This window comes from Ictidomys tridecemlineatus, chromosome 11, assembly GCF_052094955.1.
Source record: "Ictidomys tridecemlineatus isolate mIctTri1 chromosome 11, mIctTri1.hap1, whole genome shotgun sequence".
NCBI classification, from domain to species: domain Eukaryota; kingdom Metazoa; phylum Chordata; class Mammalia; order Rodentia; family Sciuridae; genus Ictidomys; species Ictidomys tridecemlineatus.
Genome location: NC_135487.1, coordinates 15790089 through 15902631, shown reverse-complemented (window position 1 = coordinate 15902631; position 112543 = coordinate 15790089). Strand labels below are relative to the sequence as shown.

The following is a 112543-nucleotide window of genomic DNA, read 5'->3' as shown; positions in this document are numbered from 1 at the left end:
TCTGTCTAGAAAGCTTTAATTGTGTCCTCTTCACCTGGATGGATCTTACTTGCAGTATCCATGGAAGGATGTTTCTCTTTTTGGAGATGACGCCTGCATTTGAGTCCTGACAACTTAATGAAGTTAACACGCGCAAAGAACTCGTAACAGTGAGTGGCACACAGTGACACTGCTGCTCCTTACCTTGGGAGTTAGGATTTACACAGCCACCTCTGTGATTGTCATCATCTCCCCCACACCTCCCAGACTCTAACGAAGCTGGGTTAATGTCTGTGCATCTCTAGTCCCTACAGCCTCCCTTGGCCCGGCAGGAATAAAAACCCAGAGCCTGTGGGTGGAGCCATCGCGGAGCGCCGCACGTCATTCCCGAGGCTCCGCCCCAGGGGCCACGCCCACCTGGCGGCGGCGATCACGTGGTGCCCAGCTGGGAGGCGGAGGGGGAAGCGGAGGCGCGATGGCGACACTGAGGAAGGCGCTACCGCGGCGACTGGCGCGCTTGGCGTCCCTCCGGGCTGTAAGTGCCCCGGGCCCGGTCGGGTCGCGGCTCGGTCCCTGAGCGGCGAAGCGGGACAGCCCTTCCGGCTGGGATCCGGAGGGCCGTGGAGCCTCGGACCTTGCCTGTCGCCCAGATCTGCCCAGGGGTGTGGGGAAACCGAGGCCCGGAGCGGAACAGCGGCTGAGGGCTCGGTCGTGGAGACCCGCGAGGCCGTCCTGGGCGTCCTGTGCCCGGCCCTCGGCCCTCGCCGGTGTCCCTGGCTCCTTTCTTATTTTAGTTGAGCTTCAGACCGCTCCATGTCCTCTAGTGCAAAACACCCTGCCAGGTCACCTCGCCCACTCGCCTCTTTTCCAGCTCTTGTTGCTTTAGGGACAGTTAGGGGGAACCTGGGTGGCCCAGGGCCAGCTGTGCTTCCCTTGCGTTGTACTTTGGGTCTGTTCGATCCGTGTTTTGGGCTCTCTCCCGCGCTCAGTGGAGGTGCCCACGCCTCTGCCACTTGCTAAGCTGAGTGATACAGTTATTTACTCATTTCAAACTCACTTTTCTCATCTATAACACGAAAGTCATTACCTTAGGATCGTTCAGGAAATTAGAGAAAATGTAGGCAAAGCGTTGGACATTATTCTGGCACTTAGTAAGCCTTCAGTGGGAGTCTTTTTACCTTAGTTTAGAAGGAGTTCTATCAACAATGGCGGAGAGTATACTCAACAAACCACTTTTATGTCTTTAGCCACCCACCTCCACCAGTTGCTCATAAGTAAAATGGAAATGGGCATTTCAACTTGGGAGGTTAAGAAAAGCAAATGAGATGGTGGGAAACAATGAGCTTTGAAGCAAAAACAAAAACCTGGTGAAATGACACGTTAATCCAATGACTAGCATGGATTTAGTATCAGATCCAGACCTAGTTCAAGTTCAAGCTCTGTCACTTTTTTTAAAATATTTATTTTTTAGTTATAGGTGTACACAATATTTTTATTTTATTTTTGTGTGGTGCTGAGGATCAAACCCAGTGCCCCATGCATGCTAGGCAAGCGCTCCACCTCTGAGCCACAACCCCAGCCCCTCTGTCACTTTTTATTTATGCAATTTTGGTAATGTTTCTGAGGCTGTTACTTCCTCACTGGAGTGAGAAAAGTGATGGTCCCAGTCTTGAGATACTACTGCCTGTAGCTTGGCCCTGGGCACTAGTGTTTTCTGTTGATATTGATGTAGATACACCATAGCTCAGGTTACTGTGGCACAGTTCATGTGGTTGGAGAGAATCGTCTCAGCAGAACTTTCTAGAAAGAAGGGACTGGATGTTTAACCAGACTATGGTAGAGGCCACTGTGGCTTCGGAGTTCAGAGCTTGTACTCTAGAACCACACTGCCAGGTTCATAATACTGCTCTATGACCAGCTAACCTTGTGACCTGGGGAAAGTTACTTAATCACTTTGGGCCTCAGATTTCTCACAGCAAAATGAAGATTAGACAGTCCTTACCTAATAAGATTGTTGACAGGGCTGGGCAGAGTGGTGAATGCTAATAATCCCAGCAGCTCAGGAGGCTGAGGCAAAAGGATCTCAAGTTCAGAGCCAGCCTCAGCAAAAGTGAGGCCCTGAGCAACTGAGTGAGACCCTGTTTCTAAATAAAATATAAAAGGGGCTGGGGATGTGGCTCAGTGGTTAAACACCCCTGGGTTCAGGCCCTGGTGCAAAAAAAAAAAAAAAATTCTTTTTGTTCTTAATTCTAAAAAAGACCAAATGTGAATTAAACAGTAAAAAAATACAGATTCTCATCTCAGTATTAGTGAAGCAGGAGCCATAGTGAAATGTGACAATGTCTTCCTTTCTTTTCCCCTTTTAAACCAAGGTCAGTACCTCATCTATGGGCACTTTCCCAAAGCGGGTGAAAATTGTGGAAGTTGGTCCCCGAGATGGACTGCAAAATGAAAAGGTAAAGGTGGAAATAACCCAGAAAAGGTTTTTCAAGTGTCTGCTTTGAGTATTCCATATGGCAGGAAGGTTGGGTCACATATATTATGAACTATTCAAAAATGGAGTATTATGAAGTTGTTAATATAGGAGCATATTAAGTGACTCAAAGGTGTAAATGTGTGTGTGTTTTATATTTTTATGTAATAAACAAGTTTATATATGTGTGGGAGCATTTATCTAGAAAATATTGTATACCCATACTGTTCCATAGAACTTTCTGTGAAAATTAAAGTGTTCTAAACCTGAATATCCTAGATGTCAATGTAGTAAACACGTGACACATGTGACTCTGGACAACTAGATGTACAGGGAGAAAGGAAGAGGCGACAGGCTGAGCACTGGAGGATGAATCCATGCCAGCCGCGAACTGGAGAGGGGAGGGTGTGATACTTGGGAGCCCCATCCCATAGGACCCAGAGGGTTAGTCACCTGCCCTGTTAGGGTGTGGCACCTGCTCTCAATCTGTTTATGACGGGGTCATAACCGAACACACATTCAGTACAGGAAAAATTTGTATGGCAGGAGGGTTCTGTTTCCTTGTGAATACTAACTCCTTTTTAGTGAGAAGCTGTTTGCACCGCAAGACACTCTGTGGAACTTGGAGACGGCCTCGTACTGCCTCTTGACGAGGATGCACGTGCATCTGTGTTAGTGTTTGGAAGTGGAGATGTTGAAGTGTTTGCTGGAGCAAAAGCTTCAGACGAGTGGGCATCGCTTGCTGAGGCCAGTTCCTTAGCAGCTTTACTCACTGTCCTCTGCTATCTCTCTCTGATCTAGAATATCGTTCCTACTCCAGTGAAAATCAAGCTGATAGACATGCTCTCGGAAGCAGGACTCCCTGTCGTAGAAGTCACCAGTTTTGTGTCTCCCAAGTGGGTTCCCCAGGTGAGCCCAGCCCTCAGGGAGAGGCTTTTCCAGGCAAGAGGTGGGAGGTTTCGCTTTGCTCTCGAAGTGAGTGGCAGGTGGAAGCATAGGTTTCGCGTCCCTGACTTTGAGAGGTCTCAGGAGATTGCCAGCACTGTGGGGCGACAGAAGGTCAGGCCTGGAAGCCTGGGCTCAGATTCAGACTTGGCTCTGCCCTGACTGCTGGTCACCTCTCTAGGGCTTTTCCTTGTCCAGGTTAGAGATGGTCTCTCAGGTCTCTCTGACTCTTGAAAGTCTAGAATCTTCATGCCTTCCTGTGATTCCTGTGTTTGTAAAAAGGGAAGCCTGGGGACTCTAGATGCACAGAAACAGGCATGCAGGGGAGAAAGACCCTGTTGCAAAGTGAGTGCCAACAGTGGCACGTGGCACTGTCACTGCGGGTTCTGTCTGTGCAAAGCAGGCAGGGTTGGCCATTGGAAGAAATGGGGATATCACACAAACCCAGGCACCTCCTGTCCTTTCAGCAGTCCCATAGATCATAAAAGCATTGGGGAGACAGCTCTGCAGAAGACTGTCACTCCTGCTCCACAAGTTCTAGAAAACAGAGATTAAGCGGTAAAAGGTTCTCTCTGACCTTTGAGCTCTCTGTCTGCTTGGTGATGACTTCATGTCTTCTTTGTCCCTAGATGGCTGACCACACTGAAGTCTTGAAGGGCATTCAGAAGTTTCCTGGCATCAACTACCCAGTCCTGACCCCAAATTTGAAAGGCTTCGAGGCAGCGGTAAGAGGATAGCTAGGTTGGGGGCATTCCTGGAGTGAGATTGATGGCCTTACTCCCTGTCTTTTTTTTTTTTTAATATTTATTTTTTAGTTGTAGTTGGATATAATATCTTCTTTATTTTTTTATTTATTTAATTTATTTATTTTTTAAACCTTTGTTTTATTTATATGTTGTGCTGAGAACCGAACCTAGTGCCTCACACATGCCAGGCAAGTTCGCTGCCGCTGAGCCACAGCCACAGCATTTGTTAGCATTATTTATTTATTTTTATGTGGTTCTGAGAATCGAACCCAGGGTCTCACACGTGCTAGGTAAATGCTCTACTGCTGAGCCACAACCCCAGCTCCCTTACTCCCTGTCCTGACTGTTTGCTTCAGTCCCCTTTCCTGGGATGTCCACCTGGACAGCGTATCTCCAGTGGTGACAATTACCTTCAGCCCCTGCAGCAGTCCCAGCCCTGCCACTCACCATGTTGTGACCGCAGCAAGTTGCTTAGCCTCTCTGAGCCTCACTCTGCCTGTAAACTTGGACTAATGATAGCACCTAAAGTTGTGCTGGTTTGGGGAGACAGGGTGCTCATATATTGCATAGCCAGAGCCTGACATAAGACAGGTGCTTAGTCAATGTTAGCTCTTGTTATTATCCCTTTTAGGGAAAGGTAACCAAGCTCTCCAGAGAGTTTCCATAGTAGTTGCTACATCTGCCAGCATCTTGTCACTTTCCACAGCAGCATCATTGGAGGTGTCCCACATTTATTTTTTTTAATATTTATTTTTTAGTTGTAGATGGACACAATACCTTTATTTTTCATGTGGTGCTGAGGAATGAACCCAGGGCCTCCCAGGTGCTAGGCAAGCGCTCTACTGCCGAGCCACAACCCCAGCCCTGAAAATCACTCTTTTTTTTTTTTTTAATATTTATTTATTTTTTTAGTTATCAGCAGACACAACATCTTTGTTGGTATGTGGTGCTGAGGATCGAACCCGGGCTGCACACATGCCAGACGAGCGTGCTACCGCTTGAGCCACATCCCCAGCCCGAAAATCACTCTTGAAAGAAGGTTTTGTTGTCTAAATGCAGGACATTTATGTGTGAGGCATGGGGTTTGATCCTCAGCACCACATAAAAATAAATAAATATAGGTATTGTGCCCATCTACAATTAAAAAAAATTAAACACTTGAAAGCTCCTGAAGGAGCTGGATGCGATTATGCATACCTGTAATTCCAGTGGCTCAGGAGGCTGAGGCAGCCTCAAACAGCATTGCAAGTTTGAGGCCAGCCTCAGCAATTTAATAAAGTCTTAAACAACTTAGTGAGACCCTAAACAACTTAGTGAAACCCTGTCTCAAAATGAAAAACAGAAAGGAGTGGGGATGTAGCTCAGTGGTAAAGCACCCCTAGGTTCAATCTGCGGTACCAAAAAAAAAATAGAGTGACTTTCAGGGTGGTGACAACAGCACTGGTGACTTCCTTGGGGGATGTCAAAGCTGTTTCTTGGTGTCCCCTCCCCTGAAGTGCTAGGACTGAACCCAGGGCCTTACTTGGTAGTAGGTGCTCTACCACTGAGCTATACTCCCAGCCTTTTTTTAAAAAAATTATCATTTTTTTAGTTACAAATGGACACAATACCTTTATTTATTTTTATGTGGTGCCGAGGACCGAACCCAGTGCCTTACACGTGCAAGACCTGCTCTCTACCACTGAGCCACAACCCCAGCCCCCAGCCTTTTTTTAAAATTGAGTTACAATTCACTGTCTACATTGTCTAGGACTCCTCTAAGAAACTACTGGAAAATGAGAAACTTAAAACAACAGAAATTTATTTCTTCTCTCAAATTCTGGAAGCCAGAAATCCAAAATCAAGGTGTCAGCAGGATTGGCTTCTTCTGAGGGCTCAGAGAAAACCTGTTCCAGGCTTTTCTCTTGGTCCCTGGTGGTGCCAGCGGTCCTGGGCATTGCAGAGCTTGGACATCCATCACTGCAGGGCCTGCCTCCAACTTCACGTGGTCTTTGCTCTGTGTCGTCACACAACCATGTTCTCTTAAGTACCAGTCAGCCGGTTGGAGTGGCACACACCTGTGACCCCAGGGACTTGGGAGATTGAGGCAGGAGGCCAGTCTCAGCAACTTAATGAGGCCCTGCCTCAAAAATAAATAAATAAATAAAAAGGGACAAGAATATAGCATCCCTGGGTTCAGTCCCCAGTACCAAAAAAAGGAAAAAATTATATGAATCCTATTGGATTATCGGTGCACCCAAGCTCTAGGTGCCCTCATCTAATTACATTTGCAATGACTCTGTTTCCAAACAAGATCACATTCTGAGGTACGGGGAGTTTTTGGTTTGGTTTGTTTTTTTTTTGAGAGAGGGTTTACTGGGGATTGAACTCAGGGGCACTCAACCACATCCCCAGCCCTATTCTGAATTTATTTATTTAGAGACAGGATCTCACTGAGTTGTTTAGCACCTCATTAAGTTGCTGAGGTTGGCTTTGAACTCATGATCCTCCTGCCTCAGTCTCCTGAGCCACTGGAATTACAGGCATGCGCCACTGTATCCAGCCCAACATTTCTTTTTTTGTGGTGCTGGGGATCGAACCAGTGTGGCGAGCACTCTGTCAACCGAGCTATATCCCTAGCCCCCAACGTATCTTTTTGAGGGGACACAATTCAACCTATGACATTCACATACCATAAAATTTACCGTAAGATAAGATTTTGCCACTCTGTCAGTGTTTCGTGAAGAGGAAAATGCTGAAGAAATTCACCTGGATTTTGGCAGGTGGCTGCAGGCGCCAAGGAAGTGAGCGTCTTTGGGGCCGCCTCAGAGCTCTTCACCAGGAAGAACATCAACTGCTCCATAGACGAGAGCTTCCAGCGCATGGACGTGATCTTGAAGGCAGCTCAGGCCACCAATATTCCAGTGCGGGGGTGAGTCGGGACACATTGCTGTCTTTTCTCCCTGCCATCTGGAGTGAAGCTAGGCTCTCCTCCAGCCATTCTCCCGACCACAAGCTCCTGGTCCTGGGTCGGGGCAGCTCAAGCACCACATTGAGGCATCTTTTCCCAAGAGAATAAATATGGTCAGAAGAATCCTGGCAAGTATTTCTCTCAAACCTAAATTTAGGTCAGTTCAGTAGATGTATCCAGCAGGCCAGGGCATTAAAAGGGGTTTGCGGACGACAGCATGGTCCTGGCTTCTCCGCCAGCTCTTTGCCCATCCCTGAAGAATCCTCAAGGCCTCTAAGTTTCCCAGGTGGCACCTCTAATCGTTGGAAGCCATTCATTGCAGGTGTAATGTCTAATTGAAACTTAGCAATAGCCCAGTGGGAACAGCCATGCCCACCTTACCGATGACAGGAACAAGGCTCAGGAAGGATGGGCAGTCTACTGTGAGGTCACACAGCAGCCCACATTGAGCCTGAAATTATCAATCCAGCAACCGTTTATTATACCTCCTAATATGTAGAACACTTTGCTCCATTCTAAAGGTCTCAAAGGCATCTCGGCCCCAACAGGGAGGGTGGGAATAGAAAGTGTCAACACTCACTGTGTACCATTCAGAGGTACACATCTGATCACATGGCTTCTGATGAAAAACTTTCCATGCCAGTTGCCAGTGGTGCACAGCTGTAATCCTAGCAACTCAGGAGGCTGAGGCAGGAGGATCACAAGTTCAAAGCCAGCCTTAGCAATTTAGCAAAGCCCTAAGCAACTTTGTGAGACCCTATCTCAAAAAAAAAAAAAAAAGCTGGGGGTGGGGGGAAGTGATAGGGATGTGGTTAATCACCCCTGGGTTCAATCCCTGGTACCTGAATTAATAAATAAATAATACTTTGAGTGACTGGTTGAGTTCAGACTTTTTTTTTTTCCCCAGTGTTAGGCAATTGTTCTACCACTGAACTACATCCCAGTCCTTTTTAACTTATTTGAGACATGGTCTTGCCAAATTTCCCAGGCTGGCCTTGAACTTGCTATTATCCTGCCTCAGCCAACCCCCAACCCCAGTAGCTGGGATATCAGGCATGGGCCTTTGCGCCTGGCTGAGTTCAGACTTCAGTGTGGTTTAAGGACCCGCCTGGTTCGGCCCTGCCACTCTGCAGCCTTATTGTTCACCACTTCTTTCTGGCCCTAGTCTTCTGTGCACCATCTCCATTCCACCTGGGACTTCTTCCCATCTGCCACTCTACACTCTCCGCCTCTGGGCCTTTGCATAGACTCAGAACACTCTTTTGCGTACTTTTCGAGGCCTGACTCCTATTCTAGTCATCTGTGGATGCCAGGTTCTCTGAGAAGCTTTTCCTGACCTTCACTGGGAATCAGTGGCCATCCTCTAGGTCCCACAGTACCCTGGATGTCCTGCAACCTAGCGTTAAACTGCTTATGAATCCTGTGCTGCCCCGTCCCATGGACTGTGCTCTCTGCTAGGACAAGCCATGTCTCCCTCAGTCCCTGCCCTGCCCTGCCCTCACAGCACAGGCCTGGCACAAGATGGCACTCAGTAACCGACAGGTGGATGGATGGCAAGGACGCAGGGCCTCAGTCACATTGCCTGACTCCCGGCCTGTGCTCTTCTTAGTGGCTCTTTTAACATTTCCTTGCTCAGCAGTATTTGGAGAAGAAGTGGGAGAATTAAAATGGAAAAGTGAAAGATCTTGGAGCCTGAAATTATCAATCCAGCAACCGTTTATTATACCTCCTAATATGAAGAACACTTTGCTGCATTCTAAAGGTCTCAAAGGCATCTGGGCCCCAACAGGGAGGGTGGGAATGGAAAGTGTCAACACCCAAAACCGAGCTCCTCAGACAGCCTGCAGGACCCAAGACGCCCGTGCCCGTCTCCAACCTCGTCTCCACCACCTGTGCCCCTTCTCTCTGCCTCCGCTGTTCTGTTTTCATCCTGCTGGCTCCTGTCTCTAGAATGTTCTTCCCACAGACCCTCCCCTTCTCTCAGCTCCAACGTCCTAGCCTTGAGGAGGTCCTCCTGGGCCACCCTTGCCAATATTGGCCTCCTCTAGTGGCTCCTGTCGCACTTCCTGTTTCCGTCTTAGCGCGGTGCTTCCTGAGGCTCTGTGCCACTTATTTGATTGCTGTTCTGTTGGCTCTCGCCGTCCTGAAACAAGCTCCAGGGGTGTGAGGACCTCGGGGGTCTCGCTCATGTGCCTGACACATGGTAGTCACCTCAGTAGAATAAATGAATGAAGGAAGGAGGCGACACACTGGAGCAGCTAATCCCTTGCCCCTGAGGCCAGCCCAGCTCCTGCTCTGGCCTTTAGTTCATCCGGTCCTGGTCTCCTGAGTACTGGCCCAGCAACTTTGGCACATGGTTCTGCTTTTCCACCCCTCCAAACACCAAGGGGCTGCTCAGTGCCCTCTGGCTCCTCCTCCTCCCCCCACTGTAGATCCTCAGCCACTTCTGCCCCTGCAGAAGCCCCTGCAAGTTCCCAGCCCTCCCACAGCGGCTCCCTACTGCCCCCTCCTGGCACTAGGCCACGCTCCTTCCCTCCACTCCGCCTCTGGATCAGTCTTCCACCCAGACAGGTTTTGATTATAGGCCAGGGATGAGTGTCACACAGCCATCCACCTCTGCCCTGCTGGCTGAAGAGCTCAGGGGCACTGATGGCCTTCTCCCCCTGTCTTCCACAGGTACGTCTCCTGTGTGCTTGGATGCCCCTACGAAGGGAAGATCCCCCCGGCTAAAGTAGCTGAGGTGTGTGTGGCGGGGGGGTTTGGGGAGGGTTGCCCACCTCACCTGTCCCTGAGCACATGGATGCCCCTTGCCACCCTTTGCTGCTAGGTCCCTGCCTTCCTTCATTCACCCGGCTGCCACACCTACCCACTGCAGTCGCGGCCTGTCCCTGCTCCCTGGAGCCCTCTAGCGGCGCCCCTGCCCAGCCTGAAGCCTTCAGGTTCCGTCCAGTCAGTGGACAGGTGATTGTTGAGGTGACAGCTTGGGGGGGCTCACAGGAGTCCCTAGTTTCCTTGTAGTAGGGGAGAGGCCACACCCTGACGTCCTCTGAATAGTAACCAAGAGGAGGACTGGGGTGGGAATGGAATTTGAGCAGCCCAAGAGCTTACGTCATTTCAGCCACAAAATTCCTCTGCAGGTTTGTTATTTTTCCATTTTTCAGTTGAGGGAACAGACTAAAGGACTTGCCACCCAGGTGGTGAAATCAGGTCTCAGACATTTTGTCTTCCTACAAGCCCCTGTTCTTGTCCCATACCACGTGACATCCAGAGAGGAGGAGGTAACAGTGGCCGCTTCTCATTGACAGTGGCCTCTGGGGCCCCTGCTTTAGCCTCCCCCTGCCTCTGGCCTTCACTGTAGCCCCACAGAGAGCCATCACCTATGAAGCTGAGAAGAGTCAAGCCCTGGCCAGGGCACACAACTAGTGAGCAGGGAATGAGGAGTTCATCAGGCATCATGTGACTCCAGAGGCCTGCTGCACCCCCGGCCCTCCAGCCACAGCTCCTGTCTCCCTGTGTGCACCAGGTGCAGGGAGAGGGGGAGGGTATCTTTACCTAGCAATCACTGGTGAGCATCACCTGTCTCTTGCCCCACCACACCCTTCCTCACCCTGTCCTCAAGAGAGGCAGGTGCCATCCAGCTTTGCAGCCTCTTTAGGGGTTCGCATATGGGCTTCGCAAAAGTTAAATAGTTGTGTATTTCCTGGAAGATCTATAACTAGTGTCGCAGACCCAGGTTCCCACAGATCTTACTACCGAGGATAAAACTACACGAATCGGTTTTCCTGAGTCCAGCATCTAGGTCTGACATGGTGAGAAGAACTCAAGTGGGAGGAAATCGCAGGGGGGGAGGCCCTGCTCCTAGAGCCTCAGCTCTGGAGCCTCAGCCTCCTGGTCAGCAGCCCACGGCTCGCCATGCCCACTGGAAGTTGTCAGGAGCTTAGGACCCAGTAGAGAATTAGTGCCTGGCCATGGAGGTGACCTGTCTGCACAAAGGATCCCTGTTCCCAAGCCCTGGGCCCCCTGGCTGGTGGGACTTGGGGTCCTCCATATGCCTGCTTGCTTCCCCAGGTTGCCAAGAAGTTGTACTCAATGGGCTGCTATGAGATCTCCCTGGGGGACACAATCGGCGTGGGCACCCCAGGGATCATGAAAGACATGCTGTCTGCCGTCATGCACGAGGTACCTGTGGCTGCCCTGGCTGTCCACTGCCATGACACCTATGGCCAGGCCCTGGCCAACACCTTGATGGCCCTGCAGGTAATCAAAGGCAGGTACCCATTCTCCCAGAGGGCATGGGGAGGACTGTTTGGTTTCATTTATTCTTTCAGCAAACAACCACTGAGGCCAGAGTGCCAGGTCCAGCGCTTGCAGTGGTGAGCAAAGACAGTGCCCCCGCCCTGAAAGTGCCCACATGTGCGTATTGAGGAGACAGTCGAGGGAGTTACGACACAACCCTGCTGCATTATGACAGAGGCCAGGAAGGGAGCGCAGGGCGCAGAAGCCAAGAGGACCCCTGGCCCAGCTGAGGAAGTCGGATTTGGCGAGGCCTGAGAAGGCCCGAAGGACATGAGGAATTAAGCAATTTAATAAAGAGAAGAGGAACAGCCACCAGGGAGAGCTGCCCTGAAAGACTAAAGTAGGGTTCAGGAGGACTCGCGTGTCCTGGCCCTGTGGCAGCCCGGGTATTGAGCTGGGGGAGCAGCTAAAGGGACAGGCAGAGGCTTTTCAGAGGAGTGGGGAGTTCCCCAGAAGTTGTACTGGCCTCGGGCTTACCTTCCCTTGAAGATTGCTTTTGGTGGGCTGCTGGGTAGGACTCTCTGCAGGTAGCCCCTAGAAGGAACAATCTCGTGTCTGACACCGGCTGCCTCGCAGTGGCACTGGTCTGCCTGCGTGGTTGGGCAGGAGAAGGTGGTCCCCAACCCTCACCTTTCTGGCGCTCTTGTTACCTCCTGGAGCTTCATGTCTCCAAGCCAGATGATTCTCTTACTTTCTGGGCCTGTTTCCCCAGAATCCTGGTTGTCAAGGTTGAGGCTTGGCTCTGGGGTCCCCTCCAGTTCCCAGCTTGGTGGGACCTCCTGTCTTGGGCCCTTGGGCTCTTCTGAAGCCCATGAGTTGCCTGGCAGGGCAGGTGAGGAAGAATGGCTTCTTCTCAACATCTGCCAGGCCAGGAAAAGGGACTTCTGAACCAGTGTGGAAGGTCTGCGGCAAAACGTCATCCTGACCATGCTCAGGATACTCCTGCTTTTCTGGCCTTCTGTTTCTTGGTATCTGATGTCCTCAGAGTCACCTTTTGCAGATTTCTCTGGGAAATCAGCTGAGCATGAAGACCTATGGTAACTTCCTCCACCTTCCTCCATCCACTACTTCAGTGTTCGTGCCTTCTGTGCTCCGGGCGCTCTGTGAAGCGCTGACTGGACAACAGGAATGGACTCCCGGTTTCTGCCTTCTCAGAGCTCCTGTCCTAGGGGGAAGGAGGTGAAAGGTTAGACAGGCAAACAGACAGTACAGCTTCCTCAGCTACTAACACTAAATATGGTGTGAGGCCAGACCCTCTTCTCAGCACTGAGGATTCAGCTGTGAATGAGACAGATAATAAGTAGACAAATAAATATATGGTCAGCCAGGTGTCCATAAATGCCATGGAGAAGAATACAGCAGTCAAGGGAGCACCAGGTGTTTACAGAGAGGCCTCCTTGCCCAGGGCAGCATTGAGGGAGATCTGAGGGGCATCAGGGAGTGAGCCTAGCCATAAAAATACTGGTGTTGAGGGGGTCCCAGTTCAGGAACATAGGTTAAAGACACGGGGGGGGTACACTTTCTGTCCAGGAACATGGAGGCACAGGGGAGCAGTGTGACAGTGGGGAGAGGGGAGAGGAAGCCAGGTGAGGGCCTTGTCGGGCCCTTTCTGACTGACCTGAGAAGCTAAGGAGTGCGAGGGACGTGAACTGACTGTACAGAGGGTGGTAGAAGCAGGAGATGCCAGTTGGGAGCCTGCAGTCAGGTAGGTGGAAACTTCTGGCAGCAAACCTGGAAGGAGCAGGTGGTGGCAGTGGTGAGGCCTCCCCAGGCTCCAGTGGAGAGGCCATGCTGGGCAAGCCTCGGGCCTGGGTGTAGACAGTTGGAGACTTCAGCAGAGAGGCGAAGCTCTCTGAGGGCCATGCAGTGAGGGCTCCATCCTTTAGAGGCCAGAGATGAGGAAGAGCCAGCAAAAACAGCACCTCAGGAGAGGCCAGAGGTGCTGGAGGAAACCAGGGGCTGAGACTTGACCTGTGACTTTAGCTACATGAAGGACTCCAGTGACCAGAGACCTTCACTGGACCTGTTTCCACGGGAAGAGCTGGGGGCAAGGACGGCAAAACCCATTTCAGAGGGGAATGGCTGGAGACAATAAGCAGGGACAGCTCTTTTGAGGCACTTTGCTTCTTTGCTTCTTTTTTTAGTCGTCAGTGGATCTTCACTTATTTATATGCGTGCTGAGGATGAACCCTCTTCCTTACTCCTAAGCAACCCTGTACCACGACCCCAGCTTGAGGCACTTTGCTTTGAAGGGAACAAAAGAAATAGGTTGGGTTGGGAGGAGGTCTGCAGAGAGAGGGGCAGGTTGCAGAAGCCGAGGGAAGGGCTACTTGGGCGGGCTTGGGCTGGCTGGAGTGGGCCTCTGGAGGTGGAGGGATGGGCTTGGTCTGGAGCTCAGTGTCTCTTCTGATGGCAGGTTTCCCAAGTGACTAGGAAGCGGCTGGGAGTGAGGTGGGGGACGGGTGGGGGAGGTGTGAGAAGGGAGAAGAAAAGGAGCAGAGGGGGAAGCAGCTGACCTGGGGCACTGGGGCAGGTCTGAAATCTCCACAGCGGGAAGGGGAGGTTGGGAGGGCCTCTCTGAGGAGGTGGCTCTTAGGCTGAGACCTACAGGCTAAGAAGGATGACGGTGAAAGGGAGCAGAAAGACTCCTGGAGAGGAAAGTCAGGGAAGACAGACTCACATTGTCCCAGGAACTGAATGAAGCCTTTCAGTGGGATTGTCACTAACGCAATCAGACGCCAAAGGAAAGAATGACAGAATTTCAGGCAACAAGCACTGAGGGGCTTGCCAGGGCAGCGTGGTGGGCTCTGGTGCCCAGAGGCGGTCATGTTTCCCCATCCTTGTTTCCAGATGGGTGTGAGTGTCGTGGACTCTTCCGTGGCAGGACTTGGAGGCTGTCCCTATGCACAGGGGGCATCAGGGAACTTGGCCACTGAGGACCTGGTCTACATGCTAACTGGCTTGGGCATTCACACGGTAAGCCTCCCTGCCCCCGAGTGGCAGCCTCTCTGAACTGACGGGGCTCTGCCTGAACCCCAGGACAGAAGCCAGTGGGGGTTGTGGGGTTAAGAAGGCAAAGGGGCCAGGGATTAGGGGTACCTTTGTTCTGTTTCTGAGGTAGCAGAGTGTGGTGAGGCCACCAGCAGGGCCACAAGAAAGCTAGGGGCTCAGAATGTCCTCCACTGTTCTGTTCTGAGACCCTAAGGAACAGGGAGAGCCCTGAAGGGGTGAGGATCCTGGCCTGAACAGAGTCAGCTGTTTAGTTCTCTGTAAAAGGAGGGCAGTAGAATAAGCCCCCAGGGCTCTGCCAAGGCTGTAAGGGCCCTTGGTGTTGGTCTGGGTGCCATATAACCTCCGCTTTGAAATCTGATGAATTTTTAAAACCAGCCCTGCCCCTCACAGGCTGATGTAATTCTTTCATCTCTCTAAATCTGAGAAATGGGCTGTTGTGAGGATTAAGAAAATGTGTGGAGCGCCCACACCTGTAATCCCGTAGCTGGGGAGGCTGAGGCAGGAGGATTGCAAATTCAAAGCCAGCCTCCTGAACGTATTGAGATGCTGAGCAACTTAGCAAGACCCTGTCTCTAAATAAAATATAAAAAGGGCTGGGGATGTGGTTCAGTGGTTAAGCACCACTAGGTTTAATCCCCAGCACCAGAAAAAAAGAAAATGTTCACCTGGGAGTGCAGCCTGCTTAGCCTGTGTGAGGCCTGCGTTCCCCCGCACCCCCCAGCACTGGTGTGTGTGGGGGAAACCAAGTAGAATGCTGAGCATGAGCTGAGCTCACGGTACACATCAGCAAATGAGAGCAACTGTGGGCCAGGTGTCGTGGCACACACCTGTGTTCCAGCCACTCTAGGACTGAAGCAGGATTTCAAGTTAGAAAGAAAAAAAAAGAGTCCTGTCGGCTGGCATTCGTTCCTGCCCCTCCGCCTCACAGCCCGCACTTCAATACACTAGGCAGGCCCTGGGCCAGGCCCTGGAGATGGAGACAGCAAAGCTGATGAGGTCCCTCTCCTGATGGTGGCACCACAAGCCATTGTGAGGGACAGTCCCAGGGATGACCCCAGATGGCAGCCCACATCAGGAAGGAGCCTGTTTGCCGTCACCTCTCCCTTGCAGCATCACAGTCTCTAGTCTGCTGTTCCCCTGGGTCCTGAGGGCCTTGACTTACTGTATCCTCTGATTTGTTTCTCGAAGGGTGTGAACCTTCAGAAGCTCCTGGAAGCTGGAGACTTTATCTGTCAAGTCCTGAACAGAAAAACCAGTTCCAAAGTGGCACAGGCTAGCTGTAAACTCTGAGCCCCTGGGCCTCACCCGGGAACTGTATGGGAGTAGGAGCAGGCATGGATGATTCCTGAGCGGGGGAAATGAACAAGAGAATGAAATTAAAGGAGCAGGGCTTCCCAGCCAGCTCTGCACGTAGGTCCCTGGCAGACGGGAAGTGAGGGCCAGGGGACTTGCTTGGCCTCAGCCCTCCCTGCCAGACCTAAGTAGGAGTGAGTGGCCTTGGGAATGAACGGCTCCCTTCACTGTGGACCCAGTGGCCCATGAGTCAAGTGCCTGAGGTCACTTGGGAACCTATTTGGGATGATCCGTAAGTCTCATTCTGGGTGCAGTTGCCCTCATTCTGGGTGCAGTTGCCAGCTGTGTAACCACATGCTCCATCCAGCCTGGCCTCCAGGCCACTGCTTTCTGCCTTCTTAAAGCAAGGGGTGGGGAGTTTTCTCAGGCTGGCAGAGGACTTTTGCAGAGAAATGAGGGCCGAGCTTCTGTGGTGGCCATCTGCTGAGTCCATCATCTCTGGAAAATCTCCACTCTGTGATTTTTTGAAAAGAGGTTATGTAATTAAAGGCTTAATTTTCCAATATTCGTTTGTGCTGCTCTGTGTGTTTATGAGCGGAGGAATTCATCTCTTCCCAACGCTGCACTCTGCAGGGGGCGGGATGAAACTTTCAACTTGTTTATTATCTCAGGATTCCCTTCATTACCCCACCTGAGCCGGCTGTGGCCTGAAAAACGGACTTCGGGCACATTTCCTGGCACCGCAGGGGCTGTTTTCCGAGGGTGTGTCTTTGTGCCCCGGGCTGCTGGGCGAGCTCCCCTGAGGGCAGGAGGCCACTGGGGCCTGGCCAGGCTCTCAGGCCGGAGGCAGTCTAGGAGCACTAAGCTCAGGCTCTGCGGGCAGGCCCAGGGACATCGTGGGGTGGGGACAGCTGTGCACTTGTGCATTTATCGCTTCTTTGTTCGGGTGTCCTCGTTATGTCACGTCATATATATATAATAGTTTTAATCGCCAGTGGACGAGGGTCCTACACGGAGCCCCGCCCGCCCCGTCTCCGCACCCGCTTCCCGAGTCCGGCCTTTGGTTTTAAACTCTAGCAACCTCTCCAAGCCCCACCCGGGGGGCGGGGGCGGGCAGCCGCCGGGCCGTGGGGCGCCGAGACTCCGGCGGCAGCTTTGGGCTCCTCCCGCTCCTGGGTTGGTTTCCAAATCCCAACCGGACGTCCCGGAACCACAGCCGGGGAGGCGCCGCCGTCCCCGAGTCGGGCGTTTCATGCAAGACCTGAGGGGACCTGGGAGGGTGGGAACCCCGCTCCAGGCGCTGCTGCCAGGGCGCCGGGCGGCCGCTGGTCGCACGCCCCCGCCGGGTCACGGCGTGGTGCCGCCCACTTCCGCCCTCCCTTGAAAAGCTCCGAGCAGGCGCTGAAAGTTTCACAGGCCTTTTGTCCTCCCGGAGTCTCCGTAGCGTCCGTAGCCCAAGTGACACGTTTCCTTGGGGGCGTGGACAGGGCGGGGTCCGGGTGGGCTGAGAGCTCTTAAAGGGACCGCCGCGCGGTGCGCGGGAGGTGGCGCCGCTGGAGCCAGCGCGGGGCGCGGGAGCCCCTGCAGGTTTGCGGGGCGGCATTAAAGGGCCGGGCGGTCGGCAGGGAGCAGGGGAGTTCCATGGTGGCTTGATCCGCGTTCCGGGAAGACTCTCCCCGGGGCGGGCGGGGCGGGCCCGCCCCTTCTGCTCGCCTTTCCCGCGGCGGTGGCCGGGCGACTCGGGTTCATTCATTCCCGACCCGGACTCCTAACTGGGCCCCTTCTGAGCCACGGCCCAAAAGTTTAGCCCGAGACTCCGCTGCCCTTGGGCGCTCACAGCCCAGCGCCTCCTCCCCTCCATTATACAGACTGGGAAAACTGAGGAAGCGACAGCTGACCAAGGTCATCCCGCGGGACGGGGGCGAGACCGGCCTCAGGCAGCCTTCCTGCCCCCCAGGGCCTCTGCGTGACCACTTTCGGGGGCCCCGCATTGGGAGTGCGGCTCGTCGCCGGGGCAGAGTCCAGAGGGGAAATGGGCGGGCAGCTGGGGAGAAGGGCCGGGCTGCGAGCCTGGAGATGCGAATTCCAGCCCGGGTGTCACTAGGGTGAGACCGTAGGCTCGGTACTCCCCCTCTCTCACTAGTAGGTTTCTCTGTAAAGTGCCAGTCATAACACCTGCCTCGGCAGGATGCGGGGAGAATTCAGGAAAATAACGCAGAAGTGCCTGGTACCGAGCCTGGCACACAGCGGGCGCTGTCAAGTGGGTGGGAGCTCGATGAGCCCAGAGGGGTTCCAGGCAGCCTGGAGGAAGGCGGCAGCGGGCCAGGTCGCGGGAATGAAAGGCCTTAGTGTCTGGGGCTTCCTCCGGCCCCTCCCCCTCCGCCTGCAGTTTGTTCAGGGCGGGGATGCACACCTGGCAGTGGGTACTGGGCCAAGTCCACGTCTACACTGGCCCACCCAGGACTGCCTAAAGTTGGGCAGGATCTGCAGCTCAAGCCTGGAGTGACTGGGCTGACCCTGGCAGGGCTGAGGCTGAGCCAGCCTGGCTCTACCCAGGGGTGGGGCTGGGTGGGGTGGAGCCCACTCCAGGACTGAAGGTGCTGCTGCCCAAACCGGGCTTAGTCTTCCTGGTAAAGGATCCCACCTTTAAGGTCATCTGATATATTTCCTGTTTCCTCCCAGCTGATCCTTGAGGAAAGGATAGGGAAGGGGCTGCTTAGAGCAGGAGGTATTAGTTACAAAGCAGTCAGTTGACACTTAGCTGTGGCAGAGGCACAGGAGGCCTGAGTCTGAATGGACAGAACTACCTGCCTGGGATCCTGGATTCCAGTCCTGCTGCCATATTCTCTTCTGCCCAGCACTGTCCTGTCCTCAGACATTGAAGAGGAAAGTGTGGACCCTCAGAGTTATGGATCAATTGGAACTAGAAAATATGGTAGCCTTGGGTCTGTCTCCCTCCTCCTGTACCATGTGGCATGCCTTTAAAGTCACCTCATTGGACCCTCCCTACCCCATGCTGTAGGTACAACCATTAACTCTGTCCTCTAGAGATGAAAACTGCCACCAAGAGGGGTAGGTGATCTTAAAAGCCCAAGGTCAGAAAGTGAGAATACCCAGATTTGAACCAGAGTTGACTCCAAAGCTATCCTGTAACTAGGACACACACAGGGCTGCCTCTCCCTAAGGTTAGCCAGAGGCCAGTTCCTGTTGAAGAGGCAGGAACTGAGCAAGCAGCTTCAGCCACCTGAGACTTTGTGTCCTGGTCCAGGTGCAATGGCAGAGAAGGTGCTGGTAACTGGTGGTGCCGGCTACATCGGCAGCCACACGGTGCTGGAGCTGCTGGAGGCGGGCTACTCCCCTGTGGTCATCGACAACTTTCATAATGCCATCCGTGGTGAGCATGGGCGGTGGGGCCGAGATTTTGGAGGGATGGAGAAGGGAAATCCTGGGTTCCAGAACCGCATCTCCTGATCTTGATGGCTTCCATGTGCCCCACCAGGAGGGGGCTCCATGCCCGAAAGCCTACGACGGGTACAGGAGTTGACAGGCCACCCTGTGGAGTTTGAGGAGATGGACATCTTGGACCAGGCAGCCCTGCAGCGCCTCTTCAAAAAGGTGGGTGCAGGTGGGAAGGGGGCAGGAGCACTGCCAAAGGCTTGGCCTACAAAGCCACCTCTGACCCTGGCTCTGCCCCTGCAGCACAGCTTTAAGGCTGTCATCCACTTTGCGGGGCTCAAGGCTGTGGGCGAGTCCGTGCAGAAGCCTCTGGATTATTACAGAGTTAACTTGACAGGGACCATCCAGCTTCTGGAGGTAAGGGGTCTAGGGGAGGGACAGAGACCCTAAGAGAGCCCAGAGCCAGGCTGAAGTCTGGCTAGAAGTGCCAGCCCCTGTGGGTAAGGGCCTGTGTGGGAATCAGACAGGCTCAATCTGTGTCATCTTGAACTTGTCTTTTTTCCTCCCATCCTCTGCCCTCCATGCCTTCCCCCTCTGGAAATGAGAGTGCCCATAAGTGCAGCCCTGCCCTTCCAATGTCACAGAAAGAGGGGCCTAATATGGGAGGCACAGGCCACTGACACCTCCCTCCATGGCCAGATCATGAGGGCCCATGGGGTGAAGAACCTGGTGTTCAGCAGCTCAGCCACTGTGTACGGGAACCCCCAGTACCTGCCTCTGGATGAGGCCCACCCCACGGGGGGCTGTACCAACCCCTACGGCAAGTCCAAGTTCTTCATCGAGGAGATGATCCGGGACCTGTGCCGGGCAGACAAGGTGAGGGCCCCTTGCCCAGCCCCAGCTCTGCTCATTGACTGACTTCTCCCTTGAGCCTGAGGATGGGGACCCGAGGACGCCCCATCCTGAGGAGAAGCTGAGGCTCAGAAGCAGCAGTGACTTGCCCTAGGTCACGGCACTGTCCATTTCTAGGGACCACAGAGGACAGCCATAGGTGTAAGGTGGAGGGCTCTGGACTCAGCTGGGACGTGCTGCTGTGTCCCTGTCCCCATCACCTGACTTGTGTCCCGCAGGCCTGGAATGCGGTGCTGCTGCGGTACTTCAATCCCACTGGTGCCCATGCCTCTGGCTGCATTGGCGAGGACCCCCAGGGCATTCCCAACAACCTCATGCCTTATGTCTCCCAGGTAAGGGTAGGGAGTAGGGACAAGAGTGGCCTAGGGGTACCACAGCTGGTGCCAGGCTGGAAAGAGCTGACCTAACCTCTGACCCTAGGTGGCAATCGGGCGACGGGAGGCCCTGAATGTCTTTGGCAATGACTATGACACAGAGGATGGCACAGGTGAGCCTAGGACCAGGTGGACTCAGGAGTAGGAGCCCCTAAGGAGATCCAAGTGGGACGAACTCCCCTCAACCGCCTCCTCCTCTGCAGGCGTCCGGGATTACATCCACGTGGTCGATCTGGCCAAAGGCCACATTGCTGCCCTGAAGAAGCTGAAGGAGCAGTGTGGCTGCCGGGTAGGGAGGAGAAGCCAGGGAGGGACAGCCAGGGAACCCTGGGTAAATGGCCCAGAGGGGTAGAGAGTCCAGCCACTTCCACAAACCCTGTTCTCCTGGCAGATCTACAACCTGGGCACAGGCACTGGCTACTCAGTGCTGCAGATGGTCCAAGCCATGGAGAAGGCCTCAGGGAAGAAGGTGGGTGCCACTCTACCCTGCCCCATCAGCCACAGAAGGCCCGGCCCTTCCCACTCGCCTGCCCAGCGCACACGCCCGTCTCAGCCTGCCTCACACCCGGTGCTAGCTATCTATAAGTGGCTCTGACCAGCAGTGCGTGGGCAAGGCCCAGGGTCAGCTCAGCTAAGTCTGCCTCCTCTCTTGCAGATCCCATACAAGGTGGTGGCACGGCGGGAAGGCGATGTGGCTGCCTGTTATGCCAACCCCAGCTTGGCCCATGAGGAGCTGGGCTGGACAGCGGCCCTGGGGCTGGACAGGATGTGTGAGTGCTGGCCTGACCCAGAAGAAAAGGGGGCTACAAGGAGTGAACCAGGTCTGGGCTCCCATCCTGGACCGCCTTCAGCGCAAGTTCTGATCATCACCTTGTCTGTCCCAGGTGAAGATCTGTGGCGCTGGCAGAAGCAAAATCCTTCAGGCTTTGGTGCACAGACCTGACGACCCTCCCCTACCATGCACCAGAGAAGGAAAAGAGACACAACTGCCTGCTCTACGGCCTCTGGCAGGACCCCAGCACCCCAGACCTCTGGGGCCAAGCCAAGGCTGCCCCTACCTCACACCCAGGCTGGGCCCACTCAGCCCACCAGGCAGGAGCTCCACTGACCAGGAGCTGGGGTCTCTACTGCTGATCTCCTGCAGGGGTCAGGAACTCATCAGGACCACCACCAGCCGGTGAGGAGGCCGGGCTCGGGACCACACCCTCCCAGGCACTGACTTCTACAGCTATGAGGGAGCTTTCCAAAGTATTTTAAATAAAAATGTTTTCTTACACTGGAGCAGCATCTTGCAGATGGTCACTGCACCCCCTGCATGGAATCAGCCAGGACCAAGAGTTGAGGAAGCAATTTCTTTAATTTTATTGGAATCCAGGGCACAACAAGAAAAACACCCAAAACCACATGGAGACAGAAGACGAGACACGACTCCTCCCCCACCACCTCCCTGGCCCTAGAGTGGGGACGCAGTGAGGGTGAGACAGCCAGGGGAGACCTTGAGCCTCAGTCCAACCCTGCAGGCTCCAGGCCTGCAAGGGAGGAGGGTAATGGGGAGGCAGGGCCCAGCCCCCAAGTGGGGGGATGGCTGTGGGAAGGCTCCCAACTCCTCACCGACACCCCTGCCCAGGGGCAGGCAGCCACAGCAGCAAGGGGCCAGGGCCTCGGACACATTCATGATTGAGAAGCAGCTGCAGTGAGGCAGGAGACACGGGATTATCCGGGCAACCGTTGGGCTGGGGCCTACAAGGGCCCCATGGGCCAAACCCTGAGGTCGCAGGAGGGGGCCCAAAGCGGGGCTAGTGAGTGAGGTCCTGAGTGAGTGGGTCAGCAGCTGGGCCCCTTTATCCCGCTGCCTACTTCCCCTCCAATACTGCTGCCGGGGGGCCGCCTTCAGGGAAGTGGGGTAAGGAAGCAGCCCACCTGCTGCAGACAGCCAAGAGGCCAAGGCCAGGCCAGGCCTTAGAGGAAGGGCAGGAGGGAGGGAACGGGCTCAACCGGCTCAGATCCAAGATGGTGCCGCACTTGCTTGCTGGGTCCCCTGTTAGCTGGGGGCCAGCAACTCTGATTAGACTGGAGGCAATAACTTCTCGAGAAATTCCTTCACAGCCGCCATCTCCTGGGGGTGAGCAGAAATTGAGGCTCCCGCTGGAGGGAGGAGGGAGAGAAGTGGGAGTGGGAAGCCCCCCACTGACCTGAGGACAGGAACTGTGCATGACCCCTGGGTATGTCTTGAACTGGACCCTGGCAGGTGTGACAACTGACCGGAGCTTCTCAGCCGTCAGGGCCCCAAACCGTACAGGCACCATGGGGTCTAGCTCCCCATGGCACTGGAGGATGGCCAGGTCCTTGGCACTGCCGTTGGCTGCCTGTGGACCAGAGAGAACTCAGGGCAAAACCAGAGTGCAGCCCAATGCCCAAGCCTCAAGGACACCCAAAGGCAGGAGAGGGTCTGTAGGAACCCTCACCTGGGGGAAGTTCCGGTGCAAAGGCAGCCAGCAGCTCAATGCCACAATGCCAGCCAGAGGGTGGGGGCAGGTGAGGGCTGTGTAGAGGGACAAGGCCCCGCCCTGGAGGGAGGAGAGAATGACAGGTCATGAAGGCACAGCTCACCCACCCAGCCCTCCCTGTCTCTCCCCACTCACCTGTGAAAAACCTCCCAGAACGATTCGATTGGCAGGGATCCCATTCTTCATCTCGTGCTCAATCAAGGCCTTGACTGGGGGGAGGGGCATGATTGGATGGGGGAAGTTGCTGGGAGGACCCCAAGGGAACCAGGCAGGTACTGTCCAGCACTTTCTTGGGACGGGGAAGGGTGCTGAGAAGGGGCCGGGGCCTTACTGTTCTCTGCAGCCTTCTTGATGCCAGCCTCGTCCTCTGGAGCATCTGGACTCAGCCCCATCAGGTCAAACCTAGGGGAGCAGAGGAGTGGCAGCTGGGCTGGCCAGCCCCCACAGCTCCCTGGGTTTCTGTTCTCCCAGCCCCACACTCACCAGGAGGGCATCACCATCTTCATGTTGAGTGTCACAGGGATCCTAGGCCTGGAAGGGAGATCCAAAAGGGCCTGTCATGCTCAGGGGGGTAAGGAAGCTACAGTAGAGGGCCCAGGAGGGGACAGAGCAGCCCTTAGGGGCCCCTCCCAGCAAGCAGGGCCTGTGTTTTAAGATGTTGCCAGGCAACCTGCCACGTGGGGCTGGAGGCTGTGGTTGGGGCATCAGCAGTAACGATGGAGAAGCACAACCCAGCGCTTGGTGTTAACGGGGCTCCAGCTCAGTGGGTGAGTACTTGGGGAAGGGGCATGGGAGGCCCTGGTCCTAGGAGGTCTAGGAGCCCCTAGGGCTGGGGGCTGGTGCTAGATCCATTCCAGAGGGGTCCATAAGAGCTCAGGCTAATAAGGCACTTCTGCGGGCTCTGAGTCCTAGCCCCAGGACACAGCTGACAGCTGCAAACAGGCCTGGGACCCACAGGGTCATGCCCACCCTGAATGAATGATCCCCCTACAGTCTCTCCCTTGCTGGGGTGACACTCACGCATGGGGACAGATGTATTTGACGTGAGGGAGCCGGATGGTGGAGAGGGCGTCAGCCCAGCTGTGCCTGTAGGAGGGAAGGAAGGGAGAAGAGGCTCTGATGCAGGGAGGGAGGCAGGGAGGGAGGCCCTCCAGCCTGCTGTCCGCCCTGCCCACCTCCGAAAGGAAGGCCCCCTCCCCAGCTCACTCACCCTGTGTCTCCAAGTCCATGTAAAAAAATAACCTAGAAAAGTCAGAGATGGGGCCATGAGGAAGTTCCCCCTCCAGATCCTCCAATATGGGCCACCCCTCCCACAGGCGAGGACCTGGGGGAAACAGGTGGCAGCCAACAGGCTATTAACCCTGAGCTTCCTGGCTTCGGCCTACTCCCTTCCCAGCACCACCACCTCCATGTTTCCCACATCGGCTCTAGCCAGTTTCCCCAGCTGTCCCCAAGGAGTCTGGCATATGAGAGCAGGGAAGCAGGGGGTGTGTGTGGGGTGCTGCCAAAGGTAAAAGGGTCCCCTTACCGCAGCCGTTTCCCGCTCAGCTCCAGACACAGTGGCAGCGTCGGTGAGCAGGGGTACAGACATGGTGTTACCACACATACACTGCAGGGCTCCCTGCAGGCTGGGCCTGAACAATGAGGGGCTGCAGTCAAGAGCGAGGCTGGGCAGGGGGCAGCCTTCTGGCTCAAGGGGTGCCACCCATGCCACAGCCCCCAGGTTCTGTCCTGGACACAGAGAAAAAGCACGCAGAAGTCCCCGGGCAGGAGGGTAGAAGTTTGCCTCCATTCCAGGGCTGAAAAGCGAGGCAGCCACTGTAGTGGCCCAGAACTCTGTCCCTGGTTCTGACCCAACTTCAGAGCCTGAGTTTGCTGGCGATGAGCAGGGGCAGGGCTTAGGGGCTGGAGGGTGGGAAGGGAATGAAAGGAGGCAGGGCAACCCCTCCTGACCACCCCCAAGCTCCTCAGTGCTATGTCCTCTCTTGCCTTCAGTCATCAATTCTCTAAAGTCCCTGGGTCACCTCCTCCCCAACCCCACCCATACTGGGAAGTGAAGGGGAGAAAAATGCCAGAGAAATATGCTTCCAGACCCTACTCTCCTCCCATCTTCTCCTTCCTCCCTCCCAGCCCCCCATCCAGCCTTCACAGCAGTTCTGGCTCAACCATTCCCAGAGCCCCTTGGAGCTGCCCATGTCCTCTGAATGCATAAGGACTCCCAAGTGCCATCCACCCCCAACTGGTGCTCCACACACCCCTGAGTGGGGCTACCTGCTGCTGCTGCCGCCACTGACTCCAAATGGGGCCCCAGCTGAACAGGTTCTGGGACTCCCAAACACACAAAAGAATGTCAGGCTGGCTGGCCCCTCCCCGCCCTTAGCATCCTCCAAACTCCGGAAGCTTCAGCTACCTACCTCCAAGTTCCTCCCTTTTACAGGGCGCCCAGTACTCCCAGCTGGCTCCCACCCTCCAGCTCTGACCCCGGGCTGCCCCTCCCTACAGCAGGAAGCTCACAGAGGATCTTGCACCTCTGATCCTAGGGTCCCTCTTCCCACCCAGGAATGCTGGGCTTCCCTGGCTTCTTCGCTCTGGGGACTCCCCCCTCCCACCCTGGCTCCCCCTCTCCGAAGGAGTATCTTCCCCCCAGACCTGGGGTCTTCCTCCAACCCCAGTAAGACCCGGGGTCTCCCACTACCCACAATGGGAACTTCTCTTCTAACAAGGGTCACCGCCTCCCCAGTGACGTTTTCTACCTGGACCCAGGACTCTCATCTGCCCACAAAGGGGCTTTCTACCTTTGACCCTGGGGAAGCTCCTGCCCCACAACGGGATCCCCCACTTCCGACCGCGAAGTCCTCTCTGCGCACCCGGCAGCCTCTTGCCCGGCCGCGCTGCATTCCCTAAGTGCCCAGGACTGGACAGCGCCTCGCGCCTCGCCCCCCCGCCATCGCTCCGGCCGCGCCGCCTCCCGCGCCCCGCCCGCGGCCGCCCCCGGCGCTCCCTGCGCCCCGCGCCCCGGCCCGGCACCTCTCTCCCGGGGCGTGCGAGACCGCTCGGGCGATTCTCCCCTTTCTCCGGCACAGACTCTCTTCCCCCTCGGCCGCCCCCGCCGGAACTTCCGTTCGGGTCCCGGGAACCCAGCCATCGCGCTGCCGGAAGTGGCCTGGCCGGCGGTACGGAACCCGGAAGCGGGCCGGCTCCCCGCACGGGGCTGCCATGTTTCCCCGCGACCTCCCGCCCCCGACCCCACCTCCCCGCGCGAGCCACCCGCAAGACGTCGTCACGCGCAGCGAGGCGCGCTCTTGGCCAGCGAGAAGCCGGCCCATCTCCGCCCGGCACGCTGCGTTACGCCCTGGGGACCCGGGCCGCTTGGGGCTGGCTTAGGTAGGTCTGTGTCTGTCACGGAAAACAGCGTGGGCAGTTGCACGTCCAGTGAACGGGCATCAGTGGATACATCGGCATGGCCAGCGCCTCGCACAGCCGCGCCTCGCCACTGCGGCCAGAGCAGCGTTCATCTGCTCAGGACGACTCCTGACCGCGCTGCGCCCAGCTGCAGCCCTCGTGGTCCTCCGTCCGTCCTCACCACCTGCTCCAGGCTCTCTGACCCGAAAAGACCCGAGATCACCTAGTCCTCCAGTCTTACCTTAAAGAAAAGATGTGGGGAAAGAAACAGGCTGCTCTAAGCCTGCCTTTCTTGACCTGCTTCCTGAGCCATAAAATGGTGTTAATAACCACCCTGCCTACCTCATAGTTTTAATGTTAGGCTCCCATGAGGTCGTGTATACATGCTTTATACACTGTAAAGTCCCAGTATGAGCCTTTAATTACTCTAAAAAGTACCCTGGGAAAATATGCAGGCCAAATCAGGATAGTTGGAAAGGCATCAAGCAGTGTAGTGTTATCTTAGAACTGTCCTTGACCAGCAGTGCCATGCGAGATGCACAAAATGTCACCATCCAATGAGTCAGGAACAAAAGGGCTTCATTTGGTCACCAGTGAGTCGCCTTTACACTAGTAAAATGGAAATAGAGCTCAGGGGAAAAAAAGCCTGACAGGCAAGCTGAATGGAAGGACCATGCCCCCAAGAGCACATGTGGGGATCTGCAAGTTGAGTTACACTTGTCCCTCAGCAGCTGAGGACTCATCCTCCCAGCTTAACCTACACTAGGTTTTTTTTTTTTTTTTTAATTCTTTGAACTGAAACAAAACAGTACAAGCTGGAAGCTCAACAAAGCACCTTTCTCCAAGCCAAGAGGCAGTTTGCTTTTGAGGACTCAACAGGTCATGGAGTTGGAACCTAGAATACAAACATTCTGGGGAGAAAAACTGGAGGAAAAAAAAAAAACACTGTAAATCAAAGATCCAGGACTGGATGTCACAAGAGAACACAAAAATGAAAGAAAGCATGGCTTCCACCACAACAAAATCCCTTCTGGGTCTGCTGATGAAGAATGAAATTCTTCCTCCACCTCCAATCACCCGACATCATGGCATTTTCAGCAAATTCTTCAGAGTGAAGTTTAAATTCAGAAGCCCAGCCCCAGGGGCTACGGGTCATTTGTGCTTTAGTTAGTAGAAATAATGAACGGCTGGTGTGCTCTGAGATTTCTAACTTTTTATTTCTCCTTAGTCCAAATTGAAACATAGGGGCTGGAGTTGTGGCTCAGTGGCAGAGTGCTTGGAGTGCTTGTGTGAGGCACTGGGTTGGATCCTCAGCATCACATACAAATAAATAAAAAATAAAGGCACATCAAAACTAAAAATACTTAAAAAAAAAAACATAGCCCTTCTTTTAATCCGTAAGATGATTCAACCAAAACAAAGAGGTTGTGGCTGACAAGTGGGTAGGACCCTTAATGCGTCAAGAACTGCACTTGCATTCTAGTTGATTTCATGCTGCATTTCAGAATCTCCAGGCTGTACAAGATTAGGGTGGCAGACTTCAGAGGAAAAGCTGAAGAAAGTAGCTAGATCCTCCTGAAAACAGCACAGGCCAATGCATCCTCTCAAGAGGATCAGATTCAACACTAATTCCCCTTATCAACTGCTCCTGCTTTCTGCAAAGGAGAGAACTTGACAACCTCAAATCTCCTTTTCAAATACTTAAGTTCTCTCCAAGTTTTAGACTGATTTTCAGATATTAATATAAGTTCAAAGTCTGGCCCACCTTTAGACAGAATGCAGTGCTCATTTCCTTTCCTTACCCTTACATCCTTTGATGTGTTCTAGGATCTGTGCTCCTTTTCCCCCTCCTCCCTTGTTTTTGTAAATATTATTTCATAGGTTATTTCCCTTCATGAGAAATGGAATATCGGTCTTTAACCCTACCTTCCTCTTTACAAAGGTGGGTATTGGATACAGAATTAAGCTTGACTTTTCCAGGAGAAACCGATCTAGTCTTAATTGTGGACACTATGATCTACCTAGATCAAAACAACAAAAATTTCAAAGTTCAATACAGTTTCCAGTAAAATAAAAATTTCATCAGTACTACCTAAAATTCAAAAGAAAATACAAACATTATGTCTGGCAAGGATTTATTAGGAAGCTTTATTAGTCACAGTGAATAAAAGCCATGAACAGAAGAACTCAAGAGCTTATCTCCAAATTCTGGCATTGGGCATACACAGAAGCTAATAAAACATTAAGGAGATTCCAAAGGGAATTTTAACTAAGTCTCAATCTTACCCCAACCAGGTTACCCACAAACACAAATGATTCCCATGCTCTCCCCAGACTGCTTAGCTAGGCAGTGGGAAAGATCTTCCCCCCCAAGCTATCACACATCATCAGGAGACTCCTGCCTTTCAAGCTATAACCACGGGACACTGTGCATGACGGACAACTCCAAGCTAGGCAACTTGACAAGAATGCTGAGTAACAACAGGGAGAAGGAACAAGCAGGGACAAGTATTTCTAGTTGGAGACCCTCCTGATAGCTCACACAAACAAAATCCTGATGCTTCAGGTTTCCTGCAGCTCAGGAAGAGTTTCCATTTAAAAGAAAAAGAAAAAAATCACATAAAAATCCTGCCACAAAGCAACAAGACACTTGGGATCCCATGGCCACATCAATGGAAAAAGCAAGCATTCTCCATGACAGCCAGATGCCACACAACCTAAGACCCAATTTCTGCAGTGCCCTAGAGAACCACGATTGTCCCTCAGCACCCACACAACCCTCACAGTGGTGTGGTATCGTCCATAGGCTGGATTTCTGCAGCAAGCCCCAAAGAGAAAACTCAGCAGAGGCTGTGGCAACCAACTCTCACTGGAGCCTCATCTCTGTCCTTCCCAACAGGTGGTACGTCTTCACTGACTGCACATCTGTGGGAGCCTGGGCCAGCCCTTAGGAAATGAAGTGTGTCTGTGGGGTAACCTGATGGACCCGGTGGTCTGCCGGGTTGGCTGATGCTTCATAATTGCAGATGGTCACTTCATGTCGGCGAAGCTGCAAGAAAATGGAGATGCTGGGTAGGTGGGCCATTAAGAAACTGTGGCTTCCCAGAACACACACTGGAATAGTCTATAGTCAGTCTCCTTTCTAGCAGATGTCTCAAAGCTCCTCTCTTCTGATATTTTTTTTATCTTGAGAAATTTGCAAAGCTCATTATTAAGGATTCACTTGCAACTGAGATCCATTCTCCACACTGTAATGAGGGCACTACGAGAATAGGAGCTTGTTTATCTTATCATCTTATCCCTGGTGTTTAGAACAAGCAGGATTATCAAGAATGCTTTTTGTTTTTGTTTGGTGCAGGAAGGGCCTTGAACATGCTAAGCATGTGCTCAAACACCAGCTATACTTCCAGTGCCCTGCTGAAATTGCCAAAGGAAAAAATTTGAAAGTGAAAAACTGTGAATTAATATAAATTATGTAATTTCAATTTTAAAAATTCCTATAGTCTGTCAAATGGGAACATGTTATAATGAAGAAACCAAGAAAATTTGTTTCATTTGCTCTTTCCCTTCCCTTAAAAGCCCCCACTCTGATGGTGTGCTGATATGTTTTTATCAACTCCCCTCTTACCTCAGTCCATTCTCCTCTCAGGCCAATATAAAAGACCTTTGTGGTATCTGCTCCAAAATTTTTTGAAATATGAATCGAGAGATGATAGACATTTGAAAAACGGGAAATTCTAGAGGATGAAAGAAGAAAGACGAGAAGACACAGGTTACTGTCCAATGAGCACCTCACAATCAGGGCCCAATAGTTCAGCTCCAACATATGGTAAAACCCAGGCAAATGTAAGGGATCAATCTTGGGTTCTTCCTTCTCATTTTTCTCCTTTGGACAAGCAATTCATTCAGTGAATATTTCCTGAGCCATCTGCCATATCCTGTCCAAGGCAGCAGAGACACAAAGATGAATAAACACTGCTCCTCCCCTCAAGGGAAAAGGAATGAGAAATGCTGTGTAACTGGGCAGGGGTTCTGAAGCATGCTTAGTGTTGATCTAAGCCATAGGAGAAAGAAAACTAAGTGAGCCTGCTATAGGCCCACTATGCAAAGAGGAATTCCAAAAAACATTTCCTAAGACTATCCTGGGAGCTCATGCAGATCTGCCAATTGCTTACAAGTTAACAAGTCTGTGGCCTACACTGATTTTCTGCCCAAAACTGACCAAGCCGAGGATCGAGATGCCTCCTCCACTTTTTAAACTCATCTCTGATGCTAAGAGGGCAGGAGAGTGGCCAAAAATAAATGGTAAGCTCTGTAAGCACTGCTGCATATGAGGATATGCTCACTGCAAACGAAGAGGTGCTACTGTTCCTCAGCAGGAGTGGAAAGCAGGTCCCATGCTTACTTTGTAGCATATTCTAATTCTCCTGTAAGATCCCGGTTCAGACTAAAGGTCTGATCTGGCTCCCTTTCTGTATCATCAAACGACATCTGTGGAATGTTCTTGTACCTGAGAAAGGAAAGGCGGGGGAAAAATCAAGAAATGTGCACTATCAGTTTTCAGGGTTTTTTATTTAAGACTTCCTATTGACTGCTCAACTGACTTTACTTCAATTCCATCTAAAGGAGATAAAAATTTGCAGTCAAATTTTGGAAATGGCATTTTACTGACATTTAGACATAAATATCCTTAAACCAACAAGAAACAGTAGTGTACACCAATAGTCCCAGCTATTCAGGAGGCTGAGGCAGGAGGATTCATGTGAGCACAGGGATTCAGGGACAGCCTAGGCAAGATATTAAGATACCTGTCTCCTTAAAGAAAGAGAGAGAGAGAGGAAGAAAAAAGAGCTGAGAACTGCAACATGATCCAGTGGCATCTTTGAGTGGGTTAAGATCACATGAGAAGCAATACACAAAGAGGAGGCTCAAACTAGGTCACGTGCAGCAAATGCATGGAGAAAATAAGCCACTCAGCACATTCATAGCAAACTGAGGATGTGAAATAAAACAGCCTACTCATGGGAAAAAAGACACACTTTGGCAGAAGCATATTAAACAGTTAAGAGATAAGATCAGGTAATCCAACATTCAAGCATTTTTTGTTTCTAAAAATTACCCCATACACTCAATCATCTTACAGTTCTTAAAATAATACAATTTAGGGATTTCCGATTCCAAAGAGCACAAAAGCCTGCAAACTTGCAAAAGGCTTTGGCAAGTCAAGGTATCACTGCAATTTAAGAAAATATTTTTCAAAGAAAAATCTAAGTAATAGCAGTTTCTACAAATTCTGCAGGACTAAGCCACATAGACCCAACAACACGAAGGTGTTTTTATTAACACATCTACAAAGGAAAGGCCCAGACTTCAGCAGCAGCCAAATGCATATAATTTTAAAAAGCAAATGTTTGCTTCAAAGTGTTTCTAAGAATGATGCACAGCAGATGATAATAATGAACATTTATGAGCAGTACTATGAGAGCTAGTGCAGCTCTGCAGTTAAAAGCAGTGTCTCAGGCTAGGGGTGTAGCTCAGAAGCAGAGTGCTTGCCTAGCATGCCAGAGGCCCTGGTTCAATCTTCAGCACTGGAAGGAAAAAAAAAAATAGTGTCTTAACCTATAGGAATGCAGAAAATATTTGTGATCTATTCATTAGTTATCATAAGGGATTAATGGCAAGAATACATATGGAACAACCCAACAGCAAAAACAAATATTTCAATTAAAAAACAGGTAAATGAACTTGTAGCTACTTGAGAGGCTGAGGCAGAAGAATCAAAACTGAGGCCAGCCTGAGCAACTTAGTGAGACACTATTTGAAAATAAAAAATAAAAAGGGCTTGAGATATAGCTCAGTGGTAGCAACCTCAGGTTCAATCCCCAGTACTGGGAAAAAAAGGGGGCAGGCAAAAGAACTGAATAGAGTTTCTCAAGAGAAGTTAAAGGGCCAACAAATATATGAAAAAATGCTCAAAAGTACTACCTATCAGGCAAATAGAAATCAAAACCACAACAAAGGGCTGGGGATGTGGCTCAAGTGGTAGCGTGCTTGTCTAGCATGCATGAGGCACTAGGTTTGATTCTCAGCACCACATAAAAATAAAATAAAGATATTTTGTCCACCTAAAAAACTAAATAATAATAATAATAAGTATTAAAAAAAAAACCCACAACAAGATATCAACTCACTTCCATTAGGATGGCTATTATCAAAAATCCAGAAAATAAATGCTGGTAAGGATGCACAGAGAAAGGAGCTCTTCCACATGTTGGTGTGATGGAAAACAGTATGAACAATCCTATAGACAGAGAACTACTATATGATCCAGCAATTCCATTATGGGGCATATAACAAAAGGAAAGGAATCAGTACGTTAAAGAGACATCCATACTTCTATGTTCACTGCAGCGCTGTTCACAGTAGTCAAGATAAGGCATCAATCTAGGTAACCATCAGCAGGTGAATGGATGAAGAAAATGTGATACATACACACACACACACACACACACACACACACGTGTATGTATGTATATGTGTATATATATAGATAGATAGATACATATACATACACTATGAACATTAAGTGAATTATAGCAAAGATAGACAAATACTGCATGTTCTCACTTAAGATATGTAAGCTAAAAAGTTAATTTCATGGAAGTAGGTAGAATGGTTAGAGATCGGGAAGAGGGAATGAAGATAGGATGGGTAATCAGTATAGGGATACAGTGGATAGGAGGAATACCACTAATGTTCTTTTTTTTTTTTTTTTTTTTGGTACTAGGAGTGCTTCTATCACTGAGCCACATCCCCAGTCCTTTCTATTTTTTATTTTGAGACAGGGTCTCACTAAGTTGCTGAGGGACTTGTTAAGTTGCCCAGGCTGGCCTCAAACTTGCAATCCTTCTGCCTCAGGCTCCTAAATCAATGAGATTACAGGTGTGCATCAGATTCTAATGTTCTTAATAGCACAGTAGGATAACTATAGTCGATGACAATTAGTTGTATATTTCAAAATAGCTAGCAGAGAATATTTAAGGTTGGGGGGATGGGAAGGGTAAGGCTGCTTGGGATTGAACCTAAAGCTTCATGCAGGCTAGGCAAGTGCTCTACTACTGAGCTACATCTGCAGCCCTAGTGATAATTTTGAACGTTTCCAACACAAAGAAATGGCAAATGTTTAAGGTGATGGTTATATCAATCATCCTGAACATTTGTGTGTATGAAATATACTGTACTCCATAAAAATATGCACAATTATTTTGTGTCAATTAAAATAATAATAAAGATTAAAAAGAGATAAATAGCAGTATCTCTGGAGCTACACTTCTAGGTCTAAAGCTGACTGTCATTTACCAGCTGTATAATTTTGGACAAGTGATTTAACCTCTCTGTGTCTCAGTTTCCTCATCTGTAAAATTGGGATAGTGACAATACATAGTCCAAACAGTTGATATGAAGATTAAATTGGATCAATTCTAAGAGTTGCATATATTAAAACTTAAAATTTTATGAAAAACTACATACACAAAAGCAGACAGAAAATAATGAACTCCATACCTTACTACTGAGTTTAATTAACAAATTTATGCTGATTTTGCCTATTACTCCTATTTTGTTTTTGTTTCATATTTCAGTGCAATCCCAGATATACCATTTCACCCATAAATACTTTAGTATTTCTGAATAAGACTTTAAAAAAAATTTTTAGCTGTAGATGGACACAATACCTTTATTTTATTAATTTATTTTTATGTGGTGCTGAGGATTGAACCCACTGCCTCACACATGCCAGACGAGTGAGCTACCACTGAGCTACAACCCCAGCCCTGAAAAAGATTTCTTTAAAAAAAAAAAAGATGCTAGGGTTGGGGCTAGAGCTTGGTGGCAGAGAGTTTGCCTAGCATGTGTGAGGCACTGGGTTTGATCCTTGGCACTGAATTAAAAATTAAACAAAATAAAGGCATTCTGTCCATCTTCAACTACAAAATTAAAAAAAGATATTCTTTTCCAGTAATTAGCAATATTAATAATTAGCCAAGCTAACAACAATTCTTTCTTCTCTTTCTTTTGTGGTACTCAGGTCAAACCTGGGACCTTGGGTATGCTTGGCAAGCACTTTACTACTGAACTATATACCCTCTGCAACAGTAATTCTTTAATATCAGCTAACATCTATACTTGGTATTCACATACTTCTGATTTAAGATTCCCAATTTAGCTGGGCATGGTGGCAAACCCCTATAATTCCAGCAACTCAGGAAGCTGAGGCAAGAGGATCTCAACTTTGAGGCCAGCCCCAGCAACTTAGCAAGACTCCATCTCAAAACTTGAAAAAAAAAAAAAAAGGACTAGGGATGTAACTTGATGGAAAAGCCCCCCTGGGTTCAATTCCTGGTAGCCCCCAAAATTCTTTTTTTTTTTTTTTAAAGAGAGAGAGAGCCCAGAATTCTTAATTTAACTTTTGGATGTGTCAATGATATGTCATTGTTGACCAGGAATCATTGTTTCTTTTTATAAACTCTACCTAAAATAATAGTGTGTTTACAATGACATCTTAGATTCAGAGAAATGTTATATATGTAGTGTGTTAGAACTATTACGTATTTGTACCTGCTCACCCAAAAACTGGGCCTGTACTATGTTTCAGACCTATTCTAAGTTCTTTACTATTGGATCTCCACAACCTCTTGAGGTTACACTCTTATTCTTCCTATTTTACCTGAGAAAATAGGCATGAAGTTATGTAATGTCCTAGTCATGCAGCAGCTAGCCAGTATGCAGCCAGAATTTGAACCCAATTTACCTCACAGCCCACTCTTAATCCAAAGCAACAGGGATATCCTGAAGTTAGCCCATCTTCCTAGTAACTGAGTCTCCAAAAGCATCAGTCCAAACAAACAATTTTCTTAAAATGACTGCATGTATAAATCTGCTTTTAAATTTGTTTTATAATATTCAAAAATGGTATCAAGTTATCAAATCTCTCTAAAGTCCATTTAAACTGGATCAATTTTTCAGATTAAAAAAATTTTTTCTCCTCTTTTTCTTACAATGCTGAAAATCAAATGTGGGGCCTCAGGCACACTAGGCACACACTCTATCATTGGGCACCATCCCTATCTGGATGAAAAAAAAAAAAGATTTTTTTGCAGGGGAGGTGGTGGTATTGAACTCAGCAGCACTCTACCACTGAGCTACATTCTTCCTAGCCCTTTTTATTTTTTATTTTGAGTCAAGATCTCACTAAGTTGCTGAGGCTGCTCTCAAACTTGCAATACTCCTGCCTCAGCCTCCTGAGCTGCTGGAATTACAGGCATGCACCATCACAATCCAGCTAGATGTTTTGTTTTTTTTTTTAATGTAAAATTATTCTGTTATTTGTTTCTCAGAACTCTGAAAAAAATTTTTCCTCTTTTAGACTACACTTGAATAAAGTAAGTTGTGGGGTGGGGCCAAAAAAAAAAAAAGAATAAAGTAAGTTGTTTAAAAGGGAGTACTAACTCTGGTGGCAACAGATGTAGTGTCATAAAAGATACACAGAACTTAGCCATATAAAGGCACACAAACTCAGACAAAGCAATCTCATGTCAACATAATATCTGCAAAGATGACGACTGAGTGAAATACCAAGAAACATTTTGAAGCTCATCCCAAGAGTGGAATCCATAAAGATCGTTTGAGATCTGCAGCTGGGTTTTTAAGAAAACTGCAAAGTCATCAACAGTTGGCATTTATAGAATGCTCTCTGAATGAATGATGCCACAGTAAGCACTTTGAAAACGAGACAAGCTGTTGGCCCTGAAGATGCTTAATCTAAACAAGTCACTGGGCTGGGGATGTAGCTCAGTGGTAGAGTGCTTGCCTAGCATGTGTGAGGCCTTGGGTTCAAAAATAAAGAAATAAAAAATAAAGAGATAAGTGTATTCCCACATAAATAACAAGATCAAAATATTTTAAAAGGGAGAATATCAAATCTAATAAAGAAAAATTATATTACTATGGAATAAAGTGTTACTAAAGAAAGAAATAGAACTAAAAGGTTCTTGAGGGCCTAAGCCCTGTCCACTTACAGTCTCATCTCAGAGGGGTGTGAGTCATCATCCTCTCCCATTATAATGATGCCTTTGAGCTTGACATTGCCCGTAAATCTGCCAGAATGCAAAAGAGAAGGTTGTCAACCTGGGATTGTATCCCTACTTAGCTGTGTGATCCCTAGTCAAGACCCTTCCCCTTTCTGACCTTCAATGTACTCATCTGTCAGACTTGTACTTGATCATTTCTAAGATCATGTCTACCTCTGGCATTCTGCAATTCTAAGAAATTTACATCTACTTTTCAGTTATTGCTCAACAAATATATCTGCTTCCAGTCTGCATCAAAAGAGTTATGATGCTCTCTTCCTCAAACCCACCAAAGTATTATCCCATTTCTACACAGATGTGTGCTCTTGACCCAAGCAATGAATGAATCCATCTGAGAAGACAATTGTGTACAGCCTATTTATCCTGAGGCAGACACCAAGGAGATACTTACGGAATATTAAACAGAAGCTCTTCATCTGCATCACTTTCAACAAACTGGAGGGAATGGGGAGGAGGGAGGAGAAAGCAACAAATATTTGCTGAGAGCCTATGTCTTCAGGCATCTCCCACCCTGTTCTGCAAACTGGGGTGCAATGCAGTCAACCTTCTTCAGTTTTCCAGTACTTATTAATTTGAAACTAATATGCCTATCCACAGAGTTCTGATGAGGACCATCCAATTAGAGGTTTCCTAACCCGGAGTCTCCTGAATTACAAATTGAGAGATCAGTGCTCATGTGCATTTTTCTGAAGAGGGTCCATAACTTTCAACCGGCTTATCTCTCAAGGGGGCCTGCGCTCTAGATCGGTAACACCCATGGTCTCCCTTGCCCGTCCTCACCAGGTGACACGATCACGCAGCCACTGGGACCAATGGTCAAACAGAAGGGAAAACGCCCTCACGGCCATCCTCCTCCTTAACCCAGGCAGCCCTGGAACACAGCGTTACGCTGTGTAGAGCCAAAGCGCCCGCTTCCACTCTCCGGGACTCAGTTTCCCTATCTGCAAAGCGGGGAAGACGGCCCTGCTCGCCTCCCAAAAGGCAAGCGCGAGGCCGGCAGCGGAAAGCGCCTGGCGACCTGGCTGTCGTTATTTTTAGCATCAAGAGTGAGGCTGACAGAGCAGTCCGGTGTCCGAAGGCCCCGTGGATCCCGCCCCGCCCGCCCCGGCGCGGGCAGCCCACCTTGGAGCGGTCTGTCCGCTCCTCCCACGGCTTGAAGACGCCGCGGCCGCTGCCCTCGCGGCTCTCGTTGAGGCACTGCAGCCGCTCCAGGTCGATGCGCAGGTACAGGCCGTAGGCCAGGCCGCGCTGCTCCGGCGGCTCCTCCCGTTCCGCGGCGCAGCGACAGCCGCCCCCGCCGTGGCTGTGGCCGTGCGACATGGCGACGCCGCCACCCGCGCGTCCCCTCGGCCCCGCTGCCGCTCGCGCAGCTCTCCCTCGGCTGCCCTGCGGCCGCCAAGCGCAGTGTCTGACGCGTCGTAAAAGGCGCCCCTGAGCGGCGCATGCGCCCGCGGGGGAGGGGGCGTGGGCGTGGGCGTGGCTACGATGGGCGTGGTTCTGATGGGAGTGGCTCGGGCGGACTTTGACAGGCGTCTTCCTATCAACACCCGCTTCAGAGCCGTGGAAACGGAAGGGTAGAGATGCTGCCGGTGTTAGCAGACTGTGGTGCGGGATTCGAATCCCTCTCCCCGAGATTGAAGTCTGCGCTTTCTTCTTCAGCTGCCACGTTTCACTGGAGCTGGTGGAGGAAGGCGCCCGGAGTACCACGGCGTTATCAGTGCCTCACACGTGCGCTCGGGCGTGGAGAGCTCACACACCCGATTTCCCGACCACGTTCTTGATAGCGGGCTTTGTGGACCTCCTGACCCGGAGACAAGTGCTAGGATGGTATGACGCTCTGAAGAAGTCATTTGCCCTATTCTGAAACTGTTTCCTTGTCTGTAAAGTGGGAATAATGTTAAATGAAATAATGCGATTCAAGATCCCAGAGCGATGACTGACACAAGGTAGGTTTTCAATGACAGGTGGTTGTTACCATCAAATCCAAGCACTGGGCAAGTGACTTAACCTCTCTGAGGCTTGGTTCAAGTAAAGGGCTTCAACCAGATGGTTTATTTTCATTTTATTTACTTTAGTACTGGCGATTGAACCCCGGTGCGCTTTGCCACTGAGTTACCTTCCCAGCCCTTTTTATTTTTAGGATCTCGCTAAGTTGTTTGGGGCCTTGCTAAATTGCCGAGGCTGGTCTTGAACGTTCCATCTTCCTGTCTGGGCCTCCTAAGTTGCTGGAATTATAGGCGTGTGCCACCATGCCCCGTGCTAGATGATCTTAAAATTGCCTCCCCTATGTGATATTTCAGAACAGCTCTTTTAAATGGCTGATTTAAAAGATTGTGATATACTTTTTTAAAGGATTATTATTGTTGTTGTTGTACTGGGGATTGAACCCAAGGGCTCTTTACCATTGAGCTAAATCCCTAGCTCTTTTTATTTTTATATAGGGTCTTACTAAGTTGCTTAGGTCCTCACTGAGTTCCTGAGGCTGGCTTCTAACTTGCCTTCCTCCTGCCTAAGCCTCCAGAGTCCAGAGTCACTAGGATTACATGTGTGCGCCACATGTTGGGTGTAACCAACATATTGAAAGAATAAAATAGAGAGGCTGGAGTTGTAGCTCAGGGGTAGAATGCTCGCCTAGCACGTGTGAGGCTCTGGGTTTGATCCTCAGCACCACATAAAAATAAATTAATAAAAAATGGGTATTGGGTCCAACTACAACAAAAAATATATATAAAAAAGAATAAAATAGAATACAAAAACTCAGTATGTATCTTAAATTTAGTCTCAATTGATGAAACTTTTTTTATGTTGGAGTTTGTGTACCCAAGTGCAATGGAAAGTGTTTTTCATAGTGTCATAAAGAATTGAAAAGGACTGGGTCTGTGGCTCAGTAGTAGAGCCCTTGCCTAGCATGTATGGAGGCACTGTGTTAGATTTTCAGCACCACATATAGATAAATAAAATAAAGGTCCATTGACAAGTAAAAAATATTTTTAAAAAAGAATTGAAATGAACAGTGTCCCACTACATATTCAGGAGGCTGAGGCAAGAGGATCAGAGGTAGGAGAATGAAAAGTTGGAGGCCACCCCAGGCACTGTGGCACATGCCTGTAATCTCAGCCACTCAGGAGGCCAAAGCAGGAGGATGGCAAGTTCTAAATCAGCCTCAGAAACTTAGTGAGGCTTAAAGCAACTTAGAGAGACCCTGTCTCAAAATTTAAAATAATAATAAATAAAAGGGCTGGGGGTGGAACTCAGTGGTAAAATAATCCTAGGCCTAGGTTTAATCCCCAGTACAAAAAAAAAAAAAAAAAAACCAGAAGAATAAAGAAAATTCAAGGCCATCTTGGATATCTTAGCAAGACCCTGTCTCAAAAATTTTTTTAAAAAATTTACAGGGCTGTAGCTCAGTAGTAAAGCCACCTGGGTTTAATCCTCACTACTGTGAATATATGAATAAATATTTATTTATTCTTTAAAAAGAATCAAAATGATTTTGTTTTCAGAATAGAATGCCTCTGTGATGGAAAGAAGAAAACCCCCAGGATCCCAGGAAGTTCTGAGATACTCTGAACTTCACAGCAGGCTCAGGAGTGCCACGGTAAGACTGCTAAACTCAAACAAAAATATTGATCTGTTCAAGTTTTCCTACTTCAGTCATTTGTGAAGTAGACAAGATTGGTTCTGCTTCAAAGTAGCTCTAGGTCATAAATTATGCTTATTTTCACATCACAATCTCAGGCAAGGGCCCAGCGTGTGGTAAGCACTTAATAAGTGTTGATTTAATTGAATGATATACTCAGTAGTTTTTCTTTGGAAAAACTGAGTCTCACTTAAGGACCAGTTAACTAATTCTGCGTGAATTCATCCTAAATTCATTCTAAAACTTCAACAACAACATTTATTAACAACTTAAACACAAATATTTATTATTTCTCAAAGTTTTGTGAATAGTTCTTTGCTGTGCCAGTTTGGAATGGCCTCACATGCCTCATTGATATTGGCTGTTATATGAGATAATAGGGTCTATGTCTCCAACAAACTGTCTGAGCTCAATTACAAGGTGACAGTCACCGAGTTCCCAGGAGCAAGAGAAAGCAAGACCCAATTGCACAAGCACATTTTAACCTGCTGTAATTTTTCTGTAATGTCCTATGTGGCTAGCTTTGAATTTGCAATCCTCCTGCCTCAGCCTCCCGAGCTGCTGGAATTGCAAGCATGAACCATTGCGCCCAGCTAAACTTCACCTACTGATTAGAGAAACTACAAAATACTGGGGCCCTTTCCACCTTACCTCTTATATACCTGTGTTAGTTTCTTTTGTTGTATAACAAATTACTCCCAAACTTAATGGCTTTAAATCACAATTAACATTTGTAATCTCACAGTTTCTGGGAGTCAGGTCTTTGGGAGTAACTTTGCTGGGTGGTTCTGGCTTGGGGTCTCCCATGGAGAGAAGGCTTAAGGATCTTCTGGAAGGCTTGACTGGGGCTTAAGGATCCACTTCCAAGATGGCCAACTCACATGGCAGCAAACTGTGCAGGCTGTTGGAAGGAGGTCTCAGTTCCTTGCTTCATGGACCTCACCATAGAACTGTTTGAATCTTTTTTGTTGCTGTTGCGGGGGTTACCGGGGATTGAACCTAATCAGGGGTACTCAACCATGAGCCACATCCCCAGCACTCTTTTGTATTTTATTTAGAGACAGGGTCTCACCGAGTTGCTATGTGCCTCACGGTTGCTAAGGCTGGCTTTGAACTTGCCACTCCCCACCTCAGCCTCCTGAGCCACTGGGATTACAGTGTGCTCCACCACAACTGGCCCTGTTTGAATATCTTATGATCTGATCACAGCTGGCTTTCACCAGAGCAAGTGATCCAGAATAGAGCAAGTAGAAACCATAACGCTGCCTACGAGCTAGCTTTGGAAGACACATACTGGCAGTTCTGCACTCTCCCTTGGCTCCATAGGTCAGCCATGTTCACGGACATGTGAAAGAATGGTACAAGAATGCAAATACCAGGATCTGGAACTCATTAGAGGCCACCTTAGAGGCTGGCTGCCATACAACCATACCTGTTAAGTGGAAATAAAAATATTTTCAGGGCTGGGGTTGTGGCTCAGTGGTGGAGCATTTGCCTAGCATGCATAGGGTTCAATTCTCAGCACTGCATATAAATAAATAAAATAAAGGTCTATTGACAACTAAAAAATATTTAATTAAAAAAAAGAAAATATCTTCAGTCTATTCATGTTTAATTGGTAATCTGACTGTGGATGAATTCTTTCATAATGTTGAAGCAATTGCTCTGTTTTCTTCTAACTCTGAGAAAGCATCTTTGAGGGCCAGGGTCGTGGCTCAGGGGTTGAACTCTTGCCTAGCATGTGTGAAGCCCTGGGTTCAATTCTCAGCATTGCATATAAATAAATAAATAAATAAATATAAATAAATAAATAAAAGTTTCGTTGACAACTAAAAATAATTTAGATATATATAAAAGAAAGCATCTTTGAATGTGCCCCCTCCTTTTCTGAGTTTTGAAGACCTTCTCTGTGCTCCCTGGTATTCTGAAGGATGATGATGTGTGCCTCATTGTGTAGACCAGAGTGTGAGTGTGAATGTGCAGGTTAGGACATCTGCATGTGTGTGCACTTGGTTCCGTGCCAGGCAACAGATATGGGTATATAAAGAGAAAGGAGCCTTCCACCTCCTTATAGTGCTCAGATCCGAGAGGTCCAGAATTCCTATTTATTTATTTATTTGACTGGGGATTGAACCCAAGGGCATTCTACCACTGAGCTGCATCCCTAGTCCTTTTTTTTTTGTTTGTTTTTTAATATATTTTTTTTACGGAGCCCAGACCAGAACCCACCATGTGCAGCCTCAGCTGGAGCCAAGAACCATGTGCCTGCATGGAGAGGAACACCACACTGTGGTTCCCTATCCACCAAAGTGTGACTGCACCCACCACCTACATCTTGGGACACTACAGCCACAGCCATAGCCCTTCCCACATGGTAATCTCCACTGTGGGACAATGGACAGGGTCAGGAAGCAGCTGTCTGCTGCAGCACTGCGTGCCACACTGTGCCATCACCGAACAGGCTTCCCAATGCTATCACACAGCCCATCCTCCCAGCCCCATCTGTGAAAGTGGATGCCTCCATTTTGGGACACCTCAACTGCTATATTGGGTTACCTCCACTGCCACCTCCGCCATATTTAGTTGGGGAAGATTCCATCTTGGGACACCAACTGAGGCCTGGAAGCCCAATACCAAGGTACCTACAGGCTTGACGCTACTGCTGCCACCAACTAGGAATGTGGCCACTTCTATCTAGGGACAATAACCAGGAACTGGAAGACCATCACCAAGGTCTCTGGGGGCCCAGTGGCACCAGAAGTATCCCTGCTAGGTGTGCTAACAGTCACCATCCTGTTGCAGAGGCAACAGGGAGCCTTGTATAGGGTCGCCTCTCTCTCTCTCTCCTTTTTTTTCCCTCCTGCTAACAGCCAACTTCTGTTGATTCCCCTTTCACTCATCCTATAATCTAATACCTCTATATTCTCACATCCTACCTCATAAACATCACATCCTACTCCCTTCCCTCTCTCTCTGATCACCACTACAAACTCTAAACCCTATTCAAACCTACTGGCTATATGGTAGAAGATAACCAAACTCATCATTTCTGTTTATAGTGGCAAAACTGTGTCTAAAAAGAAGCTAATTGATTTATAGCTGCATAGTTGCATTGGGTACTGTAAATGTTAATCTTTCCCTTAAAGGTGAGGTATCCCTGCAGGGACATTACAAGATTATAGAGTAGAAACTTCAATACCTTAGATCCACAATGCAAGAGAGGAAGAGACATAGACAACATGAAAAAACAAGGAAGGAAAATGCCCCAAACCAACCAAGATGGTATAACACTAGAATCCAATGACAGTGCTATAGATGACAGAAAAGGAGTTCAGAATATACATAATTCGGGGCTGGGGTTGTGGTTCAGTGATAGAGCACTTGCCTAGCATGTGTGAGACATTGGGACACTCAGAGCCACATAAAAGAATTATGTCCATCGACAACTAAAAAAACATTTTTTAAAAAGAATGTACATGATTAAAATGATCTGTGAATCAAAGAATGACCTAAATGAGCACATACAGGCAAAAATTGATCACTCTAACAAAGAGATAAGAGAGCAAATATAGGTAGCAAAAGATTACTTTAAGAGAGAGATTTTGGAAAAAAAACAGAAATCTTTGAAATGAAGGATTTCATAAATAAACCAAATAAAAACTCAATAGAAAGTGTCACCAACAGATTAGATCACTTGAAAGACAGAACCTCTGGGCTGAGGTGGTGGCTCCGTGGCAAAGCACTTGCCTAGCATATGTGAGGCACTGGGTTCGATTCTCAGCTCCGCATATAAATGAATAAAATAAAAGTCCATTGAGAACTAAAAAATAAAAAAAGAAAGACAGAACCTCAGACAATTAAAAAAAAATTCACAATCTGGAAAATAAAGTTTGACCACACAGTGAAGATGGAAAGAAATCATAAATAGAACATCCAAGAATTATGGGATAACATAAAAAGACCAAATCTAAGGTTTATCAGGATAGAAGAAAGCACAATCTCCTCAATGAAATAATATAAGAAAATTTCCCAAACATGAAGAATGAATTGAAAAATCAAATACAAGAGGCTTACAGGAAACCAAATGTACAAAATTACAACATATCTACACCAAACCACATTATAATGAAAATGACTAGCATACAGAATAATAGAATCCAAGGCCATAAGAGAGAAGAATCAGATTACATATCGGGGGACACCAATTTGGATCTCAGCCGATTTTTCAGTCCAGACCCTCAAGGCCAGGAGATCCTGTAACAACATATACCAAGCTCTGAAAGAAAATGGATGCCAACCAAGAATCTTATATCCAGCGAAATTATGCTTTCATATTAAATAAAAACCTTCCATGATAATCAAAAATTAAAAGAATTTACAGCAAGAAAGCCTGCACTACAGAATATTCTTTTCAAAATATTCCATGAGAAGGAAATGGAAAATAACAATGACTATCTGCAAAGTGAGGAATTACACTAAAGGAAAGGCCAAATGAAAGAGAAGCTAAGTCAAATTAAAAACCAAAAATAGGGGCTGAGGGTGTGGCTCAGTGGTAGAGTGCTCACCTACCATGGGCAAGGCCCTGGGGTTGATCCTCAGCACCACATAAAAATAAGTAAATAAAATAAAGGCATCATGTCCAACTATACCTTAAAAATATTTATTTTTTAAAAAACCCCAAATAAACCAAGATGACTGGGAATATGAAACATATTTTAATAATAACCCTGAATGTGAATGGCCTAAACTCAACAATTAAAAGATATAGACTGGCAGATTGGATTTTAAAAAAAGACCCAACAGTTTGCTGCCTTCAAGAGACTCATTTCACAGGAAAAGACATCCACAGACTGAAGGTGAAAGGTTGGGAAAAAACATATCACTTACATGGATTGAGGAAATAAGCAGGGGTTTCCATCCTTATATCAGATAAAGTGGACTTCAAACCAAAGTTAGCAAAAAGGGATAAAGGAGCACATTTCATACTACTCAAGGGAATCATACATCAACAAGACACAACAGTTGGGTGCTATGGTGCACACCTGTAATCCCAGCAGTTTGGGAGGCTATGACAAGAGGATCGCAAGTTCAAAACCAGCCGCAGCAAAAAGTGAGGCTCTAAGCAACTCAGCGAGACCCTGTCTCTAAATGAAATACAAAATAGGGCTGGGATATGGCTCAGTGGTCAAGTATCCCTGAGTTCAATATCCCTGGTAACAAAAAACAAACAACAACAACAAAAACAAGACATAACAATTGTAAATATCTATGCCCCAAACATAGGAGCAATTATGTATATCAAACAAACATTTCTCAACTTCAAGAATTAAATAGACCACAACACAATAATATTAGGTGACTTTAACACACCTCTCTCACCACTGGATAGTTCTTCCAAACAAAAACTAAACAAAGAAACTATCAAACTCAATAAAACAAATAACAATTTAGACTTAACACACATATATAGAATAGTCCTTCCATGAACAAATGATATACTTTTTTCTCAGCAGCACATGGATCCTTATCCAAAATAGACCATATGTTATGCCACAATGCAAGTCTCGGCAAATACAAAAATAGAGATACAAACCTGTGTTCTATCTAACCATAACAGAATGAAATTAGATATCAATGATAAAATAAAAAATAAAAGCTATTCCAGCATCTGAAGACTAAATAATACGTCACTGAATGGCACCTGGGTAACAGATGACATCAGGGAGAAGATAAAAAAAAATTCCTAGAGGTAAATGAGAACTCTGATACAACATCAAAATCTCTGGGATACTATGGAAGCAGTGCTAAGAGGAAAGTTCATTGCATTAAGCTTACTCATTAACAGAAGAAAAAGTCAATAAAAATGAATTGACATTACATTTCAAAGCCCTAGAAAAAGAACAAATAAACACCAAAAGTAGAAGAAATCAATGAAATTGAAATCAATGAAATTGAAACAAAGTAATTCAAAAAATTAACAAAACAAAAGCTGGTTCTTTGAAAAAATAAAACTAGCAAACCCTTAGCCACCCTAATGAAAAGGAGAGAGAAAACTCAAATTACTAAAATTCATGATGAAAAAGGAAATATCATGACAGACACTATTGAAATACAGAAGACAATTAGAAACTATTTTGAAAATTTATACTCCAGTAAAATAGAAAACCTTGAAGACACAGACAAATTTCTATAATAGAAAACCTTGAAGAGACAGACAAATTTCTAGAGGCATATGATCTACCCAAATTGAACAAGGAAGACATACATAATTTAAACAGATCAATTTCAAGCAAGGAAGTAAAAGATGCCATCAAAAGCCTACCAACAAAGTTAAGCCGGGGACAGATGAATTCGCAGTCAAGTTCTATAAGACCTACAAAGAATTAATACCAATACTCAAATTATTCCATGAAATAGAAAAGGAGGGAACTCGGGGCTGGGATGTGGCTAAAGCGGTAGTACACTCGCCTGACATGCGTGTGGCCCGGGTTCGATCCTCAGCACCACATACAAACAAAGATGTTGTGTCTACCGAGAACTAAAAAAAATAAATAAATATTAAAAATTCTCTCTCTCTCTCAAAAAAAAAAAAAGAATGTGTATTTAAAAAAAAAAAAAAGAAAGAAAAGGAGGGAACTCTTCCAAACTCATACTATGAGGCTAGTATCATCCTGATACCAAAACCAGACAGAGACACATCAAGGAAAGAAAATTTCAGACCAATATCCCTGATGAACATAGATGTAAAAATTCTCAATAAAATTCTGGCAAATTGCATTCAAGGACATATTTTAAAAATTGTGTACCATGATCAAGTGTGGTTCATTCCAGGGATGCAAGGTTGGTTCGACATACGGAAATCAATAAATGTAATTCATCATACAATAGACTTAAAGAAAGAGTCAAATGATTATATCAACTGATGCAGAGAAAGCATTTGACAAAGTACAGCACCCTGGGGCTGGGGATGTGGCTCAAGCGGTAGCGCACTCGCCTGGCATGCGTGTGGCCCGGGTTTGATCCTCAGCACCATATACCAACAAAGATGTTGTGTCCGCCGAAAACTAAAGAAAATAAATATTAAAATTCTCTGTCTCTCTCTCTCTCTCTTTCTCTCTTTCTCTTAAAAAAAAGTACAGCACCCTTTCATGTTCAAAACACTAGAAAACTAGAAATAGTAGGAATATGCCTCAACATCGTAAAAGCTATCTACAATAAACCCAAGGTTAACAGGTTAACATCACTCTAAATGGCGAAAAATTGGAAGCATTTCCACTAAAAACTGGAACAAGACAAGGATGGCCTCTTTCACCACTTCTATTCAAAATAGTTCTTGAAACTCTAGCCAGAGCCATTGGACAGACGAAAGAAATTAAAGGGATACGAATAGGAAAAGAAAAGCTCAAACTATCATTATTTGCTGATGACATGATTCTATACTTACAAGATCCAAAAAATTCCACCAGAATTTAGAATTAATAAATGAATTCAGCAAAGTAGCAGGCTATAAAAATCAATACCCATAAATCAAATGCATTTCTAAATATCAATGATGAATCCTCTGAAAGAGAAATTAGGAAAACTATTTCATTCACAGTAGCCTCAAAAACATAAAATATTTGGGAATCAATTTAACAAAAGAGGTGAAAGACCTCTACAATGAAAACTACAGAACACTAAAGAAATTGAAGAAGACCTGGTCTGGGTCTGTGGCTCAGTGGTAGAGTGCTTGCCTAGCATGCCAGAGGCACTGGGTTCAGTCCTCAGCACCACATAAAAGTAAAATAAAGATATTGTGGCCACATATAACTAAAAAAATAAATGTTAAAAAAAGATATTGAAGAAGACCTTAGAAGATGGAAAGACTTCCCATGCTCCTGGATAGGCAGAATTAATATTGTCAAAATGACCATATTACCCAAAGCGCTATACAGATTCAATGTGTCTCCAATTAAAAGCCTAAGATCGTTCCTTATAGAAAAAGCAATCATGAAATTCATTTGGAAAAATAAGAGACTCAGAATAGCCAAAACAATCCTTAGCAAGAAGAGTGAAGCAGGAGGCGTAACGATACCAGACCTTAAACAATACTAGAAAGCTATAGTAACAAAAATGGCATGGTACTGGCACCAAAATAGACATGTAGACCAAAGGTACAGAATAGAAGACACAGAGACAAACCCACATAAATACCAGACGAAGGTGCCAAAAACACACATTGGAGAAAAGATAGCCTTTTCAACAAATGGTGCTGGGAAAACTGGAAATCCATATGCAGCAAAATGAAACTAAACCCCTATCTCTCACCATACACAAAAATCAAATTAAAGTGGATCAAGGACCTAGGAATTAGACCAGAGACCCTGTGCCTAATAAAAGAAAAAGTAGGCCTAAATATTCATCATGTTGGATGAGGCCCTGACTTCTTTAACAAGGCTCCTAAAGTGCAAGAAATAAAATCAAGAATCAATAAATGGATGGATTTAAACTAAAAAGTAAAAGAAACAATCAATGAAGTAAACAGAGAGTCTACATTTTGGAAGCAAATTTTTGCCGCACACACATCAGATATAGCACTAATCTCCAGGATATAAAGAACTCAAAAAACTTAACACCAAAAAAACAAACAACCCAATCAATAATGGGCTAAGGAGTGAACAAATATTTCACAGAAGAGGATATACAATCGATCAATAAATATGAAAAAAATGTTCAACATCTCTAGTAATTATAGAAATGCAAATCATCTCACTCCAGTCAGAATGGCAGTTATCAAGAATACAAACAAGGGGCTGGGGATGTGGCTCAAGCGGTAGCGCGCTCGCCTGGCATGCGTGCAGCCCGGGTTCGATCCTCAGCACCACATACCAACAAAGATGTTGTGTCCGCCGAGAACTAAAAAATAAATATTAAAAACATTCTCTCTCTCTCTCTCTCTCTCTCTCTCTCTCTCCCCCTCCTCTCTCACTCTCTCTTTAAAAAAAATTCTCTCTCCTCTCTCACTCTCTTTAAAAAAAAAAAAAAAGAATACAAACAACCATAAGTGTTGGCGAGGATGTGGGGGGGAAAGGCACACTCATATATTGCTTGTGAGACTGTAAATAGGTGCAACCAATCTGGAAAGCAGTATGGAGATTCCTTAGAAAACTTGGAATGGAATCACCATTTGACCCAGTTATCCCACTCCTTGGTTTATACCCAAAGGACTTTAAAATAGCATACTACAGTAACACGCCACATCAATGTTCATAGCAGCTCAATTCACAATAGCCAAACTGTGGAACCAACCAATGCCCTTTAATAGATCAATGAATAAAGAAAATGTGGTATATATACACAATGGAATATTACTCAGCAATAAAAGAGAATAAAATTATGGCATTTGCAAGTAAATGGATGGAGTTAGAGAATATCATGCTAATTGAAGTAAGCCAATCCCCCAAACCAAAAGCTAAATGTTTTCTCTGATAAGTGGATGCTGATCCATAATAGGAGGGACATGGGATGAGTGAGGGAATTTTGGATAGGGCAAAGAGGAGGCGGGTAGGAGGCATGGGGGTAGGAAAGATGGTGGAATGAGATGAACATCATTATCCTAGGTATATGTATGATTACACAAATAGTGTGACCCTACTTTGATACAACCAGTGAAGTCAAAAATTGTGCTCCATTTGTGTATAGTGAATCGAAGAGCATTCTGCTGCCATGTATAACTGATTAGAACAAATTAATTTAAAAAAATTAGTTGTCCATGAACCTTTATTTTAATTAATTAATTAATTTATTTATATTCAGTACTGAGGATCAAACCCAGTGCCTCATACATGCTAGGCAAGCGCTCTACCACTGAGCCACAACCCCAACACCCCTAGTCTTTTTTTAGGGGGGCCCTGGGGGTGGAACTCAGAGGCACTCAGCCTCTGAGCCACATCCCCAGCCCTATTTTTTATTTTATTTAGAGACAGTCTCACTGAGTTGCTGAGGCTACCTTTGAACTCATGGTCTTCCTGCCTCAGCCTCCTGAAATGCTGAGATTATTAAATGCCGTTGCACCTGGCTGCTCCCAGTTACTTTTTTAATTTTGATTTTTTTGAGTCAGGGACTGATTTGCCCAGGCTGGCCTTGAACTTGCAATTTTCCTACCTTAACATCCCAAGTCCCTGGGATTACACTACCATGCCTGGTTTAGGCCCAGCATCTTAAATGTAGCTTTCCAGGTCATTGTGAAGGTTTATCAATCAAAGAGGCAGAACAGACAGTTTTATTTATTTAAGAGCTCATTTGCTTCCCTTGTAACTCGCTCAGTCAGCCTCCTTCTGTCCTCTCACCCCAGTGCCACAATGTTAGGTCTGGCCTCCTGAGTGGGTTGAGTGACTTCTCTATATCTCAGATTTGTCTCCTATAAAATGGGGTTAATAAGAGTAACTACCTGGTAGCATTATTTGTGACAATGACATACACATGGAAAAATGTCTGATCCCTAGGAAAAGACTAGCATTCTCCCAGTGGCTGTCACCATTGCCAAGAGCAAGACTCTCAGCTCAGCTCTCCTGTCTGGTTGAGGGCCGGCCAGGCTTAGCTGAGATTGAGAGTCATGCCTTGTGCCTCTGAGCTGTGCCCTGTCTTACACCCTATCTTGTAGGAATCTGCGGAGACAAGTGGGAATTCTCACTCATTTCAGGTCTCGGCTGCAGCATGTAGGAGCACCTTCCGAGTGTCTTCTTTCTCCCATTCCAGGCCATCAGGAAATGTTTTCATAGCTCAAGGACTGCTGCATCGGCCTTCATCTCCTCTCTTTTTATCTGTTATGCTGTGAGAAAGGGACTGTTAACCGTGTTGCCTTTGAAAGTTTCTTTATGGCAATCTGAAGGTGTAGTAGCAGTGGCAGCCAGACCAATATGGCACTGGCGATGTTGTTAAGGGCTTGACTTATATTAGCTTTTAATCTTCATAATTGCAAATGTCCTATTTTCCTCATTCTATAGAAGAGAAAATTAGGGCAGAGAGGCTAAGTAACTTGTGCAGGGCCACACAGGTGGTTAGTAGTGGAACTAAGATTTGCACCCAGGCCTTCTTCCTCCAGGGACTATGTTCTTTGACTTTTTTTTTTTTTTTTTTTTTTTTGTGGTGCTGGAGACTGAACCCAGGGCCTCACATATGCTAGGCAAGCACTCTACCACTGAGCCACATCCCCCACCCAGGGACCATGTTCTTGTCTACTCTGAACCTTTTTCAAATATTAGTACCATGTGAGAACTTAGACATGCCAGGCTGAGACCACAGAGATCAGGCTCCTGGCCACCATACAGCACTTACCAGTTGTGTGACCTGGAGCCCGTCATTTTCCTCAGGACTTCAGTGGTAACAACACCTTGTACCAAATGCCCCTTCCACACACACACAGCTGCTACTGCTGCTGCTGCTCTTCCTCCTCCTCCTCCTCCTCCAGGGCAGCAGGTCTGAAGCTCTCCCTATGTGCCAGGCACTGCTCAAAGCACTTTACACATCTTGATCCTTCACATGATATAAGATGGCTCCATGAGGTTGATTCCTCATTTTTGTAGAAGGAAACAGAGAGGTTGATGGGTCTGGGGTATGGCTCAGCATTGAGCACTTGCCTAGCTGCAAGGCCCTGGGTTCCAGCCACAGTACAACCAAAAAAAAAAAAAAAAGGCAGTGGGGTGTAGGGTGGCAGGGAAAGAGGAGATTAAGTAGCTTGTTTGAGGGCACCCAGCCAGGAAGCATGGGACTTGAAGCAGAGTCTGCCTTGATAGTCTGCCCTGGCCCTGGCCTTGTGAATCACCTAGACCTGGCTTCTATGAGTGCCTTCAGAATCTGTGGTACAATTAGCAAATATTTCCAGTTCTTTGTGTCCAGGCACATGGAGGTGTTGTATTAGATTTCCTTGCCCCCTTGAATCTAGGTATGGCCAACAAAACATGATGGATGTTCCTTCTGGACATAGCCGAGAGCAAGGGCAATATTCTCCACTGGCCTGGAAAGTCTTAAAAGCTTGGGGATGACACCTCCCTTCGCCTGAGCCCCACTGAGGATGGCATAAAGAAGATACCCACCAGACCCACGTGCAGGTGGAGGGAGACCTTCCCGATTTTGAGCCACTGGGGCTTGGAGGCTGTTATTGCAATGGAACTGAGCCTTCTTTGTTGCAAGGGGGCTGTGCTGTGCATTGTAGAATGTTACGCTGTGAGAAAGGGACCGTTAACCGTGTTGCCTTTGAAAGTTTCTTTATGGCAATCTGAAGGTGTAGCAGCAGTGACAGCCAGCCATCTCCAGATCTTGCTACATGTCTTACTGGGGGCAAAATCATATCTAGTTGAGAACTACTGTCCTGACATGTTCTGATAGAGTACCAATGTCCTGCCAGTGCTCAGTGAACCCTATTTGGCTGTGATTTGATCCTAAAGCCACATCAGGCAGGTGATGCGATATGCCTCCGTCATATGGGGCTGGAAAGAGGCAAACTTCACACTGTGAAACCCAGTCTTCACACTAAGAATGACCAAGATCCTAGCATGTTTTTTTTTTTGGTTTGTTTTAATGTGCTGTTAGGTTCTGCTAATATTTAGAATAGTCTCATCGATATTCATAAATAAGATTGGTCTGTAGTTTTATTTTTTGGTGTAACCTTTATCTAGTTTCAATATCATGTTTTACTGGCTTCCACAGCACTTTCTTTTTACTTTGCTTTGGAATAGCAGGTGGCACTAGGACCACTTGATCCTGGAAGGTTGAAAGAATTCCCCTTTGAAGAATTATAAACATGGGCTGGGGTTTGGCTCCAGTGGTAGAGTGCTTTCCTAGCACCTGTGAGGCACTGGGTTCTATCCTCACCACCACATAAAAATCAAATAAAGATATTGTATCCACCTAAAACTAAAAAAATAAATATTAAAATAAATAAAATAAACAAAAAATTAAAATGGTGTACGCCTGTAATCCCAGTGGCTTGGAAGGCTGAGGCAGAAGGATCACAAGTTCAAAGCCAGCCTCAGCAACTTAATGAGGTCCTAAAGCAACTCAGTGAGACCCTGTCTCTAAAATATGAAAAAGAGCTCGGGATGTGGCTTAGTGGTTAAGCACTCCTGGGTTCAATCCCTGGTACCAATAAATAAATAAAATATTTAAAAGAAACAATAAAACAAAAAAATTCCCCTTGGAGACCATCTTGGGCTAGCGCTTGCTTTCTCCCCCTACTCTTTTTTTTTTTTTGCAGTACTGGGGATTGAACCCAGGGGTGCTCTGCCACTGAGCTATATCCCTATCCCTTTTTATTTTTTGAGACAGGGTCTTGCTAAGTTGCCCAGGCTGGCCTCCAACTTATGATCCTCCTGCCTAGGCCTCCCTGGTATGTGGGATCACAGCATGCACCACTGTACCCAGCAGGCCTGGAGCTTTCTTATGGGGAAGGATCAAATCAGTCTGTTTAATTTGCCAGTTCTATTGGGGCCAACGTATCTCCCCTACACACACACAAAGTTGCTTAGGGCCTCACTATTTTGCTAAGACTGGCTTTGAACTTGTGATTCTCCTGCCTCAAACTCCTGAGTTGCTGGGGTTACAGGCATGCGTCACCATGCTCAGCTAATTTTTGGTTAAGTTGTATTTTTCTAAAAAATTGTCCATTTCATACAGACTTTTCTGATATATTTGTATTCTGATATAAAACCCTTTACCAGTAGAAAATAACTCTTTCCCTTCATTCTCCATTTTAAATTCATTCAGCTCCTCTTCTCTCAAGGAGCTCTAGTAAGAATTCCTTTGGTGTCATTGTTATGTTATAGATGAGGAAACTGAGGTCAGTGGGTGGTAGAGTCAGGATTTGAGCCTGGGTCTGACTCATTTCCCAGGTTTACATGGGTTTTCCCACCATGCTTTAGTCCCAACCACACTGCTTATCAGGCTCACTTGAGGAGGACTATAAAACAAAATGTATTTCCAGATCCTACCTCTGACCAAGTCAACTAAATTTCTTCAGTGGTGCCCAGAAAATTCTATTTTAACCAATTATTTGTGCAACTATTTGATAACTATCTCCACTACTAGATGAAAGCTTCATGAGGGCAAGGGCTAGGTCTTACCCAGCAACAGAAAGAGGCCACCCAAGTGTGCGACTATCTGTGCCAATTTCCTGTCACTGACCCAAGTAGCAAGAGCTATTTGTGGAATTCTCTGGAGCAGATCTCAAATTTCTAAGAACAAAAGAAATGAAAAGAAAAAAATACATTAATCTTCCAAGAACAATGCTTTTGTTTCAAGAGTCTTGCTATGTTGCCCAGGGGGGCCTTGAATCCTAAGCTCAAGGGATCCTCCTGCTGGGCCTCCTGAATGCTGGGACTGCAGGTGTGCTCCCGCAGTTCTCAAACTTATGTTTCTATCTTAAGAACTGCCCAGTAACTTAGTTTGGGCTGCTGTACCAAATTACCATGGGCTAGGTGGCTTAACATTCATCTCTCTCAGTTCCAGAGGCTCAAGTCCAAGATCAAGGCACTGCAGATCCTGCCCCTGATGGCTCTCTTCTTATGCCTTCACATGGGGGAGAGCAGAGTGACCCAAAGCTCCCACTTCTTCTCTCATAGGCAGGAGAATCCTGTTCATTAAGCCTCTGCCTGCTGCAGTCTGGCTGGGCACAAATCACGAGCCACTGAAGCAGGAACAAACTTTATTTCTGAACTCCACCAGCACACTCCACACACTATCCCGAACCCCACGCGAGGAACCAGCAGCCAGCAATATCCTCTGGAAATCCCTCCTCCTGCACTTCCCCAACCAATGGGAACTCTCCGGGAATCCCCAGGAGAACTCCAAAGTAGCAGCTGAGGCGGATGCCTCGCCTGTCAACCAATACTATTGGCAAAATGCCAGGGGCCATTCTGACTCTCAGCACTGCCCAATGACCTAATCGCCTCCAGAGGCCCCACCTTCTCATTGTCCACTAGGGCTTAGGATTTCAAAGTAGGAACTGAGGCTGTCTGGATACAAGACTGGGTGGGGTCTGGCACCTGGTAGGAGCATAATCAGTAAGGTCAAGCCTCCCAAGTAACTGGGATCACAGGCAGGTGGCTTAGAGTAACATTCTTTAAGACATCAATGGAGGACCCAGAAGACCTGCCTGAGCCCCACACCCTCCAGGGAGAGACGGAAAGCCAGAGCGCACAAGCCTTGCAAGTCAAGAGAATCTGGGTTCCCAACCCTTCCTTTAGCCACCAGGAGCTCAGCATTTGGCTGTGTTCTCTCACCTCAAGTCAGGGGTCGGTCGGTCAACTGCACAGCTGCAGGCTTCTAAGCACAACAAGGGTTGGTGCCCGTCCCCGGGAGGGTTCTTCACTCCTGAAACTCCCTCCCTGGTCCTGCGGCACTACCAACAGCAACCCCTGCCCCCACGAAGGCCTCCGCCTCAGCCCAGTAGGCAGACATCTTGACTTCTATTCCATGACACAAGAGCAAAAACGCAGGAGGCAGAATTTTTTTGTTTTTTATTTAGACGTGGGATTTTCCTTTTTGTATAACTTATCTAAGTAAAATATTCATCTTGGTAGTTACCACAAAAAAGTAACATAGAAAATTGTATTTACATTTTGGGACCAAAATACAAATGAAGAGCAGGATTACACCTTGCTCCTTCCCCTCCCACTTCCAAGAAAGAAAAAGCCTCAGAGACCCTGCTCATCACACCAGGGATCACAAAGGACTAATCTGTTATCTGGTGATTCACGTGTAGTGTAGAACAGAAAAAAATTGCACAAGTTTTCACAAATGAGACCAAAGGTTCAACATCATTTTGCGTCTGCTCTGCAGCCATTTTGGTAAGCTGGGTGAGGGGGTCATCTAGAAGTTCAGTGTGTCCTCTTCTCACCAAGTCACATCCTTGATGCAGACACTCAGAGGGGGACGGAGGAAGACCTGGCTCTACACAAACAAGAAATCTTATGTGCCAGAAGCGGATACTGACATTGGAATGAACAAATTTATGTCCTTTCCTGCCTACAGACTCCTAATGAGAGGAATTCATACTCAAATGAAATATGCAAAACTGGTTCAATGACAAAGATTTGGAGACACCAATAAGAGACAAATTCAGATGGTGCACACTTACAGGAAGCTAGCTAGGTAGCAGGTGCCTGGCACCTGATCCAAGTGTTCACTTGGTTTCAGGTAAAAGACTTTCTAATATTAGATTTGGGAATCAGGCTAGAAAATAGGGGTGTACTGGTGAAAATAAGCAATCAAGGGAAAGAAATTTACCCAATTCAGAAATACAGCAAATTAAGACACAGCAATGCACACTGGAGGATGCAGAACTTCTGCTGAGCAGGTTTCCGGCACAGCCCTGGAATCTCCAAGGTAGCCCGATGGGGGTGTCCTGGGGGGTTAAAACAGTGGCCTCTGTATTCTGGGCTTTCAGAGAGCTTGTGGGAGGGACTGATGGCCACGCTCAGCAGGCTGTCACACTAACAACCTACCAGCTCAGTTTGCTTTGCAGGCTTCTTGAATGTGCGCATCTTAAAATCTACTACCCGTGTCCTTCAACAGCCAGGAAAAAGCTGACACTGCCCTCCTGGTCCTGATTTTGCTCCTAAGCCAAAGGTCAGCAAAAGCCTCCCTTCTTGAACATGATGGATGCCCTGAGGCTCCCCACTCCCCAGGCGGCCCCGCCCTCCTGATGTGGGAAACACAACCCAAAAGGTAGAGGGCTGCAGTTCTCTACCCGACGAGCAAATTGTTGTGCTCTTGCAGTTACATGATCTTACTTTCAAAGAAAAAGGAAAAACAAAAGCAACTTTCAACAGAGCATTACAACTTTAAAAACCATTTGCTTCTAGTAGCAATTCACAGGGAACAGGAGATTAAAGTGCTGGCTTACTCCAAAGTTGTATTCTGGCTATAAAGAGCCCTGCCACATCTGTGTTTTATCCCCATGCTGATGGGGAGAAGGCAGAGGAGGAAGAAAGAAACCACCTAAAATGGGAATCAAAAAGTGGAATATTAAATTGTTGAGAGTCTGTGCAAATTCCTCTCAAGGTTCCGGTCCTCTAGTGAGCCTAACAGGCAAAACCAACAAAAAGAACTTGCGAAGAGACAGGCGAGGACTCTAGACTTCACAGACAGCCTCCCTTAATAAACACTACCGAGCAGGTGAGAGAGGATGCGCCTGCACAGGGCTCTGGGCAACGCTGAGGAGGGTCTCGGTGTGAGGAGCCCCCAAACACTGCCATCCCCACAAGGAGGCTCCCCGGGTGATGGTCTGGTCCTGGCTCTCAGTGCAGTGAGCATCACACAGGCTCTGGGGACACCCAGATCCCTCTGGACCAGAGAGCACTCAGGAGCACTGCCCTGGGACAGGGAATGGCTTCATCTAACTTTAATAAAGGACCTGGAAAATGAAAAGCTAAGTGTGGTAGAGGACAAAACCAAAACCAAAAAACTCTGGGGGGTAATATAAATACAATCTGGGGGCAATATTTATTAATTAAAACTATGTCTTATAGTTTACAAAGATGCTAATTAACAACAAAAGTATAATTGACCTTAAAATCCTCAGTGAGACTGAGGCTTCACATCGTCTTCAGAATTCTGAAGTGTGCTCCAGGCAGGGCACAGGTAGGTGTGCAGGGCAGCACCTGCGACCATGCAGGATTCCAAGGCCAAGAGGCTCCACAAAGTAAGCTTCTGGGCTCCTCTAGAAGTCCCACTCCCCAGCCCCCATTGTCCCTGTATTCTTGCCCCCCAAATTCCATCTCCAAAGTAAGTGCTTGGTTTATCGTCGAGAGAATCTGTTCTTGAAAGCTTTAATTGTCTTGGCCATCATTGGTGCGATTTCTGTTAAGAGAAGTAAGGCAGCAATTTTAGATGGACAGCAGCTTAGACCATAGCATAGAGTCAAAGCCAAGCCTTACACTACTGGCTGAGCACCAGCAGACAGTGGACAGCAGCAGGAGCTACTTGTTAACACTGCAGTGAAAGCCACAGAACACAGCACACACCTGCTGAGGCCCTCGCAGGAGCATAACATCGCTGTTCCCAGTTCTAACCGCAGTGCCCATGGGTATGTGGTAAGTGGCATAGCTGGAACTCAACCCTTGTCAACTATAAAGGCTGTGCCGTAATTCAATTCTGCCTCACAAACATCCAAACAGGAAATGGCACCCCCACCCTCCACTTTGTCCAATACAGCAACAAGTCTAAGGTGAGCTGTGCAAGCATAGCCTCAAGAGGGCCAACCTACCTCTCCACTGTTAAGCTAAGTGTGGCCGACACTTGAGCTAGGACTCCCATCCTCCCATAGGTCCTGCAAGGACTACACAATAGTACCTTTCTCAAGATAGACACCCCTGAGGATACTGAGGGTAGTCTATGGTAATAGAGAATACACAAAATAGACCCAAACAGATATTAAAAATATTTGAAAGCTATGATTATAACCTCAGTAAGATTACAGGACTCCACCTGCAATTCCATCAACTTAAAAGGCTGAGGCAGGAGGACTGCAAGTTCAAGACCAACCTCAGCAACTTAGGGAGGTCCTAAGGACTTAGCAAGACCCTATCTCAAAAGAGCTGGGCCAGGCGCAGTGGTGCATGCCTGTAATCCCAGTGACCTGGGAGGCAGAGGCAGGAGGATTGCAAGTTCAAAGCCAGCTTCAGTAATTTAGCAAGGTCCTGAGCAACTTAGCAAGAACTTGTCTCAGAATAAAAAATTTAAAAAGGGCTGGGGATGTGGTTCAGTGGTTGAGTACTCCTGGATTCAATCTCTGGTACCAAAAAAAGGGCGGGCGCTAGGAATGTGACTGAGTAGTTAAGCAACCCTCGAGTTCAACCCCCAGTACAAAAATATTTTTTAAAATAGAACATAAGTGTCCAAATGAATGTTTAAAATGATCTTTTTTTTTTTTTTGTACAAAGGATTGAATTCAGAGGCACTTAACTGCTGAGGTACATCCCCAGCCCTTTTTTTGTATTTTATTTAGAGTCAGGGTCTCACTGAGTTGCTTAGGGCCTCGCTAAGTTGCTAAGTCTGGCTTTGAATTTGTGATCCTCCTGCTCAGCCTCCCAAGCTGCTGGGATTACAGGCATGAGCCACCATGCCTGATACTATGTTCATTCTCATGGACACAGCAAGTGAAAGGAGGGGGCTGACCGTTATTCTAGCATCTGCAATGCTACATCCAGCACATAAATTCAATACCATGGCAATGATATTCAAGGAACTTCCCAAACTAGTTTTAGGTATCTGAGCAGGGGCTCAGGTTACTTACTCTTCACAGCCGGTTTCCTAGGATCATAGGAGATGGTACTACTGACCACTGGCACCAAGTGGGCACTGCTGGTGCTGGGGCCGTCATAGGCTGGCTCCTCAGAGATGGGGTTAAAGCTGTTGCTGCTGGCAGGAATGTGGCTGCTTCCTGTGGTATATGGGGCTGGCTTAATCCTGCATCACAGAAGAGAGCTGGTCAGCCACAAGCAGGGAAAATCTGCCCTGCACAAGCAGCCTGAAGCTGGCCTGCCACAGGATGACTCGTGTTGTGACTGTGAGCAGGGATGCAGCCCCCTGGGTTCTGGTGGTGGATCAGAGACACTGTAGCAGCTACAGAGCAAGTCAACATCTCAGTTTGCCTTCTCTGTTCAGGTGCCAGTTTATGCTCAGATGCTCACGTGGTCTAGAGGAAAGAGTCTAGTCACCCCAGAAATGTATGTTTTTGTTTAAATGGGAAAAAGAAAAAAGTGTAAGGTAGTGTTTGCCACAAGCCAAGCCCCTGGGTGGCAGGAATCACCATGCAGGGCATGCTGCAGTCCAGCACACTGAGGCTCAGGAGAGGTCTGTGCTCAACGAGGCCTGCCTCAGAACTCAAACTACAAAGTGAGTCACTTCCTGCCCTGCAGCTAGCTCCCTCTGAGGGTGGATGACAAGCTTTTGGGGCTCTCTTCCTTGAGCAGGTAAAGAGCAAGCACACGCAGAGATCTTACTTGACTTTCTCAGGGACAGCTGCTCCTCCTGTTCCAAATTTCTCTTGCCTCCGGCGGACATCTCGAGGTGGCTTGGCCACAGAGTTGACAAAGGCCATCTTTGCTCGCCGGCCTATGGAAAAATTTAGAGATTAATATCTGTCTTCCTGAGCAGTGACACTGCTGTTATTTCTGCCCACCTACAAACACAAGAGACGTTTATGGAATGGCCCCACACCAGCCAGGCCCACCAAGACTTCGCTGCTGACCAGAGCCACCCACCTGCCAGCTCCTGCCTCCTCTGCCTTCCCTTACCTTTGGGCTTATTGGCATGTGCAAATTGGATGTTCTTTGTTAGCACTCGTAGCCGCTGCTCTCGGGCATCCTGAAGCCGCAGGTACATCTCCCGCCAGGACTCATACTCTTCTGGTCTTTCTTCTTTAAAGTCTCGGTGACAATGAACTTTCCATAATTGATCTGTGTCTTCAATTAATACCTGCATTCAGGCGAGGATATCGCTTATATAAAAACATTCTTACGTATCTCTTTTACACTTAGGAGTGACCCGTTTCCTAGCAAATTTTTTTTTTTTTTTGGTTTGCATAGAAGTTTCATATTAAAATACCAAAACTCTAGGGGAAAAAACAAATCACTGAATTAAAAAATAAAAAAAGTTCAGTATGAGCACTAAGTAGCTCCTGGGTGGTTGTAAGAGAAGATAAGACAAAAATTAAGATCATTCTTTTCCTTTAGGAATCAGTAAAGGGTAGAGCTGGTTGAATTCAAATCAGCTACTTCCCTAGCACTACACTGAACTATCATGGCAAGGGGGGCCACCAAAGAGGGATGTCATATTACAAGCTCTCAGAACTAGAGAGAGAGAGACTCTGCCATCAGATGAGTGTGTCTGCATTACAGGAGAATTCTGGAAGGTCTGGATACTCAGCCAATTTGTACTTTTTTTTATGTTGACCTCACACCTGAGTATCTCTGGGTCCTAGGTGTTCTGCTGCCAGATTTCTCCCTTGCGGACTAGGCAAGCACAAAGGAGGCACCAGAAGTTTTTTCTTGCTCCTTTGAATCCCACCCTGATTCTAGCCCAAAGGCTACCTAAGAGCAGGTGATAGGAAAATGCTTGTTTAAAGGCCCAGAGGCAAATCAAACATGCCCAGAACAGGGATCGACCACTGGTCTGCCTTCAGCCACAGCAGATCCACAGAGACAAAGCTATATCTGGAGACACAAGTCAGAAAGCTGCTCTCTTCACAAGGAGGATACTCACGTGATTGTATTCCTCTATGCGATATAGCTGATCAGGTGTACACCTCTCCAAAACAGGTTCAAGAATAGAAAACGGGACTCTTCCCACTTCAAAGATGGCTGCAAAGAAATCAAAGGTAAGAGTGTTGAATAGCGGCCAAGCTACCCAGTGACAAGGTCCCACTGCAACAATGTGCTCAAGGGAAGCATGTGACTTACAATCGATGTTGTTTTTAAGTACACGGATACACTGCTGGTACAAGGTCATCATTTTGGGGAGATAGGCACACTTGGAACCGGAATACACCTGCATCTTGGAATTCATTCTGCGTCCAGTGAATCCAGCTTCTTCTTCTTCCTGGGGTGAAGAGAATGCTACAGGGCAAGAAAACCAGAATGGAAATCACAAAAGGCCCCAAGCCACATTGATCCTTGGCCTCTCCTTCCCTTTCTCAAGGACAATCAATGACAATTCTTCTGGATTCTGCCAGAGACTGCATTACCATTAAGTCACATCACCAGCCCTTTTTATTTTGAGACAATTTTGCTAAATTGCTAAGGCTGGCCTCAAACTTCTGATCCTCCTGCCTCAGCCTCCCAAGTCACTGGGACTGCAGGTGTGCACACTGAGCCTAGGTCCATCGCTTGTTTCATTTAGCACATTTGAGGAAATCATTCCATGATGATACATAAAAACTTTGTACATTTTTTACAGTGGTCTAAGAGGACACTTTGTGGTCAGGCCATGATATATCTGTTTCTGTTAAGTCTTCTGCTGACAGACACAATGTGGCTTCTTATTCTTTTGCTACCAAAACTCTACAATTTTTTTCTTTAAGCTAAAAATCAGACATACAATATATAGAATGAAAGGCTGCTAACAATAACAGGAGCAAAGATTTCCTGAAGACTTTGTATTGTATGTGAAAAACCTACAGCTAAAAGCTTTATTGGCATTACCACTTTTGGGGTAGGGAGGTACTGGGGACTAGACCCAGGGATGCTGTACCACTAACTACATCTCCAGACCCTTTTTATTTTTTATTTTGGGACAGGGTCTCACCAAGTTCCTGAAGCTAGCCTTGAACTTGTGATCCTCCTGAGTCGCTGAGATTACAAGTGTGTGCCACTACATCCAGTGGCATGGCATTACTACTTTTGTTTCCATTTAACAATCCCACCATTATTACTTCTATTTACAGAATGTGAAAATGAGTTCCAAAGAAATTAAGATATTACCCAAGATTATACTACTTGCAAAAACCAGTGTTGAGATTCAACCTAAGCCATCAAACTCCAGAGTACACTCCTAGGAAATGTACTCAAAATCTGATATGATGATAACTGTTACGATGACAGATCATGAATGAATTTGTACATCTTTATCCCAATTAAAAAAAAAAAAAAAAAAGATACAGGGCTGGGGTTGTGGCTCAGTTGTAGAGCACTTGCCTAGCACATGTGAGGCACTGGGTTCGATCCTCAGCACCACATTAATAAAATAAAGTTATATAAAAAAAAAAGAGGGTGGGCTGGGCTATAGCTCAGCAGCAGAGCACTTGCCTAGCATGAATGAGGCACTGGGTTCGAACCCCAGTACCACATAAAAATAAACAAAGGCAGTCTGTCCATCTACAACTACAAAAAAAAAATTAAAAATAAGAGGGGTTGGGATTGTGGCTCAGTGGTAGAGCGCTCGCTTAGCATGTGAGGCCCTGGATTTAATCCTCAGCACCACATATAAATAAATAAAATAAAGGCATTATATCCAACTACAACTGAAAAAGAAATTTTTTTAAGTATCTCACTTATTAAAAAAAAAAAAAAAAGACGACGACGACATAGAAAATTACCTTTTCTCTTTGGCTGGAAGGAGGGCATCAATTCAAGGGAAGGAAGTGGACGGTAATTGCCCTGGATGGTGGGTAAGGGGAGGTCTGGCAATACTGGCAGTGCATCAGTAGGGACCTGCAGAGGAGAAACAGTGAATGGAGAGCCCCTTTCTATGAGCACACCTTTCATACCCACAGTAAATTCCTAGCAGGTCCAGGCCGAAGGGAGGCTTACAGTCATGAACACCACCATCTAAGCCAGGAAATGAATACAGAAGGGTCCATCACGTAGGAACGCCTCCAAAAAGTCTTCTTGGGAATCAGCTATCCTTGGGCAAATGAGGCCCAGAGGAAATTAGTGCAACTGAAATACAACAGGCCAACTGCAAATAAGCCAAGGAGAACAGTAGCAGGTGGGCACCCAGAACCTGCAGGCACTGCAGCCTTGAGGCTTACCTTTCTCAGCCTGGTTGAGTCGGCTCCAGCCAGCTGCAGCTTCTCTGACCTGCTCTCATTCACCTTGGGTAATTTCTGAACTGAGTTTAAGTTTTTACTAGTGCTTTTGGAATCACTTTTTTTAAGTCCTTTGTCTCCAAGTGCTGTGGCTGGAGTTTTCACAATCTTCTTCTTTTTCTTCCGGGGCTGGTCATAGCTGAGGTATGATTCAAATGACATGGTGGGCTGCTCGAATTCATCCTCCACGTCTGCCTCCTCTACCTTAGGGAGTGAGCCCAGTGACTTTCTATCCAAATTAGAAGTCTTTACTTTCCCTTCTTGAGCCTTTATATTGTTAGAAACCTTCTCTTTTGTTCTGGGCAACAGGTCTCCAGCCCCTTTTCCAATGTCTGCACTGTCCACACGTTGCTTGCTTTTGTCTGATTTGGTTTTTGCAGAGTCCTTGTGCTTTGGCTTTTTAAGGTGGTTGTCTGAAGCAACCTCTGAGGGTGAAAACTTCCTTTTGAGGCTGCTGCCTTCTCTTTCTTTCTCTTTCTTGGCAGCACTAGAAGGTGGTCTCTCCTTGGCACTATCCCCTTGGAGTGGCCTTCGGGTCTCTTCTTTTGAGAGGGATTTGTGTGGCTTCTCTCTGCCCAAAGCAGAGGCCTTGTCATCACCCTTGGCATCTATAGGGCGTTTTTCCTTGTGGCAAGATCTGTGTTCCTTGTTTTGGTTCAAGATCCCCTTTCCCTGGGGTTCTCCCAGGTGACGTTCTTGACTAACTCCCAGTCTGTCCTGAAAGGCATTACTGTGGCCTTTTCCAGGTTTCTGGTGTGAAACAATGGACTCATGGTCCTCCTCTGGTGACCTGTAATGGTCTGTGTACATCTGATGAGGACTCGCACAGGATGGAGGGGACTGGACATGGCCATAGTCAGAAGATTCGGGGTCTGATGAGTATGAAGGTGACACCCTGTGACACCTCTTCCTCTCATCTCTCCTCTCATGACTGTGAGACACTTTGTGAGATTGTTCACATTCTGAGAGTTTTCTGTGTTTCTTCTGTCTGTGCTCGGGACTATAGGATCGGCTGCCCGAGGCCTTGCAGTTTTCTTGGTAGTACCCTTCCATCTCCTCCTCCCGCTGAACTGCATCCCGAGGGCGCTTTCGGGAATTGCTTTTCTCAAAGTCCTGTTCATCAGCCTCATTGTTTCTAAAATAAAAGAAAAAGCAGAGATAACTCTCAGTGTAATCCTTGTTCAGACAAGTCACAGGCCTTGAACTCACAAAAGATCGAGGAGATGCACAGTGAGAACACAGTTACAGGAAGAAGGGATGGGGGGTACACGTGAAGATCCTCAACCAAGTTCAAACACTGGGAAACCCCAAAACATTCAATAAATGGGAATGACAAGGATACAGGGAAGATCAAATGTCTTGTAGACATGAAAATGCTTAAAGTTGTTTTTTTTTTTGTTGTTTTTTTTAACACAGGGACAATTTTAAACTTGTTATGTAAAAAGGAAGCTAAAAAAGCTAAAAATGCCTTTTAAGAAGAGGTTAGCCAGGAATGGTGTTGCACACCTGTAATCCCAATGACTGTTGAGGCGGGAAGAGCATGTTCAAAGCCAGCCTCAGCAACTTAGTGAGGCCCTGTTTCAAAAAATAAAAAGGACTGGGGATGTAGCTCAGCAGAACATATGCTTAGCATGCACAATCCCCTGGGTTCAATATCCAGAATGACAACAACGTTTAGAAAGAAACATACTAAAATGTTATTGTTTACCTTTAAGAAATTTCAATTCTTATCTCTATTTATTTATTTAGGTACTGGGGATTGAACTCAGGGGCACTTAACCACTGAGCAACCCTATTTTGTATTTTATTTAGTGTCTCACTGAGTTGCTTAGTGCCTTGCTATTGCTGAGGCTGTCTTTGAACTTGCAATCCTCCGGCTTCAGGCTCCCAAGTCACTGGGGTCACAGGTGTGCACCCCTCGCCTAGCCTTATCTCTATTTTCTAAGAGTCTATAACAATCATGCATTACTTTTATAATTGAGGCAAAATAGATATTTATCTATTTACTTATGGTACTGGGGATTGAACCCAGGGGTGTTTTAACTGAGCTACATCCCAAGCTCTTTTTATTTTTGAAACAGAATCTCACCAAGTTGCTGATGGTGGCCTAAAAACTTGTGATCTTCCTGCCTCAGTCTCTTGAGCAGCTGGGACCACAGGCACACACCACCATGTCTGGCCAAAATATGCATTTTAAATAAGAAGATGGAAAAGGAATAAAAATAAATACCACAGTGCTGAATAAATGTTCTCACCGTTCCACAGGAACCAGCTTCTTCCACTGGGCCACTAGGTCCCTGGCAAAGCTTCCAACTTGCTCATGTTTTCGAAAGCTATTTACTGTTTTCCCGACCCCAGTCTCCTACAAATTTAACAAAATAATTGACAGAGAGTTAGAGAACCCAGCTCACATTTTTCCTAAAGAAACAGGGCCTCTTGCTTTGAGAAAATCAACAACTAATACTTCCGTCCTAAAACATACTTTGCAAGTCTGAATAACAAATTACTTTGTTGCCTATGTTCAAATTTCTTAAATGACACAAGGTAACAAAGCTTACAAATTCAGAAAAACACTTCCTCAAAATATTTCTGTAACTTTAACAAGAATGATTATAGTAGGTGTTTGACCCTGAGCTCAGGGTTTTGCAAACAGTATTTAAACCAGTCTTCTCTGTAACTTTTTTCCCTCTAATACTGGGGATTAAATCCAGGGAGCTTTACCACTAAGCTACATCCTCAGCCCTTTTTTATTTTTGAGATAGGGCCTTGCCAAGTTGTCAAGTTGGGATCCTCCTGACTCAGCCTCCTGGGTATCTGGGATTGTAGCCATGTATCATTATGCTCAGCTACGATAACTTTTTTTTTTGGTACTGGAGTTTAACCCAGAGGCGCTTAACCCCTGAGCCACATCCCGGCCACCTCCCCTTTTTTATATTTCAAAATAGGGTCTCGCTAGGTTGCTGAGATCATGGGAATGTGCCACCACACCTGGCCCAGCTATGATAGCTCTTGAGGCAGAAATCAGCCTTATTTTACAGAGACATAGCATAGAGTCACAGAACTTGGATTTGAATCCAGAACCAGTAGATGCCAAAGCCAATGTTCTTTTCATTCATTTTAATTTTGAAATACAAGTCACATAACAGGGCTAGGGGTGTAGCTCAATGGTAGTGCTCATCCAGCAAGAGGAACACCCTGGATTCATTCCTCAGCACTGGGAGGGGGGGGGGGATCATATAGATTTCACCATTTTAAAGTATATAATTCAGTGATTTCCAGAACACCTCTAATATTATGTAACCTTGAGTACTATCTAATTCCAGAACATTTCCATTACCCTGAAAAGAAGCCTGGTTCCTCCCAATTCCCTCAGCCACTGGCAACACTCATCTACTTTCTGTAGATTTGCCTGTTTTGACATTTCCTATGAACAGAATCATACAATATATAGCCTTTTGTGTCTGGTTTCTTTCACTTTCAAAGCCCATCCTCTAAATCTTCCTCTACACTCTCTCCAGTGGAAAGAGGATGGAGATATAGTTATATAACAAACTTGGGACTAATGAAGTAGCTCAGTGGTAGAGTGGCTGCCTAGCACATGAGAGGCCCTTAGCTTAATCCTAGCACCCCCCCACACATACACAAAAAAGGGAAAGGAATAAAGGAAGAAATATAGAAAGAAATACAACAATTCTTACCGCAAGGATATCTACTGTAATAGGCAAGGTGGAGAGTTTCTTCAAATATTTCAATAGCTGCAGAATGAATGAATAAAGCAAACGTTAATTTCTATAGTCATAAACACTGGAACGGATAGAAATACCTGATGGTTAAATGCTTACTCAGTACTATGTATTTTATAGTAAAATAAGCATGATTATTATCTGTGTTATGAGAAGAGGCTCAGAAAAATTATGATATGAGCTGGGGGTGTCGCTCAGTGGTACAGCACTTGCCTAACAGGTAAAAGGCCCTGGGTTCATCCCCAACACCACAAAAAAATCAGTGAATAAATAAAAAGAAAAAAATAACACCATCTTATTTATTATTAAATAAATAAAAATAAAACCCTTACCCCAGGATATAAGTGGGGTAGGAATCAGTTTGATCTGTGGCTCTAGATTCTGTGCTTTCAACTGCTATTCTATACCAAAAGGAAGTAAGACATAAAAGATAAAGACATAGAAGATAATTAAAACCTACTGACTGATAGGTCACCAACAGCTAATTCTGCCTCAATTCTGTCAGAGAAAGTGCCAGCATTAGGGAAATCACCCATGGATCTGGCACATAGAAAAGTAAGAAGAGGCCTCTATGAGAAAAGAGAACTGTCTCCAGAAGGGCTACTGTGCTGATTAGAAATGGGCAGAAGCCAAGAGCAATTCTGAGCTACAAGAATCAGAGCAATAGTGTCAATGATGAACACAAAATGTCAGGATAAATTAGCAAAGATCTGGGTTTGGCCACATTTTCTTTCTAGAGTCCCTAAAACTAGGCCAAAATCGGTAGGCAGAGCTATTAAGACAAAGTTCTGGAGTCAGAGACAAAATTCAGTTTGACTGCCGCCTTCTTGCCAGATAATCTTGTGCAGGTCAGTAACCTTTCTGAACCTTGCTGCATTCGCAGAACAAGAACTGGATCCCGTCTCTACTTCACAGGCTGTGAGGATTCAAGTGATACAAACCATACAAGCATTTAGTCAGTGTCTTCAACACTGCAGAAGTTTAAAACATGCTGACAGCTGACAGTTCTTTAAATGTTCTACCTTTGATCCTCAACCAGATATTGCTCAGCCAATTCCTACTTGCTCTATTTCTATCAAAAGCCATGACTGGCTAAGCCTTTTTCTAGGAAACATTTGTGTGTCCATAAACACACTGACTATACAAGGAGTGCTGCAAGTACAAGCAATTCAAAAGAGATAACTGTGGTCACCTTTATACTTAAATATTATTAGATAACAATATCTGTTCTTTCTTCACATATAGCCCAGGCTACACCTGGTATGCCACATGGCTAATAGGCAGAGTAACAGGTGTGTTTTTCTGGTCATTCTCCTTCCACAATTACTTAACATGGTCACTAGGCAGAGCAATTGGATCACAGGTGATAATCATGTTTGACTGGGAACAAGTAGGAGCCAAGTAGGAGCATGAAACACAGTTGAGTAAAAACTATCCTCTACTTCAAATTCCACTTGCACTACCACCAACTCAGAAAAAGTTCTATTGTGTATTTCTTGACACCCAACCTATGGGTACAAAGATCAATGCCAATTCCTTTTTTTAATTTAGTTTTGTGGTGGTGGTACTAGAGTTTTAACACTGGGACACTCCACCACTAACTGATATCCCCCAGCCTTTTCTAATTTTATTCTGAGACAGGGTCTCCCCAGGTTCCTGAGGCTGGTTTCAAACTTTCAGTTCTCCTGTCTCAATCTCCTGAGTCACTGGTATTACAGAAGTGCAGATGTATAGTCACAAGTATTACAGATATATCTAGTGCAAATTCATTTTCTTTTCTTTTTTCAGCGGGGAGGTACTGGGGATTGAACCCAGATGCTCCTAAACACTGAGTCACAAACCCAGCTCTTTTTAATATTTTATTTAGAGACAGGTCTCACCAAGTTGCTTAGGGCCTCACTAAGTTGCTGAGTTGCTGAACTCATGATCCTCCTGCCACAGCCTCCCTAGCGGCCAGAGCCCTTTTTATTGAGACAGGGTGTCAATAATTTGCTTAGGGCCTTGTTAAGTTGCTGAGGCTGGTCCCAAACTTGTGACCCTCCTGCGACAGCTTCCCAAATTGCTAGGATTACAAGCTTGCACTTGGTCTAATTCCTTTTCTTAAAGGCATATTTAGAATCATGGAAAAGGTTTTAAACAGGCAGTTCTCCCTGTTTTAAATTGTCCAGAAGGGGTAGGTGGGAAACACTTATATATCATCCACTGTCTTGTCAGTGACTATGCTAAGCTCTTCCATGCATTCTCTCCTTTTATTTTCACTATAAAGTGGATATTATTCTCCCTATTTTAGATTTTGAAACTGAGGCCAGTGAGATTCAGTAACTTGCCTAACAAGGTGAGAAGCATCCAACATAATTAATGCTATTCTTAGGAAAAGAAAATAGACCAGTAATTCCTATACCCCCTCTTAGCATACTTGGAACAATGCAAAGCAGCTTTGTTCTTTGTCAGTACTATGCTGCATAGCAGTTTAGAGTTCACTTGGTAAAGGAGGTCACCAAGGTGGCAAAGAGTCCCAGGACCTCTACAAAGCCAACATAGAAAGACCGGGCAGGAAGTCACTGAGGGTGTGTTATCTCAAAGCCTAGCCATAACTGGAAAAGCAAATGCTGCCTTTCTGCTTAAGTGACTTAAGCTCACAATACTAAAACTCTCAAGATTTAAAAACTGATCTAGCCCATCATAAAAGAAAAAACTTCATAACCTATTTTCAGTAAATTCCAAGAAAGAATAAAGCAATAACAAGACAAGAATATTCTGTGTATCCTCAGAGAGATGGAAACTTGCTGTTATCAAACTAAGGTATGGTCTGTAGAGCTTGTAAGACCTGATAACAGACAATTAAAAATTATCAAACATTTGCACAGTGCATGCTTAGTAATCTCAGCAGTCCCCTGCACACAGCTTCAATCCCCAAAGCAAAAAAGTGTCCTTAAAGCTGACCCCCTAGTTTTCCACCTGCCATCAATCTGCATTCCTGATAGTTTTCACTTATGTAACACAGGACCAGTAACTTTATCACTCATGGAAATCAATTCCAAATTAATAGTAGGAACAGAATCCAGGTGTATCTGGTCTGCCTGATACTTTCTCTCCCAAAAAGCCTAGATCATAGATGAAATTAAAATGAAAACAGTTACACTTAAACACCAATGTTTAACACCAGAAGATCCATGAGCACAGGTGTAAAATCCACCCTTTGACTAATAATGGCTTGAAAGCAAGATTTGATTACATGTCCAATATTGCTCTATAATCATCCTGCAATTTCAAGAACAACCTGTGGGAGCTTGTTGGGTTAACAGAGGGTTGAGAGGAAGAAGGCCAGTGTGCCAGCTTGCACTTTTCCCTCTGCAGTTAGCTCATTTCTGAATGCCAACTATTATGCCCTTTGCAAAAATGATAATCCAACATTTTCTTATCTTCATAAAGCTCACTTCCCAGAATAAAGCCAAAAATTCAGGGTGGCTTTTTTGTTTTTTTTTTCCCTCGGTTGGAGCATGGAACCAAGGGCCTCACGCATGGTGGGTAAGTGCTCTACTACTGAGTTCACCCCTCGACCTAGGGGTTGATTTTTCTATCTGGGAAAGGAAAGCTTAAGTGCTTAAAAACATACAAACAAGCAAAAACCACTAATAGTTCAAGTAAACTTACCTGATATTAGAAAGCTTATTCCAAATAGAGCATTGTTTTAACCTGATAGAAATAAAGACCAGCCAGGCATGGTGGTACATGCCTGTAATCCCAGTGGCTCAGAAGGCTGAGGCAGGAGGATCACCAATTCAAAGCCAGCCTCAGCAACTTAGTGAGGTCCTAAGCAATTAATGAGGCCCTGTCTCAAAATAAAAAGGGCTGGGGTTGTAGCTTGATGGTAAAGTGCTTACCTGGCATGTATGAGGTGCTGGGTTCGATTCTTAGCACTACATATAAATAAATAAAGGCACATTGGCAATTAAAAAAATATTTAAAAAGAGAAAAGAAAAAGGCTGGAGATGTGGCTCAGTGATTAAACACTCATGGGTTCAAGCCCTGGCACAATACATACATACAGACCAAATACATACATACCAAATGGGGGGAGGTTACATAATAGTGCCTTAAAGTCAGTCACAAATCTTACAGTATTCAGGAAAATGAACTAGTACTCAGAAATAATGACCATTTATTAGATGTCCACAAAGGGATATTGTAAAAAGAAACTTATAAATATGCCTGGCCACTAGGTAATAAAGCATTGATAAAAAATACAACACAACACAATTGAAAGCATTTAAGTTTTCACAGCTTTGTAACTAGCTGGAAAAGTGGTTCTTCAGCTGGGTATGAATGAAGAGAGTTCAAGAGTGGCCTGATAGTGAGAGGCTATGTGCAGATGGAAACCCTCATGTGACAGGCTAGGTAACAAGAGAAATTGCAAGGGGCGAGGGGGCGAGAGTCCTCTGGGAGAAAAATTCTGAAAAACAGTGATTAACATCTACTAAGCACTTTCTTCCAGCTGAGTCTTTTAGTTAGGCAAAGGGCTGGGGATATAGCTCAGTAGGTAGAGTTGCATGCACAAGGCCCTGGGTTCATTCCCCAATACCACAAAAACAAAAAAATAAATTAAAAATAAAAATAGGGCTGGGGATGTGGCTCAAGCGGTAGCGTGCTCGGCTGGCATGCGTGCGGCCCGGGTTCGATCCTCAGCACCACATACAAACGAAGATGTTGTGTCCGCCAAGAACTAAGAAAAAATAAATAAATGTTAAAATTCTCTCTCTCTCTGTCACCCTCTCTGTCACTCTCTCTTAAAAAAAATTTAAAAAAAAATAAATAAAAAATAAAAATAAAAAAAATCCTAGGCAAAAGTGGGAGAAGACAGGCTCAGCAAAGAACTCCCCCACTGTTCATGGTTGGCAAATGGATCAGAATCCAAATTTCAGCAGCATTTTATCTTCACTACATCTCTCCTTTAATTCCTCTTCCATCAGGACCGGGTCTCATTTCTTAGGAACCACTCACCCGGTCTAGAATGCTGGCAGAGAATATCACACCCTTAAGTGATTTGTTTTATTTTATTTTTGGAACTGGGGATTGAACTACATCCCTAATCAGTCTTTATTTGTTAATTAATTAATTAATTTAGAGACAGAGTCTTGCTAAGTTAGTGAGGGCCTCGCTAAGTTGCGGAGACTGACCTCGAACTTGCGATCCTTCCGCCTCAACCTCCCCAGTCAATGGAATTACAGACGTGCGCCACCGCGCCTGGCTCAACTCTGTATCTCAATGAAAACAATTCTAACACCCACCAGACACTCCTAGAGATATCCGAGACGCCGAGTAACAAAGTCAAGAAGGGAGAAGGGCGTATTTAACTTAACAGTTTCTAAAAGAGGCAACAAAACTAGTTAAGTACAATTAAAAATGGTTGCCCATCGTTTGAAAGCAGTGAGAAACGGTAGGTCTCGCCTTTCTATAAGGCCAGAGGGTAGCTAACCACAACTTCTAGCCGCACCCCCTTCAATTACAACCTAAGTTTCTGGAGTACAGCTAGGTGACAGGAGGCTTATTTTGTTGCTCTGAACGGGATTTACTGAGAAAGCAAAGGGTCCACGCTCTAAGACCAAGCCGAGAAGCGATAAAAACGTCCCGCAGAGGCGCAGGACCACACCGAGCCTCGACTCCACGGCGCACCGCCGGCACCTCCTCCGGCTCCCAACACCCAGGACACGCGGAAAGCAGCGCGGACTCGCGGGTGCGGGCACTCGACTCCGCGCCAGCTCCCCCGACAGGAAACAGCTGGCCCAGGACGCCGGGGAGCGGCTCGGAGTCCGCGGGGCACACCGCGCCCGCCCCGGATTGCGCCTGCCGCCGGACCCCGCGGCGCCCGGCCCGACCCAGGACAGGGGAGGCGGGCCGCCGAGGCCCGACCTGCGGGGCCACCGCGTGCCAGGCGCTGCAGCCCGCGGGCCTGGCTCGGGGTCCGAGCCCCGCGGCGCCGGCCGGTGGGGAATCGGCCGCGTCCGGCCCGCGACCGTTAGGGGCCCGCGCCGCGCCCAACGCCCGCCCGCTCCGCGCAGCCCGCCGCTGACCTTCTTGGGGTCCGGGTTCGCAACCAGGCGCGCCTGCAGCTTCTCCACAACTTGGAGCGCCGACTCCGCCGCCATCGCTGTCACTGGCGCGGCCTCCTCGCCGGAACTGGGTTCGCGTTGCGTCCTCGGGCCGCAGCTCCGCCCTCCGTGCAGCCCCGGCGGAGACGGAAGCGCGACTGGCCCCTTCCGGGCCTCGGCGAGGGAGGGGCGGGGGGCGCGGGGCTGGCCGGCTGCAGGCCCCGCCCCCAGGCCCGCCCCGGGCCCCCCCCCGCTCGCCCCGCGGCCGCTCGAGGGAGCGCGCTGCCAGCCGCCGACCTCTGCGCGACAGGTCCTCCGGGAGCCGAGCCCAAGTCCCGAAGACCTCTCCAGTATATAGTCCAAAAAGGAATGGGCCACAGAGCAAGACCCTGGGTTTATAAGTCCTAACCTCCACCCTTCCCCGCCGGGGGCTGTGAGCCACACCCTAATTAACGCCTTGACGGCGGGCCCAGGTCATTGCCCGGCTCTGGGAATCGGGGGTAATAAAAGGAGCGACACGTAGGTTACGCTCACTGTGCCAGCAGTTGGACTATCTTAATTTCAGCCTCTCTGCAGCTCATTGAAACGAGTTATCCCCGTTTTACAGATGAGGAAATGGAGGCCCAGGAAGATGAAAATAACTTGCAAAATGTTCACATAATAGTTAATGAAGACAGAATTTGATTTTAAATAGTCTAGGTCCATCGTGAGTCCACACCTATGAATAGGTCAAGGATATGAGGGCCAGAGGGATGTCAAAACAACTTAGCTCCTTCAGACAATAGTCGTCTGTCCCCCTTCCCTCAACAGTGTCTGGCACAAAGGCAGCAAATAAATACTTTAAAAAAAAAATTTAGTTGTAGGTGGACACAATACCTTTATTTTTTATTTATTCATATGTGGTGCTGAGGATGAACCTAGCACCTCACACGCACTAGGCGTGTGCTCTACCGCTGAACCACAACCCCAATCCCGAAATAAATACTTCTTGAATGAATGAATGGCTGTTTCCTCTGATGACCTACTCATCAGCAGTAGATCGTGAATCATTACAACCCAAGACACCTCCTTCCCTGACACCAACCCTCATCCAAGAAGCACTAAAATCTATTACTTGGTAAAAGTAATTTTATTATAACTATTAAAAAGAAAAACTAAACAGTTGAAACTAACAAAACATCAGCATCAATTAAATCTTACTGGATTAGGTCAGATTACATTAGATTCTAATCAGATCCCCAGGAGCAAATTGACAATGCATATGGGCTAACCTTTCCCCCAAAGCAGAAAAGCCCAAGCATTCTTCCACATTCCAGTTCTGGAAGAAAACAAAAACAATATAAATTGTTTCTTCAAATGAACATTCACTCACTCTCTAGCTAGAAAGCCCTCCCTGCCATGCCCTACACCTCTATTTGGTGTCCCGCCACAAGCTCCCTCAATAATTGACCCCTTTCAGAGAAACTCAAAAATTTTCTGTCTTGTCAAATACAAAAACAACCTGGAATGTCTGCTGCCTACAATAATACAACCACATAATCAGCCTTGGATGAAAAGCTCATACAAAAGGGCTGCTGCTGCAGCACTTGCTTGTAGAGTGCTTGCTGGCCTAGCCTGTATGAGTCCTGGGTTCCATCCCCAGCACAATAAGGAGGGGGGATGGGGGATGGGCTGGGGAGGCCCACATAAGATTAATGACCATTCACTTTGTGCCCTAAACTCTATCTAGGGGTATAAAGGAAAAGGCACTGAACCAAGTGTGAGACCTGGAGTCTCTTCTGCACAGCAAATGCTTTTACACTTTACATTCCTTCCATTTTGAAAATGCAGCACTGGTGTAATGGAATACAGGCTGGTTCTTAAAGCAGAATTGCTGACTAACTGACCTGGCGCATACTTGGGACGCATGGAACATTTTGCAAATGTTATCCAGGGAGATCTCAACAACCAAAATGAAAAGAAACCCCACTTGCTGCTGATGGCTTCTGGAGAGGGTGCAACACCCTTTGCCCCCCCTGTAGTCAGTCTACAAAGTACTCTGACATTTGGATATTGTGACTTCTCTGATGAGCAGTTAATTACATATGTTATTATATATGTTATTGTCTGACTTAATAAAAAAAAGTTTTCAGCTGGACATGGTAATACATACCTATAGTCCAGCAACTCAGGAGGCTGAGGCAGGAGGATCACACAAGTCTGAGGCCAGCCTGGGTAACTCAGTGAAATCCTGTCTCACAGTAAAAAATAATTAAAAAAAAAAAAAAAAAAAAAAAAAAAAACGTTGGGAATGTAGCTCAGTGGTAGAGTGCCCTTGGGAGGAGCAGGGGTACCAGCCAAAAGTTTATGTTCACTGGAGGTTACCACTGTAATTCTTGATTTACACAGGCATGTTCAACACAGGAACAAATTGCCTAAGATCAGGGTAGTTTTGTCAATCTCAAATCAGCAACATTTAGCACACAGATGACATTCAATGAAAGTTTGTTGAAAACTGAACTAATCATTAAACTTAAGGCAAGATCATATTTTCATCTGAAAACCTGAGAGGGGTTCTCTAGCCACATACCAACACTATTAGAGCTTCTTCATGAGAATAATTAACAGATAATTAATAATTAACTTTCTGATTATGCCCTGAAGATGTGTTTAAGGCTATAGTTGGGTAGAAAAATGGACAGGGGGGCAAAGGGTGTGCTTTGTACATTTTTTGAGTTTTTGCAATAAGTATAGTCTACTTTCATAATCAAAGTAACTTAAAGATATTTTAATTTAATTTTATTTATTTTATTTTTTTAAAGAGAAAGTGACAGAGATAGAGAATTTTTTAATATTTATTTTTTAGTTTTCGGCAGACACAACATCTTTGTATGTGGTGCTGAGGATCGAACCCGGGCCGCACGCATGCCAGGTGAGCATGCTACCGCTTGAGCCACATCCCCAGCCCAGATATTTTAATTTCAGAGAAAAGGAATCCCAGGCTGGCTCATATTAGGAAATTTGAAACCCTGGAAGATAATAAATAATGATGAATCATCCATCTTGTCCTCAACAGCAGAAAAAAGACCCTCTCCTAGAGTTTCAAGTGACATTCTTCGGGCTGGACAGACCCTGTACTAAGTAAAGGTTACTGGCTTGAGCTCCACCCCCACGCCACTGCCCTGGGCTCTGCCATTCATCTTATCAAGTGGGTAGCATCTGAGGTTCTCAGATGGTGGGTACAGGGAACACAGGCTGGGGCTCAGTGCCGACCTGAGTTCCAACCTCCCTCTACCATGCTAACTGTGTAGCTCACAATTAAGTTGAACTCACTGAAACTGTTTCCTCCTCCTTTCTAGACTTCTTGTGAGACCTGTCATCATGTTAGGTGAGTTAAGTTGAGTAGTATTTTTGAAAAAGCAGCAATTGTTAGGAAAATGCATTGCCTCAGTCAAGAGCATACTGGGATCTTCTGTAAAACAAAGTGAAAACTCCTCTTCTGGGCAATTTTGTTCTTCACAGCTGTGGCTACGGTTCTTCCAAAGGGCTCAGGTATCTGAATTTACTATGTCCATCTTTGTTTCACATCCTTCAAACACATTCAGCTGGTTGTTTACTCAGGGATGGCACCTTCCTAAAGGATGTGTTTCACACTGGCCGGATTCACTCCTCAAATACAGTAATGGAAATGGAGATGGCCTGCTCCAGGGAGTGGTGCCTAAGATTCAAAATCCACACCTTTCACAGAATGCCTGAAAGTTGGATTAAACTTTCCACTAGCAACTTAAGGATATCAGACGTGGATAGCCTCTGAGGTTCTTTGTGTGAAGAGAATATATTTCAGCATTCTCTCACACCCTTGGAGAGCAGTCTGCAGAGAATCTGTGTTTTCCAGAAAAACAGCTACCATGAAAGTAAAAAAGTTGGGGCGGAGCTCTGTGACAGAGCACATGTTTAGTAGGCAGGAGGCCCTAGGTTCAATCCCCAGGATAAAAACAAATTTTAAAAAATCAAAAAGTAACGGGTGTATATTTTGATACTTTTAAACTTTACCAATGCATACAAATTGTATTCAGGTAATAACCTACATGTCTTCCCTTAGCTCTTCATCTTGTTTTATTTTTGTTATAACACTTAACATAATTCGAAATTACCTTAATTAGTGGTTCCTGTTTTTATAGTCTCTTCACATTATGTGAGCTCCAGGAGCATCACTGTGCCCGGACCTAGAAGGTACTCAATAAATTGAGTTGAATGAAAATTACCCCCCAATACTGCACAGATTAAATGAAACTGGAAACGTGCTAGCAACCAATGCTGTTATCTTCGTCAGTCTTCATTGTTTTCTAGATGAGGGATTGATACTTAAGAAATTTTAATGAGAGCATGCCCTCAGCCCCAGAAATAAATGTGTGGTCTTTGCTGGGAATCTTTACTGGAATAAAGGTGTCAGAGTTTGAGCTGAACGCAGATAGCCTCCCACTGGTGGAAATGGAAAGGAAAACAGAGGAGGGGGACAAAGAGGAAAGGAAGGAGTGGCTGACTGACTTGCTGGACTGTTTTTATACTTTATGTTGGCAGGGCTGTGGACTTTCTGTGTTTCGTGTTGTAAGATTACAAATTCTCAAAGTGATCTATGTCTCCCATCTATCTTTAAGAAAATAAAACAAAAAGATTAAAAAGGGAAGTTAAGTAGGAAGAATAAAAACCCGGCATCACAGACTGGGGTGAGAACAGCTGCCACCTGCTGAGTGTCTTCTTGGTGGCTCAGCTCTGTGCTGCCTTTATATACTTCATCTCCCAACATTCCAGTGATCTCCTGAGCAATTTTAAAAATGGAGAATCCAAGGCTTCAACAGGGTAAGAACAGTAGAGTAGCAGAAAGAGAATAGGGGGAGGAAGGAGGGAAAGGAAGGAAAGGGAAGGAAAGAGGGGGGGAATGAGGATTGAAATGGAGTAAATCCAAAACCCATGCCTAGATGATTTTATCAAAATGAATCCTCCAGGGCTGGGGATGTGGCTCAAGTGGTAGCGCGCTCGCCTGGCATGTGTGCGGCCCGGGTTCGATCCTCAGCACCACATACAAAGAAAGATGTTGTGTCCACCGAAAACTAAGAAACAAATATTAAAAAAGTTCTCTCTTGGGGGATAGTAGAGGATAGGAAAGGTAGCAGAATACAACAGTTATTAATATGGCATTATATAAAAATGTGGATGTGTAACCGATGTGATTCTGCAATCTGTATTTGGGGTAAAAATGGGAATTCATAACCCACTTGAATCTTAATGTATGAAATATGATATGTCAAGAGCTTTGTAATGTTTTGAACAACCAAAAAAAAAGTAAAAAAAAAAGTTCTCTCTCTCTTAAAAAAAAAAGGGTTGTACAATAGGTACACATCTTTATTAAAAAAAAATGAATCCAACTACTATGTATAACTATGCTGCTTTAATAAAAAAAATTGCTCCCTCACAATAAAATAAAATTTTTAAAAAGGCTAAGGAACGAGCTCCAATTTAATGGATGGACCCAAACCGTGAACAAGTCTGCTCAGCTCCAGCTCAGTGCACGGGCCTACACTCCAGGCCTGAAGCCTGGGCGCCGATCACTCCTCCTCCACCCCCTCCATGAATGACTCTACCAGGCCTGCTTCCTTGTCTGTTAACAAGGAGGGCTAGACAAGCTATGGCCACAGTACCAATGAAGATGGTAATGCCACTGACGCCTGTTTAAAATGTGCCAGGCACTGTGCTAAGCAATCTGCATTAATTCTCAACTTTACCTTTAGAAACATTTTGTAATATAGATACATCATCTCCACTTCAGAGATGAGGAAAGTTTCACTGAGGATTTGTTACCTCCCCAAGGTCTCAGAGCTTATAAGCAGCACTGCCAGGGCTGAAGAGTCAGGTTTGTATGGCACCCGAACTCAAGCTCTTTGCCCCTGAGCTGCTCTGTTTCCTGTTGCCTGAGAAGCCACCTGGAATACCATCCAACACTTCATTCATTCATCCAGCTTTGGTGTGGGTGACTTGTGTGCAATGAGAAAGGTGAAGGCAGTATAAGATGAATTTGGCTAGGAGTAGGAGCAGATTATATAGGGTATTAGAGACTATGGTAAAGAATTTGCATTTTATTCTGACTTAATGAATTCTAGATAGGGAAGTGACAAAACCTATAATACCTTGATAAATATCCACATATGCTCACAGAGCACATGAAAGGTTTGACTGTCCCCTTATTCCTGTCATCTTTATGTCTTTTTCACCATTTCTCTCCCTTAAGCTCTATATTCCTCAGGGATGGGTCCAGAATCTTTGCTTTTGTAATTACACACTCTTTGGGTACTCCCAACTGATCTCATGGTTTCTATCAAAGGGCTGGTGCTTCCCATATCTATAGGGCTAGTCCCATCTTTTAGATTTCCTGGAAGGAGTTCAAAATATGTCTGGACAGACATTTCCTCTGGTTCCCCTGAGCCTGTGACTCAGCAAGGGATGGAATTTGTTATCTTCTCCATAAACTTGTTGTCCTCTGGGGATCTAGGGGCTGTTGAGGGTATGAGGGTGCAGTTCAGTAACAGAGCTCTTGCTTAACATGAGGCCTGGGTTAAATCACTAGCATGGCCCACACACACAAAAAGTAGCTGAGGGAGTGAATGATACCTTCGGAGAGGCCTGACTGCCTGGAGGGAAGGTGGTGCTTTCAGAGAGAGACCATGTGACTGAGATCTTGCAGGAAGGAATTTGCCAGGTGAGAAGTGAATGGAAGAGGACTCCAGGTGAAGCAACAGCAGGTCTAATGGGATTACAGGTCTGCTGGAGCTTGGGTGCTCAAGAACATGGACAGACACACTGCTAGAGGTGGGGCCTGGAGGGAATATGATGGAAAGCACCACGGAAAAAAAGCACCATTCTTTGTTAAATACCCCACCTGATAAATATCCACACATGCTCACAGAGGACACTGATTAAAGGGGTTGTGGGACTAGAATATTCTACCTTGAAGACAAAAAACAGACTATCTGAACACAGATGCCAAACCAGCCATACGGAACAACCACATTCAAACTAGCACGACTTCCTACAGCCCTCAAGGAACTTACTCTCTAGAGAAGTCCCTGTGACCACAAAGCAGAGACTTTCACCCCAAAGATAGGCCTATGCCGGGTGCAGAGTGCACGCCTGTAATCCCAGGGGCTTGGGAGACTGAGGCAGGAGGATTGTGAGTTCAAAGCCAGCCTAAGCAGCTGAAGCCCTAAGCAACTCAGTTGAGACCCTGTCGCTAAATATTTTAAAAAGGGCCAGATGTGGTTCAGTGGTTAAGTGTCCCTGGTACCAAAAAAAACAAAACAAAAAACAGACCAGCCTGAAAGGCAGAGAGCCACAGGAAGTCCATTCCAGGGAGCAGAGCTGCCTGAAACAGACTGACTCAGGGACAAATGCAGTTTAGATCCATCCCCAGATAAAACCCCTCTGACTTAGGGTGACAGAGGCCAGCTATGCTAACAACACAAAATCAAAGGGCAGCTTAGCACTGTTTGCAAAGGTGGGGCCTTCAATATTTACTCACTTAAAGGGCAGCTTCATGAGGTGGGTATTATTGCCCCTAAATAGAAGAAGAAACAGACTTGGTCAGGGTATGGGAATCAGTGGACTGGAGCCCAGCCTTCTGGACTATGAAAACAGTGTTGGCCACCTCACCACAAAAGGGCATCACAAGGCGATTGACACATGAAGAAGGGAGGCCCTCTGTGTCCTGGGGGCCCTCCAGCTCAGCCTCCTCTTGGACCACTTCTATGCAGCTGGTTATCAGAGATTCAGAGTAGCCCTCTCTTAAGTTCCAGTGTCCCTTTTAGTAGATATTTCCCCATCCCCTAAAAGAATCATTGTTCCCTTAAGGCCACTAGTTCCCCTTTCTACTTCCTGGTTTTAATGGGGCAGAATATAGAAAACCTCTCACAGTTTGTTTTTTCATCAAAGTGGGGAGCCTGATTATGGAATAAGGTGATAGCTAAATCAATAATACTTATGCCAAGAACTGCAGAATAAAGAAGAAATCTCATGCTCTTGAAACAGGACTTGATTTGTTCAAACTATTTTTTTCCTGGTGCTGAAGATTCAGCACAAGGCCTCACTCATGCTAGGCAGGTGCTATACCACTGAGCTATATACCAGTCCTATTCAAACATTTACTGAGACTCTACTTGGTGGCAATACTGAGTTTGACACTGGGCCTTCTGATATGTACACAGTCCCAAATTAAACAAGGGGTCCAATCTAGTGGGTATGATGTTATTCAAAAGAAAAATTCTGGCCCAGTGCAGTGGCACCCACCTATAAAACCAGTAAGTCAGGGGACTGAGGCAGGAGGATTATAAGTTTGAAGCCAGCCTCAGCAATTTTTTTGTGGGGGGCGGATAATTGCAAATTTAACACAAGGGAGCTTTACCACTGAGATACAGCCCCAGTCCTTTTTATTTTTTATTTTGAGATAGGGTCTCTAAGTTGCTTAGGGCTTCACTAAATTGCTGAGACTGGCCTCAAACTTGGCAATCCTCCTGCTTAAGCCTCCCAAAACACTGGGATTACAAGCGTTCACACCAGCATGCCCAGTAGCCTCAGCAACTTAATGTAGCCCTAAGCAACTTACTGAAACTCTGTCGCAAAAACAAAACAAAGAAAACAACAGAGCTGGGGAAGTAGCTCAGTGGTAAAGCACACCTGGATCCAATGCCCAGTACTTAAAAAAAATTATATATATATCAGGGAAACCCTTAAATTTATTGATATTCAGAGGATGATCTAAACCAGAAAGAGGGCTGGAGGTGTGGCTCAGTGGTAGAGCAGTTGTCTAGCATGCATGAGGCTCTAGGTTCCATCCCCAGCACCCCAAAATTGACTTGAAACAAAAAATATTATTGATGAAGAAAAGTTTATATAGATACATAAAAAGATATTCAATCTCAGCAGCAGTCAAGGAAAGGCACATTAAAACCACAGTGAGGGGCTAGGGCTGGCTCAGTGGTAGAACCCTTACCTGGCATGTGTGAGGCACTGGGTTCGATCCTCAGCACCACATAAAAACAAAATAAAGGTATGATGTCCACCTACAACTAAAACAAAACAAAACAAAACAAACCACCACAATGAAACACTGTTTTACTCACCAGATTGATTGACCGACTGACAGGAGCATTATGCCAGCAGACCTGAGGTTGCAGAACAAGCATGGTCAGGTGCTGGAGGAGTGACAGGTACAGTAGGATCTTGGTAAATATTTTGCTAAATCAAGTGCAGAAAGGGTGTAGAACAGGGAGCAATCCCACAGCCTGGGCTGAATGTGGTCTGCTGGCATATTTTATTTGCTTTCACAGCGTTCACCAAATGAACTGATTGCTAAGAGTGTTAAATCAGGAGATTGATTTCACAACTTCTCTTGAAAAATAGTCATTTCTGGCAGCTCTTGGCCCAGTCTACAATGGCCAACCCTTGGCTGGAGCTGGGCAGCAACTGTGGCCACACCCCCATGGCTCCCCTGCCTCCCACACTGGGGCTGGCTCAACTAGAGGCGCAAAGTGTGTACCTCCAGGACTGGAGATTTAATGGGATCTACATTCCTGGGAATAAAATCCAGAGACTGGAATGACCAGCTTTGCCTTAGGACCTGGGACAATTTCTTCAGGGAGATACTGACATCCTATAATCCCATGTCCTTAAAACCCTATAGGGCTTGGGCTGGGGATATGGTTTGGTTGGTAGAGTTTTTGCCTTTCATGCACAAGGCCCTGGGTTCAATCCCCAGCATCATTGGCTGGGGGTGTGGCTCAAACGGTAGCACGCTCGCCTGGCATGTGTGCTGCCGGGGTTCAATCCTCAGCACTACCTACAAACAAAGATGTTGTGTCCGCCGAAAACTAAAAAATAAATATTAAAAAATTCTCTCTCTCTCTCTCTCTTAAAAAAAAAAAATCCCCAGCATCACAAAAAACAAACAACCCCCCCCCCCCCGCCCCAGTACTGGGGATGGAATTCAAGGGCACTCTACCACTGAGCTACATGCCAAGCCCTTTCTTCTTTGAGTCAGGGTCTCACTGAGTTGCTGAGGTTGCCCTCAAACTTTCAGTCCTCCTACCTCAGGCTCAGTAGCTAAGATCATAGCCCTGTGCCCCTGTGTCTTTCTATAAATCAACATTTTTCACACAAAAACTGAGGCTCAAAGAAGTTAAGAAATTTGCCCAATTGGTGGCTCAGCTGAAATGTGAGCTCAGGAATCTCTGGGTTAGTTAATATTGATTAACTACATTCATATGCTAAGCACTTATTGAGTGAGATACTTGGCTCCCATTGCAGGCCGGGGCCCTGGGAGACAGAAGCAACTGCCATTCATTCCCATCTTCCTTGTGAGAAAGCTGGGGTTCAGAAGCTGCTGAGTGTAAAGGTCAGCGGTAGTTCTGGGTTTGGAACCCAGTGATCTCACTGCACTGGCTGAATCTCAGACACTGTCCCATCTGCCCCTGGTGCTTCTGCAGTATCCCTACCTAACCAACTCACCAGTTCCCTCTTCACATTCACCACTGCTAACACTTCGGTGCCTTTCTTTCAAGGCAGAAACATTTTCTGTGTTTGCTTTTAATACCCAAATGGGATTCCACGTGCTCTGCAATGTGCTGTGCCCTCTCTTAACAATGTGCTGTGGTGCATTTCCCATATCATCTAGGGACAGACTGGAATTTATTTCACTTATATCAATAAGTATGTGGGGTTTCCCCAAGTTTTCCTTATTTAAAGAGAATTAATGCATTGGAAAGGACATTGACATTGTAATCCCAGAAACTCAACTCAAGAGGCTGAGGTAGGGGGACTGCAAGTTCAAGGCCTACCTCTGTAACTTAGTGAGACTGTATCAAAATTTAAAATAATAATAATAATAATAATAATAATGTAAAGGACTAGGGATATAACTCAGTGGTAGTGTCCCTGGGTTCAATCCCTAGTACTGGGGAAAAATGCATCAAACATCCTCATCCACCTAAATTTGTGTCGTGAACATTTATTTCTGCAGGACAATTCCAAGGAGAATCCTGGGGTCAAGGTCATGCATATTTATGACTCTGATACTGTCAAACTGCCTCCAGAAAGACTCTACCAATGCATAGTTCCACCAACACTGTGTGAAAGTGTTTTCCACACCCTTGCCTGCACTGGGTATATTTTCCCTTTGCTTTCTCAAGCTGCTTTGTTATTGTTATAATCAGTTCAGTGTCACCAGTTGATTACAACTATAAAAGGAACAAAACAAAATAATCTATATCTAGGAAACACATCAAGCTGATTGATGGCAATGATTCAATTTATGTGGGCATGATACAATTGGTTAAAATTTTTTTCAATTTTTCCCATTTTTTTTCCCCTAGTGCTGAGAATTGAACCCAGGGCCTCAACTCTTGCTAGGCAAGTGCTCTACCATTGACCTATACCCCCAGCCCTCCTCATGTTCTTTCTTTCTTTCTTTCTTTCTTTTTTTTTTTAAAGAGAGAGTGAGAGAGGAGAGAGAGAGAGAGAGAGAGAGAGAGAATTTTTTTTAAAAAATATTTATTTTTTAGTCTCGGCGGACACAACATCTTTGTTGGTATGTGGTGCTGAGGATCGAACCCGGGCCGCACTCATGCCAGGCTGGCTTTGAGCCACATCCCCAGTCCCACCTCATGTTCTTAAATGCATGTTGCTTTCATAACAGTTGGGAAAATAACCTCCCTGCTGCTCCATATCCCCGCCTCCTTCCCTATTTTTTTTTTAAGAGAGAGAGAGAAAGAATTTTTTTAATATTTATTTTTTAGTTCTTGGCGGACACAACATCTTTGTTTGTATGTGGTGCTGAGGATCGAACCCGGGCCCCACGCATGCCAGGCGAGCGCGCTACTGCTTGAGCCACATCCCCAGCCCTCCCTATTTATTTTAAAAACAGGTCTAGGGGTCTGGGAATATAGCTCAGTTGGTAGAGTGCTTGCTTTGGATGCACAAGGCCCTGGGTTCGATCCCCAACACCACCAAAAAATAAAAGTAAAAAAACAGGTCTGGAGTGTCAGTCTTTGGGGCAGCATGGAGGAGGGGGCTAAGGAGACTGTTCCCTTGGCCACAGGCCCCACCCACACAGTGGTAAAGAAATGAAAGTAACTGGGATTACTAAGGGCCTGAGGCAAGGAGGGGACCAGGGGAAGCCTGGGCCGGAACAGTCAGCAGCCAACAGAGATCAGACATTTTGAGAACCAGTAGAGGAACCCTCCCTAAAGCTCTCTCCCTGTTCCAGGAGAGGGCGCTCACATGGTTAGTCAGGGGGCCAGACCTGAATTGCCACCTCCAGTCTCAAGATCCCATTGACTGTACCTTTCTAAACTCCCTCAGAGTCCTTTTGACTCTCCCTTAGTTGGGACTCACTCTTGGCTGGACTGCTACAACCAGCTGTCATCAGCTGCCACCTCAGCCCCTGCCATACTTATCTCCCACAGAGCTGTCAATTCAGAATGATTCTAACATGCAAATCTGAATAAACCCCTTTAATGGTCCCCTGGGACCTTTAGCCCTGGCTCTCAGCCTAGGCTGGGAATCACCTGGAGAGCTTTTAACCCTCTCTGAACACCAGGTCCCACACTCAGACTAAAGATGTTTTTAGTTTTTAAAGCTCCCCAGATGATTCTAATGTGCAGCCAGGGCTGGAAACTGCTGGCCTCTCAGAGTGCAGTTTCTCCAGCAGGGTGTCCAGAGACCCTATGTCATTCTTTTTTTTTTTTTTAAAATGTAAATGAGGGTTTATAACATGAGGGTACAGGAAAAGTTGTTTCTGCCACAAACACAAGTAGCCAGATGGATTTGGGTAAATGCTGCTGAACACACAAGCACTGGACGAGTACACAAAGGACTGACAGCTAGGCCAGAAACAAGATGGACAGTACTGGGCCTGTGAGGCCCATACCCAACACAAGAATAGACCACTGTCCTCAAAGGCCATTGGAGACAAGATTTCCCCAGTGAACACGTTGTTTCAGTTACTCTTTCATTTATCAAGAGTTCTACACCATTTCATTGAGCAGACTTAATTTTTACAAGCTTTTTGAACAAAGTTAAAAAAAAAAAAAAACAAAATAAAGTAGGAGAGAACTATAATGTTAAAAATGGTCATTAATAAACAGATCCAGACAGTTACTGGACAGTTCTAGGTCTGAAACTGAGGATTCCCAACTCAAGCAAGCATAGAAGTCAATGGCATACAATCTGCCTTTTTTTTTTTTTATCCACCCACATCCTTAAAACAGGACAAGATGGGATGACCACAACAGGTAGTATCACTGAGGTTTTAAGTAGCAGCTAAAATGTGCCAGAACTCTCTACCGTGTCCAGAACCTTTGTTCTACTCCCTCAAAACAAAAGATCTTCTTCTTCTTCTCCTTCTTCTCCTTCTCCTCCTCCTCCTCCTCCTTCTTCTTCTTTGTGGTGTCACTGTCCCCATCTCCAGGCTCGCCCCCATGCTCTAATGCAACTTTGGCCTTTTTGTCTTTCTTATTCTTCTTTTCCTTCTTGATCAACTGGGGAGCTGCTGGAGGGTTCTCATCACTTTCACTCTCACTCTCTCGCTTCCGCTTTGGGACTTTTACAGCTTCAGAAACTACCTGTGGGGCTTTTACCACTTCAGCAACTAAAGGTGTGGTTTTTAATACTTCAGCAACCACCTCTCTTTTGCCAGAATCACTGTAGTCAATGTACTCCTGCTTCCAGGTGTCAGGAGTGTTATCTGTGGGTTTGCCATGCTTGTCCAGAAGACCTTGCTTGATCATTAGCTTCTTCTGACTTGCCTTTGGACCCAAACCCCACTTTCGAGGGTAGGTGTCTCCATAATCACTCTCTTGATCTTTGCTACTATACCATGGTCACAGGTAGAGATCACTGCTGTGGTCATCAACACAATAGCCATGCAGATTGCTTCCCCCTTGGTAGTGATGACCACAATCTCCTGGTTGACCTCAATGCCATCTTCATATCGGAGAACACCTGGCAGCATAATCTTGGCCCCATAGCAGATTGCATTTACTGCACTATCTTTCAAAACCAATCGTTTATGGGATGTCAACAGCTTTTCCAAAGGGTAAACAACTCGCCGCAGGTAACTCTCATCCTTGTGGTTATCATATAGCCACTGAGCATCAAGCACATCATGCATTGTCACTATATTGTCCTTTTCACTCATGACTCCAGAACGAACCCTCCGAAGTTCCTGCATCTGACCGCCAACTCCCAACAACAAGCCAAGGTGTACACACAGTGTCCGAATGTAGGTGCCAGCCTCACAAATCACCCAAAAGATTCCTAGTCTTCTTTCAGGATCATATTCAATCATTTTGCTTTTATAGATAGTCCTCACTTGGAGTTGCCTCTTTACTGCAGCAATAAGTGGGGGTCGCTGGAACAGGGCCCTAGAAAGCTGAGTCCCCTCTTCAATAGCATTGTGCAGCCAGACAATTCCCACATACTCTTTGCCTGCACTCTGTTGTGATTTCACCAAACGTGTTGCATGTTCTATGCACATGATTAAACAGCCAGTCACCTTTGGATCCAAGGTGCCACTGTGTCCTGTCTTCTCAAGATTAATAAAACCTGTCCTGATATAGTCCCCAATCTCCCTCTTCAGAGGATTTGAACCACAAGGAAGAGGTGTATAGTGTGTTGTCCTTACATTTAGCTTATCGAAATTCTTTAGCAACAAGGGCCACTGAGATGTATCCAACTGAGCCACTTTGGATTCTGGTTTGATAAGAAATTCTTCAGCATGTTGTATTTCAGCTATATCTTCTTCTTGTAAAGACTTCCGCTCCTTTTTCTTCTTATGTTTCTTTGGTAAAATAACTACTTCCTCGTCCGCCATGTTGTACAGCACCGCGTGCGTTCCAGGCTTGCCACCCCCGAAAAAACCACCCGCAGACTCCTGCCGCTAGGGTCTGTCCGGCCGCGCCACCAGGACCCGCCCCCCTATGTCATTCTTTCAGCAAATAATGACTAAGCCCCTGCTCCATGCTGGACTTCTCCCAGGCGCTGAAGTTACAATGAATCCTATTTAGGCTCCTTATGAAGTTGTGGTCCATCAGGATCAATCGAGCCCTTCGTGTTTTAAGCCTACGTCTGCCTCCTTCCACCTCCTCCTCTGTTCTAGTTACCATGACAGATTTGGGATTCCCCAAACTTGCCCTGCTCTGACCTCAAGATCTATCACTTCACCCAAAATTCCAGCCCTCAGCTTCCTGGCCTAGCTAAGACAATTTGAGAACCACTTCCTCTGAAAAGCCCCCACCTAAACTCACCACCATCCATCTGCCCATGTGACCTCTGCAGCCATCCCTGATACCTAGTCCCTACTGCCCCTGTCATGGCACCTTTTGTTTTTTTGGTGCGCTCACCAGCTCACAGGCAGACTATGACTAAGCCATCTCTGAAGCTCCAGTGGAGGTGCTGAACAACTCTTGGGTGAATCCATAATGAACAAATCTAAACAGCCCTGAGGAGGGTGTGGATGTGAGGCAACTGCACAGGGCAGATGTGGAATGAGAGGAGACTTGGTTTCAGAAGGTGGAGACGGCCAACTTCTCAGGAGGTTCAGAAGAGGTAGTCCTGTACACCCATCAAAGCTGTGTGAGTGGTGGCAGCCTACTGCCTAGTTCCCCTGGGGTGAAAATAACGGGATCTTGAACACTCACTTGCATATGGCTTTGCAGGGTGGATGTCAAGAGTGTAGATGGAGGCCTACATACTATGTATCTGAAAACTTCAGAGTTACAAAATAAGCCAACAACTGTTGAATATGGTTTGTTTTCTATTCTATCCTATCCTCTTCTTTACCTTGATAAACATACCTTCCTAATGGCCTGGAAGCTAATTGGAATTCTCAAAAGTTCTTGGGAATGTGGTGGCACAAGAACTAGACCCTGGCCCTTAGACTTCTCTATACTGACAGTAAGCAGAACAAGGCCCTTCCAGTGTCCATACTCTAATCCTGAGAACCTATGAATATATTTGTTGACAGCCACAGCCAAGTCAGAATGGCCCCTGGCATTTTGCCAGAAGGAATGGTTGAGAGGTGACCCCAGTGAGCCATTAAGATGATGATAATTAAGTTAAGCTGTGTATAATTGCTGTGACTGGATGATGCTGGATTGAAACAGGCTGTGTATTAAGTTGTAGATAAACCCCTGCTGTCCAGCAATAGGGCGGCTCCTGCTGCCTCAGGCGCCCACTGCTTTTGAGTTCTCGAGGAGTTCCCCTTGAGTTCCGGTTGAGCTCTCTCGGGATTCCTGGAGAGTTCACGTTGGTTGGTGAAGTTCCGGTGGAGGGAGTTCTGATTGGTGTGTGGCGTTCCTGGGAGGGCCACATGGGTGGCGTTTGCGGGAGTTCGGGCAATAAAGAAGTTCCTGTTTGAACCTACAAGTGCCTCATGGTGGCTCCGTTATTTTGTGCCCAGCCAGACTGCGGCATATATTATCTTAATATGACAAGGGAGATTAAAATTCCTAGTCATCTAACCCACAAAACAGAGAGATTATCCTGGATTATCAGATGGGCTCAATGTAATCACAAAGATCTAAAAGTGAAAAGAGGGAACAGGGGTCAGCCAGGAGAATGCCAATACTTTTGATTATAGCCCACTGAGACCCATTTTTTTTTTTTTTTGGTACCAGGGATTCAACTCAGGGGTACTCAACCACTGAGCCACACCCCCAGCCCTATTCTGTATTTTTTACTGAGTTGCTTAGCACCTCACAGTTGCTGAGGTTGGCTTTGAACTCACAGTTCTCCTGTCTCAGTCTCCCAAGCTGCTGGGATTACAGGGGTTTGCCACCACACTGAGCCACTGAGATCTATTTGGATTTTTTCTTTAATTAGGTATTAAATCCAGGGGTGCTTTACCGCTGAGCTAATTCCCACACCTTTTTAATTTTTATTTTGAGATAAGGTCTCACTAAAAGTTACCTAAGCCAGCCTCAAACTTTCAATCCTCCTGCCTCAGGCTCCTAAATCCCTGGAATTACAGATGTGTGCCACCACATCCAGCTCTATTTTAGACTTCTGATCTCCAAAAATGAGATAATAACTTGGTGGTAACTCTTACACAGCAGCAATAGGAAACTAGTACACTACCCCCCCAGTCCCCTGTAGCCTGTAAGTGCAAAGTCACACTCTCATTAAAGTCTGCCCCTTGGCCACTTCTTGGACCTAGGGGCACACACACCAGTGTTCTTGAGAGAAGGGATCTGGGAAGCAGCTCTGGAAATGAGCAGGGAATTTTGGCATTTGCAGCCTGGTCTACCAGAGGTGTGGGCTTGGGGCTAGCCCCATTCTTAGACCACATAGCTCCTTACTTGCTCACTTGGGTCAAATGGCTTCATCTCCTTGAGCCTCAGCTGTAAAATCAACCATTGGGTTATTTTTGAGCACCTTGCTTGTGCCAAATGTTATGCTTAGTGATAGAGATTTAAAAATGCTAGTCCTTGTCCTCAAGGGATTCAGCTCCTTATAATTCTGACCTCACAGGGCTTCTACCCAAGAAGAGAATGGCAGGAAAAGCAGCTAGCACACGGTATGCCCACAATAAATTTTAAATTCTTTCCATTTCTACTTAATTTCAAGTAAGTAAATGGACTGTCAAGTTACAAAAATCCCAGGGCAGGGTGTGAATCTATAATGCTTACCTATCACATACAAGGCCCTGAAATAAAAGAAATAAAAATCCCTTGCTCAAACTCTTTAGTGGATTCCATTTGCTCCTGGGAGGAACACTATGGCCCTTTGGCAAGACTTTGCCTTGCTGTGTTCCTCCAGTCTGCAATGTTCTGTCCTTCACCCATACCCACTCCTTTCACTAAGCTTTCCCTTTCAGGGCTTGGTTGAAATGACATTCTCTGAAAGAACTCCTTCTCAGTTTCAGAACCTCAGTAACCAGAACTGGTTTACCTGTTATCCTCTCTCCCAACACTAGGTAGGGTTCTCTGTAGCACTTACCACAAAGGTTATTATATGGCTATTTGCATTACCTATTTTTGGTAAAACATAAAATAAATTTATTTTAATAATTTAAACTTTTCATATTGTTTAAAAGACAGACTCCCAGCTAGATGTGGTGGTGTAAGCCTGTAATCCCAGCAGCTCAGGAGGCTTAGGCAGGAGGACTGGGTGTTCAAAGCCAGCCTCAGCAACTCAGCAAGAACCTAAGCAATTCAGCAAGATCTTGTCTTTAAATAAAATACAAAAAAAGGCTAGGGATGTGGCTCAGCGGTTAAGCACCCCTGTGTTCAATTCCTGGTACCAAAAAAAGAAAAAAAAAAAAGCTCCAAATATATTACATTTTTATATTGTGGCAAAATGTACATAAAATTTACCATTTTCATCATTTGCAGGTGTGCAGTTCCATGGCATGGAGCACACTCACACTGCTGTGCCTCTCACCACCCTTTCTCCAGAATTGTACCATCCCAGGATCCAACTCTGCACCGCTCCACAGAAACTCCCTAACTGCTTCCTCACAGGATGCCTGGCAACAGAGGTTCTACTTCCTGTCTCTGTGACTTACTGTAGGTACTTCATACAACTGGAACCATCTAGCATTTGGCCTGCTGTGACTGGCTTATTTCACTTAGTTTAATGTCTTCAAGGTTCATCCATGAGGTAGCACATACCAGGGTTTCATTCCTTTTAAAAACTGAGTAATATTTCACTATATGTATATAGCAAATTTTGTTTATCTATTCATCTTTCAATGAACATCCGAGTTTTTCCTACATTTGGCTATTATGAATAATGCTTCTATGAACATTGGGGTACAAGTGCCTGTTCTTAAATACCTTGGTGTATACTCCCAGCAGTAGAAGCAATTGTGGGCAAATGGTAATGTTGTTATGCTTACTATGGATTACTTTACATCCACTCTTCAGTGTTATGTTGACATGCTTCCTCCTGTAGCACCAAGAGGTAGGAACTTACTGCTGGGCTCAGCACAGGCCTGGTGCTTTGATTAACGTTTGGGAAGGGATGGATGAATGGTAAATTTAGCTGAAGCAGATATAAAAAGAAGACAAGTGACAGGGTTCCTGATGGAAATTTTCACTCCCAGAGGTCCCAAATAGACTTGCCCACAGAGTTGTCTGGTTTTCCCCAGTTTTCGTTTTTGTTTGTTGTTGTTTTGTAGTACTGGGGATTGAACCCAAGGGTGCTCTGCCAGTGAGCTACATCGCAGTCCTTTTGGGAACAAGGTCTCATTAAACTACAGAAGCTAGCCTCGATCTTGAGATTCTCCAGCCTCAGCCTCCCAAGTAGCTGGGAGTACAGGTGGTGTTGTTTTTTAAATTTTCTAACTTTCTTGCCTGGGGCTCACCCTTCCTACAGCCTCACACCAGAAGCCATTAGGTTAGAGCCCAAGTATCTATGCTTCAAGGTTCCTCTTCAGGCGACAGAAAACTTTTAGTCAGAAGGAACAGTGTTAGAATTCAAGCTCCATCACTTCTTGGTGATGACCCTAAGTCTCTTTCCTCATCTGTAAAATGAGAATATTGTATAATGTATACGGCAACTATAAAGATTAACCCAAATATATGAAGGGTCCAGAACAAAGGAGATCTGTCAATAAATGTTAGTTCTTTCTTATCTCTTCCTCTGAGCTTTCTCTGTGGCCCCCAAGTCCCTGTGAGCTCAGCTGGTAGGCATGACAATCTGACCACCATGAGAGCAATTTCTAAAACAGACCAGGAGTGGGAGGTAGTTCAGTGGTGGATCACTTGCCTAGCACCAGTCAGACCGTGGGTTTGATCCCTAGCACAAAAATGAATAAAACAAAGATTAAAGGAACATGTTCTAGAGCTCAGGAATTTACCACACATAATTCTCTCCACAGATGCTTAGTTCACAATTAGGGCTGTGAGACTTTTTACTATATCCCAGATCAACATTAGCCACATTGACAATCTCTGACCATATCTACAAGGACAACAGGAGCAACTCACAAGCACAGTGTTATAGTATGCACAGCAGTTTTTCTTTTCTTTCTTTTTTTTTTTTTAGAGAGAGTGAAAGAGAGAGAGAGAATTTTAATATTTATTTTTTAGTATTTGAAGGACACAACATCTTTGTTGGTATGTGGTGCTGAGGATCGAACCCGGGCCGCAAGCATGCCAGGTGAGCGCGCTACCACTTGAGCCACATCCCCAGCCCCATGCACAGCAGTTTCATGCACAGTAGCGCCCCCCCCCCCCCCCCCCCGTCTGTGGAGTGTATGTTCTAAGACTTCTTGCCTAAAACTGAGGTGAGTACTGAACCCTATAAATACTCTGTTTTTCCTAACCATACATATCTATGATAGTTTAATTAATAGATTAGGCATAGTAAGAGATTAACAATAATAAAATAGAATAAATAATGTACTGTAATAAAAGTTTTGTCAATGTGGTCTTGATCTCAAAATATCTCATTATACTGTACTTACCCTTCTTCCTATAATGATGTGAAATGATACAAAGCCTACATGTTCAGATGAAATGAGGTGAATAATATAGGCATTGTGACCTAGTATTAGATTATTAAATTAACACAAACACTGCAATAGATCTGATAATTCAGATAGCTACTGGGTGACTAACAGGAGGGCAGCATATACAGTGTGGATAAGCAGAATAAGGTTATTCATGTCCTAGGTAGGATGTAACAGTGTGTGTGTGTGGGGGGGGATGTTGGGATAGAATTCAGGGCATACTAGGCTACCACTCTACCACTGAGCTAAATCTCCAGTCTTAAAATTTGTGAATTGTTTATTTCTGAACTTTTCTACTTAATATTTTCAGATTGAGCCAGGTGCAGTGGCCAGTGGCTAGTTAAGCTGAGGCAGGAGAATTGAGAGTTCAAAGCCAGCCTCAGCAATGGTGAGGCGCTAAGCAACTCAATGAGACCCTGTCTATAAATAAAATACAAAAGGGCTGGGGAGTGGCTGTGGCTGTGACTCAGTGGTAGTGCACTTGCTGGCATGTGTGAGGCAATCGAACTGGGTTTGATTCTCAGCACTGTATACAAATAAATAAAATAAAGGTCTATCAACAACAAAAAAATCTTAAAAAAAAAAAAAGGGACTGGGGATGTGGCTCAGTGGTTGAGTGCAACTGAGTTCAATCCCTGGTACTTCCTTCCCCCTGCCAAAAAATTTTTTCAGACTGAAATTGATTAAGAGTAACTTAAACCAACAAAAGTAAAACTAGATAAGAAGGGACCACTATATGTTGACTCTTCAGCACCTAGTAGGACAGAATGTTTAAAGATTTGGCTTAGGCTTGGTGACTTGCATATGGGAGTAGGGTATAATATGTGCACTATGGAGACTTGGGTTCAAATTTCAACTGTCATTCATATGTGCTGATTTAAGGTAAGATGAAGTGAGACTCAGGTTATCTGTTTTAAAAAGAGTTATTTAAAGCATGTGATTTTTAGACACTTTCCTTTAGAGTATGATATTTTATCTTCTTTGAGAGAAAGGAAAAACTGAATGAAGAGGCTAAAAGGTCAGCATTAGATTCTAGTCAAAGTAAGCTGGGATGACCAGCGGCATCAGCATCTGGGAACTTGTTTGAAATGCAAATTCTCCTGCAACTTTAGATCCACTGAATTAGAAGTCCTGGGAGGCCCAAGAATCTATTTTAATAAGCTCTCTAGGAGATAAACCTGCTAAAGTTTGAAAAGCACTTTGCTACTGACAATGTACAAACTGATTCATTCTGTACCCTAGTAACTGCCAAGGTTTTTTTTTATCTTTATTTTGTTTATTAATTTTTATGTGGTGCTGAGGATTAAACCCAGTGGCTCACATGTGCGAGGCAAGCGCTATACCGCTGAGCCACAGCCAAGTTTTTATCTATTTTCCCCAGTTACTCAATTGCTTATGAGACACTTAACAGGTAGCTTGGGATATAGCTCAGTGATAGAACATTTGCCTAGCATGCATGAAACCAAGGGTTTGATTCCTAGTACTACAAATAAAGTAAAAGTTAAAGATGATTAAAAGGCATCTCAAATGCAATAGAAAAGGACTGGGAATGTGGCTCAGTGATTAAGTGCCCCTGGGTTCAATCCCTGGTACCAAAAAATTAAAGAAATAAACAGTGGCTGGGCGTGGTGGCATACAATGATTAAGTATGTCTAAAAACTCTTATTTGGGGCTTGAGGTACTGAGGATTAAATGCAGGGGTACTTTACCCCTGAGCTACTTGCCCAGCCCTTTCTATTTTTTAAAACAGAGTCTTCCTATGTTGCCCAAGCTGGCCACAAATTTGCAATCCTCCTGCATCAGCCTCCCAAGTGACTGCTGTTATTTATATTTTTTGGTACCAGGGATTGAATTTAGAGGCACTTAACCACTGAGCCATACCCCAGTCCTTTTTTTTAAATTTAAGACAGGGTTTCACTAAGTTGCTTAGGGGCTGTTTAAGTTGCTGAGGAGAGCTCAAACTTGAGAGTCTCCTGCCTCAGCCTTCTGAATCCTTGGGATTACAGGTGTGTGCCACCACGCCCAGCCACTATTTATTTCTTTAATTTTTTGGTACCAAGGATTGAACCCAGGGGCATTTAAATCACTGAGCCACATTCCCAGTCCTTTTCTATGCTTTAGAGACAGGGTCTTTTGCTAAGTGTCTCGGGACTTCACTAAATTGCTAAGGCTAGCTTTGAACGTGCAAACCTCTTGCTTAGGCCTCCCAAACTGCCGGGATTACAGGCTCCAGCCACCACACCCAGCTCACCACTGATAATCTTGATTGCTTGGTTAAGGTGATGTTTCTGGAGTGTTTGTAGGTCTTTCAAGTAGAAAGAGACAGAAAATATATGCTTTTTTACTAATTCATGAACACACACAATTCTCTGTTCTGAGTTCCAAAAATACCTCCAATCCAACTCCACTGGGTTCATTCATTTCCCATTTACATACTTGTAGTTCTTTCTTTCACTTATTTTCCAACAGGAAGAAACCTGGTTCTCATTATGTACAATATATTTACTTATTGTTCAAACCTAGAAAAGAGACTTCTACTCTCTCCTCCCGCCCCCCACTATGTAGAATGTTTGTGTAGGGTTCTTTTTTTCTTTAGCCTTCTAGTATCTAATCAAATACACTATTTTCTAAAGTTCCTAAGATCAGATCCTTTGTTCTACCTCAGTAAAGTAGCAACATCATAAGCCCCCTGACACTGATGCACTAGGGCCACATCACCTCTGTGGGATTCTGCTCCAGAATACACAACCTCAGTATAACCATGAGAAAACAACAGGCAAATCCAAACTGAGAGATTCTAAAATTAACTGATTAGGCAGGGTCATGGCTAACACTTATAATCTCAGTGACTACAGAGCCTGAGGCATGAGGATTCCAAGTCCAAGACCACCTTCAGCAACTTAGTGAGACCCTGCCTCAAAATAAATAAATAAATAAAAAGGACTGAGGATGTAGCTCAGTGGTAAAGCATCCCTGGGTTCAATCTACTAAGTACTTTTCAAAAGTGTCAATGTCATGAAAAACAAAACTGAAGAATACCCACAGGTTGGATGAGATTAAGGAGAAATAATGAAATGCAATGTGGGATCTGGTTTGGATCCTGGAACATAAAATGAACACCAATAGAAAAACTGCTTAAGTCAAATAAAACCCATGATACTGAACCAATTTTTTTTTTTTTTGAGAGAGGGGGGGGAATTTTTTAATATTTATTTTTTTAGTTTTCGGTGGACACAACATCTTTCTTTATTTTACTTTTATGTGGTGCTGAGGATAGAACCCAGCGCCCCATGCATGCCAGGTGAGCGCACTACCACTACTGCTTGAGCCACATCCCCAGCCCAATACTTAACCAATTTTAACTTTGTATTTTGATTACTACACTATGGTTACATGAGATCGTAACATTAGGGGAAAGGGGGTGACACAGGAGCTTTCTATAATTTTTTCCATTGGAAATTCTACTGAGATAATTACAGATTTGCAAGAAAAGTAAGAAAGCCCTTGTACACTTTGCAGTTTCCCCTAATATAACATTCATCCTTTGTCCAACACCATCCAAGCTATACAAAATTACAGAATAAGGGGCTGGGTTGTAGCTCAGCAGTAGAGCGGTTGCCTAGCACATGCAAGGCCCTGGGTTCGATCCTCAGCACCACATGAAAATAAAGGTTTTCTGTCCAACTACAACTAAAAAATAAATATTAAAATAATATCACAACCAGGACACTGAAAAGGATGCAACCTACCCACCTTCCCTGTTTTACTTGCGCTTATTTATGTGTATGATTTCTATTTTTTATAATTCTTCTGTAAGTCTAAAATTATTTCAAAAAAAAAAAGAAGGGGTTGGGGGAGATAGAACTCCTGAAATGCCACAGTAGGAAAGCAGCACCATCAGACTTTCAGTTCCTTCTCAAAGCCCCCCAGTGCCTTCTTGGAACCTAACCAAGGTCTGTCCTACACCTCTCCTGCCTCTTTTCTTTCCATTCTCTCACTTCTTGCTTGATCCAGCCCTGGGGCCTCCTTGCTGTTTCTCAAATTAAGGTCTTTTCTCCAAGTTCTTTCTCAAATTAAGGTCTTTTCAGGTTCTCTGTCTAGCCTGCCTCCCCCACTTCCTGCAGGTCTGCTCAAATGAGATCTCTCCAAAGGTCTCCCCAAACCACCCTTATTAACACCGTTCATACCAGTTAATCAGGCCTTGATATGGTGTTTTTGTTTACTAACGAAAGTTCCATGAGAGTAAGTATTCTTAGAGCATAAATAGAGTTTGAAATACAACAGATGTTGATAAATCGATGGATGAGAAGGCTGTTTAAAAATTGTGTATAGGGGGCTGAGGTTGTGGCTCAGTGGTAGAGCGCTTGCCTTGCACATGTGAGGCACTGGGTTTGATCCTCAGCACCCCTGGGTTCAATTACCAGCACCACATAAAATAAATAAATAAGTAAAACAAAGGTACTGTGTCCATGTTCAACTAAAAAAAAAATTTAAGTTGCGTATATGGGGCTGGGATTGTGGCTCAGTGGTAGAGTGTTCACCTAGCATGTGCAAGACCCTGGATTTGATCCACAACACCAAATATAAATAAATAAAATAAAGGTATTGTGTCCAACTACAACTAAAAAATAAATATTAAAAAGAAACTCTGCATATTTTACAGTCAATGATTGTTATGGACCTACTAAAATAGCTCCTCTTATCTGTGGTTTGTTAGCCAAGATCAACCACAATCTAAGACTATTAAATGGAAAATTACAGAAATAAAAAATTCATAAGTTCTGAGTAGCATGATTAAATCTCTACCATCCCACCTGGGGTGTGACTTTGTCCAACACCATCCAAGCTGTATCCACCTGTTAACCATTTAGTAGCCACGTTGGTATCCCATCAACTGCCACAGTGTTGTAGTGCTTGTATTCAAGTAACCCTTTTTTACTTAATAATGGCCCCCAAATGCAAGAATAGCACACTGGCAATTCAAATATGCCAAAATAAAAAATATAAAAAGTATTTCCTTTTCCCTTTTTATAAATAAGTACTGAGAATGGAACCCAAAGGTCTTTACTACTGAACTATATCCCCAGCCCTTTTTATTTTTCAGTTTTGAGACAGGGTCTTGCTCAATTGTCCAGGCTGGCTTTGAATTTATAATTCTCCTGCTTTTGCCTCCTAAAGTCACTGAAATTGTAGGTGTATGCCATTGTGCCCAGCACAAAGTGCTTCTTTAAGCAAAAAAGTGAAAGTTCTCAATTTAATAAGAAATCGTATGCTGAGATCACTAAAATCTAAGTTATTATTGTTAATCTCTAATTGTGCCTAACTTACAAATTTAAACTTAATCATAGTTATGTATTGGAAAAAAAACAGTAAATATAGGGTTCAGTTATTAACTATGGTTTCAGGCATCTACAATGGGGTCTTGGAACATATCTCCCTCAGGTAAGGGGGAACTACTATATATGGTGGACACTACAAAGATATGATCTCTATTCTCAATAATCCTGTACAATAGGTTATTTTTATTTTGCAAAGAAGGAACTGAAGCTTAGAGAGGTTAATGCACAAGCCCAAGTTCATCAGTACCCGGCAGGTCTGAATTTCAGCTCTATCAGATTGTTATGGTGCTGTGGGAATGAGTTCAGGTAATACCCACCAACCAGGATAATTATATGATTCTAATCTGGATGAATGAGATGTCTCTACAAAAGACTGAAGATAGTCCAGACACCTTATATACTTTATACCCAGTGGTCCTCCTTGGACCTTACTTTCATGTACAAATCTCTCTCTTAAACTGGGCGTTGTGGCTCACACCTGTAATCCCAGCAGCTTGGGAGGTTGAAGCAGGAGGATCGTGAGTTCAAAACCAGCCTCAACAAAAACAAGGTGTTTAACAACTCAGTGAGACCCTGTCTCTGAATAAAACACAAAATAGGGCTGGGGATGTGGCTCAATGGTCAAGTGCCCCTGAGTTCAATTCCTAGCACCAAAAAAAAAAAAAAAAAAAGCCCTCTCTCAAGACATAAACTTACACAAAGTCCTCCAGATACACTTTGATGGGTGGCAGATACTTTGCAAGCCTGGACCAGAATACTAGACTAACAAATCTCAAGCCAAGATCTTGTTGTGTAATTGCTTTTTAGAATCTACACTAGGTAACTTCATTTATTGTTACTGTCTTTGAAAATGGAACAGCATAGTCTTGAAAATCACGCACAAAAGCTTGTCAGTTCTACTGAGAATACTTGATATTCTGGAGGGAAAGGAGACTTTTTAAGAATTCCACAGGTGGGGCTGGCTTAGTGGTAGAGTGCTTGCCTAGCATGTGTGAGGCCCTGGGTTTGATCCTCACAACCACAATAAATAAATAAATAAATGTATTATGTCCGTCTACAACTATAAAGAATTCCCCAGGGCTGGGCGTGATTGCACACACTTGTGATTCCACCAGCTCAGGAGGCTGAGGCAAAAGGATTGGGAGTTCAAAGCCAGTCTCAGCAGCTTAGCAAGGCCCTAACCAATTCAGCGAGACCCTATCTCTAAATAAAAAAATAAAAAGGGGGCTGTAGCTGTAGTTCAGTGGTTAAGTGCCCCTGGGTTCAATTACCAGTACCAAAAAAAAAAAAAAAAAGAATTCCCCAGGGCTGGAGCTATAGTTCAGTGACAGCATGATTGCCTACCTAGCATGTATGAGGCACTGGGTTCAATCCTTAGCAGCACATAAAAAATAAACAAATAATAAAGGCATTCTGTCTACCTACAACTACCAAAAAAAAAAAAAGATAGGAAAGAAAGAAAGAAAGAAAAAGGGTATACCTGCAGTCTCAGCACATGGGAGTTTGAGGCTAGCCTGAGTAACACAGCAAAACCCCAATAGTTTCTCCTGTAATATTAAGTATTATAGAAAAGACCTTCAGATATCCACTAATCACATAATGCTGGCAGATATGTTCTTCATATTCTACTACATAAAATAAAGGGTCACCTGAATAGCACTGCAATGCTGAGGCAGACTGACAATCACCTGTCAGCAATTCCTGAGTAGAACAGAACTTTAGATTCTCCAACTTTTGCCTGACCATTTATTTCGCTGGTGATATGTAACTTAAACTGGATGAAAATGAAAACAGTGCTCTGCACTCACAGAGGTGGCCTCATATCATAGATCCAAGTTTCTGCTGGATCATGCCACCATTTTATCTCCAGCTGGTTTCTATCTCAGATACTGTTTTCCCTAGACCACAGCATTTTCTGTTCATACTTATTTATTTAGGTACTAGGGATCGAACCCACAGCACTCTACCACTGAACTACATCCCCAGCCCTTTTTATTTTTTTATTTTGAGACAGGATTTTGCTAAGTTGCTGAGACTGGCTTTGAACTTATGATCCTCCTGCCTTAGCTTCTAAATTTCTGTTCACCTTTATCACCCTTATTAGCAACTGACTCTCATAAAAGCTGCCTCTTAGACTGTCTTGGAAAAATTATAGGTTAAAATTTGCTATGGACTTTCAAGGTTGCTGGAAAAAAACAATAATTAAGAGCAGCCAGTGCTCAACTATCTCTTCCTGCTATCCCCTTTCCAATGCATGCTTCTTCTGCTTCTGCCCAGTCTCCAGGTTCCCTGTACATAGCTTCAAGATCACATAGTTATTAACAGCGAGAACCGGGATTTTATTCCAGATCTCTAAGGCTCTAGAGCCTGTGCCCACCTCATTATAGTGCACTGGCCCTCGAGAACAGGTTTAGGCTCTGGTGATTAAAAGCCTGGCCTGGGAGTCAGAGTGGATTCAAACCCTGCTATGCCACTTAACAGGCTCAAAGCCTTTCATAAATTACCTAATCAATTCAGCCACATTTCCTGATGTGTCCCAAACATTTCTTTCAATTCTAGACATGCCAAAACAATTAATATCCTTCTTACGTCCAGACCCTAGTGATCACTATGGCCACAGCTGAAATGACTTCCCCCAAAACCTCCTTTTTTTAATATTTATTTTTTAGTTGGACACAATACCTTTATTTCACTTATTTATTTTTATGTGGTGCTGAGGATCGAACTCCAGGGTCTCGTACGTGTGAGGTGAGTGCTCTACGCTGAGCCACAACCCCAGCCTCCAAACCTCCTTCTTTGCCTGGTTCACTTACAACACTGAGATTTAAATCAAACGAGCATTTCATCATTTCCCCTACTATGCCCATTCACACACAAATACTCAGAGAACAATCTCAGCAAACCTCACTGCTGTATCTGAAAGTGAAGGGTGGGTACTAGTGGCTGCACCAATGATATTATTTTTATTTTATTTGTGTGTGTGTGTGTGTACCTGGGGATTGAACCCAAGCACCCCACCAGCTGAGAGATATTCCCAGCCTGTACCAATGATTTTAGATAGGCACAAGGACACAGTATCAACCGACATTGATTCACAAAGTGAGCAAGTTATTCCAATTCTTTTGATCTGACTGTTAGGAGGAAGGTTTTTTTGTGTTTTTTTAAAGAATTTTAATATTTATTTTTTAGTTCTTGGCGGACACAACGTCTTCGTTTGTATGTGGTACTGAGGATCGAACCCGGGCCGCACGCATGCCAGGCGAGCGCGCTACTGCTTGAGCCACATCCCCAGCCGAGGAGGAAGGTTTGATGCAGTGCTAGTGTATTAAGGTGGTAGTTAAGTGCTGGGGATATAGCCCAGTGGTACTCGGCCTAGCATGTGTGAGGCACTGGATTGAATCCCCAGTACTGCAAAAAAAGGGGGGAAAAAAAGTGGTGGCTAAAAGCCTGGCCCCGGAGTCAGAGTGGATTCAAATCCTCCTATGCCACTTAACAGCAGCCTGGCATTCTCATGTTGTGGTTTCTTCAACTACTAACATTATACCAGATAACCATACAAATGGAGTTGTGCAAAAATCCAATGAGTTACTAATATATGACCTTGCACATGGTAGCTGCTCAGGGACAGACAGCTGTTAACAGTTCTTTTCAGCACCTCTAACCATTACTTGAGTAGAGCAAGCCTCAGGCCCAAGGCTCTTAGCATACAATGGAATCTAACCAGCTAGGAAACTATAAAATATAAAGAGATAAATTTAATGAGCCCATGTAAAGTAAACATTAGGTAATAACACAGGTACCTGGATGTGGCAATAAAATAAAAATATTAAGAGCAGTAGTAGAATGAATGAAGCTGGGAAAGCATATGGGGGTTTTTTCAATCCTCTCCCCCACTAAACTACAGTTTCATGAGGGTAGGGGCATCTTCCATTGCTGCGTCCCTCAGATCCCAAATCACTGCCAAGTGCACAATAAAATTTTGTTGAATGAATGAGTTTGGCAAACACTCTACAACAGAGTCAGTGGAAGATACTCCTGAGGCATTATGGGGGATAGACACCTTCTGAGTTCATGAACTTGAATTCATGAGAGATGTATATAGTCTAGTTCAGTGGCTCTCAAAGCACTATTCCTGGATTAGTAGCCTCAGCATTACCTGGGAACCTTTTTAGAAGTTCAAATTCCCAGACTTCACACTGGATTTAATGAATCCAAAATTCTGGGAATAGGGCCCAGCAATCTAGTTTTTACAAGCCTTACAGGAGCTCCTAATGCACTCTTCAGTTTGAACATCACTGATTCAGTAGAACAAAGATAAAGAGCAGGACTGGATGGCAGTCCAGGCAGAATCCAGAGAGCAAGGGCAGAGAGGAGAGAAAGCGATGCACAAAACAGTTGTACCCCAGGAGACCTGCAGGTGGAGACACTAACAGGAAGGGCCAAGAGGATTGTTTTTGACAGAATGGTGAAATTAGTTCCTTTGGAGCTATCAAGATGCTACCATAACCAGCTCTGTGCTCTTAAGCACAGCCCTTTGCCTCTCAGCCAGTTTTCTGCCAAGGAGAGGGTCCTGCCCCTTGGAGTGACCCCAAACTTGACACAGGGCTCCCCCAGATGACACCTCTCTCTTTTTTTTTTTAAAAATATTTATTTATTTATTTTTAGTTATTGGCGGACACAACATCTTTGCTTGTATGTGGTGCTGAGGATCGAACCCGGGCCGCACACATGCCAGGCAAGCGCGCTACCACTTGAGCCACATCCCCAGCCCCATGACACCTCTCTTGTGCTTACTGTTTTACTTCACTGGGGAAATGAAGGCATTCAAAAGAGAACTTCCACAGATCTTCATGCCATCTCTACCACCTACCTGTCTCCACACCCACACTCAGCTTCCAACTTACTACCCCAGCAGTGCTTCTACCTGAATATAGCCCCTCCACTTGTGTGCCAGAAGCCAAGCCCTTTGACCTATTCAAGGTTATTGCTAAGCAAGTTTTCCCTTCCTACATCAATGTTTCTCTACTAAATTTTTCCAATTGCCATAAAGTTTTTTCTCTTACCTGTGCTCCCCTCGGTAGCAAAGATGCCCCTAGGAGGTGTCTACGCTAGCCATCTCCTTACTCTCCTCCTGTTCTCTCAAGCCCACTCTGCTCAGATTTTCCTGCCCACTGTCCTAGCAGCGCTGCTCCAGTGAAGGTCACTGATGACCTCCATGAGATGAAACCAGTAGTGGTTTGCACTCAGCTCCTCCTGCCCTCCTCCTTCACACACACCTTACTTCCAGCACACCACACCCTCGGCTCTTCTACTTTACTCAGCCCTTCTTCTTAAGTCTTCTCTTTTTCCAAACCCATTAATGCTGAAGGACCCCTCTTCAGTCCCACAGCCTTCTCTTTTTGTTATTTTCACTCCCTTATGATTTTGCCAGTCTCCAGTCTAAACATCTTTTGCTGAAGACCGCCAAACACATATCTGCAGCACAGACTCCACCTTCTACTCACTTTTTCTCAGATGATTAACAGACATCTTAAATTGAATGGGTGCAAAACAGAATTCCTAGTTTCCTGTCAAATCTGCTCCACAGAGCCAGGTGCAGTGGCACATATTTGTGGTCCTAGCTACTTGGGAGGCTGAGGAAGAAGCATGGCAAGTTCAAGGCCAGCCTCAGCAACTTAGTGAGACCCTTTCTCAAAATAAATCTTTCAAAAGACTGGGGATGAAGCTCAGTGGTTGAGTGCCCTCGGGTTCAATCCCCAGAACCATAAACAGACAAGGAAAATGTGCTTTGCATAGTCTTTTGTTTGCTTTGGAACTGGGGATTGAATTCAGGGGCACTCGACCACTGAGCCACATCCCCAGCTCTATTCTGTACTTCATTTAGAGACAGGTCACACTGAATTGCATAGGGCCTCACTTTTCCTGAGGCTGGCTTTGAACTCATGATCCTCCTCCTGCCTCAGTCCCCCAAGCCGCTGAGATTACAGGTGTGTGCCACGACACCTGGATCTGCACAGCCTTTCCCATCTAGTTAATGCTAACTCCAACTTTGTTGCTTAGGTCAGAAATTCATCATCTGTGGCTTCTCTCTCAATCCCTATCCAATTGCTGTTTTACCTCCAAGACATATCTACTATTTGACCATTTCTTTCTTTTGTACAGGAGACTGAATCCTGGGGTGCTTTACCACTGAGCCACAACCCCATCCCTTTTTTAAAAATTTTGAGACAGGGGAGCTGGGGCTGTAGCTCAGTGGCAGAGCACTTGCTTTTCATGTGTGAAGCACTGGGTTCAATCCTCAACACCACATATACATAAATAAAAAAAATAAAGGTCCATTGACAACTAAAAAAAATATTGAAAAAAAATTTTTTGAGATAAAAAATTTTGTGGTGTGCCACCAAGTTGCTGAGGCTGGCCTTGAACTTGCAATCCTCCTGCTTCAGTCTCTTAAACCACTGGGATTATAGGCGCCTGGCTATTTGACCATTTCTTATCACCTCCAATGCTGCCACCACATTAGAGCCAACAATTGCCTGAATCGTATTTCTTTTTTTTTTTTTTTAGAGAATTTTTTTAATATTTATTTTTTAGTTTTCGGTGGACACAACTCTTTTGTTTGTATGTGGTGCTGAGGATCGAACCCGGGCCACACGCATGCCAGGCGGGTGCACTACCGCTTGAGCCACATCCCCAGCCCTGAATCACATTTCTTTTTTTTTTTTTTTTTTTTTTTTTTTTTTTTTTTTAGAGAGAATTTTTAATATTTATTTTTTAGTTCTCGGCGGACATCTTTGTTGGTATGTGGTGCTGAGGATCGAACCCGGGCCGCGTGCATGCCAGGCGAGCGCGCTACCGCTTGAGCCACATTCCCAGCCCCCCTGAATCACATTTCTAATAGGCCTTTCTGCTTCCACCCTTGCCTCACATATTTGCTTATCACAGCAGTCAATTATACTTAAAGTGCAAGTCAGTTCACATGATGCCTCTTCTCATAAGTCTCCAAAGAGTGACTCATTCCACTTATAGTCAAGGCCACTCTTTTCTGGCCTTCAAAGCCTCACTCACCTCTCTGGACTTTATCTCCTCTTCCCTGCTCACTCTATCTACCATAATGGGATCTGTGTTACATGGTCCTCTGCCCCAGGGCCTTTGCTCTACCAGTGCTCTCTCTGGAAAGCTCCTCCTCACAGATCAGGAGGCTGAGGCAGAATTCCAAGTTCAAGGTTAGCCTGGGCAACTTGGTGAGACCCTGTCTTAAGATAAAAAATAAATAAATGAAAAGGGCTGGGGATACAGCTCAGTGGTAGAGCTCTTGGGTTCAACCCATAGAACCTCCCACCAAAAAAGTGCAAGCAAAGGAAGAATATGTGCATATTTTTGTCCACTTAATTGCAGGGACTCTGGTTCTATGACATGCTTCAAGGTAGATAAGCACTCAAATGCTGCCACATAGGAGCTGAGCATCCCCTAGCTCTAAGCAATGGAAATGTGGAGACTGGCTTCCCTGACAGGAAAGCAGGTGGATCCCCATCTCTGCTCAACAGAAGAGCAAAGCTTTGGGAGACCCAATGGAGTGGGCTGCCTTCTTGTTCCTTTGTAATACTACCCCTGACCTTTCTTGGAAAGAACATTCCATGGAACTTCCCTTTGTGTGTCCCCCTTATTTAAGAATAAAGAATTCAGGCAGCATTCTCTCCAATGGACCCCCAAAGTTGAGAGCCATCCTGGATTTTGAAAAGGTACTTCTGTGTGCTTGCGTGCTTTCTTCCGCATTTTTTTCAGTTATTGAAGTAGTCAGATTTTGTAAACCCAGCGTAAGTCACCAGCTCAGGTAGATGGCCATCCACATCATTAACACTGAAAACAGCAATTTGTACCTAAATTGTTGTCATTCCCAAAGCCCACTTCTTTATACTTTTAGGGATTTCTGGAAAGAGAAGCCCAGCAAAAATCTCCTGAATCTGAGTGTACCTTTAGATGAATAATTCCCCCCCACACACATCCTTTCTTCCCCAGGAAGCTCAAGTAATGGAATAAAACTTTTTTTTTTTTTTTTTTAGTATTTTTTGGTTGTAGATGGACATAATATCTTTACTTATTTTTATGTGGTGCTGAGGATCAAACCCAGTGCCCCACACATGCTAGGCAAGTACTCTACTACTGAGCTATTACACCAGCCCCTGAACCTATTTTACACAAGCCCCATGGCCCAGAGAGACTTGTCCAGGTAGTCAGTGGCACTGTTGCTATCTGTGCCCAATCTGGACAACATACTGATCACAAGAGCTGGATACCATGAACACAGTGAGACTGTCACTGAGTAAGGTTACAGGATGTCTGCTATGAAGTATGCTTCCCTCCATATTTCTGCTTTTGAGTTTTGTTTTTTATAGTACTGGGCAACGAATCCAGTTCTTTACCATGGAATTACAACCCAGCCCTTTCTTGTTAATGAGACAGGGTTTCACTAGGTTGTTTAGGCTGGCCTTGAATTATGATTTTCCTGCCTCAGCCTCCTCCTAATAAGGGATGTGCCACTGTGCCTAGCTTACCACCTGAATGAATAACTTTTCCCATTTAATTGTAAATTCAGGGGCTATTTGGGTATTTGTCCCTGTAGACTCAATTGTTGACAAGGCTGACTCCATTTCTGATTCCCCGTCATTACTCCCTGGGGATGTTGAGAAACTCAGGCAAAAAGGATAAACAGTATATTATAGGTTGGTCCACTTAATTTTGGGAAAAGCTGACAGGTGTGTCTCAAGGGGCAGATGTGTGGTTTAGCCTGATTCTTAAATTGGGCAATTTGTTTTCTTCACTATTCCCCCATGCCCTCCTCTTTATTACATTTAAGACACAAGGTAATATACTCAATGTCAAGAAAGAATCCCAACAGCCACCGGTCAAAGGGTCTTCCTGGATGACCATCCTGAGAATAATTACCATCACACAATTACTTTCCTAAAATCTAGGCTAAAGAGGGGCCAGTTAGGAGGCTCTTCACAGAAGGCAAACCTCTATTCTGAGCACTGCATCTCAAATTCTTCCAAGGGACTTGAAATGCTTAAATCCCAAATTCTGTGCTCTTAACCACTAAGATATACCATGTAACATTTGAACAAAACCAAGATTTAAAGCAAATAAGAGAAAAACTGTATTTCAGAGGCAGTCAGCATGATACTCAAAGGGTTAAAATCATGTTATCAAAGCAGTCCATTCAGAATAACTGATCTCATGAATGCCTTTGCCTTTTTTTTTTTTAAAGAAAGAGTGAGAGAGAGGAGAGAGAGAGAGAGAGAGAATTTTTAATATTTATTTTTTAGTTCTCGGCGGACACAACATCTTTGTTGGTATGTGGTGCTGAGGATCGAACTCGGGCCGCACGCATGCCAGGCGAGCGCGCTACCGCTTGAGCCACATCCCCAGCCCAATGCCTTTGCCTTTAAAGTTCTCTTCAGGCTCCAGGTAACTACTGACATATTTCACATAAAATTACAGCAATAGAATAAATACAATTACATAACATCCTAGAATCATGTTACATAAAGGTCCTCAGTTGGGACAAACTCAACTTTCTCTTTTTGTGAGTGCTCTGCAGAAATCCCAAGGGCTCCCACATGGCCAGGCAAGCACTCTAACCACTGAACTACATCCCCAAGCCTCTGCAACTCATTCTGTTCAATGATCTGTAAAAATATAAACCATCTGCACTTGTTTCTGAACCGTTCTGCATCTGCACCTTAAAGAGTCAAGTTCAGTCCTCCTAGTGCCCCTGAGTGCCTTAGGCTGGATTCCCCTCTGACAAACACACTTCGGTTTTTCCATAACAAGCTGCTGTTTAAGTGGTTCCTGTACCCCCAGGCACCAGCTTAGTCCCCAGAGGCTGGAAGCTTAAATTATTTGTGGGTAGTTTCTGGGCCCTGACCTAGAATGCACATGGGCCTTAACCCTTTAGGACTCAGGCCTTTTTGGCATCCTATTCATTGTGATCTCCACCAACTGGTTGCCCAGAGAACTTCAGCATTTGCTTTGAGTTTAACAGGTTAGAACTAGTGACTGGTTAAGCTGTGGGAAAAGGCAAAAGCAGCAGGCTCCACTTTAGAGGCCCAGAGAGGCTGCAACCAGTGGCAGTCCTCATCCATGATCATCACTGCTAGCAAGAGTCATAATAAGAGGCTGGAGATGTGGCTCAAGAGGTAGCGCGCTCACCTGGCATGTGTGCGGCCCGGGTTCAATCCTCAGCACTACCTACAAAGATGTGTCTGCCAAAAACTGAAAAATATTGAAACTCTCTCTCTTAAAAAAAAGTCATAATAAAACTCACTGCTGAGATGCTTGCAAGAACAAAGTAGGTACATATTGGGCAGGGGGATAAGACAATGGGATAGGACAGCTTCTACTGGGACAGGTCAGACATTCAATGCAGGCTGTAGAGAAGGCAACATGTCCTACACGTTCCTAAAATGGAGTACTACACAACCACTATAATATGAAAACATTTTTTAAAGGGCTGGAATGTAGCTCAATGGTAAAGTGTCCCTAGGGTCAATCCATGCTATCACCAAAAAAAAAAAAAAAAAAAAAGGACACAAACAAAGCCTTTAAACCATCATTAGCTGTTTGCTTTCCATTGGGGAATGACAACCTACTATCTTGTGTGATAATTCCTGTACAACTACTTAGCATAAAGACAATTCTTGTAGATTGATTTTCAACAGTAACTTGCACCCAGAGACACTTTTGTTTTGCAGTATTGGGGATTTAACCCAGTGATGCTCTAATACCAAGCTACATTCCCAGACTTTTTCCTTGCTAAATTGCTTAGGTTGGTCTTGAATTTATGACCATTCTGCCTCAGTTTGCTGGGATTACACGTGTGTGCCACCGAATCGGGCTGACACCTTTTAAATTGGTTTATGCTTCACGCATGCTAGGTAAGCACTCTACGGAGTTACAGCTCCAGTGCAAGTTTTATTTATTTATTTTGGTACCAGCAATTTAGAGACAGGTCTCACTAAAATGTATAGGGCCTTGCTGAGTTGCTAAGGCTGGTTTTGAACTCACAAGCCTCCTGCCTCAGGTTCCCGAGCCTCGTGATTGCAGTTGTGCCAACCGCACCTGGCACCCAACCAAGTTTTGATCACTTATGAAGATTCCTAGATTGCTCTTACCTAAATTTTAATCTCCTCTTTGGCCATCCTACATGGACTACCTAATTGGTGTCCCAGCTTCTGCAGCAGAGCCTCAGATGGTGGACTCCCAGTACTGTGACCTGGCCCCATTAGCTGGACTGACTCCCTCCTGCCTTGCTTTCTGGTTATATGGGCTAAGTGCTGTTTCTTAACCAAAATGGGAGCTCCTAGTATGCACAGACGTGTGGCCCCATCATATATTTATGTATCAGTGGCCACCCTTTATCCATGTCTATAGTACTTTACATACTCATTAAATGGGATTATCCTTGTGGCAGAACCTCTGGTGTCTCCAACATGCAGGCACATACCAAGTTAAGGTGGTAAGAATCCCAGGCCTATAAATTTTCAAATGCCTCAGGGTGGGAGCTAGGCAATATTATCTCAGCCTCTTGAGAACTCTGCCCTAAAGGTTCACTGCAGAACATTCATTCAGCAAAGTAGCACAGCATTTTGGGGCCTACTATTGGGATAGATGAGATGCCCACCATCTTACTCCAATGACAATCACAATTCAAGATTGAGGCACAGGATTACCTAACAATGTCAAAAATTTCATAGGTTAACAGTTGAAGAAACGGGGGTGGGGAAAAAACCATAAACAAGAACTTCATAAAACTAAAACTCATTAAAGAAATCTCTATGGACATCATTCCATCTCCCATTTCTTCTGGCATTAGAATGTGGGCAGTGCTTGTACACTTCGGAGTACATGCATATAAACAACCTGCAGATCTTGCTAAAATGCAGACTAATTCACAAAATCTGAGGTGGGGTCCAGAAGTTTTACCTACTTCCAAGTGATCCTATCTTTCCATTTGCCAAAAGCTCAACCCCAAACACAAACGCTTTAGACCCCAATGGGATACTTGCTTGGAGGTCAAGCTTCTAAACCAGAAAGGGGGCCAAATGTTCTGCCACTGGCTGCTCTACATAAGAAAGGCATGTGTCCTCACTTGTTCTTGTCCCCAGATGCTTCATGACTCACCCAAAATCTCACTACTAGTTAAAGCCGGGACTAAAATCAGTTAGATCTCTTAACTCCTAAAAGTGCTATTGCCACTGGGCCAGAAACCCAGGCAGTTTCCTATTTTTAACATGGGCAGTCAACTGAGCACACATACAGCAGGACCAAATTAAGTTCAGACAGGTCTATATTGTTAAAATTAAACAGCAACACAAAAAATTAAAAAATAGAGTAAAGTCTAAAAACAGTCAGTGCAAGAGGATGGTGGTAGCAACAGGACTGTGCATTTTCTATTTCTGCAATGCTTTTGATGAGATCAGAATGTGTTCCACCTCTGTAAAACTCATGCCCACTTCCCTCTGCACTCAGCCACCCACCCACCACCTTGTTTGTTCACAAATATTTATTCTAGTTGTAGCCATTATTTAATTTTGAAGTTAATAAAACCAGGCAGGCTCCCCCTTAAAAAAATGAAGGTAAATCACAAAAATCGTTCTCCTTTACTCCATCTTTACTGCATTTATGAGATGGTGGCCCTACAATATTAGAAGTGAATATACATGTGTAAGTGAAATAAAAAGTATGTGGTAACATAGTCTATGAGTCTTTCTTTTAACCAATTGGTCTAAAAATCAGGCACACCGAATAGCCTCCAGGCTTAAAAACGCCTACAAAGGCATGAACAGAAAAAAGTTGAACCAATCAAAAGGAGTAAATCATTGAACAGAATCAGAATGTACTAAAAATTTAAGCCCCAAACCTAGAATGATGATTTATTTCAATAGCCAAATCCAGCCTAATGGCCACAGAAATGACACCTTTTGATTACTGCTCTAAGTCATATGATAAATCACTATAAGCAACAAATAAATACTCTACTTATACACTAAGGGAGGGGAAGCTTTTAAGAGTAATGTTTTTCATTTACCAAAACACAAAGATTAAATGAGGGGCTGGGGATGTGGCTCAAGCGGTAGCGCGCTCGCCTGGTATGCGTGCGACCCGGGTTCGATCCTCAGCACCACATGCCAA

The 112543-nt window shown here is 45.6% G+C and overlaps 5 protein-coding genes, 3 long non-coding RNA genes and 1 pseudogene across 14 annotated transcripts; 3 read left to right on the top strand and 6 right to left on the bottom strand.

The window, feature by feature from the left end:
* The first annotated feature begins 362 nt into the window (after positions 1–362).
* On the top strand, positions 363–16259 carry Hmgcl (3-hydroxy-3-methylglutaryl-CoA lyase). Of its 2 annotated transcripts, none has more exons than XM_005317597.4 (9): positions 363–514; positions 2352–2435; positions 3254–3361; positions 4027–4122; positions 6906–7054; positions 9770–9833; positions 11162–11350; positions 14240–14365; positions 15590–16259. In XM_005317597.4, exons 1-9 carry the CDS (start codon positions 455–457, stop codon positions 15689–15691), a joined length of 978 nt encoding a protein of 325 aa, XP_005317654.1. In that variant the 5' UTR covers positions 363–454; the 3' UTR covers positions 15692–16259. The 2 variants fall into 2 exon arrangements, with proteins under 2 accessions (XP_005317654.1, XP_040144041.1); XM_040288107.2 differs by having other exon boundaries at positions 11162–11360.
* LOC120890668 (uncharacterized) lies at positions 5928–15702 on the bottom strand. Of its 2 annotated transcripts, none has more exons than XR_005735028.2 (2): positions 15564–15702; positions 5928–12554 (listed from the first exon to the last, which is right to left on the bottom strand). It is a non-coding gene; the product is annotated as an uncharacterized LOC120890668 (long non-coding RNA). The 2 variants fall into 2 exon arrangements; XR_013427583.1 differs by having other exon boundaries at positions 15229–15595.
* A 547-nt stretch (positions 16260–16806) lies between the features above and the next one.
* Positions 16807–21657, top strand: Gale (UDP-galactose-4-epimerase). Of its 3 annotated transcripts, none has more exons than XM_078025596.1 (11): positions 16807–16870; positions 18963–19088; positions 19194–19309; positions 19394–19507; positions 19790–19966; positions 20221–20334; positions 20423–20489; positions 20580–20665; positions 20768–20845; positions 21032–21146; positions 21261–21657. In XM_078025596.1, the coding sequence occupies exons 2-11, from the start codon at positions 18968–18970 to the stop codon at positions 21317–21319; spliced, it is 1047 nt and encodes a 348-aa protein (XP_077881722.1). In that variant the 5' UTR covers positions 16807–16870; positions 18963–18967; the 3' UTR covers positions 21320–21657. The 3 variants fall into 3 exon arrangements, with proteins under 3 accessions (XP_077881722.1, XP_005317653.2, XP_021589941.2); XM_005317596.5 differs by lacking the exon at positions 16807–16870 and adding an exon at positions 17129–17281; XM_021734266.3 differs by lacking the exon at positions 16807–16870 and adding an exon at positions 17452–17596.
* A 57-nt stretch (positions 21658–21714) lies between these two features.
* Positions 21715–26066, bottom strand: Lypla2 (lysophospholipase 2). 2 transcript variants are annotated; one of them, XM_005317594.5, is made up of 10 exons: positions 25911–26066; positions 24412–24517; positions 24094–24125; positions 23904–23969; positions 23367–23414; positions 23215–23285; positions 23019–23092; positions 22842–22943; positions 22569–22742; positions 21715–22492 (listed from the first exon to the last, which is right to left on the bottom strand). In XM_005317594.5, exons 2-10 carry the CDS (start codon positions 24487–24489, stop codon positions 22442–22444), a joined length of 696 nt encoding a protein of 231 aa, XP_005317651.3. In that variant the 5' UTR covers positions 24490–24517; positions 25911–26066; the 3' UTR covers positions 21715–22441. The 2 variants fall into 2 exon arrangements, with proteins under 2 accessions (XP_005317651.3, XP_040144042.1); XM_040288108.2 differs by lacking the exon at positions 25911–26066 and adding an exon at positions 25679–25822.
* Positions 26067–28403: 2337 nt separating this feature from the next.
* Pithd1 (PITH domain containing 1) lies at positions 28404–37877 on the bottom strand. The gene is made up of 6 exons (XM_005317593.4): positions 37556–37877; positions 36825–36868; positions 36362–36439; positions 30691–30795; positions 29914–30022; positions 28404–29334 (listed from the first exon to the last, which is right to left on the bottom strand). Exons 1-6 carry the CDS (start codon positions 37751–37753, stop codon positions 29233–29235), a joined length of 636 nt encoding a protein of 211 aa, XP_005317650.1. The 5' UTR covers positions 37754–37877; the 3' UTR covers positions 28404–29232.
* Positions 37849–93727, top strand: LOC120890667 (uncharacterized). 2 transcript variants are annotated; one of them, XR_005735027.2, is made up of 3 exons: positions 37849–38379; positions 39937–40031; positions 91888–93727. It is a non-coding gene; the product is annotated as an uncharacterized LOC120890667 (long non-coding RNA). The 2 variants fall into 2 exon arrangements; XR_005735026.2 differs by lacking the exon at positions 91888–93727 and adding an exon at positions 42291–49743.
* Positions 55551–73630, bottom strand: Eloa (elongin A). The gene is made up of 11 exons (XM_078025595.1): positions 73454–73630; positions 67338–67394; positions 65895–66001; positions 63583–64774; positions 63148–63262; positions 61514–61669; positions 61317–61414; positions 60350–60530; positions 60056–60167; positions 59347–59519; positions 55551–57911 (listed from the first exon to the last, which is right to left on the bottom strand). The coding sequence occupies exons 1-11, from the start codon at positions 73526–73528 to the stop codon at positions 57850–57852; spliced, it is 2328 nt and encodes a 775-aa protein (XP_077881721.1). The 5' UTR covers positions 73529–73630; the 3' UTR covers positions 55551–57849.
* LOC144367933 (uncharacterized) lies at positions 75715–81013 on the bottom strand. Its single transcript, XR_013427584.1, has 2 exons — positions 77605–81013; positions 75715–76479 (listed from the first exon to the last, which is right to left on the bottom strand). It is a non-coding gene; the product is annotated as an uncharacterized LOC144367933 (long non-coding RNA).
* On the bottom strand, positions 85263–90369 carry LOC101966663 (H/ACA ribonucleoprotein complex subunit DKC1 pseudogene; annotated as a pseudogene).
* Positions 93728–112543: the final 18816 nt, after the last annotated feature.

What these genes read in the sequence shown, in the direction of transcription:
- Lypla2 (XM_005317594.5), bottom strand. Translation starts at nt 24,489, where the DNA reads ATGTGTGGTAACACCATGTCTGTACCCCTGCTCACCGACGCTGCCACT. An exon ending in CTGAGCGGGAAACGGCTGCG is followed by an intron (nt 24,126 to 24,411) that starts GTAAGGGGACCC and finishes TGACTTTTCTAG; the next exon opens with GTTATTTTTTTACATGGACT. An exon ending in TGCACAGTTCCTGTCCTCAG is followed by an intron (nt 22,493 to 22,568) that starts GTCAGTGGGGGG and finishes GCTCACCCCCAG; the next exon opens with GAGATGGCGGCTGTGAAGGA.
- Eloa (XM_078025595.1), bottom strand. Translation starts at nt 73,528, where the DNA reads ATGGCGGCGGAGTCGGCGCTCCAAGTTGTGGAGAAGCTGCAGGCGCGC. An exon ending in CTTCCAGCCAAAGAGAAAAG is followed by an intron (nt 61,670 to 63,147) that starts GTAATTTTCTAT and finishes CTTGCCCTGTAG; the next exon opens with CATTCTCTTCACCCCAGGAA. An exon ending in GCTGTCCCTGAGAAAGTCAA is followed by an intron (nt 59,520 to 60,055) that starts GTAAGATCTCTG and finishes TCTGTGATGCAG; the next exon opens with GATTAAGCCAGCCCCATATA.
- Hmgcl (XM_005317597.4), top strand. Translation starts at nt 455, where the DNA reads ATGGCGACACTGAGGAAGGCGCTACCGCGGCGACTGGCGCGCTTGGCG. An exon ending in GCTTGGCGTCCCTCCGGGCT is followed by an intron (nt 515 to 2,351) that starts GTAAGTGCCCCG and finishes TTTTAAACCAAG; the next exon opens with GTCAGTACCTCATCTATGGG. An exon ending in ACACCTTGATGGCCCTGCAG is followed by an intron (nt 11,351 to 14,239) that starts GTAATCAAAGGC and finishes CCTTGTTTCCAG; the next exon opens with ATGGGTGTGAGTGTCGTGGA.
- Gale (XM_078025596.1), top strand. Translation starts at nt 18,968, where the DNA reads ATGGCAGAGAAGGTGCTGGTAACTGGTGGTGCCGGCTACATCGGCAGC. An exon ending in GGACCATCCAGCTTCTGGAG is followed by an intron (nt 19,508 to 19,789) that starts GTAAGGGGTCTA and finishes CTCCATGGCCAG; the next exon opens with ATCATGAGGGCCCATGGGGT. An exon ending in CCTGGGGCTGGACAGGATGT is followed by an intron (nt 21,147 to 21,260) that starts GTGAGTGCTGGC and finishes TGTCTGTCCCAG; the next exon opens with GTGAAGATCTGTGGCGCTGG.
- Pithd1 (XM_005317593.4), bottom strand. Translation starts at nt 37,753, where the DNA reads ATGTCGCACGGCCACAGCCACGGCGGGGGCGGCTGTCGCTGCGCCGCG. An exon ending in GAGCTTCTGTTTAATATTCC is followed by an intron (nt 36,440 to 36,824) that starts GTAAGTATCTCC and finishes GCATTCTGGCAG; the next exon opens with ATTTACGGGCAATGTCAAGC. An exon ending in GAATTAGAATATGCTACAAA is followed by an intron (nt 30,023 to 30,690) that starts GTAAGCATGGGA and finishes TTCATCCTCTAG; the next exon opens with AATTTCCCGTTTTTCAAATG.